The sequence below is a fragment of the Cucumis melo genome, chromosome 12, assembly GCF_025177605.1.
Source record: "Cucumis melo cultivar AY chromosome 12, USDA_Cmelo_AY_1.0, whole genome shotgun sequence".
In the NCBI taxonomy this organism is placed as follows: Eukaryota; Viridiplantae; Streptophyta; class Magnoliopsida; order Cucurbitales; family Cucurbitaceae; genus Cucumis; species Cucumis melo.
The window spans coordinates 28,369,726-28,489,616 of record NC_066868.1 but is presented as its reverse complement, the minus strand read 5'-3'; the positions used below and the strand labels follow the sequence as shown (position 1 = coordinate 28,489,616).

Genomic DNA, 119,891 nt, shown 5'->3' with positions numbered 1-119,891 from the left:
CCTAAACCCTAAACCCTAAACCCTAAACCCTAAACCCTAAACCCTAAACCCTAAACCCTAAACCCTAAACCCTAAACCCTAAACCCTAAACCCTAAACCCTAAACCCTAAACCCTAAACCCTAAACCCTAAACCCTAAACCCTAAACCCTAAACCCTAAACCCTAAACCCTAAACCCTAAACCCTAAACCCTAAACCCTAAACCCTAAACCCTAAACCCTAAACCCTAAACCCTAAACCCTAAACCCTAAACCCTAAACCCTAAACCCTAAACCCTAAACCCTAAACCCTAAACCCTAAACCCTAAACCCTAAACCCTAAACCCTAAACCCTAAACCCTAAACCCTAAACCCTAAACCCTAAACCCTAAACCCTAAACCCTAAACCCTAAACCCTAAACCCTAAACCCTAAACCCTAAACCCTAAACCCTAAACCCTAAACCCTAAACCCTAAACCCTAAACCCTAAACCCTAAACCCTAAACCCTAAACCCTAAACCCTAAACCCTAAACCCTAAACCCTAAACCCTAAACCCTAAACCCTAAACCCTAAACCCTAAACCCTAAACCCTAAACCCTAAACCCTAAACCCTAAACCCTAAACCCTAAACCCTAAACCCTAAACCCTAAACCCTAAACCCTAAACCCTAAACCCTAAACCCTAAACCCTAAACCCTAAACCCTAAACCCTAAACCCTAAACCCTAAACCCTAAACCCTAAACCCTAAACCCTAAACCCTAAACCCTAAACCCTAAACCCTAAACCCTAAACCCTAAACCCTAAACCCTAAACCCTAAACCCTAAACCCTAAACCCTAAACCCTAAACCCTAAACCCTAAACCCTAAACCCTAAACCCTAAACCCTAAACCCTAAACCCTAAACCCTAAACCCTAAACCCTAAACCCTAAACCCTAAACCCTAAACCCTAAACCCTAAACCCTAAACCCTAAACCCTAAACCCTAAACCCTAAACCCTAAACCCTAAACCCTAAACCCTAAACCCTAAACCCTAAACCCTAAACCCTAAACCCTAAACCCTAAACCCTAAACCCTAAACCCTAAACCCTAAACCCTAAACCCTAAACCCTAAACCCTAAACCCTAAACCCTAAACCCTAAACCCTAAACCCTAAACCCTAAACCCTAAACCCTAAACCCTAAACCCTAAACCCTAAACCCTAAACCCTAAACCCTAAACCCTAAACCCTAAACCCTAAACCCTAAACCCTAAACCCTAAACCCTAAACCCTAAACCCTAAACCCTAAACCCTAAACCCTAAACCCTAAACCCTAAACCCTAAACCCTAAACCCTAAACCCTAAACCCTAAACCCTAAACCCTAAACCCTAAACCCTAAACCCTAAACCCTAAACCCTAAACCCTAAACCCTAAACCCTAAACCCTAAACCCTAAACCCTAAACCCTAAACCCTAAACCCTAAACCCTAAACCCTAAACCCTAAACCCTAAACCCTAAACCCTAAACCCTAAACCCTAAACCCTAAACCCTAAACCCTAAACCCTAAACCCTAAACCCTAAACCCTAAACCCTAAACCCTAAACCCTAAACCCTAAACCCTAAACCCTAAACCCTAAACCCTAAACCCTAAACCCTAAACCCTAAACCCTAAACCCTAAACCCTAAACCCTAAACCCTAAACCCTAAACCCTAAACCCTAAACCCTAAACCCTAAACCCTAAACCCTAAACCCTAAACCCTAAACCCTAAACCCTAAACCCTAAACCCTAAACCCTAAACCCTAAACCCTAAACCCTAAACCCTAAACCCTAAACCCTAAACCCTAAACCCTAAACCCTAAACCCTAAACCCTAAACCCTAAACCCTAAACCCTAAACCCTAAACCCTAAACCCTAAACCCTAAACCCTAAACCCTAAACCCTAAACCCTAAACCCTAAACCCTAAACCCTAAACCCTAAACCCTAAACCCTAAACCCTAAACCCTAAACCCTAAACCCTAAACCCTAAACCCTAAACCCTAAACCCTAAACCCTAAACCCTAAACCCTAAACCCTAAACCCTAAACCCTAAACCCTAAACCCTAAACCCTAAACCCTAAACCCTAAACCCTAAACCCTAAACCCTAAACCCTAAACCCTAAACCCTAAACCCTAAACCCTAAACCCTAAACCCTAAACCCTAAACCCTAAACCCTAAACCCTAAACCCTAAACCCTAAACCCTAAACCCTAAACCCTAAACCCTAAACCCTAAACCCTAAACCCTAAACCCTAAACCCTAAACCCTAAACCCTAAACCCTAAACCCTAAACCCTAAACCCTAAACCCTAAACCCTAAACCCTAAACCCTAAACCCTAAACCCTAAACCCTAAACCCTAAACCCTAAACCCTAAACCCTAAACCCTAAACCCTAAACCCTAAACCCTAAACCCTAAACCCTAAACCCTAAACCCTAAACCCTAAACCCTAAACCCTAAACCCTAAACCCTAAACCCTAAACCCTAAACCCTAAACCCTAAACCCTAAACCCTAAACCCTAAACCCTAAACCCTAAACCCTAAACCCTAAACCCTAAACCCTAAACCCTAAACCCTAAACCCTAAACCCTAAACCCTAAACCCTAAACCCTAAACCCTAAACCCTAAACCCTAAACCCTAAACCCTAAACCCTAAACCCTAAACCCTAAACCCTAAACCCTAAACCCTAAACCCTAAACCCTAAACCCTAAACCCTAAACCCTAAACCCTAAACCCTAAACCCTAAACCCTAAACCCTAAACCCTAAACCCTAAACCCTAAACCCTAAACCCTAAACCCTAAACCCTAAACCCTAAACCCTAAACCCTAAACCCTAAACCCTAAACCCTAAACCCTAAACCCTAAACCCTAAACCCTAAACCCTAAACCCTAAACCCTAAACCCTAAACCCTAAACCCTAAACCCTAAACCCTAAACCCTAAACCCTAAACCCTAAACCCTAAACCCTAAACCCTAAACCCTAAACCCTAAACCCTAAACCCTAAACCCTAAACCCTAAACCCTAAACCCTAAACCCTAAACCCTAAACCCTAAACCCTAAACCCTAAACCCTAAACCCTAAACCCTAAACCCTAAACCCTAAACCCTAAACCCTAAACCCTAAACCCTAAACCCTAAACCCTAAACCCTAAACCCTAAACCCTAAACCCTAAACCCTAAACCCTAAACCCTAAACCCTAAACCCTAAACCCTAAACCCTAAACCCTAAACCCTAAACCCTAAACCCTAAACCCTAAACCCTAAACCCTAAACCCTAAACCCTAAACCCTAAACCCTAAACCCTAAACCCTAAACCCTAAACCCTAAACCCTAAACCCTAAACCCTAAACCCTAAACCCTAAACCCTAAACCCTAAACCCTAAACCCTAAACCCTAAACCCTAAACCCTAAACCCTAAACCCTAAACCCTAAACCCTAAACCCTAAACCCTAAACCCTAAACCCTAAACCCTAAACCCTAAACCCTAAACCCTAAACCCTAAACCCTAAACCCTAAACCCTAAACCCTAAACCCTAAACCCTAAACCCTAAACCCTAAACCCTAAACCCTAAACCCTAAACCCTAAACCCTAAACCCTAAACCCTAAACCCTAAACCCTAAACCCTAAACCCTAAACCCTAAACCCTAAACCCTAAACCCTAAACCCTAAACCCTAAACCCTAAACCCTAAACCCTAAACCCTAAACCCTAAACCCTAAACCCTAAACCCTAAACCCTAAACCCTAAACCCTAAACCCTAAACCCTAAACCCTAAACCCTAAACCCTAAACCCTAAACCCTAAACCCTAAACCCTAAACCCTAAACCCTAAACCCTAAACCCTAAACCCTAAACCCTAAACCCTAAACCCTAAACCCTAAACCCTAAACCCTAAACCCTAAACCCTAAACCCTAAACCCTAAACCCTAAACCCTAAACCCTAAACCCTAAACCCTAAACCCTAAACCCTAAACCCTAAACCCTAAACCCTAAACCCTAAACCCTAAACCCTAAACCCTAAACCCTAAACCCTAAACCCTAAACCCTAAACCCTAAACCCTAAACCCTAAACCCTAAACCCTAAACCCTAAACCCTAAACCCTAAACCCTAAACCCTAAACCCTAAACCCTAAACCCTAAACCCTAAACCCTAAACCCTAAACCCTAAACCCTAAACCCTAAACCCTAAACCCTAAACCCTAAACCCTAAACCCTAAACCCTAAACCCTAAACCCTAAACCCTAAACCCTAAACCCTAAACCCTAAACCCTAAACCCTAAACCCTAAACCCTAAACCCTAAACCCTAAACCCTAAACCCTAAACCCTAAACCCTAAACCCTAAACCCTAAACCCTAAACCCTAAACCCTAAACCCTAAACCCTAAACCCTAAACCCTAAACCCTAAACCCTAAACCCTAAACCCTAAACCCTAAACCCTAAACCCTAAACCCTAAACCCTAAACCCTAAACCCTAAACCCTAAACCCTAAACCCTAAACCCTAAACCCTAAACCCTAAACCCTAAACCCTAAACCCTAAACCCTAAACCCTAAACCCTAAACCCTAAACCCTAAACCCTAAACCCTAAACCCTAAACCCTAAACCCTAAACCCTAAACCCTAAACCCTAAACCCTAAACCCTAAACCCTAAACCCTAAACCCTAAACCCTAAACCCTAAACCCTAAACCCTAAACCCTAAACCCTAAACCCTAAACCCTAAACCCTAAACCCTAAACCCTAAACCCTAAACCCTAAACCCTAAACCCTAAACCCTAAACCCTAAACCCTAAACCCTAAACCCTAAACCCTAAACCCTAAACCCTAAACCCTAAACCCTAAACCCTAAACCCTAAACCCTAAACCCTAAACCCTAAACCCTAAACCCTAAACCCTAAACCCTAAACCCTAAACCCTAAACCCTAAACCCTAAACCCTAAACCCTAAACCCTAAACCCTAAACCCTAAACCCTAAACCCTAAACCCTAAACCCTAAACCCTAAACCCTAAACCCTAAACCCTAAACCCTAAACCCTAAACCCTAAACCCTAAACCCTAAACCCTAAACCCTAAACCCTAAACCCTAAACCCTAAACCCTAAACCCTAAACCCTAAACCCTAAACCCTAAACCCTAAACCCTAAACCCTAAACCCTAAACCCTAAACCCTAAACCCTAAACCCTAAACCCTAAACCCTAAACCCTAAACCCTAAACCCTAAACCCTAAACCCTAAACCCTAAACCCTAAACCCTAAACCCTAAACCCTAAACCCTAAACCCTAAACCCTAAACCCTAAACCCTAAACCCTAAACCCTAAACCCTAAACCCTAAACCCTAAACCCTAAACCCTAAACCCTAAACCCTAAACCCTAAACCCTAAACCCTAAACCCTAAACCCTAAACCCTAAACCCTAAACCCTAAACCCTAAACCCTAAACCCTAAACCCTAAACCCTAAACCCTAAACCCTAAACCCTAAACCCTAAACCCTAAACCCTAAACCCTAAACCCTAAACCCTAAACCCTAAACCCTAAACCCTAAACCCTAAACCCTAAACCCTAAACCCTAAACCCTAAACCCTAAACCCTAAACCCTAAACCCTAAACCCTAAACCCTAAACCCTAAACCCTAAACCCTAAACCCTAAACCCTAAACCCTAAACCCTAAACCCTAAACCCTAAACCCTAAACCCTAAACCCTAAACCCTAAACCCTAAACCCTAAACCCTAAACCCTAAACCCTAAACCCTAAACCCTAAACCCTAAACCCTAAACCCTAAACCCTAAACCCTAAACCCTAAACCCTAAACCCTAAACCCTAAACCCTAAACCCTAAACCCTAAACCCTAAACCCTAAACCCTAAACCCTAAACCCTAAACCCTAAACCCTAAACCCTAAACCCTAAACCCTAAACCCTAAACCCTAAACCCTAAACCCTAAACCCTAAACCCTAAACCCTAAACCCTAAACCCTAAACCCTAAACCCTAAACCCTAAACCCTAAACCCTAAACCCTAAACCCTAAACCCTAAACCCTAAACCCTAAACCCTAAACCCTAAACCCTAAACCCTAAACCCTAAACCCTAAACCCTAAACCCTAAACCCTAAACCCTAAACCCTAAACCCTAAACCCTAAACCCTAAACCCTAAACCCTAAACCCTAAACCCTAAACCCTAAACCCTAAACCCTAAACCCTAAACCCTAAACCCTAAACCCTAAACCCTAAACCCTAAACCCTAAACCCTAAACCCTAAACCCTAAACCCTAAACCCTAAACCCTAAACCCTAAACCCTAAACCCTAAACCCTAAACCCTAAACCCTAAACCCTAAACCCTAAACCCTAAACCCTAAACCCTAAACCCTAAACCCTAAACCCTAAACCCTAAACCCTAAACCCTAAACCCTAAACCCTAAACCCTAAACCCTAAACCCTAAACCCTAAACCCTAAACCCTAAACCCTAAACCCTAAACCCTAAACCCTAAACCCTAAACCCTAAACCCTAAACCCTAAACCCTAAACCCTAAACCCTAAACCCTAAACCCTAAACCCTAAACCCTAAACCCTAAACCCTAAACCCTAAACCCTAAACCCTAAACCCTAAACCCTAAACCCTAAACCCTAAACCCTAAACCCTAAACCCTAAACCCTAAACCCTAAACCCTAAACCCTAAACCCTAAACCCTAAACCCTAAACCCTAAACCCTAAACCCTAAACCCTAAACCCTAAACCCTAAACCCTAAACCCTAAACCCTAAACCCTAAACCCTAAACCCTAAACCCTAAACCCTAAACCCTAAACCCTAAACCCTAAACCCTAAACCCTAAACCCTAAACCCTAAACCCTAAACCCTAAACCCTAAACCCTAAACCCTAAACCCTAAACCCTAAACCCTAAACCCTAAACCCTAAACCCTAAACCCTAAACCCTAAACCCTAAACCCTAAACCCTAAACCCTAAACCCTAAACCCTAAACCCTAAACCCTAAACCCTAAACCCTAAACCCTAAACCCTAAACCCTAAACCCTAAACCCTAAACCCTAAACCCTAAACCCTAAACCCTAAACCCTAAACCCTAAACCCTAAACCCTAAACCCTAAACCCTAAACCCTAAACCCTAAACCCTAAACCCTAAACCCTAAACCCTAAACCCTAAACCCTAAACCCTAAACCCTAAACCCTAAACCCTAAACCCTAAACCCTAAACCCTAAACCCTAAACCCTAAACCCTAAACCCTAAACCCTAAACCCTAAACCCTAAACCCTAAACCCTAAACCCTAAACCCTAAACCCTAAACCCTAAACCCTAAACCCTAAACCCTAAACCCTAAACCCTAAACCCTAAACCCTAAACCCTAAACCCTAAACCCTAAACCCTAAACCCTAAACCCTAAACCCTAAACCCTAAACCCTAAACCCTAAACCCTAAACCCTAAACCCTAAACCCTAAACCCTAAACCCTAAACCCTAAACCCTAAACCCTAAACCCTAAACCCTAAACCCTAAACCCTAAACCCTAAACCCTAAACCCTAAACCCTAAACCCTAAACCCTAAACCCTAAACCCTAAACCCTAAACCCTAAACCCTAAACCCTAAACCCTAAACCCTAAACCCTAAACCCTAAACCCTAAACCCTAAACCCTAAACCCTAAACCCTAAACCCTAAACCCTAAACCCTAAACCCTAAACCCTAAACCCTAAACCCTAAACCCTAAACCCTAAACCCTAAACCCTAAACCCTAAACCCTAAACCCTAAACCCTAAACCCTAAACCCTAAACCCTAAACCCTAAACCCTAAACCCTAAACCCTAAACCCTAAACCCTAAACCCTAAACCCTAAACCCTAAACCCTAAACCCTAAACCCTAAACCCTAAACCCTAAACCCTAAACCCTAAACCCTAAACCCTAAACCCTAAACCCTAAACCCTAAACCCTAAACCCTAAACCCTAAACCCTAAACCCTAAACCCTAAACCCTAAACCCTAAACCCTAAACCCTAAACCCTAAACCCTAAACCCTAAACCCTAAACCCTAAACCCTAAACCCTAAACCCTAAACCCTAAACCCTAAACCCTAAACCCTAAACCCTAAACCCTAAACCCTAAACCCTAAACCCTAAACCCTAAACCCTAAACCCTAAACCCTAAACCCTAAACCCTAAACCCTAAACCCTAAACCCTAAACCCTAAACCCTAAACCCTAAACCCTAAACCCTAAACCCTAAACCCTAAACCCTAAACCCTAAACCCTAAACCCTAAACCCTAAACCCTAAACCCTAAACCCTAAACCCTAAACCCTAAACCCTAAACCCTAAACCCTAAACCCTAAACCCTAAACCCTAAACCCTAAACCCTAAACCCTAAACCCTAAACCCTAAACCCTAAACCCTAAACCCTAAACCCTAAACCCTAAACCCTAAACCCTAAACCCTAAACCCTAAACCCTAAACCCTAAACCCTAAACCCTAAACCCTAAACCCTAAACCCTAAACCCTAAACCCTAAACCCTAAACCCTAAACCCTAAACCCTAAACCCTAAACCCTAAACCCTAAACCCTAAACCCTAAACCCTAAACCCTAAACCCTAAACCCTAAACCCTAAACCCTAAACCCTAAACCCTAAACCCTAAACCCTAAACCCTAAACCCTAAACCCTAAACCCTAAACCCTAAACCCTAAACCCTAAACCCTAAACCCTAAACCCTAAACCCTAAACCCTAAACCCTAAACCCTAAACCCTAAACCCTAAACCCTAAACCCTAAACCCTAAACCCTAAACCCTAAACCCTAAACCCTAAACCCTAAACCCTAAACCCTAAACCCTAAACCCTAAACCCTAAACCCTAAACCCTAAACCCTAAACCCTAAACCCTAAACCCTAAACCCTAAACCCTAAACCCTAAACCCTAAACCCTAAACCCTAAACCCTAAACCCTAAACCCTAAACCCTAAACCCTAAACCCTAAACCCTAAACCCTAAACCCTAAACCCTAAACCCTAAACCCTAAACCCTAAACCCTAAACCCAAACCCCAACCCCAAACCCCAAACCCCAAACCCCAAACCCCAACCCCAAACCCCAAACCCCAACCCCCAACCCCCAACCCCCAACCCCCAACCCCCAAACCCCAAACCCCAAAACCCCAAACCCCAAACCCCAACCCCCAACCCCCAACCCCCAACCCCCAACCCCCAAACCCCAAACCCCAAAACCCCAAACCCGAAACCCTAAGTTTTATTTAAGAGATGAAGTGATTTGTCATAGTCATGGATATAGGAAAAAAAGTTTAGCTACCCAAATAAAATTGGAAAAAGAGATATAGAGGACTAAAGGCAAAAAAAAAAAGTTAGCTTATCAAGTTTTGGGTCGAAGTGCAACATTGAACTACATGTTTAAGATTAAATAACTCGTCATTGTTTGGAGAAAGGATTATCAAATTGGATAGAGTGTTGAGATAATGCACTAAGAGTGAGATTAGCCAATTGGTTAAAGTTTTTATTTAAGGGATGAGGTGATTTATCGTGGATATGGATATAGGAAAGAAAGTTAATCTTTACAAACTAAATTGGAAAAAAACACATGAAGGGCTATACACGATACAAAAAGAAAAGTTAGGATATAAGAGTTTTAACATTGAAGTGTGGCATTGTAATTCAAGTTTATGATTAAATAACTGTTGTCATTGTTTGGAAAAATGATTATTAAATTAGATTGTGTGGTGAGATGGAGAACTAAGAGTGAGATTAGCCAGATGGACGAAGTTTTTATATAAAGGATGAGGTGATTTTCAATGGACATGAATGTAGGAAAAAAAGTTGCTATACAAATGAAATTGGAAAAAAGCAAAGGGATGACTATATGACACAAATAAAAAAAGTTAGAATACGAGAGTTTGGATTGAAGTATGGCATTGTACTAGAAATTTCAGATTGAAGAACTCTTGCCATTGTTTAGATGAGAATTGTCAACTTGGACTAAGTGTTGAGCTAATGGCCTTAAGAGTGAGATTAGCATTTGGATTAGTTTTTATTTGAGAGATGAGGTGATTTGTTATGGACATTAACGTAGGATAGAAAATTTTGCCAAATGAAATTGGAAAAAGGTCAATGGACAACTATAGACGACACAAAAGAAAAGATGATATGAGAGTTTTGGATTAAGATGTAGCATTAGACTACAAGTTTCAGATTGCACAACTCTTGCCATTGTTTAAATGAGGATTGTCAACTTGGATTAAATGTTGAGACAGTGACCTTAAGAGTAAGATTAGCATTTGGATTAAGTTTTATCTGAGTTTAGATGGAAGTGTGCCATTGAAGTTCAAGTCTTGGATGAAAAAACTCTTGAGCATTGTTTGGAGAAAGGATGGTCAAATTGGATGAAATGTTAAGATAGTGCACTAGGAGTGAGAGTTGTCGATTGAATTAAGTTTTTATTCGAAGGACGAGGTGATTTGCCGTGAACATTGATATAGGAAAAAATGTTTGGTTATACAAATAAAATTCGAAAAAGACCCAGGCAGGAATATAAACCCCACAAAAAGAAATGTTAGGATATAAGAGTTTTGAATTGAAGTATGGTATTGAACTTCAAGTCTAAGATTAAATAACTTTTGTTATTATTGGAATAGATGATTATCCAATTGGAGCAAGTGTTGAGATAGTGAAATAAGAGTGTAATTAGCCTATTGGATTAAGTTTTTATTTGAGGATGAGATGATTTATAACTGCACGGAAAGGAAAGTTAGGATATAAGAGTTTATGATGAAAGTGTGATATTGGACTGCAAGTTTTGAATTAAAGAACTCTTGCCGTTATTATCAAGAAATGATTATCAAATTGGATTAAGAGTTGAGATAGTGAACTACGAGAGAGAGAATAGCCAAATGGATGAAGTTTATATTAAAAGGATGAGGTGATTTTCAATGGACATGAATATAGGAAAAAAAAAGTTTGTCTATACAAATGAAATTGGAAAAAGGCAAATAAAAGACTATAGACGACACAAAAAAAAAGGATATGAGCGTTCTTGATTGAAGTGTGGCTTTAGAATACAAATTTCGGATTAAAGAACTCTTACTATTGATTCGACGAGTATTGTCAACTTGGATTAAATGTTGAGATAGTGACCTTAGGAGGAGATTAACATTTGGATTAAGTTTTTATTTGAAGGATGAGGTGATTTGGTGTGCACATCAATATAGGATAAAAAGTTTGGATTAAGCCCCCCGCGCACCAAACCCCTTGCCGCCCATTATTAGAGAACCAACCAAGCCAAATGGGCAATTTTGAGCTATTTATGATATTTTTGCCATTTTTTTTAGCAATGTTTGGATTTTTCCTAAGGTCAATAGGTTAATTTAGATTTAAATGGCATTATTTCAAGAGAAGAAGAAATTGGGCAAGTTTATGAGCCAAAAATCTAACTACGTTTTGTGTGACATATGCATACAAATTGATTTCCAAAGTTTATTTATGAACCTGAGTTCAAAGCTAAATATTTCTAAGCATGTTTGAGATTTCTGAATGATTATTCTTTATTAAGTAATAAATGATTTGGAAGCATGAGATTAAGTATAAATTCAAAATGAATGTTTAAAAGCAGGATTTATAGACTATTTCCAAGCATGACTTATGAGAAAGAGTTTAGAAAGAGATTCGTAAGCATGGGTTTATTTCAAACATTAGATCCAAAAGCTATGTTTCAACAATAGTTAGTTTTAATTATTATTTCTTAAAGAGATATGAGTTATTGGTTTTAAGAAGTTTTAATTTTTAAACCATATTCATTCTTTAAGTCAAATTATATATGGTCAATGTGCAAAGAGTATCGGGTGTATGGGGCTTTGCTAACCACATACCGAACTACTGTCGAGTTTAGGTAGGATAGTATCAATTTAACTTGCTATCTTGACCGAGTTCAGGCATGATAATATCATGATCGAGTTTATCAAGCATGGTAATATTGAGTTGTCAAACTAACAAGACCAAGCTTTCAGCTCATCCTCTCCAAATACTAAACCAATGTTTTGTATTTTTTACAACTTTTACATATAATGTTTCAACAAAATTCAAGAAGAAAAGTTAACCAAAAATATATGCTAAATTTAACGTGAGAGAGGATTGGTAAAACAAAAGAGGCGAGTTGGAGAGAACGATTGAAATGAAAGAAGAAGAAATATCTCACCGGCATGGGAATGGTTGATCGGTAGTGAAGTGGAGACGAGCAGACTTGGAAGGCAAACTACTAACAATTGGTTACGAAGGAGAGAGGATGTGAGATGATTGATCGGCGGTGAGTGGGAGAGATGATGACTGAAATTGAAAATCGGGTGGCGATGAGGGAGCAGTTCATAGTAGGATGGAAGAAGAGCAATCCTGACGAGCAAAACGAAAAGGGGCACTAATGAAAATTTGGGATTCGAGATCTTAATAATCTGGTCTTTCCCAATGTTGTGGTTGGCATCGGGAAAGACTACCATGGTGTCGGAAAAGACTCTCTATCCCGAAGTCATTTAAAAGAGTGTCGGCATAGCCCTTTATGTCAACACCAAACTAGTAAGGCGTTGAGATTGCCCCTGTAAGCCGACCCATGGTTTTTTGCGGAGTTAATACCCTATGTTGATGCTATTGGCGTGCAAAACCCCTTTTTGCGGAGTTAATATTGGCATGCAAAACCCCTTTTTCTTATAGCGACCAAACATTGAAACATAAAATACAAGTATGATTTGACTGAATCCCTTATTTTCAAATTTCTGATTTTGGATTCTTTGTAAAATGGTTCTTATTTGTTTTGCTGAATCCGGACTTTTCAAAATTTGAAACTTAGAATGAATGTGTAAAGTTCAGATTTTCCAAAATGAGAGAGTAGTGGATTTTGCTACTACATTTCTTTATTTTTTTCATTCTTCATTTTTCTCATCCGTTCTTTTCTTTTCTTTTCTTTTTTAAAAATGTCATCTGCCAATACAATCAGAATTCAGAGCTAACTTATAGTAAAAGAAGTTTAAATGGAGTTTATTCTTTTGTCCAATATTGTATACAGATCAACAAGAATCGCATGGACGGAAAGCTTACATTTATAAAATACACTACCAAAAACCAAATGTTATAAATCACTCGTAACTTATCCCCTTTGAAGAATAAAATAATTTGCCATTTTAAGGCAAGACCCAGTATAGTAAAATATATACTTTGTATGGGTTTTTGGACTCAGTATATTATGGAGAGTCAACCCTCTAAATTAAGTAACTTTTTGGTTGGAGTTTGAGAGGGATGTGGCTATTATTTTTAGGGGAATATGCAAGGCAATAAAAGGTAAGAGAAAAACTAGCAGTTTGAATGGTTGAGAAGTTGGCCCTAAACGTATATATAAACGAAGGAATCGATGGGTTGGCCATTGGGGAACGGATAACAACCCATCTTGTTGAATTATTGGGGAGATTTTGCGGGTAAAAACCTGCTCGAGGAAAAAGAGCAGTGACTTAAAAAAAATATCAAAGAGAAGGGGGAGGGATACATATGGCTAGGTTGACGTTTACCTTGTTGCTATGCCTGCTCTTAGTTGCAGCAATGCCAACCGTTAGGGGTGAAGATCCTTATTTCTTCTTCACGTGGAATGTCACCTATGGCACCATCTCTCCCTTGGGTGTTCCACAGCAAGGCATTCTCATCAACGGTCAATTTCCCGGACCTAATATCAACTCCACAACAAACAATAACCTAGTCATCAATGTCTTCAATAATCTCGATGAACCCTTCCTTCTACATTGGTATAGTAATTATATTAATTATATTTACATCTACATGCACGTAATTATAAATATATTTATTCTTCGTTAATGGCTTGATAAAAAGTACAAGTTAAATATTGGGATTGCAGGAGCGGTATTCAGCATAGAAAGAACTCGTGGCAGGATGGACTACTTGGAACCAATTGCCCAATCCCACCAGGCACAAACTTTACCTATCATTTCCAAGTTAAGGATCAAATCGGAAGCTTCTTCTACTACCCATCAACTGCCATGCACAGAGCTGGAGGAGCCTTCGGCGGCCTTCGAGTGAACAGTCGTTTACTCATTCCTGTTCCTTATGTCGATCCTGAAGATGATTACACAGTGCTTATTGGTGACTGGTACACCAAAAGCTATTCCACTCTTAAGAAGTTCTTGGACAGTGGTCGCTCCATTGCTAGACCCGATGGGGTCCTAATTAACGGAAAGATTGCAAAGGGTGATGGAACTGATGAGCCACTCTTCACCATGAATCCTGGAAAGACTTACAAGTACCGAATATGCAACGTTGGACTAAAGACATCTCTTAACTTTAGGATCCAAGGCCACACCATGAAGTTGGTAGAGATGGAAGGCTCCCATACTGTCCAAAATGTTTACCAATCACTTGATGTCCATGTGGGACAATGTTTTTCCGTGCTAGTCACAGCCGACCAAGACCCTAGAGACTATTATATGGTTGCATCTAGTCGATTCACTAAGAACATTCTTGTTGGTAAAGGAATTGTTCGATACACCAACGGAAAGGCCCCTGCTTCTCCTGAAATTCCTGAGGCACCAAGGGGTTGGGCTTGGTCTCTCAATCAATTTCGTACCTTTCGTTGGAACCTTACTGCCAATGCTGCTAGGCCCAATCCTCAAGGCTCATATCACTATGGTTCTATCAACATTACTCGCACCATCAAGATAGTCAATTCTGCCACTAACGTTGATGGTAAGTTGAGATATGCCATCAATGGAGTCTCTCATATTGACCCTGAAACTCCATTGAAGCTTGCAGAATATTTCGAAGTTGCTGATAAGGTCTTCAAGTATGATACAATTTCTGATGAAGGATCGGCAAAAACCGCAAACACTGTGACTATTGCTCCTAATGTTGTTAATGCAACTTTTCGCAACTTTGTAGAGATTATATTTGAGAACCATGAGAAGAGCCTCCAGTCATGGCACTTAGATGGCTACTCCTTCTTTGCTGTTGCGTAAGTATCAATGACCATAAATAATTAAAACATACAAAAAATATGTATATATATATACATTCTACACATTAATGAATTATTTTTCTATATTTCACACAGCATTGAGCCTGGGAGATGGTCTCCAGAGAAGCGAAAGAATTACAATCTTCTAGACGCTGTGAGCAGGCATACAATCCAAGTTTTTCCTAAATCATGGGGAGCTATTCTTCTTACTTTAGACAATGCTGGAATGTGGAACTTGAGGTCTGAGTTGACAGAAAATCGTTACTTGGGACAACAGCTGTACTTCAGTGTTCAATCACCAGCTCGCTCCCTTAGAGACGAATACAACATCCCAGATAACGCTTTGCTTTGCGGTTTGGTCAAAGACATGTCATTGCCCCAGCCATATACAATCTGAGAGACCGTTATTGATAGACACCCCTCCCCACTTAATTGAGAGACTATGATATTTATAAGGTCGATCATGAATCTCCCAAAATGTTGCTACGATTCAAATTCATGAAAGCCTCCTGTTTGGAAAACCCTCGAAAGATCCCTAAATAGGAAGTATGTTATACTCCTATATTGCAATCAAGGAAAACCTAATAACAAACGGACTATTTTTTTCCCTCCAAAGGGACCACTAGGGCGAGCTGCAAAAAATAGTAGTCTTTGGACTCATTACACCAAATTGCTTTCTTGCATATAAAGATCTTTTTCTCCATAATTTTAAAGGAGAAATTTTAATTAAATAGATCGCATAATTATGTTTTATATTATAAATTTATAATACTGAAACTTCTTTACTTCTTCCTTCGCTGAGTTGCAAGTTAATTAAATGCATCGAGTTTTTTCACATTCTTAATTATTAAAGGGTAATTATAATGGATAACAATTTTTAGAATAATTATTAATTATGTAGCAATATTTTTAAAAAATTACAAATATAGCAAAATTTATCGGTGATAGACTTCTATCATTGATAAACTCTCATGGTTTATCGGTGATAGACCAACATTTGCTATATGGTCTATTAGTGATATACTCCTATCATCGATAGATTTGGCTGCTTTTTCCGTTTTACTTTTTTATATTAAAAAAGATACTAGAAAAAAACAAAATATCAAAACTATTTAATAAAATCCATCTCTGGTTTAAAATCCTAATTTTGCAAATTTCATTTTCCCCGTTTTAGTTGCTCCATTTGTCTGTCTGTCGAACCGAAATTCATCCCTAATGCCCTTTTCCTCTTTGACTATATTTGGGAATTTCCCCGCCTCCATGAAGTCATACACTCAGCCACGAGCAATAATGCCACCCAATGGTATTTGCAGTCCCTGCAATGCGAACCTTAACCTAACACCTAAATTTCGACTACTTTCTCTATCTGCAATTCCAAACATGTTACATTTTCCAAATCAACCTAATCTCTACTTCGGTTCCAGCTCAAACTATTCCGGATTTTCCCGCTTGTTTGGTCCACTAAGGAGGAGGGATTTTCAAACCAGAAGTCGCTTAACATTTGTAAATTGTGGTGCAGGAGCAACAAGGGCCGCCGCTACTGATCACTATTCGACGTTGAATGTTAGCCGGAATGCAACATTGCAGGATATAAAAAACTCCTATAAGAAACTCGCTCGTAAGGTATTTTCCGTTTTGTTTTCTGCTATTAGTATTTTCTTGATTTTTACGGGGCTTCTTGGTCCCCAGTAAAGCGAATTAGAGGGTTTAAAATCGAATGGAACTGCACTGTGGGCGGGGTAATGAGAAACTAGAGACTTGAAAGATATTTGAATTTTCAGATGCTACACGTGTATTCCAAACCTGAAACTCAGAAAAATCTCAACAGAGGCAGCACTATGTTACAATATACTGAAATAACAAGCCAAATGTCTACAACCAGTCAAGAATATAAGCAAGGATGATAAAAACAATAAGAACACCAAACTTAGTTCCATCGAGAAGGCTGGAAACCTCTCCTAATAAATCCTACAGCAGCTTTCACAGAAAACGAAACCTAAAAACATCAATCCCTAAACATTCCATATAAATACCCACCACAGCAGTGGCCCTCAAGTGTTACTTCCTCTCTCCTCAGCTCCTCATTTGCTGTATTCTGTGTTATTCCCCTTTTTGCCCCTTCTCTTGTATGTGTATAATATCGGGGTCTAACATTACCGCTCGGCTTGAAACTCACCTTGTCCTCGAGGTGAAATGAGGGAAATTGCTGACATCTCCTCCCAAGTCGTTTAGCTGTCTGGCATCCTCATCCACTTGACAAGCCACTCGTTTGTGGCCATTTCTCTATTCCATCTAATCCCTAGAACTGCCTCTCGCTTCAGCTGCAATTCAAATTCTAAAGTCAACATGGGGGGAAATGTTGGACCTTTTGAGTTTGACCGAATTTCAACTTCAGCTGGGATACATGAAAAACCTCATGGATACATGCTTTCTTGGTAATTCCAAGCGATATGCCACTTCTCCAAATTTTTCCATGATTATGTAGGGTCCATAAAACTTAGGAGAAAGCTTCTCACTTCTCTTTTTTGCTAAGGATCTTTGTCGATAGGGCCTTAATTTCAATTACACTTCATCACCTACTTGAAAGGTCATCTCCCTTCAGTGTAGATCCGCTTGCTTTTTTATCCGATTTTGAGCCAAAACAAAATTATCCTTTAGCGCTTTAACTATCAACTCCCTCTTCTTAAACAATTGATTAGTACTATAATTTGTTGTCTTTCTTTAATCATAAGAGACGATAGGGGGTGGGGATCTCCCATAAACAGTTTGGAATGGGGTTGTCTTCGAAGAGGCATGGAATGTGGTGTTGTACCAAAGTTTAGCCCATGGAATAGGCATGGAATGGGGTTGTCTTCGAAAAGGCCTCCTTCAACCTCTTTCTTCTAACAAAGCATTTTGGAAATGGTTTAAAAAGGGTTGGAAGATGCCTTTTTTCATTATATTGATGTAAAGTTTGTTTTCTTTTAAAAAAACTTTGTCTTCTTCATCTTTGGTAAAGGTATACAAGTTAAAGTTACTCTGTCCTTTTTCAAATGGGAATCTCGTTTTCTGCCTCATGGTATCGGCCCATGAGCATCTACTTTGTATTTAATTATCCCCCCAACCCCTTTTATTTTTATTCGAACAGTACCATCCAGATGTGAACAAGGAACCTGGATCTGAAGACAGGTTCAAAGAGATAAGTGCTGCCTATGAGGTGAGAATCAAGACTCTCATTTGAGCATCAATACCTTGTGTAATTGTGTATATCTATATCTAATCTTTTTAATCATTTTATGGATTTTCTAATTGATTTCTCATCTTTCAACTTGTTTGTCGAGTTACTTCTTGATGTTTAAGAGGTTGATATGTAGTTTTTCTTTTAAATGGAGACAAGCCTCTTTATTAATAATGGAAAATGAGACTAATGCTCAATGTACAAGAGAATTATACTAAGAGCAAAAAGAAAAAACAAAAACTACAAAACAAACTGCCCAAAGATGATCTCAGCCAATACAAGGAAAAAAGACCAAAACAAAACAATCACAAAGAACAAGCGAAAAAGGTGAAATCGAAAGAAATATGAAGCTAAAACAGAACCAAAATGAAGAGATCTAAATACAAAGCATAACGAAATAACTCTCTCGAAAGGAAACATTCGAATCTAGAGACTAGCAAGAAAAGCATCCAACTATCTCAAAGCTATCATGCCAAAGTAGTCCAAAACCGAGAAGAGGCCTGAAAAAAACTTTCCAAATATCAACATCAGCAAAAGGTTGTACTTCCTTTTGCAACACCTCAACACCCCATGTTGAAACTTCAGAGACAAAGATTAATGTTCCAAATGAAAATACATCCCCCATGTGTGCAGAAGTATAAAAGTATTCACCAAAATAATTCTTCCATAAGCCACTCTAAGAGATTTCATCACCTTTTTCAACCATAACACGATTCATGATGAACAAGATAATCTCAAAGAATAGGATTTGAGAAATATTAGGCAGCCAAAGTTTCTGCAACGAAGACTTCCAAAGATGAGTTGCACGAAACATTAACATTCTCTCCAACTTCTCTTTCTGCTTTCTCTTACTATATTGGAATAAAATTGGGGGACTAACAACATGGAGGGCTGAACTGCTAATTTAAGCCAAAGTAATTCCACAATCATTGACTATTGGCAACAAATATTTTGGCAGATCCATGGGAACTTTATTTGGAGAGAAGCCTTCATCATTAAACAGAGCATTAATATCCACCCCTTCAATTTCCGAGTCTAATTTAAGGTCAAATGCGCTGAAAGCACCAGCTGATTCTTTACTACTAACACTGAATGGAGAAGAAATATCAAGTTGGTTCTTGAAAGAATAATCTGCTTTGCAGGGGGAGCCTCATAGAATAGAAGCCTTTGTGTTAGTGATGGTGGATTTAGAAAAATTGAAAAGTTCAGAAGTAGAATCTGCATTTACTGACCTAATGAAGCATTAACGGGCCTGAACTTTAGAGCTGTATACTTCCAGCAGATCTCGGTTTTTATCGGAAATGGAGTGCTTGATGGGATGAATCCAAAGAGAGTCTAAAGGGGAAACTTTAAGGTCACAAACCCCATTTAATTCTGATTTTAGTAGGGCAGTCCAAACATTGTTGAAGGAGGTTTGCTTGTAGATATAATGTTTGAGAATTTTTGGAGATTGAGAGGATTTACTTCCTTTGGCACATATGAAACGATTGGAAATTCCATAATCTAGAAAAAGATGGGCCCATGCACTAATGAAATTTGAATTTTTCGTTTCTGAGGCCATCTGAAATGTTTTTTGCATTAAAAAGTGTTAGAGCTATCAACAGAAACTTTTGGACAAAATTCATAATTACTCTTATTGGAAATAAAGTGGGCCATTTTTTCATTAATCCTCTCACTTGATGACTCATAAACGACTCTTTGGCTACTAGAATTTCAAAAGTTGGATTAATAGAAGTGGACCCCACTGCCTTTTTGCAACAGCTGTTAGTCTTGGTTTCGGCAAAATTCAAATTAGGAGCCTGTTCAGTTGCCGGTGTAATTAATTCCCCTTCAAACTGAATGTCGGCCACTGTCTTCTTATCCAACGTCAATGGGATGGCCAAAAATTTCTTAAGAATTTCAAATGAATTTCTACCTCGGGGAAGAACTGCAAACACTGATTTCGGGCTGAGGGGAAGGAAGAAGGATCAATATCTTCATCAAGCAAAACATCTCTAACTCTTCAACAATCAATATAGTTTTTAAATTCATCCCATAAGGAAGGAACTTTGGAGGGACCGGTAGGATTTAGGAATTCAAAATCTCTAAAATGAAGGTAGATATTTTCCCTTTTTAGGTTAGTAATTTCAATCGTGGACGGCACAAAACCACATAATTTCTTCTTAACTTGAATCTGGGCTTCACTAATGTTGGTTAAGTTCAAAGTTTCAGAGGCTATATCCGTGAGACCTCCAAAGTGATCCCCAATAACCTCAAAGGTACTTCTACACCAGTAATCCAAATGGAGGATTTTAATCTTGAGCCAACTGCCATAGTCTTTTTGAACTAGTGGCCGACTGTGTTTGAGGTTATCCCACCTTACAATTTGAGATGAAAGTTCCCCCACGTCTGCCATTTACCTTCCTCACGGATGAAGTCTAATATTGATCCTTGGTCAATGCTAATGAGGGCATTCTCATCACAAAGACGATTTATAACAATTTTCGTTTGGAAAGACTTCCAACCTCTTACGGATCAATCGTCTGAGACAAATAATTTTGATATAATTCATAGATTTTCAAAATTGACCTTCACAACTTCATGGTTCTTAATCAACTGATGCTTTTGTTTTGGAGGGGAAGAATGGTTGGGCACTCGAAGCTTCCTGTTTTGACTAGGAATCTGACCGATTTCCTTGGATTTGGACCTTGGAGTAGGGGAGTTAGAAAGACTAGATTTTGTCATTTCAACATAACTTAATTTTCCTCTCATTTTCGAAGAAGGGATCTTGGAGATATTATCAGAATGCCATCTATCAAAATCCAATTTTTCGACAAATTTTGTCCAACATCATACAAAATAACTTCCAACCTTGCAGATATTTTCCTAAGCACACTTTAATATTGAAAAGACCCCCTGAATATGGCCAATGATCGCAACTTAGAATCCATCCAGACTTAGCTTGAAACTTCGAAATTCTCAATCTTCCTCTGTCGATGTCCTCGAATTTCCTAAAATGGCTGTCCACCGGAATTTTGAGTAAATCGGCTATTACTGACTGGGTCCATCTAAGTTGGCTATCAGAAAGAAAGATGCTTCTGTCGGCTTCTACATCTTCGATAAAGCAAACATCTTCCTTTCCAATTGCAATAGTGTGACTGATCGATTTTGCAACTAACAACCTCCGTGTTGTGCTTTAAGAATTAACGGAGAGATATGCTGAGAAACCCCCTGCTGGAGAGGGGAGGAGAGAGGAGAGAGGAGAGAGGAGAGAGGGGAGAGAACTTATTTACGCATATTTTTTTTAGTTAGTCTTTTAAAAGCTGTGGTTGATGTGTAGTTTCTCATTTCTGGAATATAGCAAATAGATATTTTGTTGTTGTTTTAAAAAAATTAATGATTAAAATGTTAAAAGGAAATTAGGGTTTATGGCTTATTATCTTTTTGAATCGGAAACAAGTCTCTTTATTAATGATCATAAATGAGACTAAAGCTCAAAGTACAAGAGTATTATACTAAGAGCAAAAATAACTAAGAGAGAATACTATCAAAGACAAAAAAAAAAAGAAAAAAAATGTACTTAGGCAACATAGAAATGATGGCAACCTAAAAACGAATTCCAATAGAAAATTAACGAGCTGAACAAAGCCACTTGAAGACAATGCATCCGTAGAAAGCTAAATACAAAGCTAAATACAAAGCAAAACTTAAAATCTCTCTCAAAAGGAGCCCATTCAAATGTAAAATCTTGCACGCCCAAAGCTTGAGGATGAAAGGAGGAAGAAAAACGCCAAGAAGATGCTACCAGCTACTTCAAAACTATCTTGCCAATGCAATCCAATACTCAGAGGACCTCGAAGAAGTCTTCCAAACCACAGAATCTGTTCCCAAAAGAAATCCCCAGTAGTTACTCCCCTTTGGCAAACCAAAAAACACAGACCAAACACAAAAACCAACATTGAGCAAGCTACTTCAATCAGTGAAGCCAAGACTCTCAACCTTGATGAAATTGCTGAAGACCTCCTAGTTATTGCTTCCTAATGTTTCCATTTGAGTTTTATTTTTGGTCTAGTTTTGGAACTGTTAAGTTTTCATTTTATTTTGTTTAAGCTTTTCTTTTGCCTTGTTTGGGGATTACTTTGTTTTAGTTAGAAGTCTCAATGTAATCTTTGATGTATTCTTGGAAATGATGAGGGGCTATGGAGGTGCTAACCTAGTTGAGATGTTTGGGTGCATCTCCTAATTCTTTTTTGGTTTCTTTATATTTGTTCAATGTATAATTCTCTTGTACCTTGAGTTTTAATTAATAACGAAGCTGATCTCCTTTTCAAAAATAGAAAAAATGTCAGCGGAAACAGAGAATATTTCAAAAAATCTCTCCCTGCTCCTTGTTTTTGCACTTGTGATCATGAGAATATTTTTTGTTGCAGCGGAAACAGAGACCTTTCTCCTTCCTGGCTTGAAATTCGGCCTCACTTAATCTCTTCGATGTTCCTTCCTTCTTAGTTTCCCCAATCGGATTCGACTTCAGCGTGATTGTTCTCATCGGGAATGTAGTATTTCCTTTATCGCTTATTGAATTATTAGGTTTTGAAATAGAAGAAGGGTAAAAAGGGTATTTACCTCCACTGTAGCCTTTGAGACTTGCTTCATTTCGAATTTTCTCCCGATTTTCCGTTAATTGGGCTAATAACATCATTTCGGCCAAGCCGGTCGGCCTACAAAATTCAACTTCGGCCTTGATCCACGGAAAAAGCCCACCCATAAAAGTCTCTTCGATCACCCGATCTGGCAAGTCCGATACCGGCGCCATTAATCTATCGAATTTGTTCTGATATTCTTCCACGCTCGATTCTTGCTGGATCCTTAAGAACTGCAAGTAGATTGATCCTTCCCTTGATGATCGGAATCGTACAAGTAATCGTTCCTTTAAATTTGCCCAATCCTTGAATTTATCCCGCTCTTCTTGCGCTCTATACCAATTTAGGGCTGGTCCTTCGAAGCTGATTGTTGCTATGGTCATTTTCTCAGAATCGGTCAACCTATGAATTTGGAAATAGCGATCTGCACGAAATAGCCACGCATCTGGATCTTCACCGTTGAACACGGGCATCTCAACCTTTTTGAATTTACTTCGATCATTGTTTTTTTCTTCTCCATTCTTTTCGTTCTCATTTCCTTCATCAATCAATTCTGTCACTTTTGTTTTCGCTTTACTCGTCGATTCCTCTGATTCACGTGTTGTTGATTGTCCTTTCATCATGCTTTCGATATATTGCAAAATTAGTTGCTGTTGATTCTGTTCATTCTGTGAATCATCTTTTCTAAGTGTTCTGTAATTTTTGCTTCCAGCATCGGTATTCTCTGTAATTCAGTCTGGATGTTGATGATTTCTTGCTCGATGGCTTCGAATCTCTCTTCAGCTTTCTTTGCCATTTTCCTTTTTTTGCCCAGGGTTGAACAGCTCTGATACCAATGTGATGGAACACCACTGGTATTCAATTACACTTTATTGATATCAAATCTCAATTACAAGAAGTAATCCTCTCTTTCTCGGTTATTCTATCTTTCAAGAATTAACACAAGACTTTCTTCATAAGATTTTCTCTATCTATTCACTGGGGTTCTATGGCTATTTATAATGCACTTATTCAACTACTTCTTCAACAGATTTCCTACTTACTTTGCTAACTGATCATAACAGTTTTCTGTTAACAGTTTTGCTAACAAACTTAATTGTCTTTCTTTCTTTTACTGTATGTTTGGATGATAGGGGGTCTATCACAATTCAAGTACAAATCCTGAATAGAGTAGTTAGTAAACTCCTCTAATGTTCTTGAAGGCCGTCAAATCCTTAGAACTCAAGGACACATATGTACAACCTATAGAACAGATCCTGTTCAAGTAAGGTCGTAAAGGCCGTCAAATCCTAGACCCTATCCTAATAGAAAATGAAGAAATGGAGGAGAGAGGACTTATCTTTGGAGTCATTTCGTACTTCATCGCTGATGGATTCTTCTTCATGGTCTTAGTCTTATTGCCCAAAGGATTGTATTTTTGTATTTTTGGCTTTACATGTATCACTATCATATGCTGTAAAGGCATTGACAGGTCTATTCTTAGTATATTGGGAAGTTCTAAGGAGTGAAATAAATCTTTTTGCACAATATTGGGAACTTCCAACGGTTCAAAATCTCCAAAATTATGAAAAAAATTATCTCTGGTTCCACTCTTCAATTCTATAGTTGTCGGTAGAAATCCACACAGACTTTTCCAAACTCTAATTCTTGCTTCAGACTTCAGAGCACTTAATGAGATTAAGAGTTTCTAAAGCTATGTTTTCCAATCGTCCAAAGTAAGCCCCGATAACTTCAAATATATCTCTTCGGCATAGGTTGAGAGGGAGGTTTTTGATTGATAACCATCCTCTAAACCCTTCAAGAGATGGTCTGCTGTCTTTGGCTGCATTCCATTATTCAAATAAGAGATGATATTTCCCGTAATTAAACAATTTGTCTAGTGAATAAATCATATCTTCTAACTTCCCTTGGGTAACTTTAATAATGGCTTTGTTTGCCAATAATGGGTTGATATTGATTTTAACCTGGAACAAATCTTCTAGGAATGTTGAGATGTCCTTCCATTCGTCCAAAAGGAATAATCTTGTTAAAACCCACAGGTTATTGAAATCTTCCTCTAGGATATCATCACTTTTCGGCAGCAAGTATCTCTACTCGATCGTTTTCACAGTCTCTCTAGAAGATTGACTTAGATTTTTGGATTTATTCAATGAAGGGACTTGTTTCTGTTTGAAAAAAAACTAGTAGCTGGCTGCCACGTGTTTGCACTCAATTGGCATGTTTCATAATCTTATTGGTCCACGTGCCCACATGTCACCATGTCATATGTCATGAAATCAATTTTGACTGCTAGAAGTGCCACGTCAGCGTGTTAACCATTGACCATCCACACGTCATGTTTTGAGCTCTACCCAATAAACTTTTCAAAACACTCAAATTGCTAGTGAATAAAAGCAGATTTTTTTTTATCATCAAAGTATTAATTAATTAATTAAAATTTATTTATTTGAGATCAAAGATTATATCAATTACAGTTTTGTTTCCCTTGGAAAAAAGGCCAAAATACAGGAGGGCTGAGAATGGATGAAGGCTTGGATAGGAGAAAAGGAAAGGAGTGGAAATGAGAGAGGAGAGTGCATACCTCTGTTTTCTCGTTCTTGTGTTCTTTTTTCAAGTCATTTGCTGATTTTCTTGCTCACTTGTAATTGTTAGTTTTGTTGTGCTTTATGGTTTTCTTTCACTCCTATGTGAAATTAGAAATGATTTAGATTAATCTCTTTTCATTAATTCAATTCAAAGTGTTTTCTCTTCTTTAAAATAAAAAAGAAAAAGAAAAGAAAAATAATGATCCTGCATTTCTTTGCATTCATGTGATAATGGAGTAGTTGTGTAGGTTCTATCAGATGATGAGAAAAGATATTTATATGATGAACTCAGCGAGGCAGGTGTGCAGGGAGACTATGGTGTAATGAGTCGTGATTCACAAGGGGTAAGATTATTGCTAGCATTTAGCTGACTGGCATTTGCGTCATTCGTGAAATTATATATGAGCTATTTTCTAATATAGCAAAATGAACCAAATTTTTTACAAAACACAGCAAAATATCACAGTCTATCTATGAATGGACCACGATAGATCATGATAGACATAGATAGTAGTTTATCTTGGTCCATTATAGATAGGTAGTGATATTTTGTTGTATTTGTAAATATTTTCAGAAGTTTTGTCGTTAATAATAATTTACCAAATTATATACATATATAAATTGTTTATGGAATTCTTTTAGGTTGATCCCTTTGAAATTTTTGATGCATTCTTTGGAGGATCAGATGGACTTTTTAGAGAAAGAGATGGAATTGGAGGCATCAATTTAAATCAGAGGAGTGAAAAAATTCAAAGTCTTGATATTCAGTAAGAGATCTATTTTATTTGATTATATTTTTTATTTTTATTTTTTTGTTTATTAAAAAATAAAAAGAAAATATCTTTTTTAATCACCGGAGATTCACTACTATACTAAGTTATTTGTGTGTATATATATATTTTAAAGGAGATAAGCTTCTTTATTAAATAGAACTCAAAGTATAAGAGAATTATATAACGAGGAAAAATAAAGAAATAAAAAATGGGGTCAAGAGGCGCACGTGGACATCTCAACTAGGTTGACATCTCCTTAGCGCCCCATCATATCCAATAGTATATCAAATATTACATAGAAACCCCTATTAAGACAGAGTAAAATCCAAATAAGGCAAAAGCAAGGTGAAAGCTAAAGAACAACAAGGACTAAAAAGGTTCAAAACAAGACCAAAAATAAAACACCAATGGAGAACAGAAGAAAGTAAAAATAGGAGGTCTTCCGCGAAAAATTTCAACTACACTTTTTTTGTTTGACTTTATCCACATAACTTAGATTGCTTTCCATAATAGTGGGAATGTGCTTCAAATGACTTTTTTGATATGTTTCTCCCTAGAACATAAATTGTCCAGCATATTTAGAAAGAATCTCCATCCCTGTTTGTTTACCCCTAAGCACACCCTTATATTAGAATGCCCTCCTGATGAAAGCCAAAAGTCACATCTTAATACCCATCCACTCTGTTTTAAATTTTGAATCTTTCGATCTACCTCTATCCACTTCACCTAGCTTTTGAAAGAACTTCTCCTCTGGCCCTCTTAATAATTCTGGGACTGCCTTCAACAACCATTCTAGATGAAATCTGGAGATTGACAAGATTCTACAAGCTTCCACATCTTCAACATGAATCTGATTTCCCTCAGTATAGTAATGAGACTCAAGGACTTTGCAGCTAACTACCTCCATATTTGGATGAAAGAGCCGGCAGCCGGAAGGAAAGAGGATATAGGGAGGAGGGAGGATGGAGGAGAGGGGAAAGAGAACTTACCTTCAGTATGATTTTTTAGGTTCCTGGCTTCGACATTTGGTGATTCTAATTCGTCACGGTTTTTGTTTGAAGCAGTTTAATATTTTTCTATCTCCTTGAACAGCCCTTTTAGTTTCAAGTAGGGGGAATTTTGCCACATGCTGAGAATCCTGGTTCCTAGTCACTCTAAGCCATTCAAGATTGAATGGGATCGATCTGATTCCATCACATTTGGAGTAAAGTGAGGAATAAAATCCCAGCACCAAAACTTCAATTTCTCGAAAGGATTTTTTGGAGATCATATTTCTATTCTGCCAATTTCTACATTTAGTCAATTGAAAAACAAATTAATCCTATTCCAATTCCTCTGTTTTAAGAGGATTGAAAAGTAAACCAATCTTTTTCCAATTCCTATTCTTAGAGAATTGAACAGCAAGCTAATCTTATTCTTAATTGATCAAAGAAACTAATTCTAGCTTTAATTGGGTTATGATGTTTTGGTGTTAAAGGGGTGTCAACCTAGTTGAGATGTCTAAGTGCACCTTCTGATCCTCCCCCTCTTATTGCTCTCTAGGCTTTATTATTATGCTCATTATATAACTCTCTTGTATTTTGAGTTGTTATTAATAAAGAAGTTTGTCTCCATTTCAAAAAAAAAAAAAAAAACTAATTCTAATCCTATTCCACCAAGGAAACATCTTTTTGTTTTTTGTTTTTATTTATTTATTTATTTTTGTAAAGGAAACAAAAGTTTCTTTGATGAAATGAAAAGAGTTTATGCTTATCCTAATGGTTTAGCTTTTAGCTTAAATTACAGATGTATTCCTATTCCCAAAAGAGTTTAATGCTTAAAGGACATAAATTCCAGAGGGTAAGAAAAATAACACCCACAACATTTATGGAGAAAATTAATCAATTATATTTTTATCCTAACCATAATCAATTAAGGAAACTAATTATATGCTTCATAAATTTGCAATAATTCAAGAAACTAGAAGAGACTGGCTTCAATAAAGCATTCATAAAAAGCATCTAGAGCTCCAAAGATGTTGGTGGGACTTTTGTTGGAAGCTTTAAGGAGTTTCACGGGCATTCTTACAATGTGGGATGAAGGATTTTTCAGACTGACATTACTAAAGCAGATTTCTCATTGAAAGTTAAGTGTTTGAATATTTGCAAAAAGCAATGCGAAGGGTCCAAAACTTAGGAATATTTAGTAATTCCTCTGGACTGGAGTAATGCGGTGAAGGCAGTGCTGGCAGGCTATTGTTTTTCCAGACTTAAGACAGCTCGCTTTATTTTCTTCTCTTTGGTCCTCCCTTTCAATGGCTTTTGCTGTTTATTCCAGTAAAGAAAATAACTTAAATTGGTGTTGTTTCCTCTCCATGGAATTCAGACCATGGCTATGGACGTCTCTTTAGCCTATTATTATGCTCTATGCAATTGTGTTCTAAGCTTGTACTTTGTTTGCTTAGTTTCTGAGTTGTTTTTGGTTGAAAGTTCTTAAAGGTTTGCTTTATATTGTATTGTGTCTAAGATCTTTAAGTTTCTTTGGAAGTGGAGATATTGTTAGTGCAAAGGGGGTGTCAACCTAGTTGACATGTCTGGGCACCCCGCTGATCCATAGTTACTTTCATTTCCTTTTTGTTTTTTACTTACTTTGAGCATTAGTCTCATTTCATTATCCTAATGAAGAGGCTTGTTTTTTGTTAAAAAAAATTAAAGATTTGACCAAGAGACCCTAATTTACTCTAATCCTACTACATTATGATCATTTATCTAAGCTTGCTCTTATCATGGTTTCACTTGAACTGAGTTTGTGTATTCTTTCATATTTGTTAGTGTAAATTAGATGATGTGTGCTTACAAAATAGTCTGACTTGTACATTCCTTTTCTTCTCTTAACCTTACAGTTATGCCTTGCACCTAAGCTTTGAAGAATCAGTTTTTGGAGGAGAGCAGGCCATTCAATTTTCCTTTTTTGAGACATGTGGAAAATGTGATGGTACGGGTGCTAAATCAAATAGTTGCATAAAATTGTGTGCTAACTGTCATGGAAGAGGAGGAGTGGTCAAAACTCAGAAAACACCATTTGGAATGATGTCACAGGTAGTTTTTTTTCTTCCTTATTTTGGAAAAGGAAATTTGATTTTCATTCAATTAATGAAATGGGACAAAGTCTCAAAGTACATAAAGATAATACAACAAGTAATCTATTCTAAGAATCAAAAAATACTTGGTCAGGGTATGTTAAATCTTTTATACATATTATTACCAATTGATGTGAGGGAAGGTAATGAAAAACTGATTTGCGATTGTAACACCAGTACTTTTTACAATCTTACTTGAACAGGATATGTTCTGTAGGTTGTACATCTGTGTCCTTGAGTTTTAAGGAGACAAAGACGTAAGTCTGGTGGATGAACCACTGAAAAATACTAGTACCTTTTTTTAAACGAAACAAAATTTTCATTGATATAATGAAAAAAGTCTAATGCTCAAACTTTTCAAGTGTAACAATAGAACTCAATAATGTACTTTAATTTCTCAATTGCTTTCTTACAAATTTCACGTGTTCAAATGAATTTTGGTTTTTAGAAAAAAGTCGTATGAAAAATTCAACTCTTAGTCTCGTGGATTTACCTTAAGCTCATTGCTCTGTGACATCTTAGGTGTCCATATGTTCTGAATGTGGCGGTGATGGTAAGAAAATAACAGAGTTATGTCGAAGCTGTGGTGGCAGTGGTCAACTGCAATCAATTAAAAAAATGAACTTAGTAATACCCCCAGGTGTCAGCGATGGAGCCACGATGAAAATTCAAAGAGAGGGTAGTTATGATAAGAAAAGGTTTAGCTATCCCTTCCTTTCTTATCCTTTTTATAGATTACAAATTTGAAGCTGCTGTTTGGTTTGGACAAGTAATGATAACAATCTAATAATCACTTTATTCTTATAGCAATGGTAAAAGAGTGGCAGCAATTGCAAGGATGATATTATTCTCATCATTGTAATTTTTCATTCTATTTATGAAACACTCAAAGTGAGCTTTTGTAACTATTAGATACTTTCTTTGAAACAAAAACAAGCTCCTTCATTGATGTAATGGGTGAGACTAATGATCAAATTACAAAGTAATGAAACAAGGAAACAAATAGCCCAAGAACCTAAGAAGAAAGCTAAAAAACCCACGAGGTGGGAAAACTAAAAGATGATTGGCTGAAAATGCTTTTGCTATTTTGAAAACCTTTATGAAGAAAAGCCTTCAACCTAGTGCAAGTATACTATCTACATATAGTAAAGAAGATGGAAGTTTTCCAAGTCATCTCTTAAGGGAATGGTCTTCCAACAATTTTTTTTTTTGAAACTAAAATGAGAATTTTCATTGATATAATGAAAAGCTTGTACATAGTAGGTAGAATCATTAGAGGCACTTGGGAAGTTTGGGGCGACGACCTTGATTGGCCGGAAAATGGCCTAGTCCTTGACCCTTTGTCAAAAAAGATCTGTTTCAGACGGCAAAATTCAAAACAGTGTATAGCTGCCGGCTATATAATGTTTTAAAAAATTATTCTTTTCTTTTTAACCCTTCAGATTCCCTCCAACATAACATCTCAACAGCCCTTTTAGGAAACGACACATGTATGGTAGGCCCCACAAAATTTATTACTTAGACAAATCATGGCTTCTGGTATACTAACGGGAATGAGGAGGAAATAGAGTCTCTTCCTTCTCATGGTGTTTTCAACTTTCCCCCATCCCTCGTTCTATGCTCTCAGCCGAACTCATCAGTTTCATCCAAGAAGAAAAGTTCCTCCACAAAGAAAGCCACTCTCTTATAGATCAGAAAAATCTCTCAGCAATTCAAGACCTTGATCAAAGGGAAAACTTCTTGCCGCAATACTTGGACGGTCCTGGCTAATTCCGACTTATTGGAAGAAAGCTATGTGAAGATTCAAATTCCAGGTTTTGCTTGTACCAGGTTAGTCTCGCCTCCCTCATCTAGTACTGTTTTTTTCAATCCTCCTCCAAGCTCTCTCGCTCAATCTCTAATTTTGTGCGAGGTACTTCTTGCCTCACAAAAGCGAAGAGCCTGGAAGACGAAATACTGGAAGTAGAATCAATCGCCAGTGAAGAAATTGAAACAATAGAGGAAGAGGAGCTTCAAACAGAGACAGAGAAATTAGAGGATATTGATTCTCTCGGTCCAAACATTACTAAGCGCTTTTCCTCCCTTGAGAGAGCGTTTGTGTAAGTCAGCAAGCATCAATCCCCTCAAGAGTTGGTTTCGTTCTTAGCAGCCTATGAAATTGAATTGATCTAAGGAAGAAGTAGTTAGGATGAAGACTTGTGAAGAAAGTAAATCCAGACATAGTGATACAAATCAAGAAATTGAATCAAAAGAAGAAGTTGAAGAGATGCAATACTTGGAAGTTGAAAAGTTATTTGGACAACCCAAAAGTCCTAAAATTAAATGTTTAAGGAATTATGTGTTTATTTAATGTAATGTACTTTTATTTATTATAGTAGTTGAAAGGGCATAAAATTAAATGATGTGATTTTTCATTTGATATTTTAATTAGTATAAATAAGGTTGTAATTTTCACATATAAATAATAAGATTTGGGATCAATGAAATCTGAAAATTTCTAAAATGTAGAATTTTGTTCTTGTGTGTTCTTGTGATAGAATGCACGAATATTTGAAGCATTCAAGTGAGAATTGATCTGTCTTGCTTATGGAGTGCTTTGAAGATCGAGGGTTGATGGGAGTTTCTAACTTTGTCCAATCCTTGGTTTCTTAGATCACCAAGTAACTTGAAGCTGACCTATTTTAGGGGTTGAAATCAAATCGATTTTAGGGCTGTTGGGGTTGCATTCTTTGAGTTTTGTTGTTTAACATGGTTCTTAGATCTAATGCCTAGGGGTTTCATATCACATAGTTATGATCTAAGAAGCACCGACACTCCTAAGATGGCAAAGTATCGATGTCGGACACGTTTCTGACACTGACACGCCTCTACACGTCTCTGACACGCCAGTTGGTTTGTCCATTTTTTATTCAAATTTCGAGCATGGCTCCGACACAGTCAAGACAAGGCCCAGACATGCCTGGAGAAAAAAACCTGAATAAACAGCCCATTATCCCATATGGCCCGATGACAATAATTATTAGGTTTCCTTTTTTTTTTTTTTTTTTAATTATTAGGTTTCTAAGTTTCTTCACATTCACACTCTCTTCTCCGATTCTCCCCACTAGACCACGAACCATCTCTTCCCTAATCCTCGCCAGTCTTTGTCGCCGCCCATCTCTCTCGCCGATCGCGTTGATGTTTTTAATTACTCTACTAAAACTTGTTATGTTTTATGGCTCTAGACTTATTATTTTGATGTTTTTAATTTGAATCCTTGTTATGTAATATGCTTATATGCATATGCTTATATGCATGTCATGTACTTAACTTTTTTTACTAAAAAATCGATGTGTCCCCGACATGTTGTGTCCTACATTTTTTAAAAATGGTGTGTCGTTGTGACGAGTGTCGGTATCTGTGCTTCCTAAGTTATGATTCAGGAGACCAAAAGAGAAGAGATTGATAGCCGCATTATAAAGGCATTATAGGATCGTAGTTTTCACATTTTGGGAGGAGAATATCAATATTAAAACATTTGTGCTTATTCAACCCTTTTAGTGATATCTTTTCAAATCTTGCTTTAGATTTGATGTTAAAAATCTATTCATTGGATTAGTCTTGATCAAGCTAATCTGTGAGTTGTAATAGAATCTAAGAGTGACCATCATAGATTCTAGGTTTGATCTAAGTTAGCTTTCTTTATAAGTTTTTGCAAGGATCCTAGAAGGACCTCTAGCTTTGCATCTAACAACATAGTGGGTGCTTATCAGGAGGCTTCTTGATTATGTGGGATGAAAGCAAGGTGTTGATTATTGAAGTCCTGAAAATAGGTTAGTCTCTTTCAATAAAGTGCAGTACAATTAATAGAAAAATTTGCTAGATTTCAAACATTTACGGCCCAACACTTTATCAAGAAAGAAATCATATTTGGTCAAAGTTGTCTTCTCTTTCAGACCTCTGTACTAGAGCTTGGTGTATGGGAAGGGATTTCAACATCACTCAAAATACACAAGAACGTTTTCCAGTAGGCAGAATGACAAGGGGAATGAGAAAGTTCATTACAGAATCAAAGCTGCTAGAAATTCCTTTATCTAACGGGAAGTTCACATGGTCAAGAGAAGGAAGGTCAGTCTCACGCTCTTTGCTGGACAGATTCTTAATATCTGCTGATTTGGGACGAAGCCTTTACTGACACCAGGGTTTCTCGACAAGAAAGACTCACTTCTGATCACTTCCCCATCATGTTAGAAGCTGGTGCATTCGAATGGGGCCCCTCTCCTTTTTGGTTTTGCAACAGTTGGTTGCTTGATAAACAGTGCTGCCAACTTATAACGAATTCCTTGACCTCCAAAAACCATCAAGGTTGGGCTGCCTTTTTCATCTCTTCAAAGCTTAGAAATATAAAGAGCATTCTGAAATCATGCACGCGAAAAGTTGAACCTTTTAGCAAAATGGGATTTGGTCAAATCACATAAAGATGGAGGTCTCAGTTTGGGTAAGCTGAAGCAAAAGAATCTGACATTATTGTCTAAGTGGGGATTGCGCTTTTTAGTTGAACAAAATTCACTATGGTGTCAAGTGATTAGAAGCATCCATGGGAGCAGTACTTTCAATTGGCATACAAGTGGAAGAAAATTTGTGAGCCTTAGAAGCCCTTGGATTAGCATTTCAAGAACAATGGCGTAAAACAGATGCATTTGACCTCTTCAATTTAGGTGATGGCAGTGGAATCCTTTTTTGGAAACACCCTTGGATGGAAAGAATTTTGTTCTGTTTGCTCTGAGTGTAATTCTCTTGTATTTTTAGCATTGGTCTTATTTCACGAATGAATGAAGAGGCTCGTTTCTGTTTAAAAAAATTATCATTTTAGACTTTTTTTCTTTTAATTGTTTTCTCCTCAATGTTACTAAAGTTTGTGATATCATATAGCTTTCAATTTCATTAATCATACTAACCTTTTAAATTAGAAAATCTTGATACCCAATTCTAACTTTGACCCTACTAACTTGAAATATATAAAATAGTCTTTGATTATACATTTGTTCAAAGGTTATATTTTTATGAGATCAGTTTCTTGATGTTTTCTTTTTTCTTTTTTTTTTTTTTCTGGGACATTCTTTCTTTGGCAGGGGAATGACCGGTGACCTTTATATCATGCTTCATATAGGTGAAAAGCATGGAATTTGGAGAGATGGTATTCATCTATACTCCAACATTAGCATTGACTATACAGAGGCAATATTAGGTACCGTTGTGAAGGTAAGTTAAATATGTTGATTGGACACAAAAAAAAGAGTATGGTTCGAATTGTATTGTTTGAATTTGGCAAAAATTGTATTTTGCTTTTAGATGTATGGTTTGAATTGTATTCGCATAGGTTTGGTTTTTCTTTTTGATCAAAGTTGGGATGTCATGAGAGTGCTATGGGGATGTCGACCTAGTTGAGATGTCTGATGCACTTATTGATCTCTTAGGCTTTGATCTCATCTATTCATTGTACTCAAGCATTACTTTGTCTTTTCATTTTCTTAATGAAGACGCTTGTTTCCTTTTTTAAAGAAAAATTCTCCTCGTTTTGTAAATATCAGTACATTTGGATAAAATTTCACTGAGCTTGGATTTTCGTGCATTTTTCTTCTAATTTATCTGGATTAACCTCTAAAATCAGCTTGGCCTTGCATGAAGTCTTCTTGGCAATGGTCATCTTTCACTTTCTTCTAACAAAATGCTTCGGAAAAGCTTTGGAAGGCAGAGAAACTTCCTGTGCTTTGGGATTTCATTGTGCCTCTGTTTTACTCTTTATTCTACTCGAAAAATAGATGGCTGTAGAAGAGGACGATTGAGTGGAAGAACTGTTGGAGCTTTTAGCATTTGGAACATTGGACCTTTGTTATTATCAGAACTTTTGACTGATATTGGAGCTAATTGAGTGAAATAAACGAGAGATAACGGCTTGCTATTAACAACAAAGGAACGATTGAACTACTAGAATTTTGATCTTCCATGTTTAGACTTCCACCCAAGTTAACTTTTGCTTTTCCTTTGATAGCCTTATTAAATCTTGAGAACTTGTTGGTCAAATTAGTTAAGATATTAACTCTTTTCTCTGTCCTCCTTAAAAGACGCCTTCTCTCCTTCCTTTGATTTCTTATTGGGTGATGGTTTTTGCTTGGCCGTAACTTTCTCTGTCTTCATTAAATTAGACTTTTCAACTTCCTCAACTTCTGTACCGGCTGTTTTGTGCTTCTCTGGCAACTTTGAAACTTGGTGATGGGGTTTCTGATGAACATGAGATGGATCCAATGCCCATCCTCCTTTTCCATCAAGACGTCAAAAGGATTACTCGAAAATCCTGGTTTTGAGTATTTTGAGAAAAGAAAGGCCCATTCTGGTTTCAGTAGATTTGGAGTTTCTCCTTCGTCTAAAAGAACTTGATTGATCATAATTAGATCAATCGGATTGTTGAAGTCACTAATGAACAAAGCTTCTTCAATGGCCTTTGGAGCTTCTATTGCTTTCATATCTCCGAAATTTAAGAGAATATTGCTTCTAAATGCATCTTGTAATTCAACTGTAGCTGGCAAAAAATCGCATATATATCGACTGACCTTTATTTTGGCCTCCAAACAGTTAATCAAATTCATGGTTTCTAAAGAGATGCTTTCAAGACCTCCAAAATATCCTCCAATGGCTTTGAAAAAGTCAACTCTTCAATAATCCAGCGGAAGTTTTTGATAGAGATCCAACCACCATAACCTTTCACAACATCTGGTTTACTGTGCTTTGAGCCATTCCACTTTTCAACTAATATATGGAAGAAACCATATCTCTGCCACTTGCTCGGGGACTCAACCTTGTCTTTGAGATTGCATAAAGAAAATTTAATTATAGCTGTATGCACAAATAAAGGTTTGATGGTTATTTTGGAATGGAAATGATCCTCCAGCACTTTTTTAATATCTTTCCAATCATTAATCTCAAACAGGCGAGTAATAACCCACATAAATCGATAGGATTCGCGAAGTCACTGGGTAAAAGATCTTTTTTAATCAACCATGGAGCTTGAATCGACTCAATATCACTGAAATTAAGGAAGAAACTTCCTCTTAAAGTGTTCTTTATCTCATTGGTTGGTAGTAGTAACCCACATAAATTCGCTTTAGAACAATCAGTAAGGTTAAGGGTATCCAGAGCTATTTCTTCCAAACCTCCAAAGTACTCACCAATTACTTTGAAAACATCTTTCCTCCCTAGGTTAAGGGGTAGGTTCTTGACCGAGAGCCACCTCCATACTCTGTCATATGTGTTGCTCTACTATGCTTATCATCATCTCCCTTTTCAAATAATAGGTGAAATTTTTGGTAGTTAAACCATTCTTCGGGTGTAATAATCAAATCTTCAACCTTTTCTTTTGTTACTTTGATAATGGCTTTATTGGCATATAACGGGTTGATGCTGATCTTGATGTTGAACAAGTCTTCAAGATGGGCTTTTATGTCCTTCCATTCATTGAAGGCACATAAACGTGATTATCCAGAGATTAGAAAAGTCTTCCTTAATGCAATCGTTTGATTTTTGGACCCAATGGCTTTCGCCCAATTTTTTTTCCCTCTATGATTGATTGAGATTTGCTATGGGCACCCGTTGCTTTATCTGCATAGCTTAAGCCCAAGGAGTTTGCTAGAGGAGGCCGTGATCCCGTCTTAAGAGAGTCGTGCTACAGGGAGGAATGCCATTGTTTGTATCTATGAATCAACAAAAAGTCCTTGATCATATTAAGAAATGAAGACAATCCATTCTTGGAATCACCTAAGAAGATGTGAATAAAGGAGAAGTCGCTGGATCCCTTTCGTGCTACACACCTATGAACCAACCTGAAGGAGTTCGAAATTTAGTTAGCCTTGCTGATTCACGTCCGTCGTTTCTATTTTCCGAAAAGAACTTCCATTATGGTTCTTTCACCAGATTCGTAATAGCTTCCACGAACCATTCAAGTTGGAGCTTTGACACTTTGAGAGCTTTTCTGAAATCCACATCTTCAATATGGAAATATCCTCTTTCAAACCATACGCGGTAAAACAACTTGGATTTTAGAGATGAGTCTTAAGTAAGCAATTATTAAGTAACAAAGTTGTATACTAAGGACAAAATAGTTGTATGAGAACGAGGTTACTGGAAGGTTTGATTTGGTTCTTCTGGTACGTGTGAATATACCTTACATAAAGATGTCGTTTGGCGGCAATTAACTTTCGAATAAGTGCCTGTCAATTTGGAGGGGCAAGAAGATGAATCCGTGTCAATGGCATCTAATGTAGTTAAACCAGGTTCTCCAAAAGGCACGAGCGTGATGATAATTGGAGATATAAGAGAGAATAGTAAGATTACTTCAACTGGCGCTGTTACTGGAGGAAGTGAAGGCCCCTGTAGAGTACAATGGTTTAGAACGCCTTCTTCAATATTGGAAAGTTCGGATGGTTTTGAGGCTTTAAGAACACCCAAAATTGCAAAGGCATTCCACATACCTTTAGGTATCGTTGGCCTCTATATTGTCGCAAAATTCACTCTAATGGCTCCAGATGGTGAATCTGGTGAACCCGCTTATGCAATATCAGATAATTCAATTGTTCCCTTCCACCTAGCCTGAACTTCTTATTAAATACTGGCGATTACACTGAAGGCGGGATATTAACAGCACCTTATGGTTATGTTGGGGGTCATGAATGAAAAAGCTTTTACAGATGGTATCTTCATCAGAAGCTCAAGATTCGCCATATTTATGGCTTTTATTTTAGTACAGGAACTCCTATTCATTCTGGTAGAAATAGGAGATTTTATGCTGGGGGTCTTTTAGATACTGCTTCTTCTTCCCTGTAATCTTCTTTTTACCTCGGTTTTGGGTTTGTTTTCATGTGGCTGTGTGTTCCTGAACTATTTGGTTTCTATATGTTCTCTTGGGATTTTTGCATATGGGATATGATGATGGCACTAAGGGGTGTCATCCTAGTTGAGATGCCTAGGTGCGTCTCCGGATCCTCCCTCTCTATTTGTTTGGTTCTCTATCATTCTCATGGTATAATTCTATTGTACTTTGAGTTCTATATTAATTAAGAAGCTTGGCTCCATTTAAAAATTCAAGGATCAAAATATCTTTGTTTTTTTCTTTTTTATGTTACTTTTTTGTTTTAAGACAAAAATGAACATTTTGAAAGTGTAAGGGAATCAAATTGAGACAAACTCGAAACTATAGGGATTAAAATGAGATTTAAACCTTTAACCCCTCTCTCTTTTCTGTTGTGTATGTTGATCCTTCTAAGAATCATGCTTATTAAACTGCCAAAACCTTTTGCTGTATACTCCAGTTTCTATTGACAATAAGTATGAGTTCTGTCACCTATAACGTGAAATTTGTTCAGGTTGAAACTGTTGAAGGCTTGAAAGACCTCCAAATACCTGCTGGTGTTCAGCCAGGGGATAGAGTTAGATTGCCATTCATGGGGATTCCAGATATAAATAAACCTTCTGTTCGTGGTGATCATCTGTTTATTGTGAATGTTCAGATCCCGAAGCGTATCAGGTCCAGTTTTAACTATTATGATTTATGCCCCCCTCCCTCCTAGAATTCGATGTTAGTATCTTCACATTTAACATTTATCTGTCCATGGTTAGAGGATGAGAGTTACGTGTTAGGAACCGCAAGTTTCAGAATCCATCCCCACGCAAAAAGAACCAACAAAGTTGAAAGAGTAAAAGGTGTTAAAGGACAATAGGGTTTATTGGGTTTATTCTTATTTAATATTTTTCGTATTTGTATTTTTCCTTTTATCAATATTTTGACCTCTATTTATTCACCAATGTAATGGGTTATCATGTACTTTGATTTATTCAATATATTATATAAAATTATCATGATATTAGAGTTCTAGGATTTTATCTTATTCAAGTCTAGCCGCCACCATCGTTGTTTGATATCTGTCGCTGCCGAATATGGCCGTCTACGGAGACAGATCAGATTTGCATAGCCCATCTCTTTACTTTCTGTTTGTTAGATCCACTCTACTGATCAGTTACGCTCGAGGTTTGCCCCAGTTCTCTCTCCTTAAATCCCTTCTCCATTCCGCCGCCGTCACTCTCGAATTCGCATGCCCAGCACACTGTTGTTTCTCCTCCGCCGCACGCAACCAGACGTTGCTCAGATCTGCCACAGCTACCCTCAAATCCATGTCACGCCGCTAGCCACCCAAATCTGGCTCTGACCACCAGTGACACGAACACCTAGGCGCACAGACCTCTCTCGCCTCTCATATTTTCTTTGCACGTTAGTTTTTTTTCCAGTCAAGTCCAGTTTAGTTTTAGTAAGTTTGGTTTGGTGCGCTTCAGTCCACCCACTTAATTCGGTTCAATTAGGTTTAGCTTTAGTTTGGGTTCTGTTCATAGATTCCAGCTTCCAAGACCTTTGTTCCATTTTCAAATCCTTTCATGGGTTTTGTTACAGATCATCGATGATCTTTCTTCGTACTCAAAAGTTCTTATTTCGTTCTTCGTGGGTTTTATCATAGATCTCTATGCGAGGATCTATGTTTCTATCTCGGAAGTTCTTGGTTCCTTTCTTCGTGGGTTTGTGGTTTAGACTAAAAGTTCTTTTTTTTTGCTCTTGGGTTTTTGGTTCTATCCCAAATGTTTTTATTTGATTTGGACGTTTTTTTCACAAACTCAAGTTGTTTGTCATTCTACCACCTTAAGTTTGAGGGGGTGTTAAAGAAAAATTAGGGTATATTGGATTTATTCTTATTTGTATTTTTCCTTTATTTAGTATTTTGGGCTCTATTTTTTCACCAATGTAATAAGCTATTTTGTACCTTGATTTATTCAATGTATTATATAAAATTATCAAAAGAAAGTGAGAAACACGATTTAAAAGTCACAAAGCTCTTTAAGGACGAAAATTTTGACTGAAATTTTGAACACCACATACTTCAATTTGAAAGGAGAAGGGAAAACCAAGAAGAATCAATCGGTTGCTTCAAAACTACCAACCCAAATAAATTTTTTCAGATCTTTGTCGTCCACTGAAAATCATGATGACGAAGACAAAACATCCAAAAAGCTAAAACTTTTAATTAACTACATCATTTAGAAATTTTTCTCTTTCTTGAATATGAGAGAACTAGTTCTGAATAAGTGTTCAAGAGACTTAAATCCCAACACTTTATCTGCAGCGTTCAAACCTTACAAAGTACCCGATTATTAGACTAAAAGGTGGATGAAATCAGATCACGAAAGAAAACTAATTTGCATTTTTCTACTATCGAGAAATTATCTTCATTAGCCTGTATGAGAAGGAGGAAGGTTCTCAAATTTTCATTAAACCAAAATGATGCCACAATCATTGACTAATGGCAACAGATCCTTAGGCAATTCCGAGGGACCTTTGATGGGAACAACACTAGCTTCATCAAATAGAGAAGAGATATCAGCCCCTTCAACTTCTTCATTATTTTTTAAATCAAAACGATTTGGAAACCCCAGGGACTCCTCACTACTGACACTAAATGGAGACTCCAAGGTCTTGGACGTCGGTTTGTCAATGTCGGCACGACAAGGGAAGGCTCGCAACAAATTAACTTTAGAGTTAAAAATGGGGAGTTATGAATATTTGAAATGCTTGACAGGAGACCCTGAGTTTGCTGACCTGGAAAGACAATTAGAAATTTGGATTTTGGAGCTGCAAATCTCTAAACGGTCAGGATTGTTTGCAGAGATAGAAGGCTTTGAATTATGCTTCAGAAAGGGGGCTGAAAATGGTAATTTAATGTCACAACCTCCATTCAACTCAGACGGTCAGTGGGATTGCTATAAGCGTCTTGTACACTTGGAGACTTTTTGGAAATTGAGGGTTTAGAAACTCAAAATCTCCAAAATGTAGAATATGTTTCCCCTCTTTTGGTCAAAAATTTCGATCTTTGAAGGAACAAATCTACATTGGTTTTTCCTGACCTTAATATGAGCTTCACTACAATTGGTAAAATTATGGATTTCAGTAGTTATTTCTAGGAGTTCTCCAAAATGGTCTTCGATTGCTTCGAAAGTACTTCTACACCAGTTCTTCACTTTAATCCAACCTCCATAGCTTTTCAACACCAGTGGCCTACTATGTTTTGCACTGTCCCGTTTTTCAAATCTTAAGTAAAAATTGTTCCATTCTTGCCATTTACCTGCTGCATCAATGAAGTCACTAAGGGAGCCCTAATCTAGATTGATAAGGGCGTTGTCATCATAAAGGGAGTTAATAACAATGCTGGAATGGAATTTCGATTCTAGAAATTTGTGGATCAATCTCCAATCATTAGAAGCAAAAAGTTTTGATATAATCCTGAGGTTATCAAAGTTAAGCTTAGCCACCTCATGGTTTTCAATTAACCATTGTTTTTTAATTGAAGGGGGGTGACAGATTGAGACCTGAGAATGAACTTTATAATTGAAAGTCGGGCGAGATCCCATTTTTCCAGATCTAGTTACTGATTGGTAGGAGATTTTAGATCTATAAGTAGCAGCACAACTTTGTTTTTCCACCGAAGGTTGGAAGGGAGCTTTAATAGAAATGGTTGAGAACCAATGGGAGTAGTCTACTATGTCTACATAGTTTTCCAGCATTCTTCGAAAGGAGGACCAACCTTGCATATTGGCTCTTGAGCAGATTCTAAGGGTAGAGTGACCTCCTAAATAAGGCCAAATGTCACAGCTGAGGATCCACACCGAGTTGGCTTGGAACTTGAAGATATTCATTCGCCCTCTGTCAGTATCACCATCTTTCTTGAAGAAATGTTCTATTAGATTATTGAGGAGACCAGAAATAGTATGCAAATTCCATCAGAGTTGAGCTTCGGAGATTGATATAGATTTGTTAGCTTCCACATCTTCAATGATAAAATCTTTTTTCCCTGTCCAAATACAGTAATGAAATTGATTAACTTTGCAGCTGGCAATTTCCATGTTGAGGGGCTCGTCGGAGAGGCTTGGCTAAACCAGGGAGAAAGGTGGAGGAGGAGGGAGGAGGGAGGGGAGAGGACTTACCTTTCCTTTTTTTTATTATTTTCTATTGGATGTGCAGTAATTTGGTTCTCTTTCGACTTCAATGTCATCGTACAAATAGTGACTTTGCATGTGCACTGCTGAAAAGCTATAGAATTAATGTTTGCTCCTTAGTCCTCTCTTCTTTCTTCAGTTACGAATGATATAATTTGGTTTTTTTTCTTTGGGTTTTTCATGTTATGATAAATGCAGCGACTCAGAACGCACAAAAATTAAAGAATTGGCTTTACTCAAGGCATCTACTAAGAATGATGAGGTTTACACTCATGGTAATGGACCACTAGTCATCATTTTCATTTTTGTTTATTAGTTATATGGTTTTAAAATCCTATTGAGCTTCTTAAATTTGTATATTTATCATCTTCTAGTCTTACCTTCAAATTCTACTTACGTTCTTAAACTTTTAATAAAAGTTTATTTTGGTTCTTCTTACCATCCAAATAATTAATTTCTTATGTCATTAGAATTTTGTAATGCATTTAATAGATATCTTATGTGTCTACTGTATCTAAAGTTCGAAGATAGATAGCCTATGATTTATTTTGAATGCAATATTAAAAAAAATTCATTGGCGAACATCAAATAAATTTTTTTGGAAGTTGAAAGACCAAAAACATAACTTTTAACATGAGGAGCAAAACAAAATAAGTGTCGACTGATTTAAACTTAAATATGTTGTATAATGTTCCAGTGATACTTACTGAATTTTATTTGAATTTTCATGTGATGCCAGGGTTGCCTCTAGGAACCTTTGATAAATATGCAGATAAAAATCAAGGAGACCTTGTTTCCAGCCAGGAAATTAAGCGCCACACGTCACTCTGGTCTTCAATCAAGTACTTCATTCGGTATTATTCAGTGAAGAGTCTTTCTAATTTTTTAACAAGAAACAAAGCTTTTCATTGAAAAAATGAAAGATCGTACAAGCTATGTAAAGGAGAGAAGTAAAAAATGCAATATGGATAAAAAATACATGGGAAGAATTGCTTGAAGAAACAAATAAGACATAGAAAAATATAAGAGCAACAAGAACAATGCAAATAAGCCAAGAGAGACGAGAACTTAAAAAAATCATGTGAGGCTGTAACACGGCTTCAAAACTTCACAAGACAAAAGTCTTCAAACAAAGGGGAAAACTTGCAACTTGCTTGAAAATGAAGTCTAAACAAACTGATTAGCTTGTTGTTCAGCCGTAAACATCTCCAAAAATAAATCATGAACGCAGAATCTTCTAAACTAGCTAAGCAATGAGGATAATGAGAATGACGGCTAGCTCCTTAGCTACAACATAAAAAACCTTCTTGAGAGAATTCAAAAAGAACTGACTAGAAAATAGAAGAATGGTCAAAAGGGGTTTGGATGCATGAGAATGTCAAAAGGACAGCCTTATAATATTATTACTATAATGAAAAGTCTAGACCACCAATGCAAAAGTAGAGCAAAGAATCCAAGAAGAGAATTCTTCGATAATTATCGAAAGTTTAGGTTTTATTTCATTGATAGTGCTTCCACATTCTTCAAAATAATGCAAAAGAAATTTACTAACTTCGGAGTGAACCTTAGAAAACATCTATCAAAATGACAACCAAAGATCCAGAAAGAAAGAAACTTCAACAAATTAGCACAAGCTGACTGCAAATTACTTTCATGTTGTCACACTGGTCACCAATAGAATGACCAGAGCAGATAGCATTAATGGTTCCAAAGTCGTCATTTGGGCTTTTGTAGTATCATTTGTTCAATCCAGAGGGTTGTTTTTCTTTTGGAATGTTGTAGTATTCATCTGATAGGTTTTAAAAAGTTGGCATTGTATTCTCTTGGTCAAAGTCTCCTGCTAGTCAATTTCATCAGGAATGGTGCAATTCTCGAATGTTTGAGGTCACCTTTCTAACTTCTCCGTAGTGATCCCAAAGATTTTTTGTTAGCTGCATGACGAAGTATGCTGCCTGTTCTTTGAATTTCAGTCTGATGGGGTTTCTTTGTTATCTCTCAACGCTTTCGTAGGAGTTTTCTTAGGTTTGCTTTGCAGGAGAGGAGTTCTTTCTCCATCTGTTCTAGAGTGCTCATCTTTTTTATTTGTTGACGTTTCTTTAGCTGTCCATTAATGTTCTCTACCTAAACGCCCTTGTTTAAATAACTGCCTTTCATATGTTGTGATTGTCATTTTTCGTGCCTTCATTGGGATCCACTATTGGTGATGACTAGTTGATCACCCGTGAGGCATTTAGTCGAGGAAATTGGTTGAGGCAGTCGTTTGCCAAAAGTTGAGTTATATTTATTAGATGCAGTTTAATCTTCATAAACGGTCTCCAATTAAACGGCTTTGTTAAAATAATTACCACACCTTTATTTTTATATTTAAATTCCTCCTTTAGTTCTTGCGTGCTTGGCTTGAATTTATCTTATAAATTTTGTGCTCTTTTTCCCAGTAAAAGACAGCCTCGAGAAGGATTTGCTTCGATTGGCATAGAGATCTCAAAACCGTCTTGTTGTAGGCCTTTGAAGTTGCATTCTTCATACACAGACTCGCTGATAATGGTTGTACTAGTAACTTCACTCTTCTTGATGGGGAAAAATTACTTCTGGACACTTTTCCGCAGAAAATACCATTGACTCTTGGTGGGGACGGTAGAAGTTTCCAGGGTTTTGGAAGTTTCAACTGGAAGGATTTTGGCAAAAACAAAAGCCACCGAAGGTTTTCGAGGATAATCATATATATGGGAAATTTCAAAGTGCAGGAGGAGCAAGAGAGATGCACAAGAAGCTAAGAACGAGGAGGCAAGAATCGAGAAGCTACACGTTGGTGCGTTCGTTATTTCAGCAATTTCACTACAAGATGTTATAAGGCATGGTAAAAAATCTTAGATTTTCAAAAATTGAGTGAGATTTCATTTATGCCTCTCAAGATAGTGTCATTCGTACGAAAGTTCAAATAGATTCAAAATTTTAAATTATAATGTGTATATATAATTAGTTTATGAGAGTGAAGAGTAAAACCCTTCACTTCATTGCACCTACCTATGATATTATTATAAAATTATAGTAGCGAAACTTTATTCTGGTGGTTGAAGGGTTACTTGAGTTTAATTTATTAAGGGCAGTATAAGATGCATACATCTCTGTGTATCACATTATTATTTACACGAAATAAAATTAGAATATTATAAGAAAAAAACAAAAAATATTTGCCACGATTACAGTTTGATGGAATGCATAAAAATAGATCACTTTGAATGGACTAAGTATTACTAGTATTTCTTTACATAAGTATTACAATAAAACTTTGGTAAAATGTAGAAAAAAAATTAAAGATAGAATGAGCATATATAGGTTTAATTTTTAAACACAAAATCAAAAGCTAAAAGATTACCAAAGGTCTTAATTTTTTTTAGAATGGTTTCAATTTGGTACTTAAAACTTAAGAATTAAGAATATGACATGTTGAAATAAACACTAAATCCAAAATCTTAAGTTTAATAAGATATTTTGGGGATAAAATGAAAGAAAAAAAGAGTTTAAAGGTGTGTTTTGTTTCCTTTTTAAGTGTTTAATTTTGAGAGTATATCATTTTAAAAAAAAATATTTAACAACCATTTAAAATAATTTTTGAACAATTTTCAAAAATATTAACTACTTTCATACAAAGAGTTCAAGTGAAAATAATTTTTTTTTAAAAAAATCTTTAATCAATCTAAATACATCATTCCTACCAAAACTTAGACCCTTTTTTGAGTCAAAAGAATAATGTATTGAATTAAAGTCCAAACTGAATGATTCTTATTAAAATAAATCAAAATACAATACCTCATTTTCTTTTTATAACAAAATTTCTAAAAGTACATACAAATATGACAAAAATATCGCAATCTATTCGTAATAAATTATGATAAATCAAGATAAACATACCTATCATAATACAAATAGAAACAAATATCTACAATGATTCTTTATAGATGAACTGTGATATTTTGATATATTTTATAAATATTTTGGTGGAATGTATTTGGGAAGAGTTCATTTTTTTTGTGATATGGAAATTATTTTCGCAATCAATCTTTTGTTTAGTAATATCGTGAAACTAGCACACTAGGGTTGCCTGGAAAATCGAAGAATAGCACAAGCTTAATGAAATCATGATTATGACATAATCGACTCTCCTTCCCTCTCTCTTAATCAACTATATTTCACTAAATTAAGAATTTAAATGATGAACTTCGATTGAAAAATTATACAAAAACTAAAAGGGGAGAACCAATTCATATCACTCAACTTTGGAATAAATTAAAATTTAAATGCATAAATCGTATATTAAAAAATAATTATAAATTTATGTAATATTTTCATAGCGTTGAATAAAACTCCTTCCACTCCTAAAATTTCATTTTATCCCTAAATATTCGATTTTCCCTTCATCACTCCACTCCTAAGATTTCATTTTCATCTCCATCATTCAACCTTACGCGACCGTTTATCTTTCTATACGATCGTTCAACCATTTACACAATCGTTTAGCTTTCTATTTGACAGTTTACCATCTTACGCAATCGTTTAGCTTACAAACAATCGTAATCATTTACCCTCTTACATTGTTGTTTAGCTTTTTATACGATCGTTTACTCTTTTACGTGGTTGTTTAACTTTCAAACGATTGTAATCGTTTTTACACGATCGTTTAGCTTTATATATGATCGTTCAACCTCTAACACGATTGTTTACAATCTTACAGTTTGGTTCGATTTTAGAATCGATTTAATGTCTTAAACTTAAATCGAATCGAACCGCATTCAATTTAAATGAAATCAAACCGAACCACATGCATTCAGTTTCGATTCGATTCCAGTTCAGTTGCGGTTTGGTTCAGTTTTCAATTGTTTTTTTGAACACCCCTATGGAAAACTATCATATTTGGAAATGGAGAAAAGTTGTGTTTGGCTTGTCTAGAGCTTACGAGATACAAATACAATAGAATTTTTTTATACATCAGTTTCTAAAAATCTAAGAAACTGCTATGTTCAAAGATATATTCTTCTTTAAAAAATATGCAATTCACTAACCACAAAAAAAATAAAAAAATAAATTAAACTATTTTCATGAGTTTAGATAGGTGAAAACTTGAGAGATTATTTTTCATAGTTCTTCAAACTAGTACAAATATACAATGAAATGGTTGTACAAACTCAATACTTGTGATATGTCTTTAATCATTCAAAATCAAATGAATGTTATGTGTTTGGCTTGTCTAGAGCTTGCGAGATATAGATACAATAGAATTCGTCTATACGTCAGTTCTAAGAAACTGATATGTTTTAAGATATGTTTTTTATCTTTAAAAAATATACGATTCATTGACCACAAAAAATAATAAACTAAACTAAACTATTTTCATGAGCTTACAGAGATGGAAACTTAAAATATTATTTTCCTAGTTTTCCAAGCAAGTACAAATATACAAATGAAATTGTTGTATTTGATTGTGATATGTCTTTAATCAAATGATTGTGTTTGACTTGTCACTTACGAGATATAGATACAATAGAATTCATCTATACGTCAGTTTCTAAAAATCTAAGAAACCAATATGTTTGAAGATACTTTTTTTCTTTTAAAAAATATGCAATTCACTAACCACAATAAATAAAAAAATAAATAATACAAAAACTATTTTCACGAGTTCAGAAAGGTGGAAACTTGAGAGATTATTTTTCAGCAAGTACAAATATGCAGTGAAATAGTTGAACAGATTCAAGACTTGTGATATGTCTTTATAGCCCTAAACACAATTTTTGTACTTTAATATTTGTTTTTGAACAATTAAAATAATATTTTAAAGTGATTTTTAATATGATTAATGTTCTAATTACTTTCAGATGTGTCTTAATTTCGATCGATAACTTCTTTGCTTCCAATAAAAACAGTTTGAACATGGCCTTTCAAATGTGAGAAAATGTAAGGTCGAAAAACTAGTTCAACGTCTGCGCCCAAATTCTTTATTGTTTGTAAGCATAAATCCAGTCACTACAGAAACAAACGCCTGTGGATTTGATTTGTTTTCAACAGAAACAAACGCCTGTGGATTTGATTTGGAAGCTATATATTAATATGGTCAGGGTGGATGCCAAAGGAAATGCTGTACACAATGATGCTTCTCTTTGTTATATAATTAATATATTATAAATACATAAATATACGAATCGTCAGAAAAAAAGGTAAAACAGTCGGCCAATTTAAACAATGGAAAATTGAAGTTCTGAACTCACTGTGAGGTGAGTTTGGAGAAAGAGAAGTGAAACGAAGGGAAAATGAAAACTGAAGGCCACATGGTTCTGAAGATGGCGCCTATAATTTGGAAGAGAGCATCTCGAACAAGATATAGCCTCTAAAATATTTCTGTCTCTGCAGTTACAAGAGTGATCAAATCACTACACCAATAACAAATAAAGTTGTTAAGGGATGTAGAGAAGCTAAGAAAGACTTACACGAACATGTACAGAACATTACAAATAAAAGGACGAATACCGAACCAATCGCCTAAAAGCTTTTGGCAATTATGAGAGGATTAACACATTTATGCATCATGATTGGGAGGATCATCCTTCAAACCCTTGGAAAGCAGGTCATAGTTGATGGATGCGAGCTGGGAGAGATTCTGATTACAAGAAAACATAAACAAAGATAAATCGTAACAGACCGGTCAAGTTGTTCCATATTTTCTCCAGCACGGGTGATCAAGAGGAAAATGACATTCCCAACTTCATAAATACCAGCAAGTCACAAATTTTCTAAACAAAGAAGATGGCCATGGCAACGCGACAGTACAAGAGAAGTTTGTGAACATTTAGAAATATGCATCACTTCTTTTAATTGCTTTTGAATTAATTCAGCCACTGCAATCATCTTCATCTTTAATTGTTTAGATTTATTTGAAGGACGGGCTGAAGTGAAAATATTCACACTTCATGAAACTGTAAAAGTTGATCACTTTTTAGGTCCAGTATTTCCAGATGAATAAAAAGATTTAACCACTCTACTTGGTGTAGAACATCATAGATTCTTGATGTTTCTTTAACTGTTTCTTAAGTTTCTTGATTTTAGTTTAGGTTTATTATTCTTGTATCTTGAGTTAGTTCAGAAATAACTAACTCATAACAAAGTTAGTTCACAAAATAACACATAACTAATTTTTGTTTAGCTTTCAAACCATAAAAGGCTCCCATATTCACTAATAAAATAATACCTTGAGGTATTATCATAAAAACTCTCATGCTTTGCATCACTACTTCAAGTGTCTATTATATATTGTTGAATGATATAATATTAAATTTGCCTTCACCTACTAGCTTAAGTCTTTGAGTCAACCGGTAATTAAAGATATGTCATAGCCTAGGAGTGTCCAAACATATAGCCTAAACAAAAGTGTGCGTATCAGAAATATTAAGCATCTAGCTTTTAGTAAAGATCAACATAAACAGCTCTTGCACAATGACTTCCCCCAACATCGTTGCCATGGATGAGGATAAAAGAAATAATAAACAAAACTACCTTTCTGGTTTCGGAAAGGAGAATAAAAATTAGAAATAACAAAATAAAGAGAAAAAATAGGGCCAATTTAGATATGAGTTTTATATATATATATATATATATATATATATATATATTTAGATGCGTACATGGCTCATGCCTTGCCGCACAGCATACTTCCTCCTATAATCATAAAAATAAATAAAAAGCTTGAGGCGAACTTTCTGAGAGGGTTGAGGGCTTGAACCATCATGCAGCAAGGATCATAAAGGGATACTTCCCCCATTTCCATCCTTTACACGAGTTCAAAATTCTTTTTTTTAAAAAAAAAAAAGAAAAAGAAGAAAATTTGAAAGCTAAACCAATTATAGTCTAAAATAGAAACGTCAAATAATAAGATATTAAAAGTATGCACGAGAAGAATGTAAAGAATGTTCCACTACTCCCATCTAAGCAGGTTATAAGGTATTTGAACAAATAAACATGAAAAGCTAGGAATTCATCATAACCTGCACGCCTACTAATTGTTTAGTAGATACCTTGAAAGAGAAATTACTGAATGAGTAATTGACAGAAGCACCGGGCTCAAAATCTGTAAGACCCCCACATTCATCTCCCTATTCGTGAGATGCCAAGCATTAAGGAACCAGAATAAAAAGAATACAATTAGCATTAGTTTAAGGAGATTTAAATAAACAATACTGTTAAAAATCATGCAACTAAATTACCACTTCATCTTGACGATTGCTCAAACTACTATCACCACTCAAGCTATCGGCATCACTGGAATCCTCAAGTTCACTGTGTGGATAGACATGATCATCTGAATGATTCCACGAATAGCGACTAGTAAAATAACTAGTATCAAGGGCACTTTCAGATGTTGGAACAAATGCAGCCTATAAAAGTTCAAAAATCGTACAGATCAATAAAATGAAAGCACCCCTTACAACATAAATTTAACTGATTTACTAACCTTTTGTCGGGCAAGCGTGTCCCAGTTAATATCTTTGAAGAACATATGTTGTTTCACCTGAGTGATATAAGTTGGCTCTATGATGTAAGCATCCATGAAAAATCTGAAGGCACTAAGAAAACCAGTATCATGACAATTAGAAGAGCCACACTAAAAAGTTAATTACCTCTGATGCACCTATAGCTCCAAGTCGCTGGTGAGGATCTTCCGTCAATAATCTGATAGTTGCACAAATAAATATTATATACTGTACTTAATATTTTTGGAGGAAAATTATCTCATTATAATTCAGAGTAGAGTTATATATATATAGGACACATAGAAACCCAAGACTAGGTAGGTACAATTACAATAATTTAGTTGGCACGATAAAAATGAAGCCCATCTCAAATAACAGTTGATGTATCTACGCTGTTGCGCACATAGATTGTGTCGTAGCCCTACATTTTGACTCAGCACTCGAACGAGAAACTATGTTTTGTTTCTTACTCTTCCACGATACTAAGTTTCCTCCTACAAAGACACAATATCCAGAAGTCGATCTATGATCTTCTCGAGATCCAACACTAGCATTAAAAAAAGCATTCAACTCTTGAATGGTCATGATCTTTACAAAGTTTTGTTCCAAATTCTTCAATTCCTTGCAGAGATCTCTTGTTCTTTTGATGCTTATGAACTATTTGTAAAAAGATTTCTAGATCACATTTGAATATGGACTGTATAATCATAGAGAAATGGTGTATTTGACTGGAATTTATTTCTTTAACAGAATTATAATAGATCAAAGATAGTGGCCGTTGGCTCCTGTTGGAAATTTTTTGAGTTATTTCCTTCCTCTAAATAAAAGGCTGTGAAAACTCTATAGGATTACAGAAGTCTACGTCTAATCATTAATCTATGTTGGAAAATGGTTTTTGGACATTGTTTATCCCCTTCCATCTGCACCTGTGCTTTGCCGCTAGTGACTCTTCTTAGCACCTAGTTTTGATTGCTTTTTCTCAACTGGTTTGCATTGTTATGGAAAGATTCTAGAGATTTTTTCAGAACAAACTTCTTAGCATAAGACCCCGATGAAGTCATCACATTTCAGCCTCCTCGTGGTGTTCTGTAAGGCCTCCTATAATTAACACATATAAAAGGAGGGGTAAAAAGGTAACTTGTTGGTTAGTTATGGAAAAGAAAAAGGCTACTGAAAAAGAGGACTGCTGTGGGGCCTGCAGTAGTGGAAATTGAGGGAGACTATAAATAGTATCTTTTAGGTCTTTTTAGGGTAGATATATTTTGTGTTATTTTGGTGTAAAGGCTGCTGTAGCCTCTGGATATTCCCAGCTCATTGTGAGGAGCTGGTAAGTTGTCTATTATATTGTTCTTGTATTTCTGGGCTGTTGTGACTGTTTTACATGTTATTTGGCTTTATATATATATAATCCAGCAGAGTACCACCTCTGTTTCAAGCCATCATTAATTGTTTGGTGTCTTTGTTGTTAAGAATCTTAACAAATTGGAATCAGAGCCTCGGAAACTGGGGGTCATTACTCGGGCAATGGCTCAACGTGTGTTGGAAGAAAGAACGGAAGGAACGGAGAAGGAAGTCGTGGGTCTTAAGGAGATGATGCTGGAAATGAAGAAATCCATGGATCGACTGACAGAGGAAATGAGAGAAAATCACAGTTATAAAAAAAGAGAAGAATCTGGAACTTCGGATGGTTCTGTGATGAAACTGAAGGGAAAAATGGAGGAGTTCGATGGTACTGATGAAGGAACTCAAGGAACTTTGGACAGAAGCAAATACAAGAAGCTGGAAATGCCCATGTTTCTGGGTGAAAACCCTAAATCTTGGGTTTACCGGGCAAAACAATTCTTTGAGATTAACAATCTGCCAGCAACAGAAAAGGTGAAAGTGGCTGTAGTGAGTTTTGGGCAAGATGAGGTTGATTGGTATAGGTGGAGCCACAATAGAAAGAAGATTGAGTCATGGGAAGACCTTTAGAACAGAATGTTTGAGTTCTTTAGAGATTCAGGGCAGAAAAGTTTAGGAGCTAGGCTAATCCGAATACAACAAGATGGATCTTATAATGATTATGTGAAGAAATTCGTGAATTACTCGGCTCCTCTTCTGCACATGGCTGAAAGTGTGTTAAGAGATGTTTTCTGACGGGTTTAGAGCTAGCACTACAAGCAGAAGTCATTAGCAGACACCCACAGACCCTGGAACAATGTATGCATGAAGCTCAATTAGTAAATGACCGTAACTTAGCTTTGAGGCTTGCAAGAGAAGAATTGGGTTTACCGAAACCAAAGAATGGCGAAGGCACCAACAGCAAAAGCAAGGGAGGTAGTGATAAGGAAGGCCACAAGAAAACTGAATTCCAAATGAAGCAAGTGACTATACCCATCAAGGGCAGATACCACCAGAATGAACCCCCCATAAAAAGATTGTCAGATGCAGAATTTCGTGCTAGACTAGATAAAGGGTTGTGCTTCAGGTGCAATGACAAATACTCCACGGCCATAGATGCAAGGTTAAGGAGAAGAGAGAATAGATGCTTTTTATTTTGAATGAAGAGGAAAGCAAAGAGGAAGAATATCCACCCGAAGAGAATGGGGGAAGAGTTAGTTGAATTGAAACATTTGGTGCTGACCGAAGGAGCTGAAGTGGAGCTTAAGACCATCACGAGCATCTCATCAAAGGGCACTATGAAATTAAAAGGGGTACTGATGAATAAGGAGGTGGTGTTTTTAATTGATAGTGGAGCCACTCATAACTTCATACATAAGAAGATTGTGGAGGATAGGAGGCTGCCGATGGAAGTCACTCACTTTGGAGATACAATTGGGGATGGAACCCGATGCAAAGGTCAAGGGATATGCTAACGGGTAAAACTCAAGTTGAATGAACTGTATATTGTGGCAGATTTTTTTGTGGTGGAACTGGGTAGTGTGGACTTAGTTTTGGAAATGCAGTGGCTGAATTCCACTGGTACTATGAAAGTCCATTGGCCATCCTTAACTATGACGTTTTGGGTGGGAGAAAGACAAGTGGTTCTCAAGGGGGATTCGATGCTTATCAAGGCTGAATGTTCCCTAAAAACCTTGGAAAAGAACATGGGAAGAAGAAGACAAAGGCTTTTTAGTTGAGATGCAATTTAGTGAGGTTGAGACCAAAGATGATTATGAGGAAGAAGCACAAGTCAAAGGTGATGAGGAAGATCTTCCTATAATCAAGGCTTTGCTGGAAAAATATAATGATATATTTGAGATACCTCGAGAACTATCACCCAAGAGGAGCATTGACCACCACATCCTTACATTGCCCGAACAAAAGCCCATCAACGTGATAAATATGGTCATGCTCAGAAAGAAGAAATAGAAAAGTTAGTGACAGAGATGCTCCAAGTTGGGGTGATTTGACCTAGCCGCAGTCCTTACTCCAGCCCGGCTTTGTTAGTAAAGAAAAAAGATGGAGGATGGCGATTTTGTGTGGATTATAGGAAGCTGAATCAAGTAACAGTGTCTGATAGGTTTCCCATCCCTGTAATAGAAGAGCTGCTGGATGAATTACTTGGAGCCAAGCTATTCTCGAAGTTGGATATCACCAGATTAGAATGAAGGAGGAAGATATTGAGAAGACAGCATTTAGGACGCATGAAGGACATTATGAGTTCCTTGTCATGCCTTTTGGCCTCACCAACGCACCGGCTACCTTCCAATCTCTCATGAACCAGGTATTTAAACCATTTCTAAGAAGATGTGTATTGGTTTTCTTTTATGATATACTGATTTACAGCGCTGATATAACGGAGCATGAAAAACATTTAGGAATGGTGTTTTTTGTTTTAAGAGATAACCGACTGTTTGCTAATAAGAAGAAGTGTGTGATTGCACACTCGAAGATCCAGTATTTGGGGCATCAGATTTCCAGCAAAGGGGTAGAAGCGGATGAGGAAAAGATCAAGAGCATGATAAATTGGCCACAACCCAAGAATGGGACAAGATTGAGGGGTTTCCTAGGCTTGACGGGGTATTATAGAAGGTTTGTGAAGGGCTATGGTGAAATTGCAGCCCCATTAACCAAACTCCTACAGAAGAATGCATTCCACTGGAATAAAGAAGCCACCATAGCCTTTGAATTGCTAAAAGCTTCCATGACTACCATACCCGTACTAGCCCTCCCAGATTGGTCTTTGCCCTTTGTGTTGGAAACGGATGCTTCAGGTATTGGTGTGGGAGCAGTGCTGTCACAAAATGGGCATCCAATAGCTTTCTTTAGCCAGGAATTATCCATGAGAACATAGACAAAATCTATATATGAAAGAGAATTGATGAAGGTGGTACTTGGGTGCAGAAGTGGAGACACTACTTATTGGGGCGGAAATTCACCATCATCTCTGATCAACGAGCTTTGCAATTCCTATTAGAACAAAGGGAAGTGCAGTCTCAGTTTCAAAGGTGGTTAACTAAGCTGCTAGGGTATGATTTTGAAATCCTATACCAGCCCGGATTGGAAAACAAAGCAGTCGATGCTTTATCCAGATTGGAACAGACAGTCGAGTTGAACTCCATGTCTACACATGGAATAATTGATATGGAAGTAGTAGAAAAAGAAGTAGAAAAGGATGGGGAGTTGCAGGAAATTATAAAAAGCTTGAAGGAGAATCAGGATGAGGGAGGGAAATATAAATGGGAGAATGAAAGATTATTGTATAAAGGAAGGGTAGTGATCTCAAAAACATCCTCTCTAATTTCAAACCTGCTACATACCTTCCATGATTCCATTTTAGGGGGCCATTATGGTTTCCTAAGGACTTACAAACGAATGATTGGGGAATTACATTGGATAGGCATGAAAAACGACATCAAAAAGTATGTTGAGCAGAGTGATATTTGTCAAAGGAATAAGTTTGAAGCCACAAAGCCTACTGGGGTACTGCAACCTTTGCCAATTCCGAAGAAAATACTAGAAGATTGGACCATGGATTTCATCGAGGGACTACCCTTGGCTGGTGGGGTAAATGTCATTATGGTAGTGGTGGATAGGTTGAGTAAATATGCCTATTTCATAACTCTTAAACACCCATTTTCAGCTAAACAGGTTGCTAAGGTGTTCATTGATAGGGTGATTGGGAAGCATGGAATCCCTAAGTCAATTGTGTCAGATCGTGACAAGATTTTTCTAAGAAAATTTCGGAAGGAACTATTTGCTAAGATGAGAACCATATTGAAGAGAAGTACGGCCTTCCATCCCCAAACTGATGGGCAATCCGAGAGAGTAAATAGATGCTTGGAAACATATCTAAGGTGCTTTTGCAATGAGCATCCGATTAGTTGGGATAAATTCATACCCTGGACCGAACTGTGGTATAATACCACTTTCCATGCTTCAGCAAAGGCAACCCCCTTCCAACTGGTTTATGGGAGACCACCCCCTCCTTTAATTTCCTATGGGCACCAGAAAATTCCTAATAATGAGGTAAAAGCCAGGCTGAACGAGAGAGATCTGGCTCTGAATGCCTTAAAGGAAAATCTAGGTAATGCACAAAACAGAATGAAGAAAATGGCTGATCAAAAAAGAAGAGAGCTTAAATTCAAAGTTGAGGAGGAAGTGTACTTAAAGTTGAGACCGTATAGGCAGCGTTCTTTGGTTAGGAAGAGGTGTGAGAAACTGACACCTAGATACTATGGACCATATAGAATCAAAGAAGAAACTGGGGAAGTGGCTTATCGCCTGGAACTACCGCCGGAGGCAGCCATACATGGTGTTTTCCACATCTCACAGTTGAAGTTGAAACTGGAGAAGCAGCAGGGAGTACAGCATCAACATCCCATGTTGACTGAAGAGTTTGAACCCCAACTATGGCCAGAAACAGTGCTTGGGATCAGATGGAACAAGGAGCTAGGAGCAAATGAGTGGTTAGTCAAATGGAAGGGGCTACCCGAGGCTAAAGCAACTTGGGAATCAGTGTTTCAAATCAATCAACAATTCCCTACATTTCACCTTGAGGACAAGGTGAATTTAGAGTCAAGGGGTATTGTAAGGCCTCTATAATTAACACATATAAAAGGAGGGGTAAAAAGGTAACTTGATGGTTAGTTATGGAAAAGAAAAAGGCTAAAGAAAAAGAGGACTGTTGTGGGGCCCGCAGTAGTGGAAATTGAGGGAGACTATAAATAGTATCTTTTAGGTCTTTTTAGGGTAGGATATATTTTGTGTTATTTTGGTGTAAAGACTGCTGTAGTCTCTGGATATTCCCAGCTCATTGTAAGGAGCTGGTAAGTTTTCTATTATCTTGTTCTTGTATTTATGGGTTGTTGTGACTCTTTTACATGTTATTTGGCTTTATATATATATAATCCAGTAGAGTACCGCCTCTGTTTCAAGCCATTATTAGTTGTTTGGTGTCTTTGTTGTTAAGAATCTTAACATTTTCCTTCTCCAAGGATCTCGAGTTTGCCTCAGTGCAAGTTTTAAGCCTATTCAATTGCCTTTTCTTTAGAAGGATGTTTAGTTTGTTATAGTCTCTTATTCTTTGTATATGTCTTTCTTAGTACTTTTGTTTTGCTTTTGGACATTACTCCTTTGTGTTGGGTTTTAGCTTGATTGGATATGACGAGGGTGCTATGGGGTTGTCAACCTAGTAGAGATGCCCAAGTGCACCTCCTAATCCATGGTTACAAGTTCATTGTATAATTCTCTTGTACCATAAGCTTTTGTCTCATTATTATTATATTAATATTAATAAAGAGGTTGTCTCCTTTTCAAAAAATATATTTATAAGAAGACAAAAACTCAAAGTACAAGAGGATTGTACAATGAGCAAAGGAACCAAGGATCAAAAGGTGCATCTAGATATCTGAACTAGGTTGACACCCCCTTAGCACCATCATCATATCCAAGGCCTAGGGTATTTTTAAGCTTAAAAACTTCAGAATTTTAAAGATTTTGTTTCGACAACATCTTTGTCTTCGGCGATCTCATTCAGCCTCCTCCTTCTAGAAAAATGCTTGAGGAACGTCTTGAAGGGAAGCAAGGCTATCTTAGATTTGTATGATTTTTGGATGCAACTTTTAAACCGGATGTAGCCAAGAACGACATGAGATGACGAAGATAAAGACACATGAAGAGGAGAGGCTTGAAGCTTTTTTAGGAGTTGCGATGGGCACTGACTCGGCCTTTAGCAGAAGGGACAACTAACGCTAAAGAAGCAGAAGGGAGATCTTCTAACAGTGGAACTTGTAGTGGCAGAATTCTGGCAGTTAACTAATTGGATGAGCTAAGACGGAGAAGCCAAAAATCTCTCTTTCTTCTTTAAAGGCATTTCTTCATCTTCCATGTCATTATTCCCTCAAAAAAATGGAGGAACTGTTATTTAAACTTTGTTTATTAGTGAGATTTAAAGCTGTGTGAGCATTAATTACACCTTTTGGAAGAAAGGACTTAATGCATGACTTCCCCGATGACTGATTGACTTCCTTAGTAATGTCGGCGGCTGCACTGAAGAATCCAACTCTTCTTTTGGATTGCAAGGCGTTGATAGGTCTTCCCCATTTAAGAAAACCGAAGCGCCCAATAGAATTTTCTCTTTCTTCTTTGATTGCACCATTTCGGATTCCACCAGAGATTTCACATTTTACCCATCCCTCCCGAGAGAAGAATAGAGATTTCATTGAGCAACACTAGTGCCAATATAGGTTTGGAAGGAGGCAGAAAATTTCCCAAAAAACACACCGTCTTCCATCCTTGAAAAATATTGTGTGAAAGGAATATTGAATCTTTATGGAGAGTTCTAGAGACATTGATGGTTGCTGGGACATTGTTCATTTCTGCTACTTCTTCCTATCTTTTTCCCTGTTTAGTTATGATTACTTCTGCATACAACTTTGATAATTTTTATTCTTTCACTGAGTTGACTGAGCGTGCATAATACATATATATTTATTGGACCAAGTACACCCCTTTCTTTTCTCTTATCTCATTCCCCTTCCTCCCTAAGATAAATCCTCAACTAAAAATAGTACTAACAATGATGTGCAAGCTTCAGTAGTGACAGATTTTCAACAACCAAGTAATCAAATCAGAAGTAAAACCAAAAGAATATAACTGAAAATAATGCATCAATGAAAACTTTCGTTTATTGTCCACAAAAATATCAACTATGTGCACGTGTGCGAGCGCAAGTGTGTATGTTTCTCTTACCGATCAATTAAATCTTGAGCATCGTGGCTCATCTCTTCAGGTATTTGAGGCCAAGGGATCTTACGATTGAGAATGTTATCAAATATAGTCTGTACAAAAGAAATAAAGATGAGTAAAATTAGACTATACAAGTATTAAAAAAATATTTTCAAGTTGCAGATAACATACCACATAAATACTTGTAAAACACAAGCGACATCATGAAAAAAGGGAAGGACAACAGCAGAAAATTATCATGGAGGAGAAAAACAGTTTTACGTTTTCTCTTAAAGTGGAGCATTGTAGGAATTACAGAAGAAAAATTCATATTTTATTACCCACTACGCGAAACTATATAGTAACTGGAGGAAACCTCAAACCTGCCTAGCATCTGTATCTATAATAAAGGGAGAAGGTTGGTCTGTACAGCTAATAAGCCATATCATCAAAGCGTACCTCATGCTTACTTAGTTTTTTTGTTTTCTTAAATGGAAACAACAAATTTCATTGATATATGAAAATATGGTACAAGGAACAACCTAAAGTTGAAAAGTTGTCCACTGTTACTCACAATCATCCCCAATCTTGCAAAAAACCAGCTTAATTAAAGTCAATAGTCAATGACTGTGGACTTATCCTAGTTTGATACTTCAATTTCTAATTGCAATCCTTCCCATATTTCAGAGCAGTTATTGTCTTTCCAAGAATTATCTTCATGGGGACGAGGGAGCAAAGTCTCACTGATGCTGTCGATCGCTTAAAAGTTGATTTCTGCATGTTTTCTTCAATTTCATGCTTACCAGTGCAGAGTAAAGGATTTTGGGCAAAGAATTGTATTCGCAAGATAGTTTTGATCTTGAAGCATTTGGTGTGCAAATTTTCAGATTAAAGCGGGCGTTGTTCGAGAGAGCATTTAAGTTTTACATTGTATGTAGCTCTTTAATGATGTTTCGAATTTCCGTTGCTTTGAATAGCTCGTTTTTCTATTGTGATCGCTTTTAGATTGTTTCATATTTTTGTTACTCAGGTATAACCATTGTTTTAGTAGTAGGCTGTATTTTTCCTCCAGCTCAAGTATAATACTCTTGTACTTTGAGCCTTTTTTTTTAATGGAGACAAAACTTCTTTATTAATAAAAACTCAAAGTACAAGAGAGTTATAAAAAGAGAGCAATAAAGAAGTTGTAATCGAGGGAGTCCTAGGGAGATTAGGAGGCGCACCAGGACATCTGAACTAGGTTGACACCCCCTTAGCGCCAAACATCATATCCCGAAAAAACATAAAGGCAAAAAAACCAACAGAGGAACAATAATAATAACGTCCAGCCTATTACAAGGGTCCAGAAAAACATGACCAGAAAAAACAGAAAAGGACCCAATAATACAATCTCAAAGTTAAAAATTTAAACGTCAATTCTTCAAAACTTCAAGGCTTCAGATTGTGAAATCTGCAATGTAGTGAATCTGATGTAGCAACGGTTAGGCTTGATTGAGAAAAGCATTCCAGTTGAGGTAAGTATCTTGAATGGAATAATTAACGAACTCCTTTTTTAGGAACACCAAGCTGCAGCATTAAGATCTACTTTACGCATAATTTCTGCCCTTTGTCTTGCTTTATCATATTTTTATCATTTTTGTTAGTTTGTTCTTGGATATGATGAGGGCACTAAGGGGTATTCCCTGATCCCTAGATTCTATCATTTCTCCTCTTTTTGTAATTCTTTTGTACTTTGAGCATTTGTCTCATTATATTAATAAAGAGACTTGTTTCCTTTTAAAAATTATGTATATCAAGATGAATAGCACAAAAAGATAGAAAAGACTAGCAAACAAGCATTTTCTAAAGGGTTGGAAATCCTCTCCTTAGGGCCTCTACTCACTACCAAAATATCATTGCCTTCCACAACCTCTCTTAAACCCATCATCATTCAAGGTCCTCGCAACCCAGCATCATCATTGCCTTCCAAAACCTCTCTTAAACCCATCATCATTCAAGGTCCTTGCAAGCCAGCAACAATCTTCGTGATCCCCCCTTTTTAAGGGACTCCCTTCAAAGTGACGTTAATGCTCTCCTACCCTTTCTTCCCACTTCTTCTATACATATGCACAATGGGAGGCCTTACAGTATCTCATATTTTGTAATTTGAGCATTAGACTCAACTTGTTTCAATGAAAAAGTCTTGTTTCAAATATACATATATAATCAATTCCAAAATAAAATTAAAAAAATAAGCCGAGGAGTGAAGTGAACATAAAGAAAAGAGGAAAAAATGAGAGAGATAATATGGAAGAGATTTATACAATCAAAATATATAATAAGATCTCTTTCCAGCCCCAAAAAAGAGCAATCAATAGAATAACCCACCCACATCTTGTTGACAACTGAAAAAAGAAAAGATAGTACGAAGACCTATTTTACAACAAGAAGTAAACCTGGGGATGCTCTGCATTGAAGGGTGGAATACCAACAATAAGTTCAAATAAAATGATCCCAACAGACCACCAGTCAGCTGTGGCGCCTACAAACAGAACAAAGAATAAAATCCAGATTAGATATTTTTATCATAAGTAAACTGGTTTGCAATTACAATCTCTTCAGGATCCCTCGGGGAGAATGTCATTCAAATCTTGGGAGGTCCCATGATGAAACCCCCTGGTGTTCTCTTCCCAAGCCTTTTGAAGACTTCTCCATCCAAGATATCAACCTAAATTGGAAGGCCTTCACTTTCTCTCCCATCTAGTTGGGTTTAGTTTTTTTTTTTTTTTTTTTAAAGGAGACAAGTCTCAAATTTTATTAGTAAAAACGAGACTAATGCTCAAAATACAAAAAAATTATACAAATATCATACAAATAGAGAGACCGAAGATCAACAGGCACACCCTAACATCTCTGTTGGATATTATATTAAATTTACCCTCACCTATCAACTTCAACTTTTGGTGAATTGGTGATTTAGGATGGTGTCAAAGCAGGTGGTCCAGAAAGGTCCTATGTTCAAGGCCCTACATTGTTGTTTCCTCTCCATTTAATATTGATTTTCACTTGTTGGGTCTTCCTTGATATTTCAAGCCCACAAGTGAGAAGGAGTGTTGGATATTATATTAAATTTTCCCTCACCCATTAGCTTAACCTTTTGGGTGAATTGGTGATTTAAGAATCTCAACTAAATTGACACCCCCTCAGCGCCCTCATCATCTCCAAATATCAAGCATTAAAACGAACAATCATCAAATACAAGCCAAATCTGCCCCTCCCCCATGCAAGAAATCTAAAGAGAATAGTGTTAACCCATACAATAAGACTACAAGGATAAATCCAAGAGAAAGAAATGAAATACAAAGAGACAGCCAAAATACAACTACAAGAAAAACTAACAATCTGGAAAAATAAAAACCCTCCGATTTAAGCTAATCTCCTTAATGCTATAAGGTTCAAATTCTTTATTTAAGGAACACCAAGCCAAAGTGTTACGGGCTGCCAACTCAAAAGTCTTGGGAAAACTGAGAAGAATTTACTCCAACAGCTTGCAGAATACGAGCAATAGAAAAATAAGTGTTGTAACTCCTCCCCTTTCATTTTTGCATACTGGACACATGAATAGAGAAAGGCAGCTATTCAAAAGCTTCCTTTGCATAACCGAGGAACAGTTTAAGGCCCAAAAATCATTATCCAGCTGAGAACGTTAGCTCTCCTTGGGCTTTTAGGCCTTATATAATCTGCTGTTTATTGGTGAAGAAAGAGAGAGGTGAGAGGTTAACAACTTTACTGAAAATTTGCCCAAATGTTCCAACAACCAAAATCTTTCGTCTAGATTATCTGAGACTGCCTTTAACAACTCTAGCATGTCTGGATATTCCAAAATTTCGTCATCTTTGAGCAATCGACGAAAGATGATAGAGCATGAGGAGATTGAGTGGTCCCAATGTTCTACAACTGAACCATTTGGCAAGAGCAATCCTAAAGAGTTTAAGAAAGTGGATACTAAGGGGAATGTCACCAACCCACTGATAAGTCCAGAACACAATGCAGAACCCATTTCCAAACTTGAATGTGGCCAAGGATTCCACTTTCCTCCAGCTTCTTGAAATGGAAATCCAAAAACTTCTCAAACTATTTCCAAATTTTTCCTTTGTGTGCCAACCAACTCTCTTGCCCGTGAATGCTTCTAACAATTTGTCTCCACAAAAAACCCTATTTTAAAAACCGCCAATCCCATTTTGCAAGAAGGGCCAGATTTCTTCTCTTAAAGCTGCCCACTCCAAGACCTCCATCTTTCTGAAAACAGATTACTTTGTCCCACTTCACCAAATGATTAAGCTTGCTCCCTGCATGTCCTTCCCAAAGGAAGTTCCTTATGGTTCTCTCAACAGGGAATACCACCTTGTCAGGCATTGCGAATACTGACATGTAATATGAGGGAAGATTAGCAAGCACAAAATTACATAGAGCAGTTCTCCCTCATCTGGATAGGTTAAACCTCTTCCATTAGTCAAGTTTCTTGTGAATTTTGTCAAGCACCGATTGCCATGAAGCTACTTGCCTCAGGTAACCCCCCAACGGTAAGCCTAGATAGATAAACGGAAAAGAAGTCACTTTATAATTTAACTTTTCTACCTTAGACTGCAAATCCTCCTCACCCACACTGACACCATATAGTGCTGATTTTTCCCAACTTTCTGTTCTGCAAAATTGAAGGCATTGCTGATGAATCCTCTCCTTACCCACAATAAAGCCTTCAAATAGCCCATTCCCATGAGGTTATTCAAAAGTGCTCCCAATACTTCACTATCTAGGAGAAGTAGGACGAGAGAAAGGGGATCCCCTTGCCTAATTCCTCTAGAAGCAAAAATTCTTCAGCAAGGTCTACCATTAATAAACACAGAAAATCTTGCATCTTTTATACAACCCATGATCCAAGAAATCCATCACCAATCAAAGTTTTTACAAAGAAGCACCTTTTGAGGAACTCCCGATCTACACGATCTAAGGCCTTTTCTAAATCCAGCATTAGGACCCACCCTTTCATTTTTTCTTTTTGGCACAGTAATCTTCTACAACTTCGTTGACAATCAAGATCAGATCCAGAATATGTCTTCCTTCTATGGAGGCATTTTGAGAGGGGCCAATGATGGTTTTCTTTACTATCTTCAATTTGATCTTGTAGTAATGCTTAATAGTAATGCTTAGTTGTTTTATGTTTAATATTTTGTTGATGTTTGTACTTGGTCTTGGGTAGCTTATCTTATTTATTGAACATGATGAGATGTTCGGATGCACAAACTAATGCATTCGTTTTAGCTATTTTGTCTTTTCATTTTATCATTATGCACCTGTCTCATTTCATTATCATAACGAAGTGGCATTTTCCTTTCTAAAAAAAAGCTTTAGGTAAGCTACTCTTACGATGAAATTTGAAAATGTATAGAGGGTTGGGGGGGGGGGGGGGGGGGGGGGGGGGGGGTGGGAAAGTTGTATATGCTAACCATGTCCAGTTCCCAATAGTATCTCTGGTGCCAAATAGTCTGGTGTGCCAACAGCAGAACGTTTCTTCCGTCTTTCTTGTTGATGCTCAGAGGCAGACATGGTAGGCTCATCATAGCCAAGAAGAGTGGTCCCACTAACAGCAGGTCCAGACAAGTCATCAGTACTGTTGATTAGACCAACCTTGGAAAGCCCAAAATCTGTCAGCTGCTTGAAGCAAAATAGTTCTGTAAGTAACAAAGAATTATATTTATTTCCATTTTCATGAGAAGCTGAAATTTCAGTCAAGGTAATTAAATGCATTTTTTTAAGAATAAAGGAATCTTTTACTGATAGTTGAGAAGATACAAAAAAGAAAACAAAGAAAAAACAATACCGCGAAAAACAACTAAGCCAGTGGACTAGGACCAATAAGAAAGGCCCTTACCACTTGGTGTTGGAGGGAAAATCCTTGTTTACCCGCTTCCACCACCCTAACTGGAACTGACTACCCGTCCGGCCGAAAGAAGATGAATAAAATGCCCCGAACTCTTCCTTTGGCCATACTTGGATATTCCCTTTATGAGAAATAGTAGGGTCTCAATATTCTTTGAACCTCCCTTTAGTAGGTTTTCTAGGTTTCCTCTCCTTATAGTTGAATAGTAGGTTCTGCCTTCATCTCCTAAGCTTTGATTAAGCCTATGGTATCAAAACAGAATATGATCCTTCCACTAGGCTTTCACTCTTTCTTCATTTCTTTAGATAGAAAGATTTATATGTTGTAAAGGTTTCCTTCTTTGACAGGTCTTTTCTTAGTTTTGTTTGGATATGATGAAGATGCTAATGGGTGTCAACCTAGTTGAGATGTCCAAGTGCGTCTGCTATCCTAAATTTTCTTTTGCTCATTGTATAAACCTCTTGTACCATGAATAAAAAGATGGGCAGGGGATCCAGCATTAGCACAACACATGATACACCAAGAAGGAGAAAGAGACATACAAGGCATATGACACAGGAGATGATAGGCAGTGTCTATAGCTTTATGACTAAGCTCCGGAAGAAAAAATTTCTTTAATTTTCTTCGGGAAGTGATTCATCCAAATGATCAAATAAAAATCCCTTTCAGAAGGCTCGAGAGCACCTGTCACATCATCAATTATAGATTTCACAGTAAACATAGATGAGGAGTCAATAGTCCATCTCCAAGAATCAGACACCATACGGAATTTGCAAGAAGACAAAATAGTAAACAAAGATACTCATTCCTAAATTTCATAATCAGTAAAATTACGTCTAAAGTGCAAGTCTCAAGTCTCAGAATCAACAAGCCATGCTTCAGCAATAGAAATATCAGAAGTACGAGACAGACAAAACAAACGAGGAAAAATCACAGAGAATACCATCAAGCTTTCCAAAAAGAGAGTGTCACCCGTACATCAAGGCAATGTTGAGTCCTAGAAAATACGAGGTAAGAAATATGGAAGATGGAGCTCCACGGGGACTTTGATGACCTTCTAACAATAGTCGGCCAAACACAAGAGGGATAATAGTACTTGCCACAATGAGTCGACGCCACGAAGAATCCTGCTCATGTAAATACCTCCAGATCCACTTTGCCAAAAGAGCAGAATTTTGATTACAAAAATTGCCAATGCCAAGACAACCAAGAAGCTTAAGGCGCTACATTATGCATACCATTTTCATCACATGAACCATCCCAAAAAAAATCACGAATCGGTTTCTCCAAACAATTAATCACATCATTAGAGGCATGAAAAAGAGAATGGTAAGAAGTAGGCAAGCTTGAAAGGGTGGCTTGAATAAGTGTATGGCAAAGAGAATGGCTTGAATAAGTGTATGGCAACCACCCTTAGAGATGTAGGCATATTTCACGGAGTTCTTGTTGGAACTTCTCAATAATTGGCTGCCAGAAAATCATCAATTTAGAGTTGTCACCAAGGGGAAGGCCATGATAAGAAGCTAGCTATTGTCCCTTCTTACACCCAAAAACAGTCATCATCCATTCCAGATCATCAGAGATATAAATGCCAAAGGAGTTCACTTTTAGAGATTAATAGATAAACCAGAAGCTTGTTCAAAGACATGAATAACCTCAAACAAGCATGTAAGGGCAGCAGGGTCAGCGGTGGGAAAGAGCAAAGTGTTGTCAGCAAAATAGCAATAGTCCAAAGGAAGGTTTTTTATTATTAACCATCCTCCAAATCCTTTCATGACAAGCGGCTGGTTGTGCTTGAGCTTGTCCCATTTCTCAAATTTGTGATGAAAGGAACCCGTGGATTGCCAAATTCCATCCCCACTAATGAAGTCCTTGATCGAACCTTGATCAAGACTTATGAGGGCATTCTCATCAAATAGAGGAACAATCTGAGCTTGAAAGTGATTCTAGTACTTTCTGAATTTCTTTCCAGTTGTTAGAAGCAAAAAATTTGGTAACTATCTAGAGCTGAACGAACTTAGTTCGAGCAACATCCAAATTCTTAGTCACCCATTGTTTCTTATTGTTGACCTCTGGTGCTGGAGAAGAAGGGGGATGGCCAGCCTTGCATTTTTTATTCCATAGCCCAACTTCCTTTCTTCCTTTTTTTTTGTGACAAAAGCGTTGTTGAACCCTTTAGATTTGACCTTCTCTGCATAGCTCGGGTGGCTTTCCAATTATGGAGATGAGTTTTTGGCATGGTTACACGAGTACCACTTGGCATACTCCTCCTTTGAAACGAATTTTTCCAGCATGTTACGGGAAGACCTCCAGCCCTATTGGTTTTCCCCTAAACATTCTCTTAAATTTGAGTGACCCCCGGAATAAGGCCAATAATCGCAGCTTGGAACCCAACCTATCTTTGCTTTGAACTTGGGGACCTCCAATCTTCCTATGTGAACATCGCCAAGCTTTTGAAAATAACTATCCTCTGGCCCTCTTGGTAAATCCAAGATTGCTTTCAAAATCCATTCGAGATGATTTTAAGATATTGATATGATTCTGCAAGCTTCCACATCTTCAATGTGAAATTGACCTTCCTCTTTCCAAATGCAATAGTGCAACTGAATGACTTTGCAACTAATTACTTCCATATTGAGGCTTGAAAATCGTCAGAGGGGAGGAGATCAGAAGGAAATGCTGGCAGCCAGAAATAGAGAGGAAATAGGAAAGCGGAGAGAGAAGGGAGGAAATGGGAGAGAAAATTTACCTTCTTTGTTTTTTTTTTTTTTTTGAAAAGGAGACAGCCTCTTTATTAATATTAGACTGCCTTTATTAATATTAATATAATAATAGAGACAAAACTTCATACTTAATTTTGGATGCTTTTCTTAATTTTGGGGATTTTTTTATCTGTGAAAAATTCTCTATCATAAATATCTAAGTAACTTATTAGATCAAACATATTCATCGTTCTTAATTTACCTTAATATGGCCATCATGTGCTATTAATAAATTATCAGGCTTTAAGTCCCGATGAACAACCCCAAGTGAATGCAAATACTCCAATGCAAGAACCTGAAAAGTTAAAGAAACAAGCAAATATTGAGCTTGCAATAGTAATAACTGTTTTAACTTCGCAGACTAATGAAAGATGACAAAAAACATATACATACAACTTCTGCGATATATACACGAGCAACTTCTTCATCTAAGCAGCCCAAATTTCTCAACAGAGAGTAAAGGTCTCCTCCATTCAAATACTCCATCACAAGATACAAATTGTCACGACAAGTAAAAGAGTAAAAGAAGCGAACCTGATACAATTAACTTTACAGTTAAAATAAAACCAAAAGGAAAATAAGGCACAACTTACATGACCAAATAGACAAGCTCACCACAAAAGGGTTGCGCACAGAAATTAAAATATTACGTTCTGCCAAAATACTTTCGACGGCGTTCTTCCGAATCATATCAGCTTTCTTCAAAACCTGGTGTTGCTCACATAAATATTCAATAAATGCAAGTCCGAAAAATTTATAATACTTCTTTTAAAAAAAAGGAGACAAGTCACAAATTTTTTTAATAAAATCAAGACAAGCACTCAAAGTACAAGAGAATTATACAAAGATCACACAAAGAGATAGTGGGGATCAGTAGGCACACCCGGACATCTCAACTAGGTTGACACCCTCTTAGCGCCTTCATCATCTCCTCCTAATAACTAGCATCAAAACGAACAATCAAAATACAGGCCAAATCTGCCCCCACCCCATACAATACAGAGAAACAACCAAAATACAACTACAAGAAAAATTATCAATCTGAAAAGATCAAAGCCCTCCAATCTAAGCTAATCTCCCGAATGCTAAAAGCTTTGAATTCTTTGTTTGGGGAGCACCAAGCTGAAGCGTTACGAGCTGCCAAATAAAAACAGTCTAACCACCTCATCTCCTTGTCATGAAATGTCCTTTGATTCCCTTAAAACCACAAATTTGTAAACAAGGCTTTAACCATGTTTTCCAGAATAATCGTCGTTTCTTTTTCAGATTATGCCCTTATAGTAGCTGTTGTACATAATGACTAAAGTTATTTCCAAAAACTCAAGCAGTTAGAAAAATTGAAAAGATTTTCTTCCAACAGTTTGCAGCATAAGAGCAATCAAAGAAGAAATGTTGTAACTCCTCGCCTTTATTTTTACATAGTGGACACACAGATGGAGAAAGGCAGCTATCCACAAGCTTCCTCTGCATAACCGAGCATTGAGCTTCCCATTAGCGTAGAACTTTTTAAAACGGGAATGGAAATAGCTCTTCAATTCATCCCAAAACTTGATTAAGAATTCTGCCGTAAATCCATCCGGCCCCGGCGCTTTACTTCTTCCCAACAATTTCAGTGCTGATTTTATTTCTTCTACTGAAAATTCTGAGGTCAAGCTTTTATTCTGATCATTGGAAACTACTGCACAGTTTAGCAGTGAAGAAAAGTGGCCAGCTTGTGGAGCTTTTGTGTATAATAATCTGTAGAAATCAAGAATTAACCCTTCAATCTCCACATATGAGGAAGTTCGAACCACTTGGTCGTTGACTAATTCGGAAATCAGATTTTTTTCCTTTTTGGCAGCTAGAAACCGATGGAAAAACTTGGTGTTCTCATCCCCTAATTTCAACCAATTTAATTTATTTTTCTGAATAAAGTCTCTTTCCTCGCTTCTATATAGCTCTAGAAGGTCAGCTTTCAGCATCCATTTTAGGTTACTACTTTCTGATGCCAAAGCCAGCTGCTCATCCTTAGCTTCTTCATTTGCTAAAGCTTTCAGCAAGCTTTCTTCATTATACTTTGTGGCTTTCTCACTGTCACTGTTCTAATTTTTCAGCTGAATTTTTAAGGATCAAAGTTTGGACGATATAACAAAGCCTGGCCATCCTTGGTGACTTTCAGAATCCAATGAGTTCTCAATGAGTCTGCAACACTGTTTGTCGGATAACCAACTATTACAGAAGCCAAAAAGGGAAGGCCCCCAACTGAAAGCCCCAGCCTCTAATAAATTACATATTTTAATAGAGGTAATATCTTCTATGCCTTCAACTATTGAAATTACATATTTTAATAAAGGTAATATCTTCTTGAATTTGGAGATATTGATATTTTGGATCCCCCTAGCTTCACCAGAGGAACTCTTGTGGCTAAAGACTTTAAAAACCCCATTGATCAACTGAAAGTTGGGGACCCCTTGAAAGATGAAGAGGTCGACTTTTCTTTTTTCCCTTCTGAGTTAGACACCCTCAAATTCTCCTTAACAGCTCCACACTTGGCAAGAAATTCTTTTGAATCTTTGAATCATACTCATGACATCTCATCGGCGGCGGAGTCCAGAGAAAATGACAGAAAAATGGCCATTCAGGCCGAAAAAGCAATTAAAGCTTGGGAACATAAAGAGTCACAATTAAAGATCCACGTCTCTAGGAGGCCATCCCCTTGGAGTTCTTCATCAATGATCACTGAATTTAGTCTACATAAATCAATAGGATTGGAAAAATCACTATGAAATAAGTCATGTTGAACAATTTCAGGAACTTCTAAGGGTTCAAAATCCCCAAAATTAAGGAAGAAATTTCCTCAGGTCTCACGCTTTAATTCTATAGTTGCTGGTAAGAATCCACATAGATTTTTTCAGACTTTAATTCTTGCTTCATAGCACTTAATCAGATTAAGTGTTTGTAAAGCTATACTTTCCGATCCTCCAAAGTAGACCCCAATTGCTTCAAAAATATTTCTTCGCCATTAGCTGAGAGAAAGGTTTTTAATTGACAACCATCCACAAAAGCCTTCAATAAGAGTTGGTCTACTGTGTTTGGCTTCATTCCATTTTTCAAATAGCAGATGAAATTTTCCATAAATTGAACCATTTACCCTGCGCATAAATCATATCTACGAACTTTCCTTGGGTAACTTTGATGATGGCTTTGTCAGCGAATAAAGGATTAATACTGATTTTGACTTGAAAAAGGTCTTCAAAATATAACACAACGTCCTACCAATCATCAAAAATGAATAGTTTGTTAACCGATAGGTTATTGAAATCTTCCTCTAAAATATAGTCACATTTCCACACCCAAAATTTTACTTCTGACCGCTTCATAGTATGATTTTTCTTAAGAGAGTGGATTGGATATTTGGGGGTAAAAGCCTTTCTCGAGTGAAAACAGAGTGTAAATTTTCTTTGAATACTTCACTTTGTCTGCATAACTTGAACCTGTCTTTGGAAGATGGGAGGCATGCGGTCTTGAATAGCCAGATTCAGATTGGAGAGTGGAATGCCAGGAGGTGTAGTTATGAGTCATCAAAAAGGAGCTGATCATATTACGGAAAGATTTCCAACTTTGTCGCAATTCTCCTGAGTAGATGTGGATGAATATTCCAAAGGTACTTCGAGCAACACACCTCAGAGTTTGGAATTTGGATAGTCTTGTTGTTTCGCTTTCATCGTTCCCAAATTTGCTGAAGAACTTCCATTCTAGTTCTTGACTATAACCGCTAGTGAATCAATGAACCGTTCCAATTGGGACTTAGATAAACTGATGATTTTTTGGAAGTCTACATCTTCAATATGGAACCGCCCCTTTTCGAACCAAATGCAGTAGAAAAAGTCGACAATTTTACAACTTTTTTAACTTCCATTTCTGGGAAAAATGGAGCTAGGACTCATCCTGGATGGCGTTACCAGAGTGAGGGAAGAAGACGTGATTGCTTAGTGAGATAAGAGACGACGTGATGTCGTGGTCAGAGTGAAGGGAGAAGAGGGTGGGTGAGAGGAGAGAGAAGAGAGAGAACTTACCTTTTTTATTCTCTTGTACTTTGAGTATTAATCTCTTTTATTTATACATTAATAAAGGCGGCCGTATCCATTTCTAAAAAATGGATTATAGACATCATAAAAATTCCTAAAGAAGAAGAAAAATAAATACCACTAAATGATGAACTCATCACAAGCACAGAAAAGAAGAGGCTAAAAACTTAGGTAGAACACGCTGGGAACATTATTTAAGCATCAATGTGAAAATTAACCTTTATTGCAAAAAGATCCCCCGTAGTCCTCTTTTTAGCCAAGAAAACCCGACCAAATGCCCCACGGCTGATTGGTTTTATAATCTCAAAGTCATCAATTGATGTACGATCCTTTGAAGAATGGATGGGACTAGTTCTTAAGCTACGAACAATGTCATCTTCAAGAGGAGTATCTTCATCAATGACAGTGCTTGCTAAGTCGATCTTTTCATCATCCACCAGCTCACAAAGTTGCAAATATTTCTCCCTAGGAAATCACAAACCATCGAAAGTCAAGAGAAATATAGCAGTCAACACATTTGAGAGACATTATAAAGAAATTTGACATGACAGAAGTCATTAGAGAAGTTGAAAATAAAATGCAACACGTTGTAAAGTGCATAAACTTTGAAAATCACATTTATGCTGCAAAAACTACAGACCGGATTAACTTTTCAATGCGAGTGCCAAACGTGTCAACTGTCAGTGCATTAAACTTCCTGCGGTTAATGACAACTCTTAAGTCTTCAAGGCATGTTAGCAGATACTGCATCGAGCAATCATCCCCCAGAGGTGTATTAGCTGAACAACGTGCAATATCTGCCAAATCACTGATCTGCAAAGATAAGAAGTCCTTGCTCATTAATGGACATTAACTAGTATTCACGAACCATGAGTTAATGATAATATGTTTTGACCATCAGAAAATTGGTATTTTTATTCTTACATGAAACTTCTGTTGCTCATAAAAATCCTAATGTGAAAGAACTACATGAAATTCTCCTTGGTTTATAAAGGACTAAAAGTTTACCACCTTTCAAAACATCGAAGTATAAAATGTTCATGCAGTCGGCATACGCTAAAATGTAGATTTGTGTATAAAATAAAAAATAAAAACACTTTTTTTGGCAATAGTATTACCCAAACACCTCCTTTAGTGCAAAATAATTTCATTTTACGTAACTTACATGGCAAAAATTGAATCTAAAGACTGCTTTTTATAAGGACAGAATTGATAAATGATTTTATAAGGACAGAGTTGATGACTTCCATTTTTCATTCTTCTATCAAGACAATATCCAGATTATGATTTTTTATGAATTTCTTCAAGGCTGCTTTTTTTGTGATGTCATTTTAAACCCCTGGTGTTCTTTTCTTTTCTTTTTCTTTTTCTTTTTTTTTTTTCTTTTGAATGGAGACAAAACTTCCTTATTAATAAATACTCAAAGTACAAGAGAGTTATATAAAGAGAGCAATAAAGAAGATGTAATCGCGGGAGTCCTAAAAGGATCCGGAGGCATACCCGGACATCTCAACTAGGTTAACACCACCTTAGCGCCAAGAATCATATCCCGAAAAGACATAAAGGCAAAAAAATCCCAATAGAGGAACAATAATAATAACGTCCAGCCTATTACAAGGGTCCAGAAAAACAGGAAAACATGACCAGAAAATACAGAAAAGGACCCAATAATACACTCAAAGTTAAAAATTTAAACAAGGCCGATCCTTCAAAACTTCAAGGCTTCAGACTGTGAAATCTGCAATGTAGTGAAGCTGATGCAGTAACGGTTAGGTTTGATTGGTTAGGCTTGATTAAGAAAGGCATTCCAGTTGAGGTAAATATCTTCAAAGGAATAATTAACTAACTCCTCTTTTAAGGAACGTTAAGCTTCAGCATTAAGATCTACTGCATGCATAATTTCCACCCTGTCTTGCTTTATCATGGAAGATACGTTGATTTCGCTCGAACCATAATTCTATGAGTAAAGTTTTAGACAAATTTTCCCATATGATGCAAGATTTTTTGGATAAATTCAGACCCGACAGCAGCTGAACCACACTCACACTTACTGAACGGTCAAAAGTCCAAACTAAATTGAACAAAGAGAAAATCCTTTCCCAGCCAAAGGAAGAGATGGGACCGTACAAGAAAATGTGTTGAAGGTTCTCGCTAGCCTTCAAGCAAAGAGGACAGATCGAAGGAGAGACACATTTATTGGGGGGTTTCTTTTGCAAAATTTCTGAACTATTGAGGGATCCAAAGACCATAGTCCAAATCAAAATGTTAACTCTCAGAAGGCTGCCTAATTTCCAAATTACTGAAAAAAGACGTTTATTCATCGGGGAGACAATTTTTAGGTGAGCCGAAGGAGACTTAATGGAAAACCATCCGTGGGGATCAATGGACCATGATCTAAAGTCATTGGAATTAACCATTTTTTCAATTGAGAGGAGGGATAGAAGTGATTGAAATTCTGCAATTTCTTCATCTTTCAAACTTCTTCTAAAGACCAATGACCAAGATGAAGTATCATGGTCCGAATGTGCTGCTACTGAACCGGTGGGCAAAAGAGCAATTCTAAAGAGCCTAGAAAACTGCTCTTTGATGGGGGTGTTACCCACCCAAAAATCTGTGCAAACACCGATTCTAAGACCGTTTCCAAGATTAAAAGGGGCTAATGAGTCAAACAACCTCTAAACTCTAGCAATGTTGACCCAAGGGCTTTTTAGGCTGCTACCAGACTTCCCCTTAGTGAACCAATCAAAAGCCTCCTTACCGTGAATGCTTCTAATTATTTGCCTCCAAAGAGTGACTCTTCTTTCGAGTATCTCCAACCCTATTTAGCAAGCAAAGCAGTGTTATGACTTTTAATTCCTCCTAGGCCGAGACCCCATCCTTTAGAGGAGATGAAACCTTGTTCCAATTAACAAGGTGGTTGATTTTACTACCGACATGACCTTCCCAAAAGAAGTTTCACATGATTCTCTCCAAAGAGGCAACTACACTTTCAGGTATTGAAAATAAAGATAGGTAATATGTGAAAGACTAACCAGAACTGAGTTGCATAAGGTATGTCTTCCACCTCTAGTTTCACGTGAATTCAATCAATATGACTGGTTGCCAAAACACCTATTGTCGAGGGCAACCTCCCAAAGGGTACCCTAAATATAAGATCGGTAACTTTTCTGATTTGCACTCTAGCAGATTTGCTGTTTGATTCAAATCATCCTCTCGCACATTAACACCACTAAGGGCAAATTTCTCTCAGTTTACTTTCTCCCCCAAACACCATTCAAATAACCCGATGGCTTCCTTAAGCTTAAAAAGTATCTTCATATCATACTTACAAAATAGAAGAGTGTCATTGGCAAATTGAAGCAAAGGGATGTGGATCATGTCTTTGCCAACAAGGAATTATCTTCATTAGGCTGGATAAGAGGGAGGAAGGCTTATCAAACTTTCATTAAACCAAAATGAAGCCACAATCATTGACTAAGGGCAGCAGATCCTTAGGCAATTCCGAGGGAACTTAGATGAGAACAACACTAGCTTCATCAAATAGAGAAGAGAGGTCAGCCCCTTCAATTTCTTCATTAGTCTTGACATCAAAACCATTTGGAAACCCTAAGGACTCTTCACTACTGACACTAAATGGAGATTCCAAGGTCTTGGAGGTCGGCTGGTCAATGCGGCACGACAAAGGGAGCCTAGCAACAAATTAACTTTAGAGTTAAAAATGGAGAGTTTTGAGTATTTGAAATACTTGATAGGAGAGCCCGAGTTTACTGACCTGGAAAGACAATTAGAAGTCTGTACTTTGAAGCTGCAAACCTCCAAAAGGTCAGAATTGTTTGCTAAAATAGAGGGCTTTGAATTGTGCTTCCAAGAGGGGGCTGAGAATGGCAATTTGATGTTACAACCTCCATTCAACTCAGATTTCAATAAGGCGGCCCATAAATTATTAAAAGATGTATGCTTACGAGAATAATTCTTCAGAATCTTTGGAGCATGTACTTGGAGAGCTTTGTCACCTTGTGAAGGATTAGTCTTGTTGCAGCAACCATAACTGAAGGAGAAGGATCTGTGGAGACCAAATTAGGAAATTGTTGTTGGTTGGAGGGAAAGTTGTTATCTTTAATTACCTTTGAGGAAATTTCATAATTCTGTATGATAGTAATTAAGGGGGATTTACCCTTTTTTCTCTCTCTACTTAGATTTATAGCTGCCAAATTAATGGGAGGTTGATTAAACTCCGTGGGCCCCAGTTTCTTTTTAGTACATTTGTGTTCAATAGGAGGAGTCTGTAGCCAAAAAGAAAGAGGAGAGAGGGGGAGAAAACTTACCTTTTTTTCAAATTTGTTGCTAAAAGTGATCCTATTATGCTCTTTGTATAATCCTAACGTACTTAGAGCATTAGTCTCTTTTAATTTATATCTACATGAATAAAGAGACTTGTTTCCTTTTAAAAATATATATATAACAAAAACTTTCCCATCTATCTCTACTCTCCCTATGGAGACCATTGTTTTAGATAAGTAAGAAGAAATAAAATAATATTATTCTTCTATCCTAAATCCAAGTTGAAGAACCCATGCAAAATAAAAGGGGCCGTATCAAGAATCCTAAATATTCGGTCTTCATCAATGGTAGGACGAGAGGAAGAATTTCAGCTTCAAGGGGTCCTAGACAAGGAGATCCTCTTTCTCCTTTCCTATTTCTTTCGGTTAGTGAGGTCTTGAGTAGTCTCTTCTCCAATCTTTATAAGAAAGAAACGTTTAAAGGCTTTGTAGTTGGAAAAGACAAGATTCACATACCTATCCTTCAATTTGCAGATAATACTTTACTGTTTTGTAAATTTGATGAGGTGATGATGGAAAACCTTAGGAAAACATTATTAGTCTTTGAATGGTGTTCCGGTCAAAAGCTTAATCGGGAGAAATCATCCATTTGTGGTATCAATATTGAGAACAGCAAGATTCTTTCAACAGCAAACAATTTAAATTGCAAGGTGGAAAGCCTTTCCTTCACTTATCTTAGCCTTCCTTCAGGAGGTTACTCAAAAAGTGCTCAGTTTTTTTTTAAGGGAGACAAACTTCTTTACTAATGATAAAATCTCGAAATATAAAAGGAATATACATTGAGAGTAATAAAGAAGCATAAAGAGCTAAAAGTTAAGGGGATCAGAAGGTGCATCCGAGCATCTCAACTAGGTTGACACCCCAGCATCAATACTTTGAGAGTAATAAAGTGCTCTGTTTTGGCAGCCTATTCTTGATGAAGTCCATGGAAAGCTGGATAAATGGAGAAGATACAACCTCTCTAGGGGTGGGAGGATTACATTATGTAAATCAGTTCTGTCCGGTCTCCCCACATATTAAATGTTTGTTTTCTCATGCCAGAATCTGCCCTAAGATCTTTGGAAAAAATCATGAGGAAGTTCTTTTGGGAAGGAAACAAGGGAGGAAAGCTAAACCACTTAGCAAAATGGGATGCTGTCATTAAATCATATAAAGATGGAGGCCTCAGTTTGGATAAGCTGAAGCATAAGAATCTGGCCTTATTGTCTAAGTGGAGATGGCATTTCTTAGTTAAACAAAATTCCCTTTGGTGTCAAGTGAGTAGAAGCATTCATGGCAGCAGCACCTTCAATTGGCATTCAAGTGGAAAAGAAACTGTGAGCCTAAGAAGTCCTTGATATGCTATCGAGGCAATGGCGTAAAATTGATTCCTTGGCCCTCTTCAAATTAGGTGATGGCAGCAGAATCCTATTTTTGAAGCACCCTTGGATGGACAGAATTACCCTGGAGTTTAAATTTCCAAGACTGGTTAGGATTGCACTCATTCTAAATGGGTCAATTTCTGATCATTGGGACTCTTCTACCAGCTCTTGGTCCATTTATTTCAGAAGACTGCTCGATGATGGAAAATATTAAACTTCCAGTCCTTGTTAAATCAGATTTCTTCCTCACAGCCAGCCTCCTTTCCGGATTGAAGGTTTTGGTCCCTTGAAACTACTGGCTCCGTCTTGGTAAAATCTTTGGTTAAGCACCTTTCTACAACTTCTCCGATGGATATTTCTCTGTACAAAAGGCTTTGGCAATCTAACAGTCCAAGGAGGGTAAACATCTCCATATGGATTATGTTGTTCGGGAACTTAAACTGTGCATTAGTACTTCAAAGAAAACTTCCCTCTCATGCTCTCTCACCTCATATCTGCCCCCCTTTGTGTAGATAATCTGGAAAATATCCAGCACCTTTTATTTGACTATGTCTTTGCATCTAAATGTTGGTTCCGCCTTCTCCAAACCTTTAATATTTGTTGGGTTTTTTTATAAAGATTTTAAGAAGAATGTGACTCAAATCCTTGCCGGTCCAGCTAGAAGAAGAAAACTGATTTATTGTGGGTAAACGCAATGAAAACACTCTTAGTTAAAGTTTGAAAGAAATCAAAGGGCTTTCCATGATAAGCCATTGACGTGGGTGGAACGTTATAATTCTGCTTGTTTGGATGCAACTTCATCGTGTTCATTATCCAATTTTTTCAGGAATACTCTTTGCAGGAAATTTTGTTGAACTGGCCAGCCTTTATAGCCTCTCCACTTTGAAGTCCCGGATTAGCCCTCTGCTTCAACCAGCTTTCTGCACAATCAAGGATTAATCTTCATTTGTTCTCGGCCTGCTGCCTTTTTGTTTTGATGTTTTGTATGGACAGATTATTATTATTATGTTTGGTCTTGTATTTGTGGCTTTTTTGTTTGTTCTTATATTGAAAGTAGGAGCCTAGTATAGGGGTTTCTATTTTTGCTTCATGGATATGATGAAGGCACTAAGGGGGTATCAACTTAGTTGAGATGCCCGAGTGCACCTGTTGATCCTCCCCCATGACTCTTTATATAACCCTCGTGTACATTGAACTTTTGTCTCTCTATTTTTCAATATTAATAATAGTGAGACTCATTTCCTTTTAAAAAACAAACAAAAGCACGAAGAGAGAGATAGCAAATAAAAAGAAACAATAAAACTCTCCCCATTCCAATTCAAGCCTTCGATGGAGGAAGGTATTATGTTTACATAGAATTACTTTCTATGTGGTATGAGAATTGGAAAACCAAGTCCTCCCGAATCTACACAAGACAATGTGAACACTTTTCTTTTTTGAAAGGAAATAGATTCTTTCATTGATGAAATAAAAGAGTCTAATGCTCCAAATACAAGGATACAAAATATAAATATATAAATGAAAAAAACTAGAACTTTAAACATATCAAATCAGGACTAAACCAACATTACAACTAGGACTGTTTAGAGAAAATAAATGCTCCCCAGTTCAAACAAATATCTTGAATAGATTAACAAATAGCTTAGAGAGAAAATGCCATGAAGATGCATTTAACCATGATACTTCAAAACGATCCACCCACGGAAGAGGATTATCATTAAAAAAACCCTTGGTTTCTTTTCTTTCGAACCTAATTTCTACAAGAAGTGTTTTGACGGCATTAGCCCAAAGCAAATGTAAACACTTTCTATGGAGCAGCAGTTTTAAGTTTAGAGATTATTCAACAAGTATAATCAACTTGAGAAGTAGAATTAGGAAGTTTTCTTCTTATTTTTACATAAAAGTTCTTTTCACTATTTTTTTGGAGTTTTTACTCTGTATATTCTAATATTTTATTGATAATCTTTTACTGCTGTGATACATAGGATTTTCCATTATGATTGCTTTGCTTCTCATCATTAACAAATTTTAAGAAAAATAAATCAACTAACTCATCGCTTACTGGAAGTAAATCATGTTAACATCAATCAGTAAACTTTTTACAACTTATCGCTTATTGGAGAAAATATCTACACTACGATTTGTTTCCTTTGCTATATTTTGGTTCTTCAAAGATGTCATACATGCCACAGCATATTTTACAATTAAAAATGTCCAAAAGAAATTAGCATTAACATGAGGAATACCTGTGTAAGATCGTCATGTTCATAGTAAGCACCTTTTCCTGCCAAAAACAAGTCAAACTGACTGGTTCTTGGTGTTAACAAAGGAGATCTAGGAGTCATGCTACCAGCCGATGATGTTGTCATACCTTGATCAGATTTTGGACCAAAACGAGTTTTACAAGACATGGAAGGTAAACCTTTTAAGTCATCCATGAATACAGAACTATCAGTTTCATGGAAGCAATCTAGCATGTCTTCTGAGCCCCTGCGGGACCAATCACTATGTTTTGGGGAAATATCAGATTCTTCGGTCATGCTAGAATTTGAAACTTTTGCAACATCCGGACTTCCTACATGCTGAGAATCCTTCTGCGTAAAAGACTCAATCATCTTCTCTAAAGTTTCAGCAATTCTGAGAAGACGTTCATTAACACTTATACCCTTTTGATCACATCGATCAGCAACTGCACAAATTCTTGAATGATCTTCCACATTTGCAGTAGGAATTTCTTCTTCACAAATTCGACAAATTATTGAACTCTCATCAGATACAGTTGGTTGATCACCCCAACCCCAAGAAGGTTTATGTTGGTGCTTTGTAGGTTGGTCGTGAGAATCTCTGGGCAGAGGAAGCTCAGAAACCTTAGCAGCAGTAAAATCAGTTTCAGAAACACTCATCCCGATTTTTGACATGTTCAGAGATTTAAATTTCTTATTATCACCCTGATCCTTCAAAGTAGATTCTTTCACGATTTTTGGTGCTGGAGAAGGCAATCTTTTCCAAGATGCTATCCGGTCTCTGCCAGTAGGAGATACCAAATTCTTTGAAGTATCATCCGGAGATGTTGAAACATTATTCCCAGGCAGTATATCATGTTCTCTGCTCCAATCCAAACCACGCTGCTCCTGGCTGTAAGATTTCCTGGAAGATGGTGTCTTAGAAGCCTTGGCTGCACTAGAACTTTTTGTTTCCCTTCCCATAGCCGGAGCCATGCGTTTATCAGCAGAATGCAGATTTCTTGACTGACGAAGTTGAAAAACATTTTCATCTTCAGCTAGCCCACTTTCTTTATGGAACTGCAGCAACCTGGTACATCTAGTGAGAATGAACAGTATTCGAGTATGAAGTTGTTTCAGCATGCCAGGAGGAAGTTCTTGGCGTCTATCATCCAATTCCTGAACAATGCTTTCACACTGAAGCCAAAATTCACCAGGGGATGACATTGCACAGCTTCGAGCTAAAACCAACAAGTCTTCAATTGTCTCTTGCCATTCTGGATGAGTATCAACATTTTTCTCAAGAACTCCAACCAGATCAGCAGCAAAAATAGCCAAGTCAGAATCTACTTCTTCCTTAGCCTTGTCAAATTTTGCTCGTATCATAACTAAGATCTCCTGCAAAAAATGTAATTACAAACATCATAAGCTTCAGGAGGCATAATTTATTGTGGAGCTGGAAAATGTAATACTCAAAGTAAAGACAGTACCTCCAAATTATTTAAACGACGTGACTTCCAAAGTGGGAAAGGTCGTACGCCTTTCGAATTTAGTTCATGGGAAAAACTTTTGATGTCAGCAGGATACTTTCTTCGAGGAGCACTTGTGACTCGGAGTATAGCTTGAAAGCGAGGAGATTCAGACTCCTTTGGATTTTCACAATCATAAGAGGGCTGGAAAGAGGAGGATTAATAAAAATCTCAAGTACCTCACAAAAAGGTGTGTTCTTTTATATGTGAGAAAAGGAACGTTCTTTTTAAATTTAAAAAAAAATGAGGAAAGAGAGAAGAAGGCCACAGCCTAATTTGGAAATTAGGCAGTGATGGAAGAGATGAAAACTCTGATACTGTCTTAAATTTTCACATATTTTCTTTGAGTTTAATAAAATATGTGAAAATTTATCAATCTTGCAATTAGAGGGAAAGATGAAATTAACATTACATTACCTCTGGCGTACAGAAATCTAAATTTCTTAATCCTTCAGAAAATCCCCATGATGATCCATAGCATCCTGTAATGTTGGTCATAATGTTGGACAACAATTACACTAATTGTCAAATTACGCTAATATTTATATAACTACCTTTTTAAAAAAAATGGTACAAGTCTCACTATTATTAATATTGAAAAATAGAAAGACAAAGCTCAAAGTTTATATAACTACCTTAAAAGTGATACATCAGCCATCAGACAAATATAACAGTACAAGATTACATAAACTTTCAATATCTTCGCCCAAAGACTAAGGAGAGCTTGCAAACAAGAATTGTATCTACTAAAAAAGTTTCCACCAAAATCACTGAACCAAAAGCTGCTACAAGCTTCAAGGTTGTGCTTTGTGGGAGCCAATGGTTGATTAACGTTGGAGCTAAACTAGATAAATGGGAGGAGTCTTCAACTCTTTAAGTGAGATAGATTAACTAAGACTATTGATTTAAAATCGTTTGCCCATTTATTACTCATGCCTTCTTCAAGCTCTCATCAAAGTCACCAGGTCTTAGTCATTGGGGAAATTGATAAGGGACTCCATCTGCAATAGTTATAGTTTATGTTTGTACTCAATGATTTGGAATTAGTCCACTAAGCCTACACAATATGGAGGCCATGACGGGGCCTTGAGGTTTTCTTTCAATTTGAGGAATGATGTTCCTACGATAAAATGGTCTTTAAAAGAAAGAAAAAAAAGAAACAAATTTGTTCATTGATGAAATGAAAAGAATATAATGCTCAAAGTACATGACTAGTCTAGTCCAAAAGAGTAAAGCAAAATGAAATACAACTCAAAACGCAACAAGATGGCTCTTGAAAGAAGACCGCTATATCTGAAACTATGAAAACTGACACCTACGTAATGAGATTCACCCAAAAGGATAGCACTTTGTAAATAGAAATTATTCTTGGCATCTACAGGCTTGAAATGTCAAGTTGGGTAACTAAACCTCCCAAATGTTCCAAAGGGTAAGCCTTGGTACCAGTAGTGGTAAAAATAATTCTTAAGGTACTATTTTGCTTCATTGTCAATGAAATCTATGTCTCCTAAAAATATGATGACAAATGTGATATGAATGGTGACAAGATTCATAATTGCACAATCATTAGCATTCCAAAAGATAAATTTCTACCACGGATTTCAAAGTGCAATGCAGAATCTAAGGCACCAAGTTTAGATCATCTTAAGGGTCCGTTTTTTCACAAGTTTTTCCATTAGATCACACAATTTCACTTTATAAAATCTAGGAAATCATTATCCATGAAACTTTAAAACCCATCTAACATGGATTTTCTAATGCCCTCCATATCTGTGGGATTTTTTTTTTTTTTCTCTTTTGAAATGGAAACGAGTTCAGTGAGACTAATGTTCGAAATAAAATAAAAAATTAAAAAAATCAAATGAAACATCCATACATATCGGATTTATATGCCTGGGTGATGAATAATAAAAATAAAATATAATTAATTAATTAATATCAATTCATCATTACTGTTAATTTTTTATAAGAACACTACTGTTAGTTTTAGTTAATTATTAAATAAATACATTATTTAGACTTAATAAACTTCAATTAATACATTTACAATTATTTTATGTTATCTTAACTTTCGATATTAATTATTAAATAATCTTAACTATTTGAAAAAAATCTAGAGAATTTTTCAGAGCAAGCTTCTGAGTGCAAGACCACGTTGGAGTCAGCAAAACTTTAGCCTCCTCGTGGTGCTCGCTCTCCAAGGATTTCGAGATTGACTCAATGCGAGACATAAGCCTAATCAGTCATCTTTTCTTCATATGGATGTTTAGTCCTTTTATTTGTATTTCTTTGTAATTCTTTTGGTTGTTTTGTTTTGCTTTTGGACATTACACATTTGGTTTTGGTTTTTTTAGCTTATATGGATATGATGAAGGTATTATGGGGATGTCATCCTAGTTGAGATGTCCAGGTGCACCTCCTAATCCATGGTTTACATGCTCATTGTATAATTGTCTTGTGCCATGAGCTTCCGTCTCATTATTAATATATTATATAGGTTGTTTCCTTTTCAAAATATATATATACATAATTTTATTATAAATTATTTACTTTCTCATTAAACTGTATTTATTTAATGGCAATTGTTTTAAATGGCAAAGTTGTTGAAAATATTTACAAATATAGAAAAATATCACCGTAATTTCTAATAGACAATACCAGTGATAGACAATGATATTTTGCTATATTTGTAAATATTTTAATTCATTTTGCTAAATTTGAAAACAATCATTTTTTATTTAACTATTTTTGGTAATTAAATAAAATTATTTAATTAGTGTTTAGTATAAGAATATTCATTTCTTTTTCACTAACTCATTAAATAATTAATTAATATAACAATATATCAAATAATACTAAATTAATTGCTCTTACATTAATTATATATTGTTTTAGATAAGACACATTGAGTATACATTTTTTATTTACAAATTTTAGTTATAGAAACAAAAAAAAAATTGTTCTATACATAAGATTGGAAAATCAAAACATATCTATTTAATTTCCAAACATTAATTATCAAGCCTATACAAGCACAGACACTAGTTATCCCATACATTTAAATCCGAGATATTTAATATTCATATCCATGAAAAAAATATATGTGATCCAAAAGGGTCTAGGGGAGAGGTAAATAACTTGAGTTGTTTAAGTGAAGCAACATGTGGGTAATAAAATACTAACAAAAATATTAGCCATTATATCACATACTTTTTACCAATAAATTTTTTATTTAAAAGAAAAACATTCCTGGATTTTGGCTATTTCCATTTGAGAATGGTTCCAAAGGCCAAAAGAACGAAAGAAACACAAGAACGGTGGGTTAATTGGCTTGCTTCGGCTGAATTTTGGTATAATACGAAGTACCACGGGGCAATCAGAATTACTACTTTTCAGGCAATGTATGGACGACCTCCCCTATCTTCCCTTTTTTATGGTCATATCCAAACTATTAACGCGACCCTTGACCAGTGTACTCAAAAATTCAGAGAAAAGTGTATGTATTTTATTCATTTAGAATCAAAATAAAGCTACATATATAGAGAGAGAGAGCAAAGAAACCCTAGATTGTATGCACAATTACGATAATGGACATATAATATAAATATATATCGTAATACTCTTCCTCAAGCTGGAACAAATATGTCGATCATGTCCAGCTTGTTCACAGATAGCTTATTTTTGCTCCATTTACAACTTTGGTTAGAATACCCTCCAATTGTTCTCCAGTCTTCACATATTATGTGAACACTAACTTTTGGAATTTCTCACGAATGTAGTGACAATCCACCTCAATATATTTAGTTCGTTCACGAAATACTAGATTAGATGCAATGAGAAGTGCAGCTTGATTATCACACGCAATGTAATATTGAAGCCTATCTCAGATAATAGTTGTTAAATCCATACTATTTCGCACCCAGACTGTGCCATAACTCTATATTCTGACTCAGTACTTGAACGAGAAACAACATTTTGTTTCTTACTCTTCCATGATACAAGTTTCCGCCTGCAAAGACACTATCCAGAAGTCAATCTCCTATCCTCTCGAGATCCAGCCAAATCAACATCAAAAAAAACATTCAAGTCACGTATGTCCATGATCTTTATATAAGATCCCACGTCCAGAAGCAGCTTTCAGGTAACATAGAATCTGCTCTACTGCAGCCCAATGATCCACTGTAGGAGAAGACATGAACCGACTTACAACACTTACCGAATAAGCTTTGGTCAAGTCACTATTAAGTAGTTCAACTTCCTAACTAATCTTCTATATCTCTCAAGATCTTTACATAATTCTCCTTTAACAAGTTGTGGATTCGGCATCCTCAGAGTACCACTTGGTTTGGCTCCTAATTTTCCTATCTCAAACAGCAAATCAAGTACATATTTTTCGTTGAGACAAATAAATACCTTTCTTGCTTCTTATCACTTCAATGCCCAAAAAATATTTCAATTGGCCCAAATCTTTCGTATGAAACTAACCTGAAGGAAATTTTTGAGAGACAAAATACTTGATGCATCATTACATAATTCTCCTTCTTTAACAAGTTGTGGATTCGGCATCCTCGGAGTACCACTTGGTTTGGCTCCTAATTTTCCTATCTCAAACAGCAAATCAAGTACATATTTTCGTTAAGACAAATAAATACCTTTCTTGCTTCTTATCACTTCAATGCCCAAAAAATATTTAAATTGGCCCAAATCTTTCGTACGAAGCTAACCCTTAAGGAAAGTTTTGAGAGACAAAATACTTGATGCATCATTTCCAGTAATAACAATATCATCAACATATACAACTAGTAAAACTATACCATTATCAGATCAACGATAGAAAACAAAATGATCAGATGTAATCTTCTGCATACCAAAGCGTACAAGAACTTAACTAAACTTACCAAACCACATACATGAACTCTGTTTCAAACCATACAAAGATTTTCGAATGAGGCATACTTTATCACTCTCCCCCTGAGCAACAAACCCAGGTGGTTGCTCCATATAAACTTCCTCTTGAAGATCACCATGCAGAAAAACATTCTTAATGTCAAGTTGATACAAAGGTCATTTATGGGTAGCAAATAGGGAAAGAAATAGGCAGATGGAAGTTAATTAGGCAACTGGAGAAAATGCATCTAAATAATCAGTTCTACAGATTTGGACATAACATTTGGCAACAAGACGAGCTTTCAATCGAGCCACTACTCCATCAGGATCCACCTTGACAACAAACACCCATTTACAACCAATGGTCTTCTTTCCTGCAGAACGAGATACCAAATCCCAAGTACCATTACCATCTAAAGCATTCATCTCCTCAATCATTGCATTTCGCCAACCAAAATGAGATAAAGCTTCATGAACAATGTTAGGAATAGATGTGGAATCAGGAGATGTAATAAAAGCATATGTGGGAGGAGACAACTGGTGGTAAGAAACAAAGGAAGAAACAAGGTAAGTACACTTGCGTTTACCTTCGCGAAGAGCAACGAGAAGATCATCACTTGATCCCAGATTGCATGATGAAGGAGGCATTGATGGAGGACATGAGTCTGAAGATTGTGGTGGAGGTCGTCGAGAGTACTCGAGAAAGCAACAAGCTAGAAGGAGGCGCAATAGAGGAAGAGGATGGTGTGGGAGAGGTAACCTCATATACAAAAAGATTGTCATCCACACCCTGACAAGAACTCGATGGTGATGAAGTGAATGGTATATCCTCAAAAAATGCAACAGGAGAAACAAGATACCTTTTAAGGGTAGGACAATAACAACGGTACCCCTTTTGAACATGCAAATAACCCAAGAAGATACATTTCAAAGATTTGGTATTTAACTTAGTATGATGAGGATGAACGTCTCAAACGAAACAAACACAACCAAATATCTTAGGAGCAGTAGGAAAAAGAACACGATAAGGAATCTCACCATTAAGAACAGAGAACGACATTCTATTAATCAAAAAACAAGTCGTGGAAACAACATCCACCCAAAAAGTTTTCGGAACATGCATTTGAAACGATAAAGCACGGGTAATTTGAAGTAAATGCCTCTTTTCCATTCTACAACAACATTTTGAGATGGAGTGTCAGCACGCGAAGACTGATCAATAATGTCATGTTCACACAAGTAGGAGCCAAGAGTATGAGAAAAATAGTCACCCACATTATCAGTGCTCAAAGTTTTGAGAATGACATTAAACTGATTTTTTATTTCAGCATGAAAGGCACAAAAGTGAGATAATAACTCAGAACGATTTTGCATTAAATATAACCAAGTTAGACGAGAATGATCGTCAACAAAAGTAACAAAATAACGAAAGCCTATTTGAAACACAACTAACAACGGACCCCAAATATCAAAATAAACTAACTCAAATGGAGCACTTGCTCATTTATCGACTCAAGGACTCGAACTAAGACAATGAAATTTAGCAAACTGACATGAATCGCAATTCAAAAAGAACAAAGACCTAAATTTGGAATAAAGCTTCTTCAAAAAAAACAAAGATGAATAACCTAAACGACAATGGACTTCAAAGGGAGAAGGAACGACAAGACACGCCACAACTTGTGGTACTTGGTGATCAAAGAGATAAAGGTCTCCTGACTCACATCCTCTACCAATAATCTTCTTCGTCACACGATCCTGAAACAAGCAATAACTAGGAAAGAACAAGACAACACAATTAAGGTCATGGGTAAATTGACTAATAGAAATTAAATTAAAGAATAAATTAGGCAAATGTAACACAAGAGATAGAGAAAAGGATGGGGTAAAGTGAATAGTGCCAGAGCCAAGAACAGAGGATGTGGAGCCATCTGCAAATGTGATAGATGGAAAAAAGGCAGGGGACAACGATCTAGAAAATAAACAAGAATTACTTGTCATTTAGGCTGTGGCACCAAAGTCTACGACCCATTTGGTAGATGATGTAAGAAGACACTTTGTATTACCTGGGGCAACAGTGGATGCAACAAGAGTAGAGGAAAATGACGCTTGTAATAAATCTTGGTAGTTTTGAAACTTAGCAAACTCATCTGCAAAAATAATAACTGACGCCTCTGGCATATCACATGTGGAAGCTATCTGAGCATGTTAAGATCGTTGACTATTCTTATATAACAATTTCCGACAATCATGTTTCATATGGACTAACTTACAACAGCAGTTACAAACAATTTCTACAGAATCTGGTTTTCGATGATCATAAATATTCCTCTGAGAATTGTTATCCATGGCTTGAGGTACCCGAAGATTATTGTTCTTACTAATGAGAGCACTACTGGATTGAGGTATAGACAAACCAGTCGGAGAGCTTTCAATGCGAAGGACACAAGCGAAAGCATCGTCTAATGATGGAATCCTAGAATCAGAGAGAATATGTGCCTTCACCATTCCAAATCGAGGTAAGAGTCCATTCAAAAAGATCATAACAGCCATCTTCTCTTGTTGAGCTTGTTTAACTTTAACATCGGGACTAAAGAGTAATAGCAAAGCAAGATCGACCAGTTATCTTCTTAAGGCACATAAAGTAGTTGATACAATTACGATATTGGACATATAACATAAATGTATATCATAACAACCAGCAACTGTGTGATTGTGATTTGGTAATAAAGGCACTGACGGAACATTTGCAAACAGCAAAGGATCGAATGAAGAAATATGTTGAACGGGTGGCCCGATCGCAAGAGATCCTTGATGTGCGCTACCAATCCACCGAAGACAGTCTAGAAGTCTTGGTTCACTAGGAAGGATTGCCTACTCATGAGGCTACTTGGGAATCTGTTAACAACTTCAAGTAACAATTTCCATATTTTAGCCTTGAGAACAAAGCTAATGTAGAGGAGTTGAGTACTACAAGGCCACCAATCATCCATCAATATAGGAGGAGGGGCAAGAGTGTAGTTAAAGGGGCATGTTCGTTATGCATGAGAGTGAGGAACATAAAGTTACGTAATAGGTGCCGAGGGACCACAAGAAAGGGTAAATGGTATTTTGGGGAAAGAAAGGGTAGTATAAGTAGCCTTAGGTGTTAATCCATTTCCTCTAGCTTGGAGTTAGTCTGAGACTCTCAGAGTGAGAGAGGTTTGTAGCCTTTAGGAATTTTTTCATACAATAAAAGAATTTGTATGGTAAGGGAAACCTTGCAGAATTCTGGCCAAAAAAAGGTTGATTTTCCAAAAAAAAAAGACACATCCATACTCTCAAAATACTTATTGGTCGAAGGGTAAAACACTTGTAGGCCTTCTTACAGGAGACATAGCCTACAAAATTGCATTTAACAGCTCAAGGGTCAAGTTTAGTGCGAGGAGGGTTGGGATTATGGACATAAATGGTGCAACCAAATAATTTAATTGGTAAGTCTGCGAAATATTGAACATGAAAAAAAAAACAAGTGATTCAGAGGAGTTTTAAAATTCAAAACCAGAGTTGGCATTTGATTGATCAAGTATGTAGCTGTAAGGATTGCATCACCTCCACAAATATTTTAGGACATTCATAGAAACATAAGGGCACGAGCAACTTCAAAAAAATGTCTATTCTTTCGCTCAACAATTCCATTTTGCTAAGGAGTATCACAACATGTAGCTCGATGAAAAATACCCTTTTTGTGTAAGAAAGGGGTTAGTTGAAATATCGGTACCATTATCAGAGTTAAGGATGCATATTTTAGTTTGGAACTGAGTCTCAATCATATTGTAAAATCTAACAATTGAAGACCTTATCGTGATAAACCCTCTAACTACGCATGAACCAAATCTTCAACAAAGCCTTGACTAGGTTGGAACATAAAATCTAAAGATTTAGAACATAATTATGGGCCAACCAAGATGGCAAGATTTCAGTGACAATCTCCTCAAAGTCGTTGCCAAGGACCAAAAAGAAACTAAAATATGAACTAGAACCACCAACAGAAGCGTGAGAATAGGTAATCAAAAACCTAGTGTTGTAAATCTTCACTCCCGCCAAACATAGCGGACAAATAATAAAGGGAGAAAGGTAACAACTATAGTTCATGTTGCAAAGTGACAGAGCAACTTGGTGAGCCAAAAATCATTATTCACACTAGGACTAGGACATTAATGCACTTAAGACTCTTTGGTTTCCACAAAGTCTGAAAGAGATCCTTCACATCAAGGGATGAAGCAATCAAATGCTTGGATAATGATTTAACTAAAAAATTCAAGCCATTCTCCTTTTCATTGAGAAAAAAATGAAATACTACGCAGGTGTACAGAAAAAAAGCCCACAAAAAATGGGAGTTCCTCCTTGGTTGCCCATACTTGGTACAAGTTTTCATTCGGTGGAGAGGTTTGATGTAGGAACATTCTTTGTTCTTAGCCATTCTTGCTTGTTCTTGGCCTTTCTTGGCTTTCTTGCACTTGTTTTGGGTTTAGGTTGTTTAGTTATTGGTTTAACCTTTTGTTTTTGGTGGCTTTTGTCTTTCCTATGGCCAGAGTGCTCCCACGACTAAAAAATAACAATTCCACTGCCTTATCAACTCCTTATACTATGGCCCCAACCCCACCACCAAGTAACTCTCCAAACTTCACAACTTCACTCCTTGCCTCCAAACGCCCCCTTAGATTTACGTTAGCTTTTCATCTTTTTTACTGCTACTTAAACAACCTAATACATTTTGTTACCTGCGAACTTAATCTTTTTAGGCTATTAATGAAATGAGGTTTTTCAAACCCCTTGTGTATATCCATAAGAATAGCAGTCTCCAACATAAGTCATCTTGGACGGTTTTGTAGAATGCTTTTTGTACCCCTCGTATTGGCGTAGACTAAAGAGTAAGGGGTGTGTGGCAATTTGGGTAATTTGAGAGAGTTGGATTTTGTGGATAAAAAAAAATCAACTTACCAATCGGTTCACCAATGATTAAAAAAGTTTATTACTTCATTATTCGCATCAACTCACATTTCTCACTAAAACACTCACATTTCTCATTTCGTATTCGTGTCAACTTCCCCAATGACTTCCCTATAATTATTACCAACTCAACTCAGCTCATTGTTTTTATGGCTAACCAATCGTCCCCTAGATGTGCAATGAAAGAAGGTCGAAATGCAAAAATCACAATATCGACAAGCTTTTCAAAATTGGTGACCAGAAAACAATACCGGCTTCATTGGATGATTCGATATTCTGTACCCGAGGCTGTCCTAACAAATTTGGATTCCGTTCAGTAGATGGTGCATTACCAATTGGCATATTCTCGGAATTGCTAGCATCGTGAATATAGCTTTTAACATTGTCCTGAAAACCCAATCTTTTCTGACACGCCGCCTCTTTCTTCCCCCCACGAGAAGACCCCGACCATGTTGAACCTGAATTCGAGCCTGAGCTTCCATCACCACAATTCCTGGAAAGATTGCTCGAACCCAAGGAGCCCTTATCACCTTTGAAACCCAAAAAGCTCTCCTGCGGCAGTGGGCCTGATCTTGTCTTTATCCTATTCAATCCGAGTGATGATGCCAGAATAGGTGAAACCGATGACGCTACGTCCTTCACATCGGCCGACTTCTTGCCCTTCGGCCCCAAGTTCAAGGAGGATATTGAACCAGACTTCGAGGGCGTCTCGATCGGTAATGGAGCTTGACTGTCTTTTCGTTTCCAATCCTTGCTCCGGGAAGCATCTTTCAGAACAGTACCTCTGAAGCTACTGCTGCTGGGATTAGAAATCTGGGATTCATCTTTGGCAGCTGATTTGTTCTTCTTCTTGTCGGATCTGATGGGTGAGTTAGAACCAAGGAACCGGGGACTGGATCCGTCGGGGCTGGAAGAATCGGATTTCTTGGAGGACGAGAAAAACCTGCCTTTGAAGACCATAGCAACCGCTTTCCTAGTATTAACTGCGGAATGGAGGAAGTACTCAAAATCGGTGCAGTCTCTAACATAGAGATAGACACACAGCTCGCTCAGAGTGACATTGAAGACTATGATGAAACTAGAAATAGAAAATGGAGAAGTTTGAAAACAGGGAGACGAAAGTAAACGTTTGGACTAGACTTTAGGTGGAACGACGTCGAACGGAGGATATAGGAAGGACAGCAATGTGTGCTGGCTAGGGAATATCAAAATTTGGGTTGAAAGAAATAGAGAAATTAAAGTGATTTTTGTAGCCCCAACTTTATAAGCCCCCACCCCCTCGTAAACTTTAATGACAAATGTTAGGGCTTTGAATCAAGAGAATTGGGATGAAAATAGAAATGGGATAAACAAGACAAATGTTAGGGCCGATTGGATAGCCTTGAACTATACTCTTTCAAAACAATGTGTTTTTTGTTTGTCAACTCTTTTATCTTTTAATACATTTTTAGAGGAGTTCGAAAAATAGCAAAAAAATTATGATGATAAGGTTAACGTCACTACATTTTCTAAATTGCAAAAATAGCAAATTTGAAAGCGAATAGTCCTCTAAAACTCTTATGATATATCTAATTATTTGTCATATTTGCAATATGCGAAAAAAAATGCTATGAGCTACTTTTTTCTAAATTTTTTTATTATCTTATACAATTTTCCCATTTTTTATTCTTTTATTAAAGTTATTTACATGAAAATTAAATTTGTGGCTTATAAAATAGATTTTTTCAAAAAATATAAAAATTAGCAAATTATTCACACTTCATAGACTAATTTTTATGTGAAGTGTAAATATTTTGTAAATGTTCTATTTTGGACAATTTTCCTTTATAAAATTATGTTAAAATTTAAATTATAGTGTATGTATTTAACTCTTCTCATTTAATAAATTAATATATACTTTATTTTTATTTAATTTAATAAATTAAATTAGTTTATCTATATAAACATACTCATTTCTAAAAAATGATACAATAAAACTGTTGATTAATTAATTATATTTATAGTTAGTTAATGATAATTGTAATTAATATGATATGAATTTATTTCTTAATAATTTTATAATTATTCTATCATTGAATTAATTATAATTTATTAATAATTTTACTGATTAATACATCATAATTATATGTACATTCATCAAATTGGTCCTATCAAATTACTCATTTTACAAATATTAGTAATTAATAACTTAATCAATATTATTATTTGATTGTTAAATAATTAAATTTTCTCAAATACTTAGTCATGTTTATTGTTTATCAATCAATATATATTGAAATTTTATAGAGCTTTCATAATTAATTTTACAAATGAAATACAAAAATAATTTATTCTCAAGCACAACCAAATACATGCATCCTTTACTTTCAACAATTTTATTCTCATTCCAATTCCTTCAATCCTGGTGGCCTTTAGGGTTAAAACAAGCAACTTACTAACTAGGCCCACAACTAGAAACTTGTGCTAAAAAGCATAAACATGCTAACTATAAAGGTAAAATAACCTTAGTTCATAGGTAGCAAATATCACTTGTAAGGCAAGCTCAACACAATGATCAATACCTAAAAAGTGAGAAAACACTTGAAAAATAAGTTGAAAAATTCAATGAGTGACGGTTTTATAAAACATTATTTTCTAAATAGTTATGCATAAATCTTTGGCTTTTACAAACATTCAAGTAGTTGAATAACATTTCATAAACATGTATCTTGAAACTTTCAAACGTTTTAAATACATATAAAATTTACTTGATCATTAGTCTATAACCTGTCCATAACATGAAAATTGGTGTTAGCACGCCTCACCGTCAATGACATAATTCGCTCGTCATAGGCAAAATTCTAACTATAACCTTTTTCACGCACACAATGAATTGTACCTTCACTGACAAGGAACATAGACTCGTCAGCCTTCACATCAATAACAGAAGACCATCATGTGCACATAAATTAGTCATAAAGAGTAACATAATATATATGGGCATAGATTCGTGAAAACATACTTGAAATCTTACCTTTGAACACATGTTTGCTTAAAATCTCTTTCAAATCTCATGTTCACAAGACATGCTTAAAAATAGTTTACAAATTATTTGCTAAATCGATAAATAAATATCATTTAGTATCTCAAAGCATGTAAGAGAACTATTAGCTTTAAATAACGAAGATAACATAGAAATTCATTTGTCACTCGTAAACTTGTGGCTCAACCACTTGGCTTAGAAATTCTTCTAATTCTCCTTGTCTTTAAATTATCATATTTAAGCATTAATTAACCCTTTTACCTTAGAAAATATCCAAACTTTACTAAAAATTGCAAGAACATGAAAAACAACTAAAAAATGCCATTTGGCATGTTTGATGCATAAGGAATGGGCTACATGTGGGCCGACACATGAGGAGGGCTCTAGGTAGCCTAACTGCATGCTATCCTTGCACGTGGCTTGTTGTGTGCCCCATGGTTACACGCCTTGCGCGTTGCATGCATCCTCACGTGTAAGGCTTGTCGCATGGTCTTGGTGTGTGCCTCACTCTGCCTAGCTGTGCCCTGGCCCTGTTACTCGCATACTCCAAGCACAAACTAACCTCTTTCACCTATCTTGCATGCCCAACTTGACTTGCCTTCTCAGTCACTCGACCAACCTTCAACTCTGCCCATGATTTTTTTTTTCCATCCAAAACTTAAGTTAAACTTTGCAAGTCAATAACTTAAATTCTATGACTCAAGTGAGAAAACTTCCCTATACAAAGTTTTTTAGAGTTAACTTAAGTATATTACCTCGAAATTTCAACTTAAGATTATAAGTAATGCGTTATGTAGCACTTAAAAACTAAACATTGCTAAACTTCACCCAATAAATGACCTTTGGTGTTTTAGCTAAAAATTTAATCTTCTTCCTCAACTCCTTTTAGTCCTGTAGCCCTACCTCAACAAATAGACTCACTCATGGTTTATTTTGAGACTGATTTGAGTAGATTTTCATGAGTAATAAGAGTTATGATTGTCCAAAGTTACCTATTTATAATGAACCTTGCCTGCATAGCTTTTAACACCTCGTCCTTGTCACTTTACACCTCCTACTTGCAGAAATATAAGTGTTTACATGCCATGACACCTAGATTCCACTTCCACCTTTTGCCTAAAACAACTAAAGTTTCCTTTGCTTGCATGGCTACTCACATGCACATCCAAGCCTTACTGCACCCTCTCTCATGTGACCCTTGCCTGCATGCCTCGCATTGGCCACATGATCTATCTCGCATAGTCAAGCTTACCAACCTAAATGCCTAGCATGGCTCTCCATGCCCAACATGGCTCTTGTGAGACTTGTGCCTGGATGGAAGGGTTATTTTGAGAGATAAAAAGCTAAGCAAAGGATTTTGAAGGAAGGTGTTTTTGAGAAATTAGGCATTTTGATGCTTGGCGTCGGGTTAAGGAGATGCAAGGAGAAGGAGAATGAGAAGGTGAGCAAGCAATTTGAAGTTCAACACGAGCTGGAGATAGGCATTGAGAGTTGGGAAGTTTTTGGATAATTTCCTAATTTTGCTTAATAGACCACATGTAATGGTTTAATTAAGCTAAGCAGGGTTTGAAAAATTATTAAGCTTACACATGTATTACTTTAAATAGGAATTAGCAAGCTTACAAAAGCTTAAGGATGAGTATTCCAATTTAGGATTAGTATAAATAGGGAATAAGGGTCAATGGTAAAAAAAGTTATGCTAAAATATTTGAATTACTCTGCTGAAAGAAGGATTCACTAGGCGAGAAGAAAATCTTTGGGAAACAAAGCATTTTGAAGAAAGAAGTTGTGTTGTGAGTAATTTTCCAAAGTGTCTAAAGATTTCTAAGCTTTCTTCTAAATTTATTGTTGATTTGTAATGTTGTTCATATGTTAATGTTTATAAAATAATGATTTCTAAAAAAAGTGTGTATGTTGTGTTTCAAGTAAAGTTTCATGTGTGATGATTGTATGCTATGTGGTGAATAAACCATTCATATTATTCCTATCAATGAGTTAACTATCATGTGCACATAAGGAGTAAAGACAAGCATGTAGAAAATGACCGCATGGTGGAGTAAAATTGACCAATGCATAAAAGGAGCGTATTGAGCTTAGCGGCCTGAACAACGAGGAATGAATCATAAATTTTTTCAAGGGATGCTTTCGATGAAAATGCATCACAATAGTCTATGCATAGGAATGATTTATGTTTTTGGTGGAAAGGAATATGAAAGACTAATGAGTATTTATGTTTTATAAAATGAGGCGATGAAAGCCATGTTAATGAAAATGATTTCATGTTAATGAGTATTTATGTTTTATAAAACTAGGTGATTGTGCACACAATTTTTTTTTGGGTTGCTTGGTGTCACAATCGTAACTCTTCAAATACGATTGTGCAACACTTGTTCTGCTCGGTCAACAAGTCAGTCGTTCAATATTTGAAACGTGCGGAGGACAAACTCGCAGTATGGTGTAGCCTCTCTCCACGTTATTGGAAAAATTGTTTTATAAAATGGGAAAGAGAAAACAAATAGTCAACATCATAAAGAAAACATTGAAACCGTAAAAAATAGGTTAGATTGGAAGGAGTGCAAGGCTTGGGTGGGGTTTAAGTAGTGTGCTATCCCTATAGTAGCATCTGAGATTTTTGATTTGCTTGCATATGAAAAGTTGAAATGTCACACTGTGCTTTAGCTAGTAGCTAAAGCAAAGACTGCTATTTAGGGTATTCGGGATACCGCCACAGGCACAAATCACCTTGCCCGTGACACTTGGCACCCAGGCTTCTTAACGATCTTCGTAATTCTCTTCCGTCTACTTCTTCGGCCAAGTACTACGGGCTCAACTCGTTCAGTCCTCGAAGATCATCCCCCAAGTCCGCTTCTCCTTCCTCTATCTCTTCGAGTTTCTGAAGTACAATCTTACTTCCCTCCACTGTTGAAATCCTCTCATGGCTTCAGATACCAATGAGGAGAATGCTTGGCAAGAGGCTCTAAGGAGGATGCTGCCTGCTGGTGCACCGTTACCAGACGAAGAACACCTCGATTACTCAATCGCAGTTGAGTATCAAGGCCCTCCTGTGGCTCACGAGCTACCGAAGATCGATCCACTGGATTTGGAGTCACTTTCTATTCTCTCTCCTTCCGTTGTTCCGATCTCCGACATCTCTTCTATTCCGATTGTTTATCCTATTGCTCCCAGGGTTTCCAGGTTCAATCGGTTAAGCAATGGAGCGGTCCCCCGTAGTCCAGTGAAGAGTCAGAGATCGTCGTCAGTTCCTAGAGTTCAGCTGGAATCCCATAATGGTGAACGCTCAAAGTTTGGAAATGGTGTAGACGAGGCGTTCAGTTCAGAATTGTCTGCTCAGCACTTAAATTCAGAGTCGGAACCTGCTATTGCTGAAGGTAAGCGTGCAAACACTGTAACTTTTGTTACACCAAGAGATTCGGAAGACGACGAGGAAGACGTATTTTCCTCTCCGAGGTCGTGTACGACCGATGTGATGACATCCCCGGCTTTATCTCATTCCCGAGAAAAACGAGCGAAAAAGAAAGGAATTTGTAGTAGATGTGGGAGAGGGAATCGGTTGAAAGAGAGGGAAGCTTGTTTGGTCTGTGATGCCCAGTACTGCAGTAATTGTTTACTTAAGGCAATGGGATCAATGCCAGAGGGACGGAAGTGCGTGGGCTGTATTGGACGACCGATTGACGAGTTGAAGAGGGCTGTATTGGGCAAGTGTTCCAGGATTTTATCAAGAGTATGTAGCCCTTTGGAGATTAAGCAGATAATGAAAGCTGAGAAGGAGTGCCCGGCGAATCAGCTTCGGCCCGAGCAGCTAATAGTGAATGAGAGGCAGTTACGTCCAGAAGAATTGGCCGAGATTTTGGGCTGTGCGATACCTCCGCAGAAGTTGAAACCGGGAAGGTATTGGTACGACAAGGACTCGGGGCTTTGGGGAAAGGTGAAAAAAAAATCCAATCCATGTTCGCCCGTTTTCTATCTTCTATTCATCTTTATTTACTTTTCGTTTGATTTTAGGAAGGAGAGAAGCCTGACAGGATAATTAGTTCAAAATTGAATGTTGGAGGTAAGCTTCGGGCGGATGCAAGCAAAGGGAGCACAAAAGTTTTTATAAATGGGCGTGAAATCACCAAGGTTGAGCTCAGAGTACTGAAGGTATCAACTAACAAGTGCACGTTAAATTTTCATCAATCACATCAATAGGAGAGAAAAAGAAGCAGAGAAAGGATTCCTTAATTTTTTGGTTGGCCGAGTGTTTAGAAACTAATATGGGCATGATACACTATTAATCTCTAATAATTTTTTCGTAAAGAGAGGAAGAAAACAAGGTAAGGGACATATTCATATGAATTAAGAATTCTGTTATGAAACCATTTCGGCAGAGGATATCCAATCCATGTCACGATACTTCACTGATTATTTATATTAAAAAATTCGAAATCGCCAAAATGTAAAAATATATTCCCTCTCTTAAAATCTGTAATCTCGACCGTTGATGGAACAAAGCTGCATAAATTCTGCTTGAGTTGAATCCTGGCTTCGCTGCAATTTGTGAGGTCTAGAGTTTCTGTGGCAATGTTCACAAGACCCCCAAAATGATCACCGATAAACCTCAAAAGTACTCCTGCTCCAATAGTCCAAAGGGAGGTTCTTGATTTTTAACCATCCTCCATAGCCTTTCAAGACAAGCGGCCAACTGTGCTTGGGTTTGTCCCAGTTTTCATATTTAAGGTGAAAAGACCCCATAGCCTGCCACTTCCCTTCCTCACTGATAAAATCCTTAATTGAGCCTTGATTAAGACTAATGAGAGCATTCTCATCGAACAAAGGATTTATGACTATCTTTGCTTGAAAATAATTTTCCAGTAGTTTTTGGATCACTCTCCATTCATCAAACTCAAATAGTTTAGTAACAATTCAGAGGCCTCCAATGTTAGTTGGAGCAACTTCAGAGTTCTTAATCACCCATTGACCCTGATATCTGATTTCCAGGTGAGGAAGTATCACTGTCCACTCTTTTAGGCTCAGACCGACCTACTGAACTAAGGAATGCCTATGAAGCTTTCTTTGAGACAGGAACGTTGTCCTTCCTTGTTTTGACTTAACTCGGGTTGCTTGTCAAAGATGGAAGAGTATTCTTTAAATGATTACGAGAAAACCAATTAACATATTCCTCTTTACTAAGGAAAATTTCCAGCGTGTTAAGGCACGGCCTCCAACCCTGTCTGTTTTCCCTGAGCATACCCTTAAATCTGAATGACCTTCTAAAGAAGGCAAGAAATCACAGCTTAACACCCAACCACTCTTTGTTTTAAACTTTGAAACTTTCGGTCTTCCTCTATCCGCATCACCCAACTTTTGAAAAAACTTATCCTCTGGTCCTCTTAATAAATCCGAAACAGCCTTCAGAAACCATTCTAGTTGATTTTCGGAAACCGACAATATTCTGCTAGCTTCCACATCTTCAACATGAATTCGGTTACCTTCTTTCCAAATGCATAGTGAGACTGAAGGACTTTGCAACTGACTACTTCCATAATGAGGCTTTAATTCCGTCGGTAGGGAGAAAGCAGGGAGAAATCGCCAGCAACCAGAAGGGGAGAGGAGAGATGAGAGATGGGAGAGAGAGAATAACCCTTTCCGTATCTCATTTTTTTATTACATTACCTAGACAACCTTACTATACTGCATTGGTAATTGAATCTTTAACGGTTTAAAATTTCTTATAGCCTATTGGAAAACCTTTTTGAAATAATCTAAATAGGTCTCTCATTTTATAATTTCATTTAATCAATGAAATTTATTGTTTCCTCTCAAAAAGGAAAAAAAAAAAGACCCTCTACTGTAAATTGATAAATTTGTTACTAACCACTGTCACTTCTTGTGAGATTGTGTTTAAATGTTATAAATGTTATATACATATTCGATTTGTTGTTAAATTGCCACAGTAACAGACAGGTAAACTAAGGATACAAAGGGAAGTGTGCATAGAGTGTAGTTGAATATATTTGATTTAAACACAATCCGAGTATATTGCTTTTATTAGTGATATTCAACTTTCTCCGAGTATATTGCTTTTATTTTTATTCCTTTTGAAAAGTCACTTGAAGTCCAGCAGTCACATTTTTGCAGCATTAATGATAATAATAATAATGTTGTTTCTATGAACAAGAGTGCCAACAAGTCTTTAATCACCATGAAAGCCAATAATAAAATTCAGATAGGAGTTGCATTGAAAGTGCCGGAAAACGAAAATATGTTTTTAAAGAAGAGAGAAAAAGATGTAGAAGACAGCTGCGATATTAATTTTGTGGGTTTGAGGCATCCTCCAACGTCAAAATTAGGTCACCCAACTCTAAAAATAATAATAATAAAAAAAATAGTTCTATCTTTCCTATTGATAACAGCGTCGCCAGGTCAGAATTTCTATATCAAATCTCTAACGGTATCTCTCCTCTCGATTCATCAAAAGTTGACACCCTTGTTTCTTCTCCAACTACTGTGTCACTAAGCAAGTCTGTCGTCAAAGAAAAAAGATCTTCTACTCCCTTGTCAACTCGTTATAATAAAGCTAAAAGGAACTCTTGCCCCCCCCAAGTTCTTCTTGAAGCATTTTATAAGGGAGAAGACTTCCTTCAACAATTTTTGGATTGCTCTTTTCAATTCTGAGTCTTTTGGAGTTTGTTCATTCAAGGCTCAAGAGAAGCATTTCCAGGGTCATCAATCTCTCAAATCTTCATTCTCCGATGTAAATCCGGATCTTTTGGAAGTTTCTAGCTCATAATTCAAGCTACTGGTTGCAATACCATACGAGGTACATTGAACTCTCATCAAGAGTGCCAGCGAAGTCCAAGCAAGGTGCAATACGAGATTGCTAAACCAGAGGAAGCTGGCAGTCTTGATGCTCAAGAAGCTCTTGACTCAGATGTTGAATTAGTTCCAAGTGTAAGTAGTGAGGAACTAAAAGAGATTAATACAGGGAAAGATGTTGAAGATTCTGAGATTTTGGAGAACATAATCAATGATGTTCGTGAGTTGTTTGTGGAGGAAGGTTTAGAAGAAGAACAACCTTCTCTCCAGAAATTCAGAGAAGAAATCCCAAAGCATTTGCATGACATCATTGAAGCTTGTGGTACATCTTTCATTTGAGTTCTTTAAACTTTTTCCCAGCATTGTAAGTAATCTTGGGTGTGATAGTGCATTGGAAGTCTTTTTGGAATTCAAGGGAGCTAGGAGTTAAAAAGAAAAAAAAAGGTAGTTAGGAAGCAGATAAAGAAGATTACCCCAGTTTTGGTTTTGCTACAAGTATCCAAAAGTAAAGTTTTGTTCCAAATTCTTCAATTCCTTGTGGAGATCTCTTGTTCTTTTGATGCTTATGGAGCATTTGTAAAAAGATTTCTGGATCACATTTGAATATGGACTGTATGATCATGTAGAAATGGTGTATTTGACTGGAACTTTAACAGAGTTCATTTTGGAGCCTTGATCTTTTGGAGGTAATCAAGTTTGGGAAGACGATTTCCAGTAGTTAGTATGACTTGTGAAAGAAGAAGATGTTTAGTTGTTTAACAGAAAGTAGTTTGCTAGAACTTTTGTTTCAAGAAATCTTGAAGGTTAAAGAAGTGAGTGAATTTCAGATTAACAAAGAAAATAACCAACTCCCTCTCAAGTTGGTTTGAAGATATCATCCATAGTCAGCTTTTCAATTAAGTTATTGAATTGTCACTTTGGAAGATCTTTAATTAACACATATGCAATTTGTTCTGTTGTCTGAAGATAAGGGATGTATATTCTTCCTTGAACAATTTTCTCCTTTGAAGTGTTTATCAACTTCAATATGTTTCGTCCTATCATGAAGGACTGAATTGTAGGCAATGGAAATTGCTGCTTGTTATTATAATAAATGTGCATAGGCATTGACCGAGAGAATCTCAATTCTTCCCATAGCCTTCTTATCCATATGCCCTCACAAATACCATGGGTTAATGCCGTAAATTCTGCATCTGCACTACTTCTTGCAACCATGCTCTATTTTTTATTTTGCCAAGTAACTAAATTTCCTTCGACAAAGGAGCACAAAAAAGTGGATCTTCTATCAGTTGTGCTACCTACCCAATTAGAGTTAGTGTACACTTTGACATTAAGGTGGTCATGTTTTTTAAACAATATGCCTTTTTCTGGAGTACCTTTCAAAATCTTAGGATTCTGCAAACAACATCAAAACAAGCTGATGCAAGAGCATGCATGTACTGACATACCATACTAACTGAAAAAGCGATGTCAAGATATGTTTGAGAGAGAGATATAAGTCTTCCCACAAGTCTATGGTACTTTTCTTTTTCTTTTATTTCTTTTGCAGTAGCAACTTCCAATTTCAGGTTATGCTCAATGAGAGTTTCAAATACCTTGCAGCCAAGTAAACTTGTTTCTTTCGGTAGATCAAGAATATACTTCCTTTGGTTAACAAAAATGCCACTTTTAGACTTGGCAAACTCCATGCCTAGGAAATATTTTAAAGTTCCTAGGTCTTTGATTTGGAAATCATTAGCTAACTTTTTCTTCCCGAAAGTCAGTCCTGTCTCATATTACCTATAAGAATAATATCACGAACGTAAACTATCAAAACCATAACCTTGTCATTTCCGGTATAGAACATTGTTGATGGTATGATCGACTTGACTGTGTCTAAATACATAGCTTGAGACTCCCTTTACAAAACAATGCAACCCAGGACATCCTGAAGCAATCTACTTTGTTACCATCTTAAATCATCAATCGATTCAAAAGCTTAAGTTGATGGGCGAAGGTGAATTTAATTATATATCACTTAACAACTCTGACTCTTAATAGACTTTCCTACTTTAACTTTTCATCCTTGGTAATGAAAAAGATGTTGCATTTTCTTTCTGTGTTGAGTTTATCTATGGTATGGGGGCGAGCATTCTTATGCTTTTTCTGTTGAAAAATGTCTGTACTTTGCTCTTACCGTGTTTTTTCTCTCAGTTGGCCAACGTGCAGTGTCCTCGTGATACTCATTTCTGGGTGTATGATGATGGATCTTATGAGGAAGAGGGTCAAAATAATATTAAAGGAAACATATGGGGAAAGGTTCTATCATTTGCATCGACCTTTTGGTTTTAATTGCAGTAAAAACTTATCATGCTGATTATCTTATGACTATTGGTAGGCAGGCATCGACTCGCTTGCTTTGTTCGTTATTTTCACTTCCAGTACCTCCCGTCAATCTCCATGCACCCAAAGAAGATCCAACCACCATATCTGGCAGATCTGTGCCAGATTATTTGGAGCATGGGAGAATTCATAAGCTTCTCTTGTTTGGGATTGAAGGATCTGGAACTAGCACTTTGTTTAAGCAGGTGCGTGCCATGTTATTCTTTTTGCCCCAATCAAGCATTCATTTAGTTTCGAGAATTGCTCCCATTTCATTTCATTTTCGATACTGATGCCATCTTTAGTGTCACAGAAACTTACCATGATTTGATCTTGATGTACCCTAGACACGCAATGTTTTAGAAAATAATACTAATAAAAAATAATAACGATTTGTATGTTTTGCTGAATCATCCAATCAACTTTTCTGATAAATTTCAGACATCAATGAAATATGTTTCTTATATATATAATTATGGTAAGTTATGATTTGGATGTCCTCTAATTTAGTGAAAATTTGTTCTTTCTTGGTATTTTTTATTTGGAGTTTCATAGCATGGCCTTACTTGAACAAGATTTGTTCTATAGGTTGTCCTTGAGTTTTATTTGGAATTTCATAGCATCCTTTTAATGCTCAAGGTATCTTTGCCCCGTTTTTATGGAACAGGCTAGATTTTTATATGGGAACAAGTTCACTCCAGAAGAGCTTCAGAATATAAAGCTTATGATTCAAAGCAATGTATATAAGTATCTTAGTACTTTGCTTGAGGGGCGGGAGCGGTTTGAAGAAGAAGCTATTATTGAAAAGAAAACTGGAGCCGTTATAGAAGAGAAATTGGATAAAAAGGCTGGCACAGGTCTGGGATTGCCTATAAATTTCCGCTTGTTAATTAGATATCTTTCACTTTCTGCATTGAAAAGAAATTTAACTTCCGTTTTTTTAACTATAATAAAAAGACCCACACTTATTCTAGCAGGATGTAGCTAGATCAACCGTGATGCTTGACGATACCAGACAATTGGCATAATATTTATGATTAAGCAGTGATTAACAAGTAGGGTGAATTTACCGTATGAAATATTTTGAGAAGTCTTATTTCCTTGAGGGCAAAAAAAAAAAAAAAGAAATCCTACTATTAACCAATAAGATGCCCTAGACTATATTATTCAAGATATTTGTTTAGGTTGAATGCTTTTATTGATGGAGGTGGGGAAGAGGTTGAGGAGGAAGCAGTGTTGTTGTCTGCCAGAAAAGTTGATGAGTTCTGGCAGGAAAAGAAGAGTGAGGAGTTAGAGGTCGATGATAAAGATGGGTTCACTCTAGGGCCTCTCCTTTCACTCAAGGAACAACTTGAGAAAGAGAAGGATGATGAAAACCTGAGACGGTGGAAAGGAAAAGTTGCTTGGTTGCTTAGAAAGTGATCTGAGTGAACAAAGGGAACCTGAAGTCAAGTTTCATTCCGTTGGAATTATTTCTGATGAATTCGTGGAAGTCAATACTCCCTTGCCTGTACAGGAAAATCCAAGTGGTCATGTTTTGTTTACTCTTCAAGAGGGATCTTGATATCAACTTTGGTTGACATTTATGATTGTGCATAACATCGTCTTAGGTATGTCTTCTTGAACCAAGTCTGAAGATGACCGATAGTTGATTGGACTTGAGGAATGTTAGGTACTTTTGCTCCTCAACACGAACCATATGTTGAAACCTAGGGGGAGGAAACCACTCCTTTTGGTGTACTAGCAAGGGATATTTTCTCTTTTTTTGAAAAGGAAACGAATCTCATTTATTATAAAAATGATGCAGAACTCAAAGTACAAGAGGGTTATACAATGAGCAATAAACGCACCCGGACATCTCAAGGTTGACAACCCCTTAGCGTCCTCATCATATCCTAGAATTAAAGAAGTGAAATGGCATAGAGCTAGTAAAATGAAAAATTTCCCTAATTGTTCTCTTTTATTTCCTTAGTCTCACTTCTTCAAAATTTAATCTTCTAAAATTCCATTTTTTAACACCATCGAGGTAGTGCACCTTCTGATCCTCTCTCTCTCTCCCATTTATAGGCTTCTCTATTATTCTCATTGTATAACTCTCTTGTACTTTGAGTTTATTAATAATATAGAAGCTTGTCTCCTTTTAAGAAAAAAAAAAACACTATCAGGGTAGAGAATTTCTTGTGATTGATAGAACCTTATAATGACTCTCTCCTCTCCCCTCCCTTCCTTCCTTTCGTCCCTAACCTCACTCCGGCTCCCTTTTTCTCCTCTGGCATTTCTCATCCTTCTTCTCCGGTTAGTCCCCTAGAGCTTGACTTCTTGTCCATCCTTGTTTCAGTGAGTCTGGTTTTGGTGATAATGGAAGTAGAAAGATGCAAAGTAGCGAATGCTCGTTACTGTATTTGGTTCGACAAAGATTACTTCCATATAGAAGATGTGGAAGCTCGAAAGATCTTGACATTATCGGACACTCAATTCAGATGGTTCTTGAAGGAGATTTCTAAATTCTTTCGTGGCCCTGAGAATGGTTTTCTTCTTCAAAATAATTTTGACGATTTTGGAAGTACAAGACTCTTAAAATTTAGGTCAAAAGTAGGTTGAGTTATGAGGTGTGTAGCTTGGAGGAGGAACAAAAATTTATCCTTCATCCATATTCGTTCTGGTGTCTCTCGATAGGGTTGGAAACCCTTTCACAAAATGTTGGAAAGTTTCTTGATGAAGTACGGTTATTCGATTTGGTACAAAAATCATCTCCAGACCTCCTTGCAGCTTCCTTTTGAGTCACTAGGGACAAGTTATGCTGAAAAAGTGTTGCGTAATGGATCCTCTTTTCAAGAATTGGTAAAACATAGCACTTCTTCCTCTGTTCTAACCTAAGAATTTTAGAGTGCAACTCAGCAATGGGTGATAAAAAATACGGAAGTTTTAAAAGAAGACTTTGATAATATATGGATTATTTCAAGATAATTTGTGTTTGATGATTGGAAGGAAATTAGAAAAAACCTTGGCAGATCTTTTTCAATAAAAAATAATCATCAATCCATCGGTTGTTGAGAATGCTTTGATTAAATTGGCTGAAGGATCTTTAGAAGAGTTTGTTGGAAAAGAAGAGTTATGGCAAGTAGTGGTCCTTTTCATTTAAAGTTTAAGAAATGGAGCAAAAGAAAACATAGCAGACCATGGATTAAAATTAAAAAAAAAAAAAACTCCCTTGTAATTATTGGAGCAAGCAAACGTTCGAAGTTAGGAGATCATTTTGGAGTTCTGGAAAATTGCTTTTGAGACGCTTAACCTTCTAAATGTTTCAAAGCAAAGATTCAGCCTCGTTGGCGCTAGCACCAGTGCCGATTACCTCCCCTGAAGCGAAGGTGATTTTAAATTGAGACTCCAAGGAAAGCTGTGTGGACATGGTTGGATTCGAAGAACCACGCTTAAGAAGGAGAGAGATCAAGAACTTTAATTTTGAAAGGAACAAGACAGAGGAAGTTGAAGAGGCATTTTTATTGAAGAAAGAGAAAATTCCAGTTGTCTCTCCTTTTACAGCTGGAAAGTCTCCTCAACCAGAAAGCAGCCCACTTTTTGGTGATCCTCTTTTCTCCAATCCTTTGAACAAGAAGTTAAAATCTGAATTTATTTCAGCTGATATTTTCCTAAAGAAAGTCAATGTGGGTCCCACTTCAACGGTTGCTCCTCCTTTCAACCCTTCATCTTCAGTTTCCATTTCCTCTTCTTCTCTTTATTCCTCAACAAAGTCAGGATTCAAAGGAAATTTGAGAAGAAAGACATGCTAAGATCTTCCATATTACCTCAAGCCATTTCCGGAGTATTTTATCCGGAAGAAACAATCAAAGAAGATCATGGCAAAACATCCCTTAAAAGCCCAGATTTTAGAAGGTCAAGAACCCGTTTTGCTTGAGGAAAATAGTGCCTATTCTCTATCATTAGCTTATTCCAGCAGCTCCAAGCTGTTTTTAGAGGCTAATGCTGATTTATTAGAAGTTAGTTGCGCCCAAATTCAATCCCCAGCCCGTTCTTCTAAGTCAATTTTTCATCATCCTCATTCTACCCAATTTAAGATACGTTCGAGGTATATAACTCTTGGTGCTAAGGGGGTGTCAATCTAGTTGAGAGGACCTACTGCATTTATTTGTCATTCTTGATCAGCCAACTGCTGGGGAATTTCTCCCTCTTTGAAGTTGCTTGGGTTTTTTATGGATCATTGAATTTGAATGTTCTTCAGTTCCTCAGGGGCCCATTTCTGTCAAAGAGGCCGAGAATCATTTGGGAAAACATGTCTAAAGCACTGCTTGTGGAACTTTGATTTGAAGGTAATCAATGAATCTTTCTTTACAAGACAATAGGCCGGCCTGAAAGGTTGGATATCGCAAAAAAAAGTGCAGCAGCTTGGTGTACTTTGAACAAGGAATTCAACAAGTACTCCATTCAGGATGTATGCTTAAATTGGTTGGCTTTCATCTCGCAACCCTGATAGTCTGTGCTGTGTATTCTGCCCTCACTCAGAAGGCCAAGTTTCTCAAGCTTGATAAAGTTTTTTGCTGAAGACCTCCTATTTGTTGCTTTCTAATGTTTTCCACTGGTGTTTTATTTTTGGTCTTGTTTCGAAACTGTTTAAACCTTGTTTCTCTTTAGCTTTCGCCTTGCTTTTGCCTTGTTTGGAACTTACTTTGTTGTAGTAGGAGTTTCTATGGAATATTTGATGTGCTCTTGGATATGATGAGGACGTAAGGAGGTGTCAACCTAATTGAGATGTCCGGGTGCGCCTCCTGATTCTCCTTTTTGCTTTTTTATTTTTGCTCATTGTATAATTCTCTTGTACTTGAGTTTTAATTAATAAAGGAGCTAGTCTCCTTTATAAAAAAAAAAAAAGAAGTCTTGGACCCTCCAAATATAGTTTATGACAATTCATTTGTGAGTGGTTTTTTCAATCTAGTTGATCTTTTTCATTTTGAAGCATGTTATGGAAGATGCATTCCTACAATTCAAAGTCTTGAGAAGGCTGAAACAGACTTTTATGAATTAATTCAAAATTTTTCATCTTTCAAGGGATCCCTTTGAGTCATTCGGAATAGTCAAGATCGCAAGTTGGCTTGGGTACTCAAGACACTCATGAATATATGTGTATGTGCATATAAATATAGCTGGAGCTTTGTTTGGCATATTTTCTCTTTGTTTTTTCATTTTTGGGTTGTGGTGGTGTACAGCCCCCTTTTTTTAAAAAAAAATTATCAACGAAAGTTTTGTTTCTCATTAAGAACAATATGCGTTCTAATCAGCTCCTCAGTTGATTTGATTATTGAAGCTGAAAAATGATAGTGTTGATTTATGATTTTGGGGTTCTGGCTGTTCCCTTTTAATTTTAGTTGCAGAGCACTATATAAGCATTCTGAACTTTATATGGTAGAGACTCGAGACTAGAAACTTGAGGGTAGAAAAGGAAAGCAATATAGTAATTAACCAGCCAAACCTTGGTGAGCATGTTTTGTGTTGACTGATTTGTGTATGATATATGCAGCTGAAACAGGAGTAACAGAAAGTAAGCAATGTTTATATTCAATCAACCAGAGATTCAAACACTTTTCTGATTGGTTATTGAATATTATGGCTACTGGTGACTTGGATGCTTTCTTTCCTGCTGCAACTCGTGAATATGCTCCAATTGTGGATGAAATGTGGAAAGATTCTGCACTTCAGGAAACATACAGGAGAAGAGATGAATTGCATAGCCTTCCTGATGTTACAAAATATTTTCTTGATCGGGTATGCATCTTTTCACAAAAATTATTATGAAACCTTTCCATTATGCACCAACACCTTGGCTAGTTCTTTTACCCATTCGGAATGGAGAAGGCAGGATGGAGAATTGCTCCGTATCCATGTGAAATATTCACGACAACCACCATAAAACTAATTACTTGACACACAGTGTACAAATCTTCAAATATAGGCAAAAATAATGAGATGGTATTTCGTCAAGTGCAAGATACTAGATTCCTGCATTAAATTACCACAAATCCTGGTTCGATAATCAATAATAGTTTACTACTTTCTACTATTGGATCCTATGAACTGCTCTTGGTGGGGGATGAAAACTCACGTTCCTTGCTTTGTTGTTATCACCAAAGTTTATTGGATGATGTGAATTGTGGTTTATCACATTGAGTATTGTCTATAAAGGAGAATCTCGAACTTTATTTCCCCCTCCCTAACCCTTAAAAGTCTATAATTATAATTTGTAGATATCCAGCTCGTTATCTCCAGTGGATGTTTCTGCAGGTGATAGAGATATCAAGCAATGAATACGAGCCTTCTGACAAGGATATTTTGTATGCTGAAGGAGTCAGTCAAAGCAATGGCCTTGCTTTTATGGAATTTTATTTTGATGATAGGAGCCCCGTGTCTGAATTATATGGTGAAAATCTTGAACTGGCCCCTCCATTAACGAAGTAAAAAGATTTCTTTTTCCCCTATGTGGTGTTCTTTTCGTCACTCATTTTTCTTTTTCTCACAATTATGTTGCTTCTTTTTTCTTGCCGCAGATACCAACTAATTCAAATAAATTCTGAAGGACTGGTTGATGGTTGCAAATGGTTAGATATGTTTGAAGACGTGAGGGCCATGATATTTTGTGTTTCCTTGAGTGACTATGACCAGATGTTGTCCCATAGTAAGGGTCCTCTGCAGAATAAAATGCTGGCTAGCAGAAACTTGTTTGAGCATTTGGTAAGGCACCCTTGTTTTGGGAATACTCCTTTTCTGCTGCTGTTAAACAAGTATGATGCATTTGAGGAAAAGATAAATCAGGTTCCATTGTCGAGTTGTGAGTGGTTCCAGGACTTCTGCCCTGTGAAACCACACAACAACAATCAGACATTGGCACAACAAGCATACTATTACATTGCAGTGAAATTCAAGGAGCTATATTTCTCCATTAGTGGGCAAAAGTTGTTTGTTTGGCACACACGAGCTCGAGAGCGTGCTTCAGTGGATGAGGCATTTAGGTATATTCGAGAGGTTCTCAAATGGGAAGAAGAGAAGAACGATAGTATGTATGATATCGTTGGTGATGAGTCATTTTACAGCACTGAAATAAGTTCCTCACCAGGCGTGAATAACTTTCCAGTTACTTGAGGGTAGTTGGGAAGTTGTGGTTCTGCGAAGAAAGGAGGAACGAACAGTTGAATTAGTTTAGTTCTCAATTGAGAACTTTTTGATAGGGTTTTCCAATTTTTACTTTTGGTTGGAATTCTAAACGGATATTGATTCATAGATCGAGGACAGATGGGAATATGTCTCTGATAAAGGCAGGGGAGATTTTTTTCTTCTTTGGTTCGATTTTGGGATGATTTGTCTGTATAGCAAGCGTATCTTGTTTAAATTAACAAATAAAACGTAAGCTTTTTTTGATTCATTATGTTCTTGGGTACTAAATTGTGAGAAACCAAGCCAAGCTTCGGCTGCTAGGTTATTGTTATCTTCTTTATTTCATTTTTATTATTATCATCACACATATTGAATGATAAGCTTAACTTAAAGGTTTAAAGAATTAAATTGAAATTACAGCCTCGATATGAGAAAACGAAATAGTTTCATGTCCCGAATTGCTTCCAACCAATATGAGATCTCGTTAACGGAGCATGATTTTCCCAATTAGATTTAACACAAATTCAAAAGGAATTAACCATTTTAGCAAGCTCTTTGATATGGTTATCTGTGTTAGATAATAATCGATATCTTATATAATTAGAATTATATAATAATCAAATAGCAATTGATATCATTAGCAATCATTTTACAATCAATATCAAATAATTAAGCAACAATTATATAGTACAACAATATACCATTTGTAATCAATATAATATGAAAGCAAATAGTAGTTAAATAATGATTAATATCAACAAGTAATCATAATCGGATAGCATCCTATATTAATAATCATCATCAAATAATAATCGCACAACAATAAAATAGTATCAAGCAATAATCAAACAACAATCGTATAACATTTGGTACCACTATAATTAGCATTGTAATTAAATAACAAATGTTATTAATTAGCTAACAATTAATATCAAACGATAATCCAATAACAATAAAAAAAATCAGTATAAGATTGCAATCTAATAACAATCGATATCGATTAATAATCAAATGATGGTTAGATAGTAATAAAATGCAATCACACATTTTTAACTGTGAATATTTTGGTGATCTGAGCACTTAAATTGGGAGGAGCATAAGAACTTATTTTTACAAAACCATGAAGCATGGGCTATATGCCAAATTTTAACAAATCAATTTCATATTTCTTCAACTGCCTTGATTAAACCTTTCCAAATTTTTAGTTAATAGATACATTAACTTTTTTTAAATGTCCAATCATATCTATTACAGTTAAATTTATTGTCTACTTTTAGTTGACAGATACACAAGTTTTTTTTTTTAATGTAGCAATTTTGATTGTGTAAGAGATTTATTGAATGCAAAATTGATATTTTGAAAATCTATTAGAAAAAAATGCAAGGCTCGAGGGCCTACTAATTTTTTAAAAAAAGTTTAAAGGACTATGTATAGATATAAATTTAAAAGCCAATATACTGTTTTTCCATTCTCATCTAAATTTGATATAATTTGTACCCTCGACATGAACTTCTAAATTTTGCACTACCTTAGAATTCTTTGAACGATTATAGACACTTCCAACTTTTATTCTTTTGAACCTTCGTGAAAGTCCTCTAAAGCAAGGCAATCGGGTGTTAAAGTGAATGTGAAATAGTGCCTTTTTTCAACCATGGAATTGTAGTTCTAATAGAATGGATAAAGATCTTGTGATTCTAACAAATGTACATTACCACGTTTATGGAAGTTTTGGGAGCTAAATTGATAAATTTGACATTTCAAGTTTAAACCAATACAATCTATAAAAATATGAGTTCAAACTAATTTTTGTCCCAAAAGATCTTTATTTAAGAACAAAAGCAAGCCAGATTGAATTATTTATAGTTACATTATAGCATGCATATAAAAGTACCAAGAAGAGACTTGTTCTAAAAATATACTTTTTCACTCAAAATTTTCCAAAAATTTACTAAATATATTTTCCCCCCAAAATATCAATTTTCCGCTCAAAATACGCAGAACGAAATTATTGAATATAACTACGTAGTAATTACCCTTTATCCTCTCTCAAGTTGAAAGTCAAATCTTTGTATTATCATGTTAATATAAAAGCACTAAGAATAGACTTGTTCACTCAAAATTTTCATAAAGTCACACTTGAATGCCGAAGATTCGATGTACGCAGACTCCATGTACTCCCGGATATTGTCCTCAGTAAAAGGAAATGCTATACAACAGTTTTCTTCTCAGCTGTTTTTCGAAGGTAATCACGATGTCATCTATTGAATCTTCCCATGATTCAGTCCGTTCAATCTATCATGAAAAGATATTCCATAAAACTCCATTGACACCAACAGATAATGAATAAAATCAAATCAAATCAAATCAAGAGAGTTAGAGAGCTGGACCTCCTGGCAAAGATCAAAAGTAAGTCGTGCTCCTATGGCTGCCTCCTCATGGTTATCTTTTACCTCCAAATTAACAATCAGTACCGTTTTCATCAGTGCATGATCACGGGTGTTCAAATCTGCTCAATTATTGCATAATTGTCAACAAACATTTGACCAGAAGGAGGCCCACTTAATAAGTGAATAATATCAGAAGTATGCAGGAACATGAACACACATTCAACACCAACAACACAAGCTTATGTTGCAATAAAACCTACAAGTAATCAACAATCAACTGACAACACCTTTTTGGTTTTAGAATTTAGAGACCATTGAGCTAGTTTCAAGGCTCAAAATCAACGGCAGAAGACTAATATTTCGGGGAAAACTATTGACAAGAAAATAAAGGCATTGGGGTACTTTTTTTTTTCCCTCTATTTTATGTTCTAGAGGTGGGAGATTCATTCAACGTGGTTCTCTATGGCATTCCAATCTATTACTTCCTAATTTTCGAGCATCTTGAAAGGTTATAAAGAGTTTGGAGAGATCCATGCCAGGTTTCTTTTGGAGAGGAGCCTCTAGAGAGAGTGATAGAGTGACAACACTCTTGTAAGTTGGAAGGCCATGACGCCACGTCACTTCTCACATGTGTAGAATGTCTCAATATGAGTATCTTTTAAGGAAAATGCCACACCATACCCCATGTTACCTCTACCAAACCAAGGATGTGTCGTGTTAACAACGTATTCCAACTTAACTACGAAATAAATTGTCAAACTAATAAAAGTTATACTCCTTTCAAAACAATAGGTGGCTTAGTAAAAGCTTTCTTAAACCAAAATCCATAAAAGAATAATTTTTTTTAATAATTTAAGCCTATGTTTCATTTCCTTCTTTGCCCTCACCAACACAGGTAAAGTCACCATGGCATTCTTCAATCGTTTCAAACGCTTCAGGTGACCATTAATAAGCTCCTTTTTAACAATTGCGCAAGTGATGCAACCATATTTCCATAATTCTGAACAAACCTTCGATAGTATCCAGTTAAACCTAAAAAACTCAGCACCTCTCGAGTACATGTAGGAGTCGGCCAATCCAACACGACTCATATCTTGTTGGGATCAGCTTCTACTCCTTCACTAGAAATAATATGCCTCAAATACTCTAATCTTCCATGCAGAAATTAGCATATAATTCACCATCCACAACACAACCAACACTATCTCCAAATGCTCTAGATGCTCTTCCGAAATCTTGCTATATACCAAAATATCATAAAAAAATACCAACACAAACTTCCTCAAGTATGGTTTAAAAATTTGATTCATCAAAGCTTGAAATGTAGATGGTGCATTGGTCAATCTGAAAGGCAGTACCAAGAATTCGTAATGACCCTCGTATGTACGAAAAGCAGGGTTCTCCACATCAGCAGAATGCATCCTAATCTGATGATATCAGGACTTCGAGTCAATTTTAGAAAACCACACTGCCCCATTTAATGCATCAAACAACTCATCTTCTATCGGTATTAGGAATTTATCTCAACAATAACGTTGTTCAACGCCCTATAATCCACATAAAACCTCTATCCTCTGTCCTTTTTAACCAATAACATTGGACTAGAATAAGGACTAGCACTCGGCCCTATAATTCCTGAAGCTAAAGATCTCAACTACCATTTTCTCCATCTCAGACTTCTAACTATGGGCATATCTATATGGCGTCAAATTCACTGGGCCCTCTCCTTCTTTAAGATGAATGTGATGGTCTACTCCCCGGCTCGAAGGCAATTCTTCTCGCCAATCCAATACATCATCGTACTTCAGTTGGACTTTTGTCAAAGCTTCAATCGGGTTGAAATATTGCTTCCACCTCATGAAACTCTTCCCAAGACGATTCCTTGCAAAGATCTGGACTCTACCAAGAATCCCTGACCTCCTTCCTCCCAAGTGTAGCTTCCTTGCAAAGACCTAAAATCTGCTCCTTGATCTCCTACTAAGGATGGATATGATGACCAAAAAACCGAGCAGATCGACCAAACCAAAGTCAATCAGTGTTGGTTTTGGAAAGTTCCAAATCGAGAAATTTCAAAAAATATTTCAAAGAGTTAAACCGACCAACAAAAAACCGACATACCAACATTTACTCATCGATGATCGATGTCAGTTTGAACATTTACTAAACCGACCATAGGTGGTTCAATGGTGGTTAAATCGAAAAACGACTCCGACAAACCAATGATCACCCCTATCTCCTACTCCCATTCGTGTAGCTTCATTCATCGTGGATGTTCCTTCTATCATTTCTTTCGCATTCTTACTTCCATTTGACTCCTCTATCTGTATTTGAAATTGTATTAGATCGCAATAGCACAATCTCAGTCAATAGATCCGTCAACAACTTCTTCATCTCTCCCGAACGTTGTTGTTGACTATTCGCTTGCACATTCAACAGTTCCACACTTTTTGACAAAGACTTCATGGATTCCTCCATCTTCGGTAGTTTTTGAATCTCCACATGAATTGTTGAAGTTTTTGCGTCATTTGCATCAATCTTCTCTTCCAATCGTTTATGTGCCATATTTTTTATATTTTTCCCCACGTTTGATTGCTCTGATACCAATATGAAAGGTATCGATCTTTATTGAAGAAGTAAATGATCGACAAATATAAATTCTAGGGCACAATCACAGATGATCATCCCTAACTCCCTATCTCTCACTCTCGAAAAGATATCCCAAGACTAACCCCCTCCCTCTCAGCACATACAGAGTATATATACTACTCTCCCGGTGGTTCCCACCCCTTACTATTCTTGTCCCTGACCTCTCCTCCTATACTGATGCACAATTGGTGGCCTAACACTTTGATCCAGAGTCCCCATATGGAACCAAATCCTTTCACTTTCAAAATATCATCAATGTATTCCCAATCCACTTTATCAAAAGCTTTTTTCATAACAAGCTTGATGATAACACCTTGAGTTTTCTTCTTATAGCATTGTTCTACGATCTCACTGGCAATGATCAAAGCATCCAAAATTTGTCTAACCTCCACAAGAGCGGATTAGTAATCCATGACAGTTGAGGGAAGGACTTCTTGCCATGTTAGGAAAGTACACGGGCAATGATCTTGAAGAGGAAAATCTAGAAACACTTCAATTAGGTCGGGGTTGAGAATGTTCCGAGACTTTTAAAAGAATTATGTTGTGAAACCATCCTGTCTGGGGTCTTGTTGGCACCTAGAGCCTTCACTGCCATCCATATTCCATCTTCTGGGAAAAAGCCTCTAAGCTGGTTGCTTGTTCAAGATTAATGTGATCTCAGATTTTGATGGAGAAGTCTTCTGCCCGGTTTCTTGGTAAACAGATGCTTGTAGAAATTCAAAAGGGCAGCCTCAATCTCACTATCTAAGAGCAAATTTTCATTCTGCGAGTTAAAAACATCGGTTATGGCACTTTCACATTTTCAAGCAGCCGCATAACTGTAGTGGTATTACCATCACCTTCCCATTTGACTTTGCATTTCTGGCACCATCTAATCTTTTCATCAGCAGCAATGGATAAAAGCATTTATTTGATTTCTGGTTTTCTATTATTAAGAGCCTACATGACGATATTAACCTTCCATTCATTGTTGATCCAGTTCTGTGAGGACTGTTCTCTATGATATGACATATTGTTCACAAAGATGGACTGATTCCATTTCTTTAAGACAAGTCTCAGCCCTATTAGCTTTTGATTAAATCGAACAGGCCAGCCACTAATCAGGTTTTTGCTCCACCATTGCCCTACAGAGGGAAGGTGATAGACACCAAGTAGTTGTGTTCTAATTTGATTAAAAATACTTCAAAGATTATAAAGTAGAATTGTTGAACAAACAATTCTGGATTGAATCATACAGAAAACTAAGAACACAAAGTAAAAAACATTACCCTCTCTGCCTATCCTCTCTCTCAAGGAAGAGTGCAGAAAAACTACCCACAAACTGATTGCCCCATTCTTTTCCCCATCCCCTCCTATCTTCTAACTGCTCCTATCTTCTAACTGATTACCCACAAACTGCTCCTATCTTCTAACTAACTGTAACTTCCCCTACACTAATCACGTAGTGTGCCCTCACCCTCAGTAACACGTGCACTATCTTTCTTCTTTCTTCTACTGTATTGCCCAATTGGAGGTCTAACAAAAGGTCCTCAATCAACCATTACTCTACAAAGGAAGGAATTCTATGTAATTGGGCCACCTGTTCTCGAATTTGAACAGTGTAGGTCTCCATTTTTGGCTGGGGATTATGGATCTAACCCCCTAAAAACAAAGCCAAATGAATTTGGAGATTCTACATAGAAAAAGTCATTGTATGGAGAAGCGTTGTTGCTGAAAAATATGGCACCCCCAACTTCAGCCTCAAACCAGCCACTATTTCTCTCAGTTTTGCCAAAGGCCCATGAAAAGACATTATAACGAAAAGGGCTGATTTACAGCAACATTTTCAACGTGGTGGAATATGGTAAAACCACTAATTTCTTGTCCAATTTATGGATTTATCTTCCCCTTCAAGGGAACCTTTCCCTAGGCTTTTCTTCTTATTTCTCAGGAAAGAGGGCACTATTTCTAACCATGGGAACCATACTGATGCCTGTTGGATCTTGTGTTCTGAGGAGAAACTTAAATGAAGAGGAGTTTGTTGACTTGCCAAACATATCCTTTCCTAGTGGCAGTTCACGAAGACTATTGGATGTGGAAGAAAGCGACAGAAGGCACCTTCTCATCTGAATCCTTCGGGTGCAACCTCCCATCCCCCGGCCCCCAATCTCACAGGTAACAGCTCCTTATACATACCTCTACGGAGGATATCTTATCCAAAAAAGAGATAAAATTCTTCATCTGCGAACTCAGGCATGGCTGCATAAACACCAACGATCCCTACAGAGGAGAGCTTTGTGGATTTCCACTTCACCTAACAGGTATATCCTTTGCGAAAGAATGGAAAAACCTTATAACATCAAACTGTGATAATTGCCAAAGCATAACTTACCAGTTGAGGAGGCACTTATTGCAAATGACAACTAATAACAGTTGCAAAATTCAAATTACTATTAGCGTTGGTTGTCAACAAGAGCATAACTTAACAGTTGAGGAGGCCCCTATTCTATTCCTACCTAATGTTTACCCCCTTGATATTAAACTGGGCATTTCCTCTCTACAAGTAAAATTTTCTAAGAGGAAGTCTTTCATCAAGGATTCATCCATTCACGACTTCCAATTAATAAATAGAAAAAAATTATACAATAAATTACCATGTAATTATTATTATTATTATTACTTACAAAAGAAACTTCCTCCATCAATGTTTTAATACCAATGGTGTTTTTTTTTTTTTTTTTTTTTTTGGGGGGGGGGGGGGGAGGGGGTGGGATATGTTACCGTAGTATTATTAATGCACGAAGCTCAAAATTTTCAATGCAGCCAACAACAACACCATCGGTTTAAGGCTTTGGATAAAACTATAAGAGTAATTTAACACTAAGCATATATAGCCATTCAAAATAAATGCTTGAAAGTAAGTCGCTGTAATATCATCACAAGGGTTCTACTATTGATGCTGCAGTGCCATTAACTTTCACAAGAGCACCAAAATGAGCATGGCATAACTCTCACTAGCATAAATTGAAGAAGTAGGCAACTTAACCTTCAATAACCATATCAAAGACCTTCTCTTCAAAAGTAAATACCACGTCAAAGGAACCATCTGCTGCATTATCTTGCCAACGTTGAGGAGCAGTTTTGACAGCTGCATTTCTTTTAAGCATGGGCAGAATGCCGTTACGCTTGTATCTATGTACGTTTTAAGGTTGAATTATAATAGAGGAGAATCCAACAAATTTAAGAAAGTGAAAGTTACTAAGAACGCTAAAGACGAGAAAATAGTACCCACCAGTCTTCGAGTCGTTTTTGGGGGAGAAAAAGGATACAGTTCAGGATCCTTTCGACGTAGATCATCGAACATGTGTTTGTAGGGGGTACCGAAATCGTATACATTGGGTTCTCGGAGAGAAGGTCCAGGAAGCTTCACGTGAGCCCCAGTTCCATAGGATGAAACGTTGAAGCCCTTGCTTTTAAGGATAGAGTGAGCCTCCATGCTTCGATTCTGGTTGGATGAGCAAACCATTGCATAACGATACTTCATGGTGAATTTCCGATGTTGCTACGAGAAACAGGGGAGTAGCCACCAAGATCAAGTCAATTTGGAACACTCGGCTACGCTACTAGCAAGGGAAACTAAGGTAAATGCCAAATATTAATTTGGGCAAGAAAGTTATCTCATTTTTATCATTGAGCCGGTTGTAGGTCCTGCGAAAATGATCTCAGAAAACTCTTTGATATGAGATCAAGAATTCGTGCTTACATTTGAAATCCTGAATTTTTTAATATAGGAGTTGGAAATGTGAATTGTTGTCAATACAATTAGAAATTTGTTATAAATTATGGCCTTGAGTTATGACGAATATTGATCTGAAAATGCTCATGGCCATGACATGGCTCGAGAACATATGTGTATTACTTTAAAATCGGTTTCAAACCACTAAATTTTATACCCAATATGATTTTTCTTGTACATCTATGTAAATGTGTTTCCGTAGAGTGAATAATATATGTATAAGGTCCTTCGGATATCCATTTTAGCATATATAGGTTTTGGGTCATGTATCAAGACATTTTATCAAAGTCACTCTGTTTGCATGTATGATAAGAGATTTGCTTCTATATGTACCTAAGATTATTTTGTGCATAGCAGGGGTTTGCTATGCTATGCACCTAGAGATTATAGGCTCATAGCATGATTAGAGATGTGCTCCGCTATATACCTAGAGCTTGCTCGATGTATGCTATGGCTAGAGATTGTTTCGTTGTGTATCTTGAGATTACTTAATACACCGTATGATTAAAGATTGCTCTGATGTGCGCATTGCGATTGTTATGCTTTTATTAGCTTATGCTTAAGATTTTAAGAACTATATTTACAAAATTTCTATATATTCTG

The 119,891-nt window shown here is 36.8% G+C and overlaps 5 protein-coding genes and 1 long non-coding RNA gene across 13 annotated transcripts; 4 read left to right on the top strand and 2 right to left on the bottom strand.

Moving 5' to 3' along the window:
• The first annotated feature begins 13,351 nt into the window (after positions 1–13,351).
• On the top strand, positions 13,352–15,724 carry LOC103483330 (L-ascorbate oxidase homolog). Its single transcript, XM_008440314.3, has 3 exons — positions 13,352–13,770; positions 13,881–14,990; positions 15,090–15,724. Exons 1-3 carry the CDS (start codon positions 13,520–13,522, stop codon positions 15,388–15,390), a joined length of 1,662 nt encoding a protein of 553 aa, XP_008438536.2. The 5' UTR covers positions 13,352–13,519; the 3' UTR covers positions 15,391–15,724.
• A 428-nt stretch (positions 15,725–16,152) lies between these two features.
• On the top strand, positions 16,153–45,393 carry LOC103484140 (uncharacterized). Of its 5 annotated transcripts, XM_008443049.3 has the most exons (12): positions 16,153–16,296; positions 16,513–16,616; positions 18,121–18,189; positions 25,663–25,758; positions 26,057–26,181; positions 29,069–29,264; positions 29,828–30,003; positions 34,417–34,546; positions 38,701–38,861; positions 42,569–42,645; positions 43,110–43,224; positions 44,806–45,393. In XM_008443049.3, exons 1-12 carry the CDS (start codon positions 16,209–16,211, stop codon positions 44,987–44,989), a joined length of 1,521 nt encoding a protein of 506 aa, XP_008441271.2. In that variant the 5' UTR covers positions 16,153–16,208; the 3' UTR covers positions 44,990–45,393. The 5 variants fall into 5 exon arrangements, 4 of the variants coding, with proteins under 4 accessions (XP_008441271.2, XP_008440493.2, XP_008439676.2 ...); XM_008442271.3 differs by having other exon boundaries at positions 16,154–16,616; positions 43,110–43,212; XM_008441454.3 differs by having other exon boundaries at positions 16,154–16,616.
• Positions 26,253–28,836, top strand: LOC127144363 (uncharacterized). Its single transcript, XR_007816026.1, has 2 exons — positions 26,253–28,026; positions 28,144–28,836. It is a non-coding gene; the product is annotated as an uncharacterized LOC127144363 (long non-coding RNA).
• Positions 45,394–48,501: 3,108 nt separating the features above from the next.
• Positions 48,502–92,347, bottom strand: LOC103486458 (probable serine/threonine protein kinase IREH1). 3 transcript variants are annotated; one of them, XR_007816137.1, is made up of 18 exons: positions 91,372–92,345; positions 81,659–81,723; positions 81,203–81,385; positions 79,737–81,110; positions 72,430–72,602; positions 72,008–72,254; positions 68,338–68,430; positions 68,116–68,256; positions 67,925–68,017; positions 64,527–64,731; positions 61,476–61,561; positions 59,065–59,153; positions 51,037–51,088; positions 50,871–50,927; positions 50,623–50,793; positions 50,434–50,511; positions 48,853–49,022; positions 48,502–48,769 (listed from the first exon to the last, which is right to left on the bottom strand). XR_007816137.1 is itself a non-coding variant. In XM_051080467.1 (17 exons), exons 1-17 carry the CDS (start codon positions 92,078–92,080, stop codon positions 48,942–48,944), a joined length of 3,897 nt encoding a protein of 1,298 aa, XP_050936424.1. In that variant the 5' UTR covers positions 92,081–92,346; the 3' UTR covers positions 48,502–48,941. The 3 variants fall into 3 exon arrangements, 1 of the variants encoding a protein (XP_050936424.1); XM_051080467.1 differs by having other exon boundaries at positions 48,502–49,022; positions 91,372–92,346; XR_007816138.1 differs by lacking the exons at positions 48,502–48,769; positions 48,853–49,022; positions 50,434–50,511; ... (1 more) ...; positions 50,871–50,927; positions 61,476–61,561 and having other exon boundaries at positions 51,031–51,088; positions 91,372–92,347.
• A 4,523-nt stretch (positions 92,348–96,870) lies between these two features.
• On the top strand, positions 96,871–110,748 carry LOC103487294 (extra-large guanine nucleotide-binding protein 3-like). Of its 2 annotated transcripts, XM_051080466.1 has the most exons (9): positions 96,871–98,088; positions 98,166–98,303; positions 103,152–103,256; positions 103,340–103,525; positions 103,987–104,176; positions 108,853–108,873; positions 109,018–109,097; positions 109,614–109,783; positions 109,877–110,748. In XM_051080466.1, exons 1-9 carry the CDS (start codon positions 97,078–97,080, stop codon positions 110,466–110,468), a joined length of 2,493 nt encoding a protein of 830 aa, XP_050936423.1. In that variant the 5' UTR covers positions 96,871–97,077; the 3' UTR covers positions 110,469–110,748. The 2 variants fall into 2 exon arrangements, with proteins under 2 accessions (XP_050936423.1, XP_008444133.1); XM_008445911.3 differs by having other exon boundaries at positions 108,853–109,097.
• Positions 110,749–112,382: 1,634 nt separating this feature from the next.
• LOC103489144 (uncharacterized) lies at positions 112,383–119,354 on the bottom strand. Its single transcript, XM_008448562.3, has 4 exons — positions 118,822–119,354; positions 118,539–118,684; positions 112,868–112,986; positions 112,383–112,772 (listed from the first exon to the last, which is right to left on the bottom strand). The coding sequence occupies exons 1-4, from the start codon at positions 119,034–119,036 to the stop codon at positions 112,671–112,673; spliced, it is 582 nt and encodes a 193-aa protein (XP_008446784.1). The 5' UTR covers positions 119,037–119,354; the 3' UTR covers positions 112,383–112,670.
• Between the last annotated feature and the right edge of the window lie 537 nt (positions 119,355–119,891).

Bases quoted from the DNA above. Each gene is read 5' to 3' on its own strand.
- LOC103483330 (XM_008440314.3), top strand. From the start codon at position 13,520: ATGGCTAGGTTGACGTTTACCTTGTTGCTATGCCTGCTCTTAGTTGCA. The intron at 13,771-13,880 runs GTATAGTAATTA...TTGGGATTGCAG, and splicing joins GAACCCTTCCTTCTACATTG to GAGCGGTATTCAGCATAGAA. The intron at 14,991-15,089 runs GTAAGTATCAAT...TATTTCACACAG, and splicing joins TACTCCTTCTTTGCTGTTGC to CATTGAGCCTGGGAGATGGT.
- LOC103489144 (XM_008448562.3), bottom strand. From the start codon at position 119,036: ATGAAGTATCGTTATGCAATGGTTTGCTCATCCAACCAGAATCGAAGC. The intron at 118,685-118,821 runs GTATCCTTTTTC...AAACGTACATAG, and splicing joins CGTCGAAAGGATCCTGAACT to ATACAAGCGTAACGGCATTC. The intron at 112,987-118,538 runs GTTAAGTTGCCT...ATAATTGAGCAG, and splicing joins CTTTGATATGGTTATTGAAG to ATTTGAACACCCGTGATCAT.
- LOC103486458 (XM_051080467.1), bottom strand. From the start codon at position 92,080: ATGGTCTTCAAAGGCAGGTTTTTCTCGTCCTCCAAGAAATCCGATTCT. The intron at 81,386-81,658 runs GTAATGTAATGT...TCCTCTTTCCAG, and splicing joins TAGATTTCTGTACGCCAGAG to CCCTCTTATGATTGTGAAAA. The intron at 50,512-50,622 runs GTAATTTAGTTG...TCTCACGAATAG, and splicing joins GCAATCGTCAAGATGAAGTG to GGAGATGAATGTGGGGGTCT.
- LOC103487294 (XM_008445911.3), top strand. From the start codon at position 97,078: ATGGCTTCAGATACCAATGAGGAGAATGCTTGGCAAGAGGCTCTAAGG. The intron at 103,526-103,986 runs GTGCGTGCCATG...TTTATGGAACAG, and splicing joins CTAGCACTTTGTTTAAGCAG to GCTAGATTTTTATATGGGAA. The intron at 109,784-109,876 runs GTAAAAAGATTT...TTCTTGCCGCAG, and splicing joins CTGGCCCCTCCATTAACGAA to ATACCAACTAATTCAAATAA.
- LOC103484140 (XM_008441454.3), top strand. From the start codon at position 16,209: ATGCCCTTTTCCTCTTTGACTATATTTGGGAATTTCCCCGCCTCCATG. The intron at 16,617-18,120 runs GTATTTTCCGTT...TTATTCGAACAG, and splicing joins ATAAGAAACTCGCTCGTAAG to TACCATCCAGATGTGAACAA. The intron at 30,004-34,416 runs GTTTAGCTATCC...TTTCTTTGGCAG, and splicing joins GGTAGTTATGATAAGAAAAG to GGGAATGACCGGTGACCTTT.